Raw genomic sequence first — 134,080 nt, forward strand, 5'->3', positions numbered from 1 at the left:
TATACATAAAGACAGCGCCAAAATCTGCTGTGGGCGACTCCATTTTGGCTAAGAACTAGTCCTGAAGTCTTCTGTGTTAGGAAGAGAATTACCATCGGAAACCGCTGAAGTGCAGTTCGTACATTTCCGGTAGAACTCTTCTTCCCAGAAGGTAGCGAACAGTACAGTTTGTTTTCTGCTTGACGATCGGGAAACCGGAATGTTGGACGTAGGTTCTGAGTTTACATGAACAAGCCGGCAGTTTTAATGACGCTCATTGGCTGAGAGGCAACACACCCCAGCATAAATGACAGGGTGTTAAAGGAGGATGCGATGAACTCAGTGATTTATGCCAGCTTTGCCGTTTTCAGGCTTTACGTGTATGCTGCTGGCACCACCAGATAGAAAAAAATGTGCGCTTTTCAGCGTATAATGTCATTTTTCTAAGTTTTCTTCTCCTTTAAGATAAATCTCTTTAATTGGAGGGTCCAAAGAGAGTGCTTTGTGGCACCGTTTGTGGCACCTTGACTCACAATCCTTTTTCAGTGGCTGCATCTTGCTACTTCTGTTATGGTGACGGTTTTCTGCCTTCTTTTGCTTTACATTGATGAGATACATGTGACTTAGGCAAATGGTGCACCAGAATATGCAACACATTACAATACAGTGTTTGCTTGTATTTTGTGTACAAATATATGTGAACATCTCCATGCTTTTTTCAGAGAATTTGCCCAGACAAATTATTATTGGAAATGATACATATGGTTTATCTCTGTTTTTTTAATGCAGGGTAGGTTTTGGATCTTGATGATCTCAAAAAATGTGTTCGAAATCATGAACAAGATGTATCATATCCATGTATACTACATTGAGTGCCATACAATATATGACACTCATTGTTACTGAACCCACTTAAACAGCGGCTGTCATGCTTGTACTCCAGTAATGAGTTGTCGTTTCTTGTACTTGGTCAGGAAGTTCAGTAAGAGAAATATTAGGAATAGTGTCCCATAAAGCATTGCAAGTATTGAGCTAAAGTTTCACATGTACATAAAACGCGTTGACATGAGGGGGATGTTCCATTGCTGGTGAGCTGTGACAGTGTTCTTATCAGTTACTTTACATTACCCAGTTCACAGTTTCAGTACTTTATGAATTTAGCTGAAGTTAAGCATTCCTAAAGGTCAGCTAGCCATGCTACCAATCTAAGTTAGTGCTTAACATGTCTGAATTGAGAGCAGGTAAGGAACTTCAGTTGGAATCTGCTAGAAGGCATGAGTTAAATTGGAAGGCAATTAAAATATTTGTCAATTTGGAAAAAGCAATTTGTTTTTTAAATTATTATAAGCAAAAATGCCCCTTAATACATACATTTGCTTTGTTTGCAGTGTTGAAAAAGATTCCCATGAGATCAACAACAAGGTGACAGAGTTAAAAAACCGACTTCAGAAAGCCAGAGAAACTGTCGATAAAATGCCAGGAATTCATTGTACAAAGCAAGAACAGATGAAGCAGATCGAAATTCTTCGGAGGCAACTAGTAATGAAAACACAGCTGTTGTCAAAGTACAAAAATTATAGTCACTTTGACCTTTCACACTGAGAGGAGTCAGATCATTTTAATAAGGTGCTAGTGTGGTGTGAGTATTGATCTGTTTGTATATGGAAGAGGCAAACAAAGACATGGAACAGCATCCTATATTCAGCAAGGATCCGGGCCAATGGATGGCTTTGGTTCACAAAGAAGTATTGGTAACATCTGAGACAGGAAGACAGCACCAGGGGTGGGTTTACACCATAGACCCAGTTACACAGAGCATTGCCCTGGCACAGTTTGATGGGGCCACTAAGACCCTGCAAAACATTGAGATTGTACTGGGCCACGCTGTAAAGGAGATGAGAGTTGTGAATGAGAACACTGAAGAATTTAGAGAAGCGCTAACTAACCTGTGCAAATCTGTGTCAGATATGCCAGAGACACTGAGCCAAGAAACTCTAAAGAGGAGACAACTCAGTCTGAAATCCTGGCTGGAGAAAAACCGTCTTCCAGTCAGAGTAACTGGTGAATTGGATGACACATTGACAATAGCTGATGTATTAGTTGTTCAACCTCCATTTGGACCAGAAAACTGTATTTGTACGAATGAGATCATCTTGGGTAGAATCCAGGGTCTTATAAAAAACATGCCAGCTGATCATGAACAGTGGTAGCATAAGCATGAAGAGAATTCAATTTAACAGAAAAGACGAACACTTCGGTACTGTGAAGTGTCATAAAATGAAAGTATCTTATTTGGCACGTGGTAAGTGTGTTAAGTGAAGAAACTATTCTTGAAAGTGATACCAAAAAAACCCTATTACTTGTTTAGTGTAAATTTTTTCGTTTAGACCAGTTCAAAAATTTAAGTTGGATCCTTTCAGTGAAACATTTTGATATTTTTATTTTTCACACATTTGTCTTTTTTTTTTTTAATCCTTAATTCCACTCTTGTACTGTTGTGATTTTTTACTGTAAACTTCATACTTACTTACAATCAGCAGTCAGAAGAAACAGAAAGATAGAGGTGATTGTGATTTTATAGCCATTACTGTTTACAATATCTAGATGTCATCCTCTTAATGTAACAGTTTTGCTGCCAGGCACAATTTACACATTCATTTGCCTTTTCTGATCAGAGCAAATGTTGAAAAACAAAAATTAAAACTTTATGGACAATGGCTGCTTGCTGCACTTCGTTGCTTTTGTTGGTGTAGTAAGAACAAGTTGAGGAACCTCTATCCCTGTCCATGGTCATGCCAGGGATGGGACTCTCCACTGTTTGGGAGCTGCAGGGTTATTATTTGGTATGCAGGTACACATTAGTACGAAACTGCGATACAACCTACACTGCATTGGTTACCATGGCGACGAGATAGTCTCCAAATACAGGTGTACATTCATGTCAAATTATATAAAGCGTAGATTATAGATTTCCCCACTCTCACTGCTTGTTGAGTCTAAATGACGATAAGCTGTTGATGCTCGTGTATCTGCTTATGAAGTTCGTTCAGGAACACTTGTCTTCCTATCTGTACGTCATATGTCGGAAGTTGTCTGTAGCTTATGATTGGTACGCGGTAGTTTGCATAGGGCACTCCGGTCACCTCCACCCATGAAACGACTACATGTAGCATCATATAGGTGAAAATTCTTGAGTATGACATTAAACACCAATCCAATAACTCAAGTAGAGTTTTGTAGCTGAAATATTAGCTTTTGGTGGATGTCGTGGTAACCAGGTTGTCATTAAGCCTTATGTTTCTTTATGCTCTAGTTGAAATGTTCTCTGGGGGACTCGTTCAAAGCCTTGCATTTCTCTAATGAGTATGTGTATCTTTATCGGACAACATACATTTGGTAGTCGGGCCTCTGGCCGAGTAGTTAGTGTAGCACAGCACAATGACTTGAGAGGCTCTCACCTATTCAATTGCTGTGATTTCAAGTCCAGCGTATGCTGGCTTTCTGTCGGGTCGCACATGGGAAGGTCTACCAACATCCTGTGGATGGTCGTGGGTTTCGCCAGGGCTCTCCCAGTTTGCTCGCACCAAAATATCTTGGAGTGTTTTTACTTGCGGCATCTTCAAAGAGACCAAACCAATCAAATATATATGGTGGTGTTGATCCAAGATCTGTTTCATCCATTCCATGTGGAAGGATAAGGTAAAAGTGAAACTAACAACAAGGCTAATCTTCAGGCTAGTTGCTCACATAAATACTCTCCCATTTTGTCCTAAAGAGATCAAAACTTTACTTTAAACATATGTAATATGTTTAAAGTAAAGTTGTAATATCAAATAAATATGTAATATCAGAGACAGAAATCATAAATGTTTTTACAACGGTATGGATCTTGTTGGGTTGTTTCATGCTAATTAACTACCGTACAGTCGGAGGGGGTCTCCGTGGCGGAGAGGGTTACCACACCAGCGAGGCACAATGACCCAGGAGCCTCTCACCAATGTAGTCGCGGTGAGTTTAAGTCCACCTTATCCTGGCTTCCTCGCTTGCTAAGAATGGTCTGTCAGCAACCTGCAGATGGTCGTGGGTTTCCTGCCACCATAATGCCTGTTGCCCTCGTATAAGTGAAATATTCTTGAGTATGGTGTAGAACATCAATCAAATAAATAAATAAATAAACATAGTTGGTTTCCTCACTAAAGTAGCTCTAGGGCGTTCACTACCGCAATTCGTTGACCTTTTCGACCACCTGAGCAGCATTCATGGTCGGAATGCTCGAGGGAAAGTTGACAAAACAGGGTCAGGGGCTGTGGGTTAGTTTGATCAGAGAAGTTGAATAGCGCACCACTGGTGGTTGATGGTTCTCACCCATATAACTGTAAACGAAATAGCAAGTCGGCATCTATCAACTGGCCAGCGATGTGCATGGTTACACCCTCGTCAGAAGGGGCGGCGTAGGCTTTGAGTGGCAAGTTGAATCAAACACACAAGGCAAAAATGTAGGCCCCTTCGCTCTTGTTTTATTCCCGAGCAACATTGTCTTTAGTGAACTATCATTTGTTCTCTACGGGCTATGACTGACCACAAAACGCTGTAATAGCCTTTTACACAACATTTATGATATATAAGCTCATCTGTAAGAGTTTGTTCAGCAAACCAACAACACGTGCAGGTACAGCGAACGTGAGATATTAAATTTCTACTCAGACCTTGGTCGTTGTTGATAACATGTGAGTAGCCCAAAACAAGCTGGACGTTCCTATCGTAGCACACAGCTTCAGTCATATAGGCCTCCACGCGGACAATTTCACTAAGAAAAAAAAAAACGGCTCGAACCCTACATACCGTAATTTTGCTATCCACCAATTCCCTAAAAACGTCCGAAATGTAATATGTGAAAGTCAGCAATGGTAAACCATCTTTCAACGGTAGTCGAAACTTTCGAATCAGATAACTCAAATCAACGTCTGCAATGTTTGGAATTTTTGACACTGGGACGGTGTTTGAAAAATCATGTAGGCCCTATATTAATAGCAATGGGCACTGGGGAATTTACAGTTTCCCCCACCCCTCTTCCTACGCCCCTGCAAAGTCAAACCAAAGTCCAAGTTAAAATCCAAAGACGCTTCCCTAAGCACGTGACGCCTGGCAGTATGTAAATGTTGAGCTTCCGTCTGCTAGTCTTGATTTGGCGGGAGATTTCACTATCATGTTGACTTTCTTTTTTCCAAGGTGCGTGTCAATGAAAATAAGCTCATCTAATTGGTCAATGTTGAATTCTGTAAGTTGTTAGTTAAGCCCCGTCCAGACTATCCAACATCAGTCACTTTTGTTGACTCAAAAAGTCAACTTGAACTTGAGTCAACAAGTTGAGTAGTGTAGACGGTTTCCTCAACTTGGTTCAACAACACTCAGCAGCATCCAACTTTGTTGAATCGGAAAGGTGCATGTGTATTTTTTGCCAACAACTTGATGCGAACACAGTGTTCAATTCGTGCATGTTGAGTATGATCGCGATGTTGTGATGTTGGGAATGTTTGGCGGTTGTTCATGTCTAACACTTCTAAAATGGGATGGTGGAACACCATCAGTGCAGCTGACAGCCGGGAGAAGCAGTCGTTAGCTTGCCAATTTGACAGGGACAAATTTTGAGACAGTTTCGGAAAATACAGGTTTGTAAATACCTGTGGCTTCGTACTTTTTCATTTTAATTCATGGATAAAAATAAAGGTGTTGTCAACCCTGTAGGCCTACCCACCGGACTACTTTCATCTCGCCAAGCATGAGCATCGCACTCCCGTGGCGATGTTTGTCTAGCCATCGGCCTAGGCGAGAAAACAATCGCCCACTCCACCATTGCGGCACCGTTTTAAGTTTCGATCGTTCAGTGTTAAAGTGGCAAAAATCTCATGGCTTGACACCTGCTGGTCGAAAAGGTCAGCGAAGTATGGTAGCTTATTTTGTCTACAAAAACTCTTCTTGGCCTGATCAATGTGGTTGCTGGATGGAATACAGCCATCGAAGGTGCTGCTGTGGCTTGAAGAAAGGACATTTTCTGCACCAATGAGCACAAGTGCTGTGGTATAAGTGGAAATGTTAAACGATGAAATAAAGCACCACAAAAGCATAAACATTAAGTCTAAAAGACACTTTGTAATAAAACACATCCAAAGATATTCCATTAAAAGATAGCATAATTTATTTGCATAGATCAAATAATATCGCTGTTCTTTTAAAAAATGAAAGACTTGAAAGATTGAGCTAATTCCCGAACCACACATAATAGATGTCATACTATTAAGCAAAGCTTTCAACTCCAACAGAAGACAACCCGAATCATATTAAAGTGAACATAAAGTCAGCCACTCAAGCTGATTTAATTAAAAAGTAGCATTCCAGAAACATTCTAAAAATGATTTAAAAATTCTACACTGCTTACCAACAAAATAACAGCAAACAATTGCCAGTACCGTCACACATTTTGTGATGCCATTTTGCCCTCTTATAACTATCTAGAGCGAGGTCACAAAACATAGGAGCTCTTCTGCACCATTGGTATTAAACAATGTGACAATGAAAAAAATACAATCAAAAACGCCTGATATCCAACCAAAGAGGATCAGCTCTGTTCCGTTTTCAAAGGACCGATGTTTCTTTCAGTTTGGCGCTCAGCCTGGGCGTTGTTCATGGACACAAGCGTTGTGTTTTACTTTTCCTGCTCGTCCTTGTCACGCATGAGTGTAAGCATTTGGCCCTGCTGGCTGTACCGACTGAAGGAAACTTACCGAACATAGCAGGACCTTCTGAATGATGACAGACCCTTTCATTCAGATTTTGGGAAGATACTTTCGTAATAAATCTGACTCTGCCAGGAAAAAATAATGAAAAGTCACAATATTTTTCTTCAAGCAATGACTCTCCCGAGGCTCACCCTGACAAATTACTGCAGTGTCCTGCCCAACATATATGGGCATATGTTCTCAGTTCCCTACTCATAAATGTGTGGTCCAAACTGTATCAGTTTAACACTAACCGCAAAATCCAATTTATTGCACTGATATGCATCTATCCACTATAAGAAACCACACAGACAATCAAGAGCTAATAGGTGTTTTGATGTGACAACCAATTATCACGTGGTGCTTTCAGCGCTAGTGATTGGCCCAAGATGGCTGTTCGTAGTGAATGGGGAGGCAGCATATTTTTTAATCCTGTGAGGTGGCGCTAGTGTAAGGCAGGACCACGAGTCACTGTTACATCGAGAATGGATTGTAACATAACGTCTACACCATTACATTGTATCAGTTTCTACTGTAATGGACTATCTTTAATGTGACGTCATCATGATGAACTGGGCATGGAACATTTGATGTCAATAAAATGACATCAAGGTCCTGTTGTCGGGTGTTTGCCATGTCCCCAATGCTGAATTTACCTTCTAGGCTCTCAAAACTTTACAGAATTTTTTACATATTTTTCTGTGATAACTGTGTCCTATATCATTTTACATATATACATATATATATATATATATATATATATATATTACAGTCGCAAACTCTATGTTCACTTTAAATATTAGTATATGAATATAAGTTATACATTCACTAATGGTACATTTTGAAATATTCAATTATAGGTACCTGATACAAAAAGGTTGTATCAAACATTTGTTAAAGATTATCGCCTGCAGTGGTTATACTAATTCCAGCACAAAGTAAGGTATGCTACTCATGTCCTTTGGCTTAGGCTAGCAGTATTCTACAAACTCAAGGTGTAATATCTTAATCTTCAGCTAGCAGAGAATACAGGCAAAATAAAGCGAACTTTCACAATGCTTTATTCGTCCTCGGGATAAAAATGTATCTCAAACAAGACTTTCATACACACATACAGAAGGTTAACTTACACCGAAGGTGTGAACGTTCCATTAATTTTATATTACTTTAGGATAAGACTGGTGATACGGTTTAAGACCTTAAACCTATGGGACAAAATGATAAACTGTAGACTGATGAGATGCCACTGCCAATATTAAAGCTAGATAGCGGTTTTGAGAGAGCATCGGTATGCATCTGCAGAAAAAAAGCATACAGAAGTGTGCCTATGCTACAACAGAAGACCATGTGATGGGTCTTTGAGATTGATGCAGATCCATGAACACAACTTCCAGTCCAACTGATCAGACCCTTGTGAGAGTTGTGATAGAGATACAATGATTTAACATATGGTGACATACCATTGCTGAATGAGTGAAACCCTTTTAAAGCACTGTTTTAATGCATATATTTTTATATAGATAATGTTAGATTTTTTTGAACTTCTCATATTACATGATATCATAATTTTAGGCACAACATTTGGACAACACATGAATTCATCCATTGTCACTATCACCAACAGCAATTGTACAGCCTACTGCTCATGCCTGTGACAAATATCTTTTCGCAATGTTTTCAGTCAAACACTAACTGGCATATACATGTACTACCCAGGACATCTTAAATACACAACTTTGCACAATGCTTATTCTTCAACTGACTGAAATAGTAGTGATGTAAACTCAGTTTAAATGCATGTATCATTGTACAATTATTGTTACTGCTGCCTTTCCGCATTTTGCAATGATGCTAAATTCAACAGTCACAGAGTAATCAATGGGAAGGCAGTGTATTTTTACTCCCCTGGACATTTTGTTATGTTAAAAAAGATTGCAGCGCAACATCTACAATGTATTAGTTTCAGCTGTAAAGTCGTCCTGTATTTAATGATGAGTTGGGAAACAAACGTATGATGTCAACAAAATGGCATCAAGGTCCTACTGCTGGGTGTTTGACAGGTTCCTATTACAAACTAGCTCAAGTCCCCAGGCAATGGAGTTAATGTGAGCCACAGGCAATGTAGGTACATGTACATAAGTAGGTATAACTGAATTTTAAATTTGTTTTACAGTTTAAATTACATACAAATTGTTCATTCTGAAGGTCAATATATCAGACATAAAATCAAGAAATTATACTTCAACTAAAGGGAGGGAAAATAATTCTAATTAACCTTTCACCAGTATATATCAGTGTTTGTGGTGAACTTCATTCTCCATACACACAAAAATTAATCATCCTCACATAAATATGACAACAAAACTTAACATAATACACTGAACGACTCCCAGAATGCTGGAACTTGGTCTGAGTTTTGTTCAAAAGTGGATAACGTGTGCATAGATGTGAGATCTGGAGAAGTACAAAAGTACCCCCAAAATCAACTTAATGAGATAAAACTTTACAAAAACTTCAGGTTAAATACAACCCTGAGATACTGGTAGATACCCACAAAGAATCAACAAGGACATAACAGGTTATGACAACATAGGAAGTACCTATAATTTTCGCTTTCTTTTTCTAGGATTACAACCTTTGCCAAACCAGCCAGGAAGGGAGGTAACTGGTGAGATTGGGGTTTTTGAATCACTGTGCATCTGTGCAATCACTTGGCATTCATCTTCATGGACTGAGTCTTTAATTTCTTCCTTTTCAACACCAAAATTAGACATACTGGAGTACATATGGTCACTGTTTGGTATCTGACTATAACCACCATCAGATACATCTAAATTCAAACCCTCCTCGTCTTTAGATGTGTCAACTGTTTTTTCAGAGCTACATGTACATTTCTGTAAATTTCCAAATGACGTGGAGCCACAACACTGTTCACAAACACTGACCATAGTTTTTGATAGATCTACATGTAAGTTATGCCCAGAGGCTGTGCTCAAATCCAGTCTTGAAAACAGAACTGGGTGCTCTGATTTTATCTTACTTTGTCTGTTACTTTTTTCTGCTCTTTTTTCTGGACATGGTGGTTTCTTCTCAACATCCATGTTAGATGAACTTGATGTCTCTTCAATCCCGGAAACATTTGTAGATTCCACAAACTTTAAAGAGCTGCCTTGATCCTTTTCCAGTAAACATTTGATGGTTTTGTACACACTGCTGGCTGGTACTTTCTTATTCGTCATTTTTTTCTTCTTTGTGAAGGCTTTGACAGCCTGACTGAACTGGTTAGGTTCTAACTGATCTGGAATCTGGAGAATCTTCTTGGATGTTAAGCTCAGCTCTGTCTTGAGAAGAGGTGTGTACAATTTGAAGATGGGGTCAGCAACTCTGAACAGAAAAGAATACATTTAACATAGTTCTACACATCTCATTTTGTCACTGCTCTGATCTCTTATTCTGTATAAAAACAATAAAAAAAAATATTTTATGTGAAAATTGATATTGATTTGTACTTGACAAGATTTTCTCTGAATGTAAAAATACACGTTGGTTGATAACATAACATGGGGAAGTGTTGACAAATTACATTAATCTACATAACACAGTGAAATTTACATGTACCATGATAAACATGTTCACACATTTTCCCAGCTTAAGAAAATTTTCCTAGTTAAAAACAGAAAATCAATTTGAACAAAAATACCAGCACATATTGGATCAAATGAGTATTAATGATAATCAATGCTGATTACTTTGTTATTTTTTCGCTCCTAGAGAAAACATATCTGAATTATGAAATTTTTTCTCATTCCTAAGAAAGCTGCCATCTTGAATGAACACAAATAGCCTCACCCTGTTGTATGAATGTTCATAACTGACTCACCTTTTGTATTCTGGAATATCTATGTTTAATTCTTCCATTAAAAGCTTCAAAACTTCATCACATTTCCCTGCATTAAAAAAAAAAAACAATGACCACTGTTATCCATCCATGTGTTGTTGTGGTATAGATGTCCATTGGATAAACCTAATTAAAGAAAGACAGATGACACTCAGTGAACGTTCAGAACCTGTATGATTAGTCTACAAAAGCAGCAGCTCTTCCCTTTGCAACTATGATGACACTTTAATATGTCAAACTTTACCATTGATCTTCAGTGTTGCAAAATCATCCTTTGGAGTCCACTGCAAGTTTACAATGTACAGCTTTGGTCTGTCTTTAGGTCTCATATCCATGCACCACAAACAGGGATATTTTCGTAGAATCTGGAAAATATTGTGAAAAATTCACTTGAAGGTAAAACTTAAAACTTATTTCACACGCTTTTTTATGTTTTGCTTTGTCGAATGTTGAACTCCAAGATTTTGCACTTCCATGACTGCATTTATGTTTTTTGTTGGAAGAATGGAGCAGAGCATGAGGAAAACTCATTGACAGGTACATGTACAAGGGCAAAGATTCACAAGTCGCCTTCACTCTGTAGATCAAACTTCAAGAAGAAACAAACTCATTGGTCAAGGGCTGGCTAACTGTGACAACCACTCAGCAAAAGCTTTCAAAACACATATTTAATGTATTCCCAATTATGCTACACCAGTGTTTTATATACATTTACGTTGGCAGATACTACTGACGAATGTGGGTAGTATCTAACAGTTGCTCTCATAATCTAAGATCTACCTTGAGACTTGATCCTAAACATAATATCATATCACAGTCATCCACAGCATCTGCAGCTTCCTGCCAGTTATATGGAGATTGCAGACCTCCTTTTTCCCCAAAATGAACAATGGTGTCTTTGAGCGGTGAGCCACACATGTGACAGGAGCGACCCGTGCTGTGACGTCTCACACCCGTTCTCTCCGTCACGTCAAACAAGCGGATGTATTCTCGTAGTGGTTTGCACTCTTTGCACAGCTACAAACAAGACAAAATTCTCAAATAAACGTTGGTGGAATCATCACATCTGCTAAGTGAACGTAGTCAAAATTTCACTTTATACACTGCAAATGTCCTGTCGGGACTGAACTTAAGAATAAGTGTTTGATTATTATTTTCTTTACCACTGGCATTGTACACCATATGATCAGAGAACGTTTCACTTCATCACCTAATGGTGGTCAGATTTATTGCCCGTGGAAGCCTGAGAAAGTAAAACTGTGTAGAAATTAACTTTGCTTTTCTCCAAATTCCTCCCAAAGTTTATAGCACATAACCGAATCATGTGGGACTAGACACAAAAACATCGTATACAGGTATGTTTGTGAAGGCTGAAGCCTGGTGGTCTGCACTGCACTGATAAAAGTGAGATTTTCACTCAGATATATCTTTGGCTGTTACATTTTGATATCTCACACCCACACAGCAAGACGTCAAAAAAAGAAACATTTTGTTTCTTGATGTCACCGGACAAGCTTACTCAACTTAAACATGTCAAGACACAATGCCATAGAAGACATCATGTTATAGACACAAAATCTGTTCAAGCCTACAGCTAAAAACATTGTTTAAACTTGTTCAAAAACACAAAATTATGATGTTGTGAAAATATAACGAATAAATAGAATATTTCAATTTTCTCTTCATTTTTGTCATCATTTTTGTATTGCAGAACACTGTATACTGGTCTGAACTGTGAGGTACATGTACCTGTGAGATACTGGGCAAGGTGCAGTGGTCTCCCCCTTGCTCTGCCTGGTTTTCTCTACACTTTAACCTGACCACAATCTGTACAGTACACTGGTAGTGGCCCAAGAACATGAAAACACATATATTATACTGAAACTAGTTTCCCAGATGAAGCCACCTACAATACTGTATCCAGGGCAACCATAATCATAAAACAAGGATTTTGTATCACTCACCTCAATAAACATATTGCCATGGACCTCAGACAAAGCATTCCTGGAGAGTCCACTCCTTAGATGAAGACCATCACAGTTCTGGGAGACAACATGCTTTACCTGAAATAATCCCAATAGCATTCCATTATGTCATACAACTGTGTTTTAAACTAGTAGGAACCTCTCCAACAATGACTGAGCAACTCTCATGAGGGATATACTTTAACCATGTGCTGCCTAATGCTTGAAGATTTAAAACTTAATGGATATAAGAACACTAAACTTGACCACAACATGTTATCCTAGATTTTAAGGATACGCACAGTGTTTGAATAAGATGTAAACATAATAAAAAAGTGTCAAACCATACCATGTTCTCATAGTGAAGTTTGGCGATAGCCATGTGAGTAAGCGTTGGTTCTGCATCACTAAGATCCTGAGCCCTGTAAAACAAAATGAATCCTTAAATCACTGTATTAACCCCTCATCATATGACAAGGTTCACAAACATTATTATCAGCCTTTCAAGTTCTTAAAAATACAAATATCAGCACAAATAGCTACCTGGCTTTAATATCAGCTGCGTATGAATTGTTTTTTTTCAGTATCATGTGAATTGTCTCCAGTATGCCAAATTTAATTTAATTTTTAAAATAGTCCATAAACAACTTGATAACAACTAGATAAAAGCTGGGACTCACTGGACTTCTTTTCCCTGCTGTAACAGAGTCCATACACCATTAGGCCCCCGGTAGTCTGGGATAGATGCCGCCTTCAGGAGACAAAATGTGTTATGAATTTAATATCAATACCATCATCAGAAACATGTTCATTAGGTGTGACCCCACTGACATTTCACAAGACTACACCAGCACTCTAAAGATTTTATTGGGCTTTTTTTAGAGTTTTTCATATTTCTCTTTGTGTTAGTTTCTTTAAAATCCTTACCTTTTCCGTTAGTGAGAATTTTAAAAAAAACAACAAGAGCCCAAGGGCTGTGCAAATGGGTCGTCTTCTATGTTTATTTCTCTATAAAGAGAATGATTTGTACCAGAGCGTCATTTTCCAGAAATTTTTTGGGCAACATTCTGCAAGACTGATCGGAAGGTAGGCACCATGTGATCTCCTTAGTAATAAATGGCATGGATGAAGAAAATGGTCCTTCCAGTGTTATTGCATGGGAAAATGCCTATTTTTGAATCACTGTCAGCGATCTTGTATCCACTGAATTTGTATAATTTCCAGCTTTCCAGAAAGTCTGAGTATTTCTGTAGAGCTCTCAAGGTGTTATTTTGTACTTACTGGTCCCTAAAAGTGGCAAAAAGTGACATTTTCCCCCATGTACGCTACAGCTGTCGGGAATTTAGGCATACACATATATTGTCATGTGTATTCGGTATGCTCTGTTTTAATTTTAGAAGCATATCATTCAATTCTTAAGTGCATTCATGCCTGTACGCCCCTTATCTGTAGCACTGGGGTCATGGTCAACTGGCATAGCCACTGTCTGATAACTTCCACGTTCTTTACTTTCACCATTTTGGTGACTCACAAAATGCTCAGTTGCCATAAGGTAGGCCTAAATATTATTTGCAGCTGTTAAATATGTGAACGCAGGCTACCTGACATGATGTAAATCTTTTCGCTACATACGCTATCACAGGCAATCAAGGTACAGACTGGTATTTGACATTTACCATCACAGTCCTAAAAATAGAACAAGTGCATTTCATAACCTCTTGTCACATTGAAATAAAAAAAAATATAATAAATAAAAGCACAATTCCAAACATAAATAAAATTTTTATTCATGCACAATCTTAACATATAAATGCTAACAAAACAAGGAGGAAAACATCACGAAAGACGCAAATATTTGACCATAACACACAGTCTATTTCGTTAAGCGCACTGACAAGTACTTGGGTGAAACTACTTCAGGCAATTTCTTCACATTTTTTTATGCCTCTATAATGGGCCTCTGGCTATTCTCACCAACAGACCCCAAAAAATGTACCTACTGACTTATTTTTTTTTAAGGTATGGGATATGTCAAGCAAAAAATTTTTAAGCATGACCTGATCTATTGACAAGTGATTACATATCACTTTTTTCTACAGTACTTCATGCTTATCCATGGAGAGATAGCTTACTGTGCTGATTCCTGCTCCTGTATAAACTACAACTTGTTTACAATCCTTCAACTCTCGTGCCAGCTGCTGGCACTTAGACTTCAGTATTTCTGGTTCATCTTCAACCTAGCAAATAAAAAGACACACCACATACATATAACAGTATATGCAAACAGAAAATCCCAGGCATGACAGTGTAAAGGCTCACAATATTAAACAATAGACCATACTATTTATATATTTTCCAATAATGAAAAATTTAATCTGACAAATTAACTTATGACAGCCTAAAATTCAGCCAACTCCGGTTCAGATAAATGTTTGAATTTTCATGTATATTCCTGGTATTTAAAAAAATAATACAGTTATGTTTTCTTAAAACTGTTATCAATTTCCATGCCCTACTTAAAAAAATTATTTGTGCACATCAATTTTCACATCGATCAATCATTGTAAAATGAAATCTTGTGTATACTGGCAGTGTTACAATATTCACCTCCAAAAGGCGTTGTTTAGCAGCATCCCTGCTCTTTCTTCTCTTCCCAATGGACTGTACGATCTCTGGTGACTGTTGCAATATTGCATTGTCTGCCTCAGTTCTGGCACTTTCACTTTTTTTCAAAATGTCAGACACCTGTGAAAATTGATATGTAAATAGGTATAGGCTTACTAATTACACATTTGACATTTCCCAACACAAGCAATAACAATCCCCAAATATGCTATCTTAGTCTCCGTATTCTAACAACTTGTTGGAGGGGGGGGGGGGGGGGTTAAAAATAATAATACTGTTAAAACTGAAATATACAGTTATAAATATACACAATATGAAATGTCCCTGTTGTACTTTCCAAGACTTTCACGTAGAGGTGCAGCACTATCTGATTTTTCTTTTTTGTGTGGCATATTAATGGCCATAAAAAAGAGTTATGAATAAAATGAAATGTTTTTGGAATTTAGTATTGATGTTTTTGTACTAACAATGTCGTGGCTGCGCCTACCATGGGTAAGGAAATTCTGCGTTTCCGAGGGGCTGTGGGTATGTAGAGGAAATGAGCAATGACAGCCCTTCTGCGACAGATTAAATTAGCCTTAACTTGGACACTACTTGACCTGTCAACAATGCAAAATGCCATTTGGGTACCACACATGGTGGCTTAAGTGCTGCATGTGGCCCAGTCCATGACTTTCCTTTGGCATACTGAAATGTGCTTGAGTAGACTCACAGCCAGTCCATTTATTTGATATTTTCCACATAATATATTGACATTTACATAAAGGTAGTCATGGTTACAGAACTTGGGATATGATTGCAAGAAAATAAAGTAGTACGATCTCTATACCGTCTTATACAAATTTCAGTATACATGCATTGGCAGAAAACAAATCAAAATCAAACTTAAACGAGCTGATTGTCTGAGCACACTGACCATTGGTTGAGAAAAATTTGAATACGTCGTAATCATGGAGACCAGCACCCTAGGTTAAATCGAGGGGAGCAGGTGGCGGCCTGAATTAACATTCCACTTCCCTCTAGCTGGTCAAATCCACACTGTAACATCTCCCCTTACCACCATCATTCACAATTTAGTAAAAGGTAATTCAGTAAAGTATTGTTTCTGAGGATAAACCTCCAAGCCATGTGGTGCAGTCACATTTTCAAGACGACTGCCATGTATTTAAAATGGGTGATTATAATTCTGGGAACGTACCCATATGGAGACTTTTGTAGTTTTTCTTTTCTAAAAGTGATATTCTTAATCTCTTGCATTAATTTTTTTAAATTTTGGAACTGGGTTATTTATAGCATCATAATTTTGCATCATCAGAAATAAAGTCAACTATGAAGTATGATGTCCAGAATTTCAACTATTGGTTTCAATTAAAGTGTTCACATGACTCACTTTAAATGACAAGGCAAATGGTGGCTGTCTTAAATCACTGGCAACAGCATAGCCTGCAGTACTTTTTGCAAGAAACGGATGCTTTATTGGATAAGAGTACTATTATAAAACTGTTACCAAGATAAGACGTTAGCAGAGGGTCTCCATAACTAATACATAATATGTATGAAGGGAAGCCCTCGGAGAGCAAACAGCTTTACCATAAAGAAAGCAAATTAATTCCTCCGAAACGACTGGGAACGCATCTCCGGCCATTTAATACTGCAGAACTTTCAGGAGCTAGATGGTCCCTGGAGCCCCATCTGTTGTGTTGTGATAGTCGGACACTCATATCATTTTCCACCCGATCCACTTCCACTTGTACATCCAGGTGTCCTGTGAGTCTCACACCGGCATTAGTTTGTCAAAAATATCCACAATGTGGACATAAACCATCAAAACATCAGAATGTTGACTAAAGCTTTATCTAGACACAGCGCAGCTGCCACTGTTTTCAGATAGTTCCATCCCTTAACGTCACCTGTATCACAATTTCTCAATAAGTGATCCAGAGGTATCTAACTCCTTACATAATGATCGACAAATATCCTCTGCTGCAGCACATGAACTCTGATCTCACTTCACCAAGCATGCCATGATACACCGGTCAACAGTAAACAAGTTTTCATGTAACAAATTCTTTATAACAGAAAGCAATAGAGCTAGCCACAAAATGCCCCAATGCATCACTGGCCATACAGGTTTTCAGTAAAAAGGCTGACAAAAGACCTTTGCGCCAGAGGTTATCTGATGGAATTACAGTAAGAGTGTCCTCTACCTAAATGCCCTATATATATAATGCATGTTTAAGCTGGCGGCATGGGCTTTGATGTATGCTTGCGATCATACCGTATGGATTCTATATGTGTTCTATATATATATATGGCCTATAAATGTTGGTAAATGTTGCTATTGTAAATACACATTTTTAAATTATGTCTGGACTTTAAAGTTTGTAAACTGATTGCATGTAAATATGATTGTGGTTGTATGAAGAAAATGAACACGGCCATCAGTTGTGGACTTGATATTTCTGACAAAGATTGCACAGAGATGCGTACACGGTGTTCAACGAATGACCAGTGTTGTTGTTGTAGACCATCGACTGCACACACGTCAGACCCCTGACATTTAGCTAATGGGTGTTTTGACCTGATCCCATTTGATGACCTGTGGGTCACTCATTCATAAATCATGACATACCGTAGGTTATATTATTGGATGGAACAGTCTGAAAACAACGGTGTTCTGTCCAGATAAAGTACTAATCAACCCTCCGACGTTGATTAGATGGATTTTGTCCACATTTTGGATATTTTTGGCCAACTAATGCCGACGTGAGACCCACAGGACACCAGGAAGTACTGATGAGTGCAAAGTTAGCGGAGGAAATGTTTATCTAAAAATCCGTGAAACTCTGTTTCCGGCCTTGTCTTTCTACATACATATACACATAGTGTATAGTATTATATAGTAGTATATACCCAGGCCTGTTAGATCGATACGGGTGCCTGTGCACAGGGCCAAAACAGCAACCTCATCTTTACAGCAGAACTCCCACCACAGACTCATGTGTATGTCTTGTCAGCCAAATGAATTATGCCAAGAACGAATGTAAACAAACTTGTTTGTTTGACTGCACCTTTCAATCTGCTTGTTTTTGTCCACTTACATACTCGTTTGAAATAACCTACCTGTTTAACGCGAGCTTTGACTTCTTCTTTGACAAGAATTCTGCCGATCTCAGCGCATTTCTTGGCGTTTCTCTTGGATTTCCTCGACACCTCCTCATCTGTCGTCTCCATATTTGTTGCTGTGCAAGGAAAACCGCAATGCTCACAAACGCTAGCCGAGAGAGGATGTGTTACAAACGGGCATGATTTTGTCTATATCCATTTAGAAGGCTTCATAGTAACGTTAAATATTAATATTTTCCAAAAATTTCCAACAAATTCGGTCTAAAACAGCTGAAACAGGTAATTTTTCATTTATAAACAAGTGGTGTTTGCGACTCTATATACACAATTTACCTCCATGTCAGAAGAGCATCTATAGGCATTACGTTACACTTTCATTTTTAATTCACGCGGCTGATGCATGGCGGATTGTTATGGAGGTGCAGATGGGACCAAGGAACAAAAGAAAACTTTTAAGTTTTCCGACAGTAGAACTGGGGAAACATTATGCGTGGTCATCCCTGAGGTAACTTACATTATGTCACCATGGGCTGTTCACAAAGTAAGATTAAGCCTAGCCCATTTAGAAAGACTTAGTAAGTGTGCTATTTGAAAATTCTGACATTGAGTAATCTGGCCCTGGATGACTATCACTTCGCATTTTCATATTTTGACTGGCACTAGTCGCTAGACATTAATTCAAACACTGGTGAATGTCAGAATTTTAAACTAGCACACGAAGTACATCTTGTTGTTACTCTCGGGTAGGCTTCTTATTCGTGGAGGTCGCAAACTTGATTTAATGAAGATGGAATAAGACCAACGCCTATCAGATAATTTGTACACTTCCTTGACTGACACGAAACGCCATATGTTCTGTGTCATTTATACCTTCCCGTCTCTTTTGGAGGAACAGAGAAGCATAGTGTCCAAATCTATGTCGATTTTGGTATATTTGAGTACTTGATTTTTGTTTTATTTTGGTACCATGTTGAGCCTCCTTTACGTTCATTGGAATATCAGCTATTTACGTAAACATTTGATTTGTTTTGATTTTGTGTTTTGTGCCGTGCTCAAGAATATTACACTTATACTACGGCAGCCAGCATTAGGGTGGGAGGAAACCAAGCAGAGCTGGGGGGAACACGAGACCATCCACAGGTTTGTGCAATACCCTCACACATACTTAAGCTTTATTGTGCTTGCACTGAGTGTGTTTTACCCATGTAGTAGCATGAAATAAAGGAAGGGAACACTTTCCTACCATGGTCATTTAAGATGATGCTTCAACTAAATCTTCACAATATCTACTCAAATAAAATGAAGACCTACAAACCTAAATTATTTACAAATTTAAATATACTTCACAGGTCATTGATCCAGCCTATGGCATGTATGTGTGGCCTTGCGCTCCAGTTTTGGCGCAGTACATATGGTTTCATCGACAACATTTAACAACAAAGAGAATTTTGGAGGTAAATTTTGGAGGTGTATTTAAATTTTTTTTATTACAAAAAGTGTATTGCTTTATGTACTTTCTTTTACTATTGCACTGTTTCCTTGTTGTGTGAAACGCTATGTACACAGTGTGTGCATCAAGTATCTTGCTTTTATTTCAGCTTGGAGCAGGGACAGCTTTACCAGGGGTAGTGGCGGCTAAGTGTGGGGCCCAGGTTACGCTAAGTGATAATGCTTTATCCACCCAGTGTCTAAGAAACTGTGAGCAAAGTTGTGAAGTTAATGGACTTGAAAATGTGAAAGTCATAGGACTGACTTGGGGCCAGTTTACACTCGAACTGACGTCTTTACAACCAGTGGATGTTATTTTGGGCTCAGACTGTTTTTATGACAAGAAGGGTAGGTTGTGTGTACTGTTTCTAATAAATATGTATTAACTTAACAATTACAAATAAAGTGCCTCTCAAGATGTCAAGTCATCACTGTCACTGTTATAATTTAAGTCCCTACCACTGATGTATAACAACACAGATGCATAACAACACAGATGTATAACAACACAGATGTATAACAACACAGAATTTTTTGCCATAGAACATTCTCAACATCATTCTCAACACTAGTGTGAGCTGATTATCAATGAATATATATATCTCTAACAAAGCAGCAGATGTGATAAAGCAAATGTGTTTAAAATCAATTTCACTTATCTTTTTAGATTTTGAGGATATTATTGTGACAGTGTCCTTCTTACTAGAGAAGAATTTAGGCTCCCAGTTTTGGTGTACTTACCAACAAAGAAGGTTTGTTACTTTGTTAGGATAAGAGCCTGGTTAGTTTAAATGCTCTTATCAACTAATAAGTATACTTATAAGCAAATAAGGCACATTATTTTGTTAAGATGTGAGTAAAATAAGTTTTGGTTTTATGCTTATCAGATAATACTCATTGCAACCATCAAGCCCTTGACCAATGAGGTTGTGGGTACAGAACCATCTCTCAGTGTTTTGTCTGCAGACTTAAGGAGGCTGTACTGGGGATTTTGGGTAAAAAAATACATGTTCACCAGTCAAATGAGATGTTCTCTATTTGCCAAAAACAGTTCAACTTACGGTTTTAGTGGTAAATGATTCTATAGTTTGAAAAAGTTATAAACAAGATACATTATAATTTTCACAAACTTTATCAGTGGTTTTCTTTTAGTGATGGGGCTGATATTTTGTGACGGGTAATTGATTGGGCTAAAATTTGATTGGATTTGGGTTGATTGATTTTTTGCCGAAAATCTCTGGTGAAGTTTCTTCTGAGTCAGAAAGTTGTTCAGGTATCAGGCCACAACTAATGGTTTACTCTGGTTTACTCCACCCATAAACCTGACTGCCATGATTTAAGTGAAAAATTATTGTGCTCTGCAAACACCAATCAAATAGATAGTAGCATGTAAATTCAAGTCAAGATGTTGTTTTACCATGAGACGTGATGAGAGCCTAATAGGCTTGGATGTACTTATGAGCAAACATAGTGTGTTACCATGAACATGGATCAGTTCTGGTGTGTTATGTTGCTAGGGAATATATGTGATTAGGTTTAATTTGCAGATTCCCTCAGTCTCACAATTCATGAAGCCTTGGTGACAACTGGGATTAAGATAGACATCTATCATAATATTACTTGAAAATGAGTAGTCTACAACATTTATGTCTTAAAGTTTATTGAAGACCACATGTTGTCCACTAGTGTGGTGTGCATATCTGTAAGCAATGCACACAAGGGAGTTTGTCACAGAGCTCTCCAGTTTCCTCCACCATAAAACTGACTGCCATCACGTGTGAAATATTCTTAAGTTAATAGAATACTTATTGGAAGAAGGTCAGTTAGATCTAAGTCCATGGGACACATTATTGTAACTAGTTCATCTCTACTTGTCAGTGAAGACAGCGTTAAAGTTTCTTAGCTCTCCACTCACCCAGTGTGATTACACTGTTCCTTTCCATTTTCAGTTCGGACTGGTCAATTGCCCATCTATTGGAGAATTGGAAGTTAACATGTGAGCATGTGCCCTTGACATGCTTTGCAGCAGAGACTCCTCACCTGGCTGGGTCTAATTTACCTGGTGATCACACCATACATTTGTTGATCATAAAGAAAGTCAACAATCGGGTCACCAAGTCTTTTACATGAAATGTATTAGCGGTCTCTCACATCAGTTTCTTGTCAGAACAAAAAAGACAAAAAAAATCTAATTTAAATTTCCTAATAATATAATGTCAGAATTTTGTTTTTAAATTAAAAAAAAAAATACTATGTGATTTGTCATTCATCATTTACATTTTGAATAGTGTGTTTATATTCCATACTCGGAACCATTTCATTGGTATTAAGGTCGTGTCAATTATCAGGTCGGACAAATTACCCATTATAAAATGAACATTACATTGTAACCATCTCTTAACATGATGCGCAGGTTCAAGAAGCTTATCCACTGCCGACAGAGCTGGTTAACGAGCCAACGCGACGTTTAAAACCCAGAAACCTCTTACTAATGTGGACCCTGTGAGCTGAAGTCCAGTTCACGCTGGCTTCCTCTCTGGCCGTACGTGGGAAGGTTTGTCAACCTGCAGATGGTCATAGGTTTCCCCCAGGCTCTGTTCAATTTCCTCCCACTATAATGCCGACCACCATTTTATCAGTGAAATATTCTTGCGGCTTAAAGCAGCAGTCAAATAAGTAAATGTCTGCTGTCGCATGGTCCTTAGTGACAGAAAGCTGTTGATACATGGGTGGCTGTTGGCACAACCTTACGTTCAGTGAAGATGTCATCTTTCACCAATATGGCATGCAATCTACGCAGCACAGGCTTCATCCATCCATACAACAGATGCGGTCATATATAAAGTGAAAAATTCTGGGATATGTCTGAGCAAAAATCCTGTTCACATCTAGTCCCAACAGTGAATTCTGTGGACTTATGTACAATATACATGTGTCACCAAGTAGGCCCTAGCTCACAGGCTTTGCCTGGAAATTTACTTGTTTGGGTTTTCCGGTCATACACACAAATGTATCTCCGCTATATGATGGTAATCTGGCATACGGGTGGAACTATCTTTCCGCATGAAACCACATATTTCTGACAGACGTCCATATTTTAATTGGTTCAAGCCTACATAGAACAGCTGGAGTACAACTCCAGTGAAGTAGCAGCGTTTGTCCACATAGACAAATTGCTTAGGATCCAGCGGAATGGTCGAGTTGAGAGTGTACAGCAAAAACTGGTGCACGGCAACTTTCACAAAACTTTGAAAGTCATATCTCTCATAACTTTGTCTTGGTTATAGTGTTGTTAGGCGACATCATTTACAAAGTTATGAACAATTGATTCCCAAAGTTTTGTGAAATAGGGCCCTGGATGACAGCCCTTCATAGTCTTCAACCAGCCACTGCCAAACCTGACTTCACACCGTGTCCCTTGTTACACTGACTCTTCAAATTGATAGAATCTAGTAGCTAAAGGAAAACAGGACAAATCTATTTCATAAGCCACATTCACATAATGGAATTTGGTTGAGCTTACTTGCCTTCAGCAAGGCGTCGCGGTGAAGTAGCACTAGATAAAAGAACAGTGGAAATCCGTCCTGCAACAAGTAGGCACATTATATGCACTCTAAGGATAACTCCTTCGTCATATGACTGAAAAATTGTTAAGTACGACATTAAACCCCAAGCACTCACTCGCTCATACTGGAATTTGTTAATGGTATGAAACGGAGTTTGTCTTATTTCTATTAGCATCATTATATCCTGTGAATGAGGCTTCATGTGCTCCAGTGAAAGGATGTTGCCTTTATATCATGTACACATTGTCAGAGAGGCCATTCATGCAGATTCCAAATTTGCTTTTCATAATTTTTAGGTCTTTTTCTTCTTTTTGTTTTTTTTTTCTTTCACAGTGAATAAGTAGCAAAGAACATTGTGGATGTAGGATGAAGAAGTGACAACAGATTCTTTATAGCTGCAAAACATAGTTACATTTATGCAAATATCGCAATATGATGTTTAGCAATATGGTCCAAAAATCCACTATAGAAGCACAATCTTTATTTGTATTTAATTCACTAAAGAAAAATGTACAAAAATTAGGAAAACTTTATTTGTATTCATCATGAAATGGCCTACTGATAAAGTATACTTAATTAAAAGGTAGTATGTTCTTTTAAATGAAAAGTGCTGCAATATTCCACCTTTAATTACTGTAAAAAAAGACAAACGACTTGGTTAGATTTATAGGTGCTGATGTATCAAGCCAGTAAATAAGACTTCTCAGATGTAGACTTTACATCTTAACAGAAAATGTGAATCAAAATTTCTGCTTCAATACTACACGTATAGCTACAAGTTGTATATAACAGGAGTTGACAAGTCAGATCCAAAACTATGCCACCTCTATTGAAATCCAATTCTTGAACAGTAAAAACCAAGTGAAGCAGACACAAAACACAGACAACTATGCCCCTTGACTTAGGCATGTCTGATACAAGTACTGGACTTACATGGACATGATAGTACAATAGAGTTGGTAAACTTGATAAAAACCATAGCAGATATAAGATATTCTGGTAATGTTACCAGGTAAAAAAATCACAAGGCGTATGCAACAAACAGCAAACTATGATATGATTCTGTCCAAAATTACTTATTCTACACAATTCAGTTCTTTTACTGGTACCACAAATACACTCTTCAGCACAAAAATCTTAACCAACAGTATTATCTTGGTGCACAAGTCAAATGGTAGTGTGTATACAATAATGACACACGAGAAATGGACACAATATGTAGGTGTCCTACCTGACAAATACACACATACACACACACACAAATAGTTGAGAACCGATCATACCAACAACAGTTATGGTAAGAATTTTACAGAATCCTCTAACACTAGTTACCATGAACATGTTGTAAATAAAGTCTATTTTCATACTACCAGCAGTCGAGCAGTAATAATAATTATAATAAAACATGTATGTTCCAGTTACATGATATAAAAGAGAAAGAATGTTCAGGTTTGATTATCTTGATGACAAAAACGAAATGAATAAAATGAAAAACTTGAGATTAAAACTTGGTGTATGAATGATAGAAACAATTCAACAGAAAAATCAATGGTAAAAGCAGATAAAATGCTCAAAAGAATTCACTATAGCACCAGGCATTACAAAGAAATTTCCATCATAAAAAGTTACTCGATCAAATGGTGAAGAAATGCACATCAAGGCTTGCGCAGTAAACGTTAACACATGGACAACATTTACACACCCATGCATATGCTACCTATACCTAATCAAACCGTACATTTCACCGCAGCTACAGTAACCTGTTTAAATTGACAATATCTGTCCTGCAGTCCACTGTTTGCTTATGATATTTGAATGAGTTACATTAATGTTGATGAATCAAAAATCTACAAGATTATCATCCAACCTCTGCCTACATAATTGTGTACGTAATTATGTACATAATTATATAACTAAGACAGTTTTATGCAGTTAACAATCGTTAAGTTTTCTGACCTTTCTGTTCCCACCTGTAATCAATGTGACCATCATATGATCAAGACTACACAAAGCATAACATGACAACATGTGAGTTTAGGCTGCTGAGTCACAGCACTGACCATCGGATTACTTCAGACACATTTTGGCCACACAAGCCACGTGTACATTTCGTCCTGGTTCAACGACGCTTCTTGTTGCTTTTTTTGGAGGATTTTTTGGAGGACTTACTGGGTTTGTCTTTCTTTTCTTCCTCATCATCTGAGTGATACAGTTTGCGTCTGGATGTGACCTCCCCTTCCTCCTCAGAGGAAGTGTACAATGGTTCTGCACGCGTCTTTTTTGAAGAGCTTTTTCTTGATTTGGGCTTGGCTGGCAATTCTTCTCCCTCAGACAGACTTTCATCTTCGTCATAATATCTTTTATCTCGCTTTTTTCTTCTTATTTCCCCCTCATCTTCGGAGTCGGTGTACAGTGCCCTTCTCCTGGAAGAGCTCCCCTTTACCTTCCTCGTCTGCTCCTCCCTCTCAGAGTCCCCCTCATCTTCCTCGTAATCCATACGTGACTTCTTGCTGGGTGACCTTGACTTGGGCTCTTGTTCCTCCTCATCAGACAACTCACCCTCTCTGTGTGAAGATTTCAGCTTGCGGCGCCTCTTGGACGCTGACTTCCCAGATGGAGATTTGCCTTTCTTGGACGCCTGTTTCCTTTTCTTGGCAGGTTTTTCCTCTATACCTTCTTCTTCCTCCTCTTCCTTTTGTAACATGGGTGCTTTCCTGCTTGGCTTAGATGGGGTGCTGGCTTTCGGCTTGAATTTTCCACCCTTACTAGACTTGTTAATAGTTTTGGACCCAGGTTGCTGTCTAGAGGATTTGGACCCACCTCGTGAAGCTGTCTTCTTTGGTGTGTATTCCAAAGGATCATCCTCTTCAGACTCTTCTTCACTTTCTGATGTAAGCTTCCTTCTGCGAGACTTACTGGCTGACTTCTCAGTCCTAGATTTAGAGCGTTTGGGGGATTCTTCAACCTCACTTTCATTCTCATCTTCCTCTTTGTAGCTGACCTTTCTTTTGCGTTTCTTTGGTTTTGTGGATTTGTGTGGGGAAGTGTAGCTGATAAAGTCTGGCTGTCTGCCCTTAGCAGCAGCTACTCTTCCCATGCCTCTTCTTTTACTTGGACGTACTTTATACAGTGGCTCCACTTGTACTTGAGTAACTTCCTCGATATCCTCCTCAATGTCACTGTCCTCCTCACCTCCCAACCAGCTTGGACAGGGTGTGAATGGCTCAGCCAGCTGAAAGCTTCCTGTGCCACCAATTCCAGACAGCCGTCTGAAAATAACAAGTTCCAGGTCAAAGACAGACATTACATCATTATCTCTGTAGGTGATTACAAAAGTTCTTTTATTGATTGACAACGCACAGATTATAACTACTCCCAAAAAATAGATTTGATAGCACGGCTGTCAAAGATCTTACCTGGAGGAAACACACGAAATCAGAACTTCAGCTCCGTACATAAATTACCTTTTTTAGATACCACTGTCCATCCTAACATTACCTTAAAATGGATTCTAATACACTAAAGAAGCTGTTCTGAATTTTGTAATTTACAATAATTAACATGCATTACACACATGATATTGTAAGATACTACATTTCACATTTATCTTCAGCAATTCCAATACTCTGTGCACAAAACACATCAACTATATTTTCTTTCCATACTTGAGCTAAATACATGTAGTACTTTTGGGACAGAACCCTTAACATTCCTTTAATTGTTATTGGACACCATCACTCAGGATATGACATTAGCTCCAACTGTACTTCATACTGGGGAGCTCAAAATACATTGATGGCAAGAGATTTAGTGAAGATTCTTGTGTCGCCATTTTGCCACAAATTCCTCACAAAAAATGTTTATTATATTCAATTGATGAAAAAGTAGTTTGAGATATATTTTACAAACCTCTCTATCTTTGTGTTTGCCACTCCATCTGGGTATTCGTAACCACTGAAGGCTGACCATTTTCTGACCTTTATAGATTACACTCCCCTCTCACTAGAAATCTTCTAACAAAACCACCATGCTCAATGCACACTTTATGAGAACAACAATTTAAAGGATGTAGTATTATTATTATGGACACTTACATGATCTTGCCAGTCCTTTCTGCTTTTTCAAGGGCCCTCTTGAAATGGTATGGTCGTTTATCAATATTGAAATTAGGATGATATTCTATGATGTACTGCTTCAATAGGTTGACTGAAGATTGCTTGGGTTCATGGCAAGCCAGAATGGCCAAACATATCATGTCTTCAAGTGTTGTGCCTGCAAAAACATCAATCAAAAACTAACTGTCAAACAAACAATTTTTAGCACTGAAATTCATCACAAGGTATACAAGGTATTTACTAGAATACTCTGCTCACCTCAGATATATCTGCATGTCTTCCAATCCTACACACACTGACAAGAGACAAATGAGTGAATTTCACAACATATTTATATCACCGGAGTTTTACACCATACTCAGAATAATGGCTTAATGAAATCAATCAGGGCCTGGGGGCCAATTCCACAAAGCAATTTCTGACTCAGAGTCAAAATTTAAAACCTGGTCATAATGTTAAGCTTTTGGTATTGCAGGTTGTAAATTTGTAACATTTGTTATCAGATACCATTTATGAAATGGTCAACATTTTAGTTTCCAGAGCCACAGGAAGACTGCTAAGTAGTATTTCAAATTCTGACTGAAGTCAGAAATGGCTACGTGGAATTACCACCCAGCAGGTAGGGCCTGCCAAACTGCCAGGTACATCATAACATTGGGCCTCATGGACCGGTCATATTTTTCAGAATTACTTCAGAAGGCTGAAAATACTATGGCCATCTTTGCATTAAATTTCAGTGCAAACACAGCACTGACTTTTCTGGTGGAAGAGCAGAGGAAAACCTGCCTGGATATGACCATGGTAGAGTGGAAGTAAGCAGGCAACTTACATTTCAGAGGATTGATGTCATCCACCTGTAGTCTGAAGGAGCCGGAAGAGCCTGTACCAGTCACCTGTTCCCACAGTCCTTTCTCACAACCATTCAGCAATGTCTTCTTAAAACTAAAACAAAACTGCATGTTACAGATTTATAAACAACAATCATACATCAATAAAACAACCCTAACTGTTTATTATATGATTATTCCTCAGCAAAAGTTAGTTATTCGGTTGTACAAGAGTAATACATAAAGCAAGCTTGTTGCTACATAAACCCACTACAATGCTGCTACTCACTTGGCCTCCAAGTCCACAGATGGGAAGTATTTCTGAATGTACTTCTTAATTTTCAAACTGGAAGCATCTTTGGGCTCACACATAAATGTCATGGCCATAGGAAAGACATCATCTATAGTCCTTGGGTCCACATGACGAGACACCCCATGAAAAGTCCGAGGTCTTGGCTTCCTCTTTGCTGTTAAACAGAAAAAAGCTTAATCAGACACTGAAAATTATTCAATCTCCTTTATTTCAGATCCACCCAGAAAGTTGCTTACTGTCAATGAACAGCCATAAAAATTACACAAGTGAGTGTGAGACAGTTCCATTGAAGGATTTAACAGCTTTTTGTGTCCGAAACCTGAAAATAGTACTTTGCTATTTTCAGCTGGTTGCTTTAGAAACTTGAAACAGGGTTCATACAGCACAATACATGTGCTTGATAAATTCCAAGTCTTTCCAGGGCCTTTTCAAGATTAACTGACCCTCAACACTGTGTAGTTCTGGCCACATTTTGGCAGACATTGGATCATTTAGCCAATTGCAAATATTTTGCACTGCTATTGTGCATTAACAAAATAACAACCAATTAAAATCTTGCTCCACTTAAACCTCAAGAACCTGACACCCCAAAACAAGCAGTTTAAAATCTTTTTGTCACTTTAATCCAAAGAAATTTGAATTTCCAAGAAATTCAAAGGCCTGCACATAAATTCCATAACATTCAAGGCCTAGAAATTTCACGACTTCCAAGAATTTTTCAGGGCTGTATGAACCTGTTGAAATTTTATGTATTTTGACCAGAAATTTGATGGAAACAGCCAGAGTTTAAAAAAGAACCTAGTTCACCTCAATATGAAACTGCATGCAAAATATGAAACCTTTACCTGAAGCCGTTTGACACAGAACACTATCCTTTTGGCATAACAACATACTGATGGGATAAGAGCCATAAAAGACTACATGGTCATTCATAAAGAACATCTTGCCTATCAAACAACCCTTTTCAATCAAAAACATTCTCTGTCAGGAGAGAATATAAATCGTGAGAAACTAACATATCAATTACATGAACGTTTTTTCTTCTTAGACTTTTTGGAGTCTTTCTTCTCCTCTTCGCTTGCACCTTCTTCTCCCTTGCCGTTCACATCCTGTAGAAATAACACAACAAATACTACTAAATACTTTCTACTATACTTACTAAGTACCATACTACACTTTGATATCCTGGTATTGCATCAAAGAAAACTGTGATTGGTATTCTGGAGAACAAATTTATTTATTTGTTTCATTGAATGTTTTACGCAATACTCTAGAATAATTCACTTATATGATGGCAGTCAAAAACCATGGTGGGAAGAGCTACCGCGCTAACCACTTGGTCATGGAGGTCCTTTCTGGAGAACTATGGCCTATGGTATATAACAGCATATGCATGATGTACTTAAACGAAAACAGGAGTACTACCTCAGGTACGCACTCTACCAGTATGAATATCATGTAATACCTTCTCCTCCTTTGTCTGCCCATCTTTCGCTTCCTCGCCTTCTTTGCCGCCCTCCCCGTCCTTTACTCCATTTTCACCACCTTCCTTCTCTTTTCCACCTTCATCTGGTTTCTTGGTTTTCTTCTTCTTTTTCTTTTTTTCATCCTCCTCATCTTCTGGGTAGTCACCTGGCAGGCGGTAATATCCGGACATCCCCATACCTTTTACCTGGTCACAACAACATATGAACCTCGATCACCACGATGTTATTTATTTATTTATTTATTGGATTGGTGTTTTACGCCATAATTAATAAGATGTCACATGATAGCAGTCAGCATTGTGGTAGAAGCCAGCATTACGGTTGGAGGAAACCAGGCACAGCCTAGTAAAAACCATCCACAGGTTTCTGCCAGACCTTCCCATGATCTCATCATGAAACTATACATAAATTTTTTTAATATGAAATCATTATCGGAAGTGGTTTGATTTCTACTGCAATCCTGTCACTGACACTGAGCCATTTCCAATCAGTTGCGATGGAAACCAGAAATTTGATTAAAACAACCATAGTTTCAACAGGAATCCAGTTTCCCTAATATATAAACCTACATACCCAATTTAAAATCTATATCTGAGGCGGTTTAACATCTACTGTCAATATGTCACGGGAACTTGGCTGTCAGCCCCAGCTTAAATATTTATTTATTTCAATGTTACAGAAGAATTTTTCACTTTTATGATAATGAGTTAAATCTGACTGCGAGGGTAAACCACCAAACTTTGGCAAGTTACAAACTTACTTTCCCTTGTGTGATACACGTATGCACACCCTGTACTTGGAAGATAACTGACATAAAAATGTTAAAATAGCCACACAAGCTTATTGTCACCAAGACCTCAGAAGTAGTGAGACTGGGGTAATCTACCAAACCTCTTTAGTTGGGAAGGGAGTGTGGGTGATACTGAGTGTCTATCCAAGGAAACTTGTTCAGACCTGTCACAACAACACTTACAGGGTAGATCAGATCTGAGATCTGTTTCATTCTTCCCAGATTAACTTTTGGAAATAATGTATCTGTGTCCATTTCGTCCATTTACTAATCTAAAACTCGGTCTTTTTGAGCGTGCTGTCCTCAACATGTCAAAGCTCTATTGTACAAAAGTACACGTTCGTTTCCTTTAGTCTTACAGCAATTCTGACTTCATATCACCTAGTTATCCGTGAAATCCATAACACCACTGTTAACAAAAATGTACCTGTCATGTCAAAAGCAAGCCTAACTTTGCTGACCGCCGTTTTCAATTTAAGTCAGCCGCACTCTACGCTTGGAAAAAAGATTATAATAATGAACAAAAAATAAACAAATGTTGTGAAAAGAAAATGATCTTAATTTTTAGAAAAGCAGAGGAGTTCGCTCTTGAAATGGAGACATAGGATTCAAAAAAGGTTGTTTACAAAGTTCAGCTGCTGTCCACGTGGATATGTCAGTTATATTTGGATTACTTGTGACCGCATAATGAGGTGACAGAGTTACCTTAAAGTTATGGAAAACCTGTCTTATTCACGTACACTTTTGACACTTTGAGGACAACGCAGGTGACAGGAGCAAGTTCCAGGTTTGTGAATATAACAACACAGAGTGGTTAATGTGGAAGCTAAGCTGCATACATGGCCAACCAATCTCAGAGCTAAGAATACATGTATGTACTTACCAGCTCAACATATCCAAATCTGACTGCTCTCTCAAGAGCAACTTTCAGGTAGGCTGGTCTCAGATCCAGTCTCAAAGCTGGATATTTGGCAATGATGTAGTGCTTGATCCACACAAAGCGTAAGCCTTTTTTCTGTCATAATTGTCAAGGGAATTAACAACTATGTGTAAAACCTCAGATGAAGATTATATAGTTTAGATACACTATAATCCACTTGAGTGAAGGATGATTAACACATTCTACACAAAGTTTATAAAAAGGATACAGGACTGCCCCCTTCTTTCAGAGCTTCAATTATTATGTCTTTCATCTTATGATGTAAGGACTCTGTCTTCTTTGTTTCCTTCTTCTTTTTCTCTGACACAAGTCCTTTATAGTCTGAACCCTCCTTAATAAGATACCTTTTTCCTCCAAGAACGTTACTCAGTTGCTGCAGCGTGAAAAAATCATTATTAACACATGTAAACATGGAAGAGATCGACCATCGAAGAAGTGTATATACCTGTAAAAAAAAGTCACTTTATAAAATGAAAGATTGAATGAATGGATGAATTTCTTTATTTACTTGATTGGTGTTTTACACCATACTCAAGAAACTCAAGAATAATGAATGAATGATTAAGGCCTAATGCCACATTGGTGTTATGTCAGCAATATCATGGTGAGAGGAGATTAAAACCAGGAAACAGTTACAGCTTTCCATATCAGAAAGATAACATATTAAAACAGAACAAAAAGGAAAAAAGATAATTTTTAAAATCAGTCAAATAAGAGAACTCATCTATAGTTCAAAAACTGAATACAGTTTGTATACAACATCCTAATTTAAAAGTATTTCTGAAATAATTCTTTACAGCCGTAACAGAAACACTGAAGGGTCTATTCTGTTCACACACGCACAAGAGAGACTAAGGCTAGTCACCAAGCTTGTCTAAAGGGCCAAGGTGCTGCAGTCCTTTTCACCCAGGAGACTTCACATGGGTTTCAGTCAATGAAACATTTGCAAATGGTGCACTGCATGCATGTAGCTCAGACATGATCACAATGTAAAACTGATAAATCCAAAGTCTGTAAATGTGGGAACAATGGAAAAATTTACTTCTACTTGAGCCAAACAGAAAAATTAAATCAAACATTAACACCACAATACTTTCCATACTCTCACAATATCTTCTTTCGAAATTGCTTTCAGGGACATTACATTTTCACAAAACCAAAGAACATCCTTTCCCACATAATCCAACTTCCTTAGGGAATCTCAAACATCTACTCACTCTGTTGAAGGGGGTAAGCTCAAGGACATTTATCCCTTGAAGAATACAGTTTTGTTTGTAGAATTCATACATCTTTCGTCCACTTAGATACCCATCTTCCATGGGTTCAAAGTTTTCCTTTAGCCTGTAAAACACATCAAAATGGACATCTCTAGTTTAACAAGATGAATTACAATCAGACAGTGTATTTGAATAAGATTCACACAGCATATCACACAGATATTCAACTCTTCCACCCAAAATAATGACTGCCATCATGTAAGTGGAAAATTCTTGAGGCGTTTGACAATTAGTCAGTCAGTCAAATATATTGAGGCCTAACGGTAATAACCAGATTTTTACATGTTCGATGGGCCAAACTATACCCAGCAATCACAAGTCTCTCATAGGGTCAATGTAGCCTCTAAGTACCAGGGTCCTCCTTTCTTTGGTTTTCAAAATATGAGTAAATTACCTAATAACATATCCAGAGACATGCATCGTGCAAGACACACAGGCAGACCACGAACACTTCCAGTATTGAAACATGCGCAGCTAAGAAGAGATAGAGGGTACTGCACAATGAAAGTCGAATAGCACAAATACTTTTCGAGTGAGAGGTGAAATGATAACCCACAAAACGTGAAGTGCCTATCATTAACTTATGGACTGACATATACTCACCAAACAGATGCACACATGGACGATTATCAATTTTATATGCCTAAAATATGCACAAATGACAATCACCACACACACTCTATGTAAGTTGTACGTAAGTTTTATGATTATTTTTATGGTGTTCATAACCTTCAGTCTTGTCCCATTTCAACTTTAAATCCAGAGGTTGACCTGAGTAATAAATGTTCATACTGGATTCAACATTTTATGATAACCTTATATTTAGCACATATTTTCTCACCATTCCGTTAGCTGCAGTTCTGCAAGTGGCACTGTTCTTTTACGTTTAGCATCCAGAATCGTATCCACATCAACACGTGAGGTCAATAATCTGCCGTCACCTCGGTCACTCCTCTTCTTACTCTTTATGTCATGTCTGTGTTTGTCACTCTGGGCCGTGTCCCCCTCTACAGGTGTACTATCCACCTCATTTTCAGCAGACCAGTTGCTGGCTGTCAGTTTCTTCAGGCTTATTGCACTTGGCATGGTGTTGGCTTCTGGATGAGGTAAGAATCATATCTCATTATTACACATCTATTTTTAGCATGTTCAAAGGTCAAGCATGTCAAATGTTATTTAACCACACAAGCTGGCATGGAGAATAAAATTACCACCAGTAAAACATGGGTATTTGAAAATGCCCCTCCTCCTGCTCATCCCTGTGCTGTGGAGCTTGTCTCTAGCTTGTTCAAATCTTTCAGGCAGTAATTACACGTTAAGAACTGCAATGAACCAGTCTCTTGCCTTAATTATTCTCAACAAAGGGAATTACGAGTGCATTCCTATTCTGTAACAACAATAACAATACCAGATTTAACTATAAACCAAGTCTTCAGTTTTGTATTTAGCCCAAAAGTAACTGCACAACAGTATATTAAATCTGAATTAAGTCTTCTGCTGTTATACTTTAAACTTTGGCCACCTGTATTGGCTGCTGAATTTGGCTAAAATCTTCATTATAAAATTTGACTTAATACCAGTATTAGCTAATACACTTTCAAATAACTGGGCCAAGAGTCATTTAGTAATGGCACAGTACTGCACACAAATGATATTCCTCACACTGACATGCATTGTGTTGAGATGTCTTGAGTCACAATGAAGTAAGGAAATATAGAAACAATGACCACCACGTGTAGGGGTTACACCTTATGCTATTTTGTGGAACACCAATGTCACCAGCTTTGTACACGTATATGGATGGGGTTCGATTGGGGTAAAAGTAAGACTTAAAGGTGGTATCTTTTGCATGTATTTGCATGAGACTTGTTTGAAAACCAAGACAATCTGCTTAATCCTTCACCAAGTTTGAATTTAACATTATAAGTGAAGAAACTCAAACAACACTAAGCCAGCACAGTCCTAATGAAAGAAGTTATGGTCTTTTGAGACAAAATTGAAGCCATGCAAATAAGCCTGACAGGCTTAGCACAATTCTGTGGCAAACGTTAACAGCTTATCTTAGTTATATATAAACCGTTAAGGCTTCAGTCCTATAATTGTAGCCAGGCCCCAAAGAAAGTCCAGAGTTTCACTCTCAGCCAGTGAAGTTTTGGGCGACAGATAGAATAACAGGTTAACTACCGTTTTATTTAGCATTCCGTCCGAGTTACTGGAGAGTATTTCAAGAGATTCAAAAACTGATTCTTTCGCAAAGCCAGACCATCACCGTTAATCAAGTGAGCATCACTGCATGCTGGCTCCTGCTAAGACTGTTACCGTCAGACAGTGTTGGCAGCTTGTTGTGTACGGTACACTGTACGTGTACATTTCACATTCGATGTAGTTTGCGCGATGCAACAGTCATCATAACCTAAGACTGTGGCCTGGGTGTATTCTGATTGCTTTTCCGGGGATAAGGGCCACGCTTCGGACCATGTTCATGCTAACACTTGATGATTTTTATCGGGTGTCTCCCACAGGCTATCCAGACACACGGACAGCCATGGCGTCACTGACACAGTTTTTGTTGCCCATCGACTCACAACAATATCCGCCAGTCTTCTCAAAATTCCGGACCACCGGCCGGCTTCTACCACATGGAGATCACGGCGACCCAATCAATCGTATGTTACGCATCCTGTAAATCATATACATTAGCTTCGCATAAATCCAATCAAAATTATTTGCATCTCACCACAACAGCACCCCTTCCAACGATGCAATGAAGCTTTACACCAGACAGCGCATGCGTCGGGGCGCACCGACCTTTATGCAAATATATTTGTGATCTCATAGCTGAGTGTGTGACGTCCATGACGTCACGATTGAAAATTATATTTACCAAATCTTGCAAAAAATATTTCATTTTTTTCTATTTTAACATCACGGTGCTTGGCAGTCTTACGTGACTGGGGCAGTCCTATCCTCGGCACTTCAGTTTTAACTTCTAGGATACCGTATCTTCGATTAACATCACGACATGTCCAAATGCATATAGGTTCCAATTTTAAACTGTGTATATGCTCTAAGTACAAAAGGAAGTTGCAAAACTGTAGTGCCTTTAATTTTTTGCACTTCTTCAGTCCTATTCCCTCTTCCCGCAAAAAAGAGTTATCGTTCTTGGATCGGTCATTTCCAGTGCTGCTGTTTCGTTGTGGCGGAAAATTACAAAAGTGAAAACTTCACTGGCGATGGAAATATCCAGCTCTAGTACGACTGAGGACATTCTTAACTTTAAGACAGCAGAAATTCAGGTTTATCTTCGTACAAAAAATAAGATGATGGGGAACTGCCATGTACCTCAAAACCATGCATTTGGAATATGCACCTAACGAAACAGACAGCAAAACTGTTGATGAAATAGACCTCAAGAAAATCAAATATGGTAGAATGGAAAGACAACAAAGTGGTCATAAGAAGAGTATTGCTCTGAAACAAAAGGACGTGACATTTTCCGAGAAGCTGTGTGTAAGGATATAGACTACGAATGCTATAATCTTTGACAGGAATCACATTTACAGTCAACAGACTTTTATCCTAGTTGTGATATAAATGTATATGCAGTGGAAGAGAATGAAACATCTACAATAAAAACTTTTCAGACAAATATCTTGACATAAAGGATGCTATGTCAAACACTCAATTACAGGAATTTTCCAATTTTGTGAATTATGTACCAAAGTCAGTTAGGGAAGAAGTTGAAGTAAGAACAAGAGGACAAAATAGAAATAACTTGTGGGTCAGTGCACATAAGTGCAGGGTAACAGCATCCATCTTTCATGATATTTATAGAAAAAGAAAAAACTTCACCTGTCAGATTAGTTGATCGTGTCACTAGAGAAAATCCAAGTGATCTGTCACACGGACAGTCCAGTGGGGACTTAAATATGAGGGTATTGCAAAGAAGAGATACAAAGCATTCCAGCTTTGGAGGTACAAAAAGAATATTGAGGTACAGGAAAGGACATTTTCTTTGTGATTCATGCGTATATTTAGGAGCCAGTCCTGATGGAGTTATTAAGTGTGGTGGTGGTATTTATTTCATTGAAATGAAGTGTCCTTATAAATGGAGGATCTGTACTGTAGAAGAAGCGTGTAAAAGCTCAGAATTTTGGTGTTATATTAATGCAAATAACTCTCTAATGTTAAAGAAGCATCACAGATATTATACTCAAATCCAAGGCCAGTAGGCAATCTGCAAACTTTCAAGATGTGAATTAGTCTTATACACACTGAAGGATCTCAGGATTGTTGAAATCAAATTTGATGAGCAGTTCTGGTTAAAAGTGTTGCCTAAATTTCAACCTGTTTACATTAACGTTATTCCAGCTCTGAAAAGGTGTGTCAGGGAGCATTAGGTTGTACATGTTCGTGGATGTACTCATAACTATTGTATGAAGTTTAGCATGGTTTTTTGGACTGAATTACTGGCTTTGGATCAGCATCACTACCATTTTGGGTTATTAATGTGATGGTGTGTGATGAGTTGTACATTGTATCTTGGAAGACAAATACTCTCTGTCACAAAAAATTAATGGATGAATCACACCAGTAAAGTCTTTAAAGTGAAATTTGTTATATTTTGTAATAAATAAAATTTTCATGATGAATGCCACACTTTTGTCTGATATTACAGATCACTCCTATTTATTTAATTGTAGCTTAACGCCATACTCACTTTTCTATATACTTGAATATATATATCGAATATTTCACTTATTCGATGGTGGTCAGTTTTATGGCTGGATGAAACCAGAGCACCTGGCATAAACCACCGACCTTTGGCAAGTTACTGACTAAATTTTTCATATGTGGCATGTAAATTTATTCATTTATTTATTTGATTGGTATTTTACACCATACTTAAGAACATTTCACTTACACTACGGCAGCCAGCGTTATGTCAAATGTAATGTACAAAATATTGCTGGAAGACAAGTGACCTTCCAAGAACGTTAGATGAGTGTTATGAAACGCTTAATGTTGCCAAGAACCCACAAGGCGTGAGTCAGATAATCTACAAACTCCATGTACAAGGCTGGGTTTGAGCCCACACCTCATATCCTTCCTACTGAAAGGCAAGAGCCTCTAAACCTTAGACCACAGCCTGCTCAGCACCCCTTTTCACTTATCAGATGGTGATCGGTTTTGTACTTGGGGGAAACCAGAGTGCTTCTGATAAAACCTCTGGTAAGTAACTGACAAACTTTGCCACATGTGACCTACTGATATCCACACCATTTTGTCAGAAAACTCCACAAATATCAATCGGGTAACCATATTATCAAGAAGGCCCCACAGTGAAAGCGGGGTCTCAACATCTCTCAAACATGAAATAAAGAAAAACAAATACATGCATAATGTATCAGTTTACTAATTTAATATCGTTTAAATATGCTCTGCATGTCATCTGCATCCATATTCTTCGTTAACAGAGTGCATATGTTGTAATGAGTATATTAAAATATTAGTACTGCAAAACTGAAACAATTTTGAGTTCATGCCAGTGTAACAAACAGTTAAGAGGCCAGGTGAACACAATATATGCCCCAACAAATACAGTACATAAAGTAGACACATTGTACATACCGGCAATTTAGTTACCATAACAGTCAGAGAAAGGCCGGACATAATCACCAGTATGAAGCCATGTGGTGTGGAAGATGAAGGTAAAAGAGATTCAAGTACCTGATTCAAGCATTAACTAAAAGGGGGAGTAAATTAGTGAGTTCAGAACAAACAAACAATGTCGTCAGCCAATGAATTTAAAGCAAGGGGCAAACTTCCCTGAAGAAGCCTGATATTCTTTATTTGCTCTATCTTTCTCTTCACATGGATTTGTGCTGAAGCAATGCGGCAAGTCATTTCCACTAGTTCTTTAGTGAACTGCTTATTTCCTTTGTGGTGGACAATACAATTTAACATGCATTTGGTTTAGTTCAGATCTGAGATTAACAAAGCCTTTGTCCACCATTACAGCATCGCCAAGTTTAAGTCCATTCTCTCTTGAAAGGCTGAGCCTTCTCAAAGTTTGGAAACAAAAGCACACTGCTCCTGTCATTGTGATGCCAACAAGAACTGTTATGTGATTTCTAGTGTGAGTAAGTCTGGTTCGTTTTCTCTAAAGAAGAAGGTGTTATAATAAATTAACTGACTAAAATAACTGAATAAATATTTCAGTACAATCCAGAACGATTCTTGTGTCACTAAAGCTTTGAAAACAGGCAGGTACTTTTCTCTGCAATGTTTGTAAAGATGGTAGATATATCATAGTGTCCATGGCCGTTCGCGTAAATACTATCCACTTCTTAAATGCTTTAAGCCAGTCACATCATTTTCTTCTTCGATTCCATATTCAACAGTGTGTCAAACAGCACCTTTAGAGTTTTATAATTTGGTAAACCAGTATAAAATTGTATACTTTCAGCTGAGTCTTGTATATCTGCAATTGATATCTCCAGGCGAAGAGCGGTCACACATTCATCAGTGGTGGCACAATCTGTTTGAATCTCTATTCCTGCTTGTGTAGGATGACGTCTTGCTGAATCTGGGTTGGTACAGAAACTGAAAAATATAAATAGATTATTACAGTCACATATATAATTTCCTAATATTTACCCAAATTATTTCTTATTCATATGGGTTTACTATTATTTTATCACTTCTCCTAGGCAAGCTACTGGTGATAGCAGGGGAAAATAAGCTAAGATGGGATTTGAACTTGTGACTTTTGAATGGAAATTACCACAATGCCCTAGAATGTTACCTATAAACAGGAGAACCCATATAAAAAATACCCATATATCTGAGCTGTATCATGATTAAATAAGTGCCAGTTTACTAATGTATTAGCGTCAGAAAGTAACTTATTTCACCAAAGATGTTTTTCTTTCTTCTTTTTTATATTTACCAGAATCAAAAACAAAATATCCCACAGACACACATTTGCAGAATCATTGACCAGTGTCATACTTTGTACACAACACGGCTTGTTTTGACGAGCTTAATTTTAAAAAAACCTAGAACCAATCCCACCACGTCAAGACAGTTTCTTTCACGGGCTACTTCGATCCGTCGGAGGCTTCCTTGGTTTTAGGACTCGATCATTTTCTTTCTGGACAAGATGCTCTGAAGGGACGTTATTTTGATCACCTCGACACGGGCCGATCTCAGCAGTGAAGTGATCAGAGTACACTCTGGTATATCCCGTTGTTGTCCGGATTGCAAAATGTCCGGGAGGTGGGGGGGGGGCTACATTCATTTCTTACACACCTTCGCCACGATATGACTGAAATATTGTCATGTGGCGGCGTTCAACATCAGTCATTCATTTACTCCAATCTTCGCCGTAGCATTCAAAACATGTCTAGAGTTAAGATTTCTCCATGATATATATTTCCTTATATATGCTCCAGTGTGATGAGTATTAAGTTTGATAGGCGGAGAACTAGTCAGGTCTTTCAGAGATATTGCATGTGTTCTAGAAGTGGCATTTTCATATAAGTTTTATAAGGATAAATATGCGAGTCACAGATGATAAGGTTTGTCGTAACTTTTGTCGACAAAACTGGCCGCCATCGAACATGTGAAGATTTCTTGAAAGTGGTGTTGAACAACAGTCAAATATAGAAGTAAATAAGTGCATAAACCGAACTGTGTTGAATCACTGAACCGATGAATTTCGTCTAAAATTTGTTGATGTAACGATATTAGGTAATGTTCTACATCGACCTGATCGAGGTTAGTTTTTTTATGGTCGATCACCACCTATTTCCATTTTTCCATTACCAATTTCTATTAAAGTTTCTTTAACAGTTTCAGCACGATGTACCGCCATAACTTATAACTTGATTACAATAATGTCATGTTAAGCGTCACACATGCATGTGGTATAATGCAATGCAGATACGAATTATAGGGAACACTTTCTGCTGTTGCAACATTACATCTCATGCAAAAATAGTGCATGTCAATCGTTAACACCTCTACTCACTCTCAAAAAATGGTACTCCTGATATTTTATCCCATTAATTCATTCGAATCTAACCGTCTCAGTTAGTCTAGTTATCATTTATCGCTTTAAAAGTTAAATTTGAAATAAATTTGTCTTAAAAGAAAACATGTTAGATGTTCATATTTTTAAGTTGTATAGACTGGCAGTACCGGCAAATAGTCAAGTTTTAGACTTTTGCAAAGACGGGTTGTTCCCAATTGACCAAAGGATCCGCAGAGAATCACAGGTGAGCGAAACATGGCTTTCATGTACGACCAGAAATGCATCACTTATACACGAGTATAGTATTTTCTAAGAGGAGGTATCCGATCAACTCTTCAAATTACCGACTCTTCAAATGATGACAATCAAATCGTCCAAAACTTCGGGACAACCTGGAACAATATAACAAATATTGAGGGTTGTATTTTAGATATGTTATCACGTTGTGAAAGCAATGAATAGCTATAATGCGTAAAATAAATGCACTGTACATGTATGTATTGAATATGTTGTATGGTCTGTATGTAAAGTATCATGAAAATAAAACATTTGTATTTCATCAAGCCGGTTTGTAGCCTATCTCATGATTTTAAATTGGTGGTGGTTATTAAGTTATGATATTTTTATTACATGGGAGATCGAATGAACAGTGTGTGTGAACAGGAGTCTACTGTAGCGAGTATTATATTAGTCGACAAAACATGAGAATGTCTTCCTCATCTTTGCAGAGTAAGACAATGCTCAAGGCAACGGAATAGGCTACTAGTCATCGTGTGGTGGCCATTATTGCATGCAGGGAGTCTTTCTCATTCGGAGCAAGGCGTTAAATGTACAGAAAGCTCATCATAAACATTGCCATCTTAACTGGAGATATTGGCATTATACAAACACAAAGATATGCTTATAAACACAAAACTCATTTAATTTCAAAGAATAAACTATTTTTTACTCCTGAAAAATGCCTATATTTGGCCATGTATACTTTTTAAACAGTTTTAATTAACTTTTAAAAAGTCATTCTCAGAAATGAAAAGTTCTAAAAATATTTGTAAAAAGGATCGATATTCAGTGTATATTGTCCATTTCCAAAGATGACTAAGTAAATGAGCATACTGCTGACCCGCGTACAAATATCAATCGCATTTACTTTTATATAATTAATAGGTTAAGATGTTTTCATCGTGAAAGTAGTTCAACTACGACTGAATGCCTATATATAAACACATGACAGTTGTTCAAATTGGTGTATTGATGTAAAGAGGGTTGTGAAATTTCACACACATGGTGCATTTATTGTCTTACCAAAAGAAAAAAACACATAAAGGCCGTTTAATTTCCACGTTAGTGCAGTCAGATCAACAACTATCTGGCATAAAGTACTTCATGTGAATCGATTTCCTCTGAATCTACAGAACCTAGTATTCTTTTCTGTGTTGATAACTTCAAAACTGAGTATCTAAGTGTGTACGTATTTCTTCCCCGAACCATTTTGGTGACTGTGTTCTCCGCAAACCATGCATTTTGCGCAGACTTAACTCATTTACAGATGATAACTGTAGGGCTCAGATAAGTTTTTCACCTATATGACGGCGGCCAGGTTTATGTGTATCTGCGTACATTATCCGTTCGCAATGTAATGCCTTTGCCACGCATCAGTTTCATCCAGTTTTCTATACAGCCAACCCCGTATACGTTCAATTCAAAGTTGGAGAGTAGATCTAACACTAACAGAACACGATTTTCACGGGTGCTTGAGGGAGATAAAAGTGCAATGAACTGGAGATTGAATCGGATAGCCTTGAATTTACATAGCTCTATTCTTTTCTGGATGCAACCCCTACACTAAGTGCGGTGGTCTGGGCAATTGAGTCTATAGAGATGAATTTTTTCTTGGGTACACACTAACTGGATCAACTCATCTTTCAGGAGACTGAATTATATATCTTCAGTGAATGTTGTTTTAAATCTCGTTTCTTTTATTTATTCATTAATGTGATCAGGACAATGAATTTGATTCAATGGGAGACTCGAGGATGAGTTACACAGAAGGTCCAAATGACAGAAAAACACATCTTTCTCCTGTGATGTTGCAGTGTATGTGTACTTCCTATATGTTTGATTAGCATACATACACCGATAACTATGATGTAATCAAGGAAAGAATTAATACTTTGGACCATCTTGATACAGACAGGAAGGAATTTTATGAGTTCCCAATTGAATCAAGCAATATTCTTCTGTGGAAGCTTCGCATATGTCACAGACTAGTACACTGTACTATTATCATCAGGCTGGCAATGTGGTATGAAGCACTGAAGCTGACCAAGCAAAAATTCGTCTTTTACTAGCAATTAAATCCTTCAAAAACCATTCATGCATTTCTCTCACAGAAACAGCTTTCAAAAAGTATTGCCACATCTTTGTAACATAGTAAATAAAATACAAAAATGCAGCATAGCAAATACTCACATTCATCAGACCATCAGTATGAGATAATCTAAATAGTTGGTCCCAACCAATATAATAAAAACAGAACACTTGCATATTTCAGTAAATATATTGCTCCATAAGAAACTTGCAAAAAAGATAACAGCATGCAAATATAGTGCAGGTCTGAATAAATATAACCCTTGTAAAAATATAAGTTGAATAATTTATGCAAATGAGGCTGTTTCTTAATCCAGCGAACTATAAATTATTAGATCAGGATTATTTAGATTCATTACTTTTTCATTTAATCCAACATCTTTAAAGATTTGTGAAAAAAATAAACATTTTTTAAATGTTACTCATTTGGGTCACAATATACTGAAAGCCACTTTGATTCACAAGCCAGCAAAGTGTGAAAGGAAGTTTCCTGCATAACAATAGCACATTTCACGATCCTACGATGGATGCCAGTAACCTCTTATAGTCTCCTGAGGTGTCATCCTCAACAAAAGACAGCAGTGTTTTACCATACTTCTTCTCAAACACCTCCTTAACGTTCTGTAAATCAATCTGTAATATGACCAATCAGAGTTTAACAAACATTGTAAATAATTGTCTATTTTCATACAAATGATATTCTTTGTTCATCCCAAACCACAGCAATTCAAACAGTTGAATTTACTGTTGCTTTCAAGTCATGGTATGCATCACTGATAAAATAAGCAATTACCCCAACAATCAAAAACTGTTTTTTTTTTAATGACACAATAATAAAATGTTTCCACAAAGAAGATCTGTTCAACATTTAAAAATTTCTTTTAAGTATTCCACTCCAGACATTGGCTGTATGTGAAGAAACTCACCTCTGATCTTGACACAATCACCCTGATCAATGTTGAGTCATCTGTACCCGCTCCCTTCATAGAATTGTACAGACGGTCAGCAAAATACTCAGGCCTGTTCCTAGCACACATTACTGCAACAGTAGACATTGAGGAATTAATGATATCTCATCAAACTACACAAACCCAACATCATTATCAATTCCATAGTTGTTTAGAGTGAAATTACTGAAGACAATAAATCTCCATGTTTTATGTTGAGTTGTAAACAAATGACTTTGTTATAAACTTCATTGCTTGTACTTTCAATTATATTAGTACAGAACACAATAACAAGCTACCTGAGTCAAATACATTAAATAATCAATCTAAATTTCATAGAACATTTGAAATGTTGGTTTCCCTACACTAGGTTCTCAATAGGATTACACTTTATAGGACCGACGTTAACTACTGTACAGTGAAGTAAAACTAACCCACAGCTTTGAAGCCATCCTCCTCATCACCAGTAAACTCTCCTATCACTGCCTCTAGGATGTCTTTGCCAGATACCTGTATGATGTACAAGGGTGAATTATCTGTGGTACAAGGGTGAATCGTGAGAAACAAAGGTGAATTATGTGTGGTACAAGGGTAAATTATGTGTGGTACAAGGGTAAGTTATGTGTGATACAAGGGTGTATTATGTGTGGTACAAGGTTGAATCGTGCATGGTACAAGAGTGAATCATGTGATACAAAAGTGAATTATGTGTGGTACAAGGGTAAATTATGTGTGATACAATAGTAAATCATGAGTGGTACAAGAGTGAATCGTGTGATACAAAGGTGAATTATGTGTGATACAAGGGTAAATTATGTGTGATACAAGGTGAATCGTTGATACTTAGGTGAAGTTTGTGTGGTACAAGGGTAAATTATGTGTGATACAAGGATAAATTATGTCTGATACAAGAGAAAATTATGTGTGATACAAGGGTGAATTGTGTGGTAAAAGGGTAAATCATGTGTGGTACAAGGGTAAATTATGTCTGATACAAGGGTAAATTATGTCTGATACAAGGGTGAATTATGTGTGGTAAAAGGGTAAATCATGTGTGGTACAAGGATGAATCGTGTATGGTACAAGGGTGAATCGTGTATGGTACAAGGGTGAATTATGTGTGATACAAGGGTAAATCATGTGTGGTACAAGGGTGAATCGTGTGATACACAGGTGAATTATTTGTGGTACAAGGGTGTATCGTGTGATATAAAGGTGAATTATGTGTGGTACAAGGGTAAATCATGTGTGGTACAAGGATGAATCGTGTGACAAAGGCGAATTATGTGGTGTACAAGGGTAAATTATGCATGATACAAGAGTAAATCGTGTGATACAAGGGTGAATTATGTGTGGAATAAGAGTAAATCATATATGGTTCAAGGGGAAATCATGTATGGTACAATGCTGAATAATGTATGGTACAAGGGTGAATCATATATGGTACAAGGGTGAACCATGTTTGGTACATGGATGAATTGTACATGTATGGTACAGGAAAAAATCATGTATAGAACAGGGGTGAATCATGTGGGGTACAAGAGAAAATCATGTATGGTGCAAGGATGCATGTGTGGTACAAGGGTGAATCAAAAAAGGGTGAATCAAAAAAGGGTGAATTGTGCATGGTGCAAGGGTGCATCATGTGTGGTATAAGAGTAAATCATGCATGGTACAATGGTGAATAATGTGTGGTACAAGGATGAACCGTTTGTGATACAAGAGAAAAATCATGTATGGCACATGGGTGTATTGTGTATGGTACAAGGGTAAATCATGTATGAAATCAAGAATAAATTATGTATAGTACAAGGGTCAAACACATATGGTACAAGAGAAAAATTAAATATACTGAATGAAATGTTGCTATATGCCACAATGCCAGTATTTCAGTAATATCATGGTAGTGAATATATTAACACGAATGGGTCAAAGTGTATGTTGTCTGTGCCATGTAGCATCATTTCCATGTAATGTAAATTAAGCCAAATGGGGATGACACTGACACTTTCAACTTGCTTCTAAAAAGTACAGGCTTAGCTTACGTCGTACCCTGAGCGACCGCAGCGCATCCAATAATAGAGAAAGCAATGTTAAACAAAATGTTAGGGGTGGTTTCTCAAAAAGCACTGCATTTATTGAGCTCAGGGATTGCACACTTGTAGAGCAGAATAGCTTGAGGGAGATGTTCCATCATTGTACTGAGCTCAAAGTTCACTCACATGTGGAATACAATATTCATCATTCAGTCGGTGTGTGCATATTAAATACCATAAATTACTGAATTCCTGACTTATTAGGTGTTTACTATGTGTTAGAATCAGTGTTGAACAAAATGTACTGAGCTCAAGGTTCGCTCGCATGTGGAGAACAATATTCATCATTCAGTGGGTGTGTGCATATTAAATACCGTAAATTACTGAATTCCTGACTTAGTGTATTGTGTATTAGAATCACTGTTGAACAAAATGTTTGGGTTGGTATCTTAAAAACTATCATATGTATTCACCTGATGTTTTACATGCCTATAAAGCACAATGGCACAAGAGGGAGTGTTCCATTGCTGATGCTCTGTTAGCATATTACCGTAAATTACCAAATTCACGATTTCAGTTTATGCAATGCAATACAATGGGCTGAAATTTTGCATTCATGTGTCTCTTGCAGGCGAACTCTTTGATAGCTTTACTATCAATTCTAAGTTACATTCAGAAATGTTCAGGGACTGAAGCAACAACTAGTTCTTGGAACTAGTAACAACAGTTATAAAAGCATGTGTGTCTACCTCCTTGTAGGCATCAAATGTTGCCCTCAGCTGGTAGAAGTGGCGCAGTGACATGATCTGTAGGAAGGTGTCCTCCTCTGTGCCTATCTTCCCTTCCCCAGCCTGATACAGTTTCTCGGCCTCTTCCTTAGCCTTACCCTCATCTATCACACAGCCTGGGCCCTCTGACAACACTCGCTCCATCTCCTCTTCTGTCAGCTCATCTCTGTTAGCCTGATCAACAGGGCATAATTCATCACACAAAGGCAACTACAGTTAACTTGTCCAGAAAATGTACAAATCCAACATGCTCTCATTAGACAAATATAATATACACCCAATCTTTGTATACTGATCTTGTTAGTTGGGAGACAGACAATATAACTTGCCTATACAATCTGCATGGTTAGTTCATCTTATCTCAGCTATTTGACAAATGATAGGTGAATGCAATATATATCTGAGGATGTATATACACTTTATACATTACTTTATATTAATGTATGAACTGAATCAAGCTATCAGGTATTAAAACCAAACCTGAAGACAGGATACCAAAAGCCTTTTGAAATAACCACTAGTGTCATCCAAGATGTCTTGCTCCAAAGTTTTTTCAAAATCTGAAAGGTAATACATGTTTTTATATAAAGTAACGAAACAGACTTTCTTAATTGAAACTACACACTACAAGTATGCAAATGAAAGATATACATGTACACTGGTACAACTACTTAAACACACTAATCAGCTGATAATCTGATTGTTCAGGTCTCTGATGTAAACAAAATTTAAGATAAATACCTCGCACATGTAAATGGTACTTTTCATGTAATCATCTCTTTTATGTCTGAGTAGGGTAAACTGATTTTCTTCCCTGAAAAATTCACATGTCCTGAACCACACGGAAAGTAATGAGTCATACCAGGGTCTGGATAAAAACCAGATCCTCAGATGTTATCCAGTATTTGATTATTGTTGCAGCTCAAAATCTTACGTTTTTCATAACATTCACAGATCTCCTGAATTTCAGCATTTGAACGTGTGCACAGCAGTTCAATTAGAACCATATCCTTTGTTCCAGGACCCTACAAGTATGGAAACAAATTCACCAATTATGTTCTTTTCTAGACCATTTACATTGTACAAGTAATTAAAGCTTTATACTTTCCCTTAATTGTTTGAAACAGGTCAATCCATGGAAGAAGATGACATATTATATACATTGTAGACGTATCAAACATCTGCTAATCTACACCATTAAACTCTCTGGGAGATTATTCTTCAACTTCATCAATTTAATATATGCATCATAACTAATACTGAACTGTAGAACTAAGCTAGAGAAAACTTACCGACATAGCTTTATTTAACGTCCAGGCATCATAATATGTCCTTGGCTGAAATAATGCCAGGATGGCTTCCTCGAAATTACCAGTCAACTCTGACAAAAGCTCTTCTATCAAATCCTGAAAAAATAGAATCAATACAGCCAAATTTTTGGAAACAATCTATGTACATTTTTTATTACTTAATTCGGTTTTATGACCAAATGTCTGTGAATCATATCCTTCTTTTCTTACAGGTTTTCCATTTTATACATTTATTTCTGACATCAATAACGCTGATGTTGGGTGTTAATTCAAGCTCTTGCAACTTCAGATGCAATGTCATGTCAGGATGTCTGTGTCTCCACCCATAAACTTTACCACAAGTGAAAAATTACTGAGTATAACTTTAAGCAACTTGCAAATGCACTATTTATTTATTGGGGTTTAACACAGTACCTGGTAGTGTGGTTATGTTTACTAAGGGAGGACAGCAATCAGTGCCCGGATAAAAACTTTTTCCAGCTACCGAATAATCACTCTGATTTAGAAATCCAGCCAAATCAGCAAGCTTCATAATCAAAAGTTGATTGGCTGGGGCACAGGCAGAGTTTGGAAAAAAATATACCCAAATATTATTTACTGCAATATGTGGTCATTTATTGTCTAGCCCAATACCCAAAATTTGAAGGGGAAAAAAACATATCTTTACAGATGCCAAAACATAAATGATCAAAATTCCTATCAACAGTAGTAGTTCAGTGTGAGAATACATCTACTGCAACATACCTTGCCAAACATTGTTTTGTACACCTTAACTACCTCCTGCCTCTGGGAGTTGGAGATGTTAGAGGCAACATCAATTATAGGCTGTTCATCTGTTCCTGCAAATCACACAAACAGATATTCCATCTCACTAGCTGTGTTCAATTTATCTGCTCTCTTTATCTGATTGGTGTTCCATGACATACATGTAAGTATCACTGACTTAACCTGTAGCTTAGGAATCTCTGATATGTCAGGGTAGTGCTTACATCAAGGCCCATTTCTTTTCTAAAAATCATTGCATACATATTTATTTTATGTATTCATCTGATTGCTGTTTAGCAGCACACTCAAGGATTTGAAATGTCAGTTTTATGGGTGGAGTAAACTGAAGTGCTCGGAGCAAACCACCAACCTCTGGCAAGTTACTTGACAATTTTTCATTCCTGTGATGAGTCATTAGGTGTATAGGTGCATTTCTTGTGGCAGGGCCAGTCCATGTCACCAAAGTGTTGCTACCAATGAAGTTTCATGCTGAAGACACCAGACATGACACCCCATCCAGTCACATTATACTGATACCGGGCCAACCAGTCCTGTTTCCTAGCTCTAACGTCTCAGTGAGGCAGCAACAAGTACCATTTTCAAAGTCTTTGGTATGACCACAGTCTCCTGACTGAGGCTGAGACTCTAACCATTAAGACAATCAAGCATTATTGTCACCAAGAAACTACAAATTCCCTGCCAGAGGCCCGATTTGAGCCCATGCCTCAAGTGTCCTAGCAAATGAAATCCTAAATCATTATATATGCACAATCCTATAGACATTAAAATTATGAAAACACGGACAGGTATAATCTTACCTAATCCTGACATAGCATTTTCCAACGTCTCAGCAGCAGATTCAGCAGAAAAATCCTCACGAGGGTAAATGGTGCCTTTAAACACCTCAGCAGTCCCATACTTCATCATCTTAGAGATACCCTCATCTATATCCTCTACCTATAATGTTACCGTACCATTATGATCTTTAGTTATTTAACATAAGATTGTACCACTGCAAACTAATATTTATAAATGAATCCATGCATAATTAATTAGTAATATTCTCTGTATCATTTCTGTTTTCTGACATTACATGTATAAGCATACCTGTACAGTAATGACTGTTCAATCAGTTGAAATTAAAATATGAGTAGATTACTCCTGCCAGCAGACTGCACAGTTAATATTAAAATATATCTACAATATTAAATAAGAAATGACACAACGATACCATCATGATTCTTAATAGATTCAGTTTAATTGCAACACAATGTCTGATAGGTTTACGTCATGTACACCAAATAAAATGTTGATTTCCAAGTATATGAGATCAGGTATGATGTAAAATTGGATTATGGGAGACAAAAAAAATTAATGAACGCTAAAACAGTATACAATCATTTTAATCAGACACTACTAGTCTGAATTTTTATGCTTCTGAAGCACACATGATCAACATTTGAGCCTCATCTTGAATACATTGTTTATTAATCTTAACTCATAAATCTGATTCATTGTTTGACACAGCTGCTTACATTTCAGGTCTACGGCATGCAGTAGAGCTCAGTACTGGGTATAGCTGACCCAGGCCAAATAACTATTACATTTTTTTTTTCTCTCATAAATCAGTTGAGATGTTGGTCTGAACTCATGAGTTTAATATACCATCAATTTCAGCTTTCAAACACAATTATATATTTATTTGATTTTATGTTTTACACAGTACTCAAGAATGTTTCACTTATAAGACGGCTGCCAGCATTATGCATGGTGTGTACCTGGGGAAAACCAATGACCATCCACAGGTTGCTGGAAAACCTTTCCATATACAGCCATAGAGGAAAACATCATGAGCTGGACTTAAACTCAGAGCCATCTGGCTAGAGCCATGTCACAAAATGATCAAAGTGAAAGGGTCATTTTTATTACTACGATAGTGTTAACATGGGCCATTTGCCAAATTTGTCTTCAAACTGATCTCTTTATACATTGTTATATCCGAGAGTGCCATGGCTTATATATCACTTAACCCTTCTCTGACTGATCACCAAGTTTTCAACCCCACGCCTGACTGTTTACTCTCTTCATCTTGTATTCAACCCCATTCTTTGCTGTTCACCCCGTGTTCATCCACATCCCCGACTGCTCACCCCATCCCTAACTGCTGACTCGATTTTATCCCCATCCCTAACTGCTGACTCGTGTTAATCCCCATTCCTAACTGCTCACTCGTGATTATCCCCATCCCTAACTGCTGACTCGATTTTATCCCCATCCCTAACTGCTGACTCGTGTTTATCCCCATTCCTAACTGCTCACTCGTGATTATCCCCATCCCTAACTGCTGACTTGTGTTCATCCCGATCACTAATTGCTGACTCGTTTTTATCCCCATCCCTAACTGCTCACCTTGTGCTTATCCCCGCCTCCATCTCCATGTTCCTCCTTAGGTTTGTCATGATCCTCTTCTGGCTCAGCAGACTCTTCCTTCTCTGTAATCATAACAGATAACACACAGGCTATGTGTTCTCCAGCCGATTCACAAGTTTATACTGAGGGTTTGGGAGTTCCACTGAAATTCCTATTATCATGTAATTTTTCGTATGGAGAGTGAGAGAAGCATCTCATGTTCTCCAGATCTCCAGATAAATGAAGCTATGTAGAAATTCATAATAAATATACAAACAATAACTTCAGCCCTTCAACTTTGATTGCATGCAACATAATTCCAAGACTGTTAACATTACCTGCCTCTGGTATATTAGTAAGACTGTTGACATTACCTGGCTCTATATATTAGTATTACTGCTCCGATTACCTAGCTCCCATCTATCAGCAAGAAATCTGACATTACCTGACTCTAGTAGATCAGGGTCATTGTTGACATTACATGATTCTGGTATATCAGTATTTCAGCCATCATTACCTGTCACTGGTTCTGGGACATCAGTAAGATTGTTGACATTACCTGGTTCTGATATATCAGTATTGCAGCTCACATTACCTGGCCCTGGTATATCAGTGTCATTGTCGACATTACCTGGTTCTGGTATATTAGTATTACAGCCATCATTACCTGTCACTGGTAAATCAGTAAGATTGTTGACATTACCTGGTTCTGGAATATCAGTAAGACTGTTGATATTAACCAGCCCTGGTGTATCAGTATTACTGCTGACATTACCTACATTTGTAGCTCCCATATTACCCATCTCTGGTATTTCAGTAAGACTGTTGACATTACCTGGCTCTAGAATATCAGTAATATTGTTGACATTACCTGGCTTTGGTATGTCAGAAAGATTGTTGACATTACCTGGCTGTGGAATATCAGTAAGATTGTTGACATTACCTGGCTCTTGTTATTTCAGTAAGATTGTTGACATTACCCATCTCTGGTATTTCAATAAGATTGTTGACATTACCTGGCTCTGGTATACCAGTATAAGATTTTTGACATTACCCATCTCCCATAATTCAGTAAGATTGTTGACATTACCCATCTCTGGTATTTCAGTAACACTGTTGACATTACCTGGGTCTGGTATTTTAGTAACATTGTTGACATTACCTAGTTCTGGTATTTCAATAACATTATTGACATTACCTGGTTCTTGTATTTTAATAACATTGTTGACATTACTTGGCTCTGGTATATCAGTATAAGATTGTTGACATTACCCATCTCCCGTATTTCAGTAACACTGTTGACATTACCCATCTCTGGTATTTCAGTAACACTGTTGACATTACCTGAGTCTGGTATTTCAGTAACATTGTTGACATTACCTGGTTCTGGTATTTCAATAACATTATTGACATTACCTGGTTCTTGTATTTTAATAACATTGTTGACATTACCTGGTTCTGGTATTTCAGTAACATTGTTGACATTACCTGGTTCTGGTATTTCAGTAACATTGTTGACATTACCCATCTCTGGTATATTAGTATAAGATTGTTGACATTACCTGGTTCTGGTTCAGGCTTTTCCTCTTCATCTTTTTTCTCTATATAATATTAAAATTGAATATAAATGTACATATGCATGTGTATTTACTGACTGCTGTAATTCAGACTGAGAGCAGTTAACATCCCTGATTCTGATCACTTCTATTCATTATTTATCTAGATCATTTCAAATATTTGCACACACAAGCACACATTCCATAGTAAATTAAAAGATATTTTACCAACTGAAAAATTTTAAATATTTGATAAATTTGAGAAATTTAGATACAGCTTCAAAAGCAAACACTATTTGTCCTCTACTACACACAGAAAATGGTCCTTAATAAAGCCGAAACACCAGAAACAACTTGAAAACAATACTAGTAAACATGAAGATATTTATATTTTCAATAGCACTGCAACATGAAAAGTTTCTCATTTTTGAAAACATAAAATACGGTTTTAGGCAAGAACAAATTGAACAAACAAAACTATTTGTAAACTGATTAATATGGCTGAATACACAGCATGCATCATACATCACATTGTAACAAATACGTTTATCTAGCTTCACATAATGTAGATAATCTAAATACAACGCACTGAAACAAGTATATACCAATGAATAGGCCTCACTGTAGACTCGACAAATCAGCCAGTTTTGAAAGAGCCCAACAAATGTGCCAATTTTGACAGACTGTATAAACTACACTCAGAATACGGCAAAATGCATATTGTATCGGCAGGTTAAATAAGTAAGTTCTGGTAAGGTCAGATCAATGTCAATACACTGGCTGCAGCTTACAAATGCAGGTAAAGTAAAGAGTTTTAGAAAACTAATTCAATTAGCCCAACAGAATTATCATACAATTTTGAAATATACCAGGTAATTTCACTAATCCATTTCAAGGACTCAGCCAAAATGGGAAGATATCTTTAGCAGATTTGAGGATATTTGATTTAGTCAAGTTATTTCCAAGAAACTACGAATGAAGATTTAATGAACATAAAAACTTTTATATATTAAAGAGATTAAAACAATAAAAAGTACAAAATACATGTAGTTGCTCTCTGTATACATGTATATTCATGCATTTAAACTGAACCAACAGGGCACAAATGAAGTCAAACCATATCCACAATGTACTAAACATACACTGGGTCACTCAATTTTATATATCCAAAAGCACTCAAAATATTTTATGCAGTCAGATTCAGAAAGAAGCACATAGCATGCATATCAATAAAATATATTCCATCAGCACTACTATCAATAAAAATCACCAATGAAAGTATTCTGATAGCTTAACTTACTTATGTTGCTCGCTACATACATGTGTACTAAATACCAGTATACATCAAGTAAGAATTCTGTATTAACACACATGCAAGTACATGTGTATGTGAACTCATGTGAGGGCTTATTATTATAGAAGCCATATTCTCTAAACCACCACCATGTCATTAACTATTCACAGATTAACATAGGAAATACCACCCCCAACTATAACATGTATATCACACAAAGTAAGCAACTATGTATGTAGTATGAAGAAGTTTAGAAGTGTCACACCGGAAGACAGAACTATAACACTTCCTCCACTAACAATGATATAAACAAAGACCTTGTTATAGATGAACCGAACATCTTCTAATTTACAGACGTCTTAATGTTGTTACTACTGCAATCTTCAACCTTTTCAAAAACCAAGAACTTTTTCCAGTCGAATTTAAGCATACAATTATTACCAAAATGATGCTTAAAGATTTGTTTGTGCCACTAAAGGTGCAGTCTTCGTAGAACTGAGTAAATTAGTTCACTGCTCAACATAATTCTCTGAGAATGTTTCAAAATACTGGCTGCGAAGACCTGAAGAATTGCTGTAAGCACAAATGTGAAACTCACTGCACTGAGAATTATCATATCACTACTTTTTTTATTTAATATGCATGGCAAACAACATATGCTTTGTTTTAAGGTAAATGAAAGCCAAACAATAACGTAAGGTTTGTCACACTGACAACTGAAAACCATGCATAAAAGAACAGTCCAAAAAGTAGAAGAAAAAGGTAGGCTAAGATGGGTATAGGTCTAAATGGGGACAGTTCCTGACCCTGTGTTAATAAAGTACGTGTGTTGAACATACAGCCAGAATTTAACCCATTCACTCAGTTGTACAGGTAATTCCCAGGTCCACCACCATTAGCATCAGGGACAAGATTTTACATGCTGACAGAGAGGCCTCAGCTGACATGCAGTATGCATGCTTAATGAGTAGATGTACTGGGCTGTTGGAATACAAGGATATATTGTTTTCGAGGTCTGAAAGGAACAGAAAATAGAAGAATAAGAATGGCAGTCCTATGAATAGCATGGTTTTTAACATAGATGTATTAAAACTTAAATAACACTGGTGACTTAGCAAACATCAGTAGCAGGACTAGATTATTGATGTAAACTGTTCCTTTTCCAGCTCATCAATATGATGTCACATCAAAGACAGTGTGACCTTACAGCTGAAACTGATACGTTGTGACAATGCAGACATTGCGCTACAATCACTTTCTGACATACATTGCCTCAAGGTTCTACATCGTATCAGTACCATGTCACTGGACTAAAATATATGTCTCCTTTCCATAAAAAAGTTAATAAATCCATCTTAAAATTGTGACAGGTGCAATGAAAAGGGCTGGAATAAGTTTAATGTTGTTTTTATTTGCTTAAAATTTAATTATTAAATGTCTACTAAAAATGTGTACTCCACAACAAATGCATATACATGTCCACATACCTATTCAATTTACTTTTGAACACTGTTTGTGTCACTTGGTGAGCCTGGGTTAGACTTCAATCCTGCAAAACATATGACCATGGATTAGGCATTTCTGCCTGCAAGACATACAAATCAATGTTATAATATCAGAAGTCACTGATCAAATATAAACACTGCACAAGTACAAATTTGCAATACTTGTCACAATCCAATGTTGACTTGGGAATCCTTACCTGTTAAGTACATAAATAGCCCAAGTTAAATGACAGGATGTGAAAACTTTGACTGACAGAGTGACATACAGGGCTGCTTGTTACTGCTGAAAATTTTCCGTGCAAACACCTGAAACACTGTAAAATCTGTGGGGTTTCTTTCACATCTTGAAATCCCTACAACCTGATCTTGAGTACCCTACATACCTTAAGTACATGCTAATTAGGTCCTGATTGGACATTATTCTGACAATCCCATTCAACTCCCATTTAAATCTGATACTATATGACAGGAGTTTAGCCACAGAATATATGATAGCTCAAAGATTGTGATCACAGAATAACACTAGACAAACAATAGCTACAATTGTACTCTGTAAGGCTATTCTTATAGCCACTTAGCAGCCTTACACAGATGATGGCTGCATATTCTACCATCCTATAGGTCATCACGCATAGGTCATAGGCCTATAGGTCATTACACAGAGGATTCTGCTACCATACAATATAACTTGAGGCGGTGGATATGGTTGTAGTATATACATTGGTGAATAATGGTTTTATTCAGAATCATGTATATCACCAGGTTTAAAAGTTTACATTCACAATAACTGTACTAGTATGAACTTGCCTGTTGGATAAGACCCATAGGTAGCTGTTGGGTAACCTGTAGGTAGCTCAGAGACACTGAGGTAATCTGTGGCTGGATAACACGGCAAAGGGTAGGATGAGGGAGGGTAAGAGTTAGCACATGTGGGTAAAGTTGCAGAGGGGTAACTACCTGGGTAAGGTGTGTTAGGGTAAGAAGCAGGGGGTAATGGATCAGGGTATGGAGATAGAGGCAGGTTAGTACAAGGGGTGTGAAGCCTTCCAGCTGAAGGCACAGGAGATACTGGTGTGCAACTCTGAAACACAACAAACATATCCATGTTACTGATTTCATCTGGAATAAATCAATTATTCATTCAACAGGATATTCACTATGGCAAAACTTTACCGTCCACATTTTAAAGTTTTTCAATGGTTTATAATTATACTGGCCAAATGAAAATGTCATGCAGGAGATTCAAGATTGTGTGATGAAGACAAAAAGGCATTTTTGCATTGTTTTTGATTTGCATCTCTGAGCACATCTGTGAATTGGATGTTCATAGACATGTTTCCATGGACAAGATCTAACACCTTGATATACAGACTTCATATTCAAGTTACAAGACACATAGTTCTCCTCACCCGAAGATTCTGCAACTCACCCTGAAATAATTAACACAGGTAAATTAACTTGTATATCATTAGAACAAAAATCCAGAAATGAATAAATCAGGAGCATAAAATTATATTCCTGTAGCTAAAGCATGAATCATGTGAATATTAGAACAGAAACAAATATTCTACCTATTATATAGCTTGTTACAACTGCCTTGAAATTATGCTACATATTAACAAAATTAAAGGAACGCCTAGCTATGACGCATATTATGAGTTGCAAATAAAATAAAGATTCTTCTATTTTGTATATAAAAATTGATAATGTACTGTAACATTAATAAACTTTTTTGCAATATGCATTTAGATGAAGATATATTATAGCAATTATGTATAAATTCGTGTCCACATTTCTTAATCTTGTAAAGCCTTTATGGATAATAAGACTATGACTGTAGTATATAGTAATCCGTGTCAGAGTTGATGTTGTACGTATATACCTCATGTTCGTCTTCTGAACTGTCTGAAGAACTCTCACTGGAGCTTTGCTCGTCCTCGGGACTAGACTTTCTCTCTTCGTCTGACATGGTGTTCAATCTTTATATAAAATTGAAGTTTGTGAATATGATGACAAAAGCGAGTGTGTCAACAAAGCTGAAACATTATTTACTTGGTATATACACATATTCAGTCGACATATACTCATGTAAAATACCATGCACATGTATACTCTCTGGACACAAATAGTCCCATGTAGGTGCCAAACACTTTCTGACTGTGTGTGGCAGTGGTTTTGTACACATTTCCTGCCGGCTGGGATTAAGATATTTTAAACCCAAGAATACGTAAAATGACTTCCAGAGATGTGCATGTGAGCTAAACGTAAAGAAACATGCCTGTACTTACCTTATACCCCGATATGATAAACAAATCTGCTGGCTAGTTATCTAAAGTTGGGACGGGCAATACAAACTTTAAGTGACTGGGCCGAGGTATCGACAAAGTTTTCAACATTCGTGTTCGATGAGCCACTTGACACGAAACTATGTGACCTCTAGGTCACGTTACACCCTTAACCAATCACATTGTGTCGCGGGAAGCGCTGTTGTGAATGATCGACATGTCAACTGGCTTCTTTGGATGAAATTGCCGACTCTTATCAGCTTCACAGCTCCAATAATTTTGAGAGGAGACCAAGTTAAACTCGTTAACAGGAGATACAAATAATGTCATATTCTGACAAAACATACGGAAATATGTGTATCATTTCTACTAAGTACGGTTTATTAAATCTTCAAAATTCATTAAAACCTTCTGATGGTCGTGGATTTTCATTAAGCTCTGTCCAGTTTCCTCCCACCATAATGCTGGCCGCCGTCGTATAAGTGAAACATTCTTGGGTACGGCGCCAAACACTAGTCAAATAAATAAATAAAATAGATCAAAATTCATCCATTTTCCATGCGTTGCAGTTTTCATGTTTTATGAAGCATTCCTTTGATTTTGATGACTAAACCGTGTCCATCCTTTGGCTTATATATATGTATATTGATTTATCTCCTTAAGTTTATGTTATTTTGTAATATATCACCTTATTCTCATGGATAAGTAATTCACTGAGATAAGTGAGCTCCCTCCTTATTTAACGTTCTGATATTTACCTTGTCGTCTACTGACCGAATGGGGGCCTCCGTGGCTCAGTTGGTTAGCGCGCTAGTGCAGCGTGATGATCCAGTAGTTTCTCACCAATGTGGTCGCTGTGAGTTCAAGTCCAGCTAATGCTGGCTTCCTCTCCGGCCGTACGTGGGAAGGTCTGGTAGCAACCTGCGGAAGTCCGTGGGTTTCCCCCGGACTCTGCCCGGCTTCCACCCACCATAATGCTGGCCACCGTCGTGTAAGTGAAATATTCTTGAGTACGGCGTAAAACACCAATCAAATAAATAAATAAAATACTGACCGAATGAATGTCATAAATATAAAATATGGAGGTACATTTAACATATTGTTGACTTAATGAATATGTAACTTTTGTTGTCCCCCACTCCAATGGATGATACTAGTCTTAGAATAAAGTGATCTAGTTTCTTAGGAGCAGAAGACCTCTATGCTAATGCACATATAGCTGCTCTCAATTAAATCTTGCTGATTAGATCTGGAACTATAAATATAACATTTGTTATATTAGTTCCAGATTAGATACATAAAGAAAAACAAGGTTAGGACTCAAGTTCAAATTTGATGCGTTTAATACCATTTGGAATATTGTGACGTGACACAATTTTCGTTGATTGCTCTTCTGTATCAGGTACACATGACCACGTGAAGGTGCGATTGTCACAAAAGATAGATCGCCACTGATATAGGTTGTCTCCCTTCCATTGACTAAACGCGCCACTACATTCGTGAACTCGCTTAGAATTTTTCATCGACGTGTACAACTCACAGATCAGAAAATAAGCACATCGCTTAACTTTCCATTGGACGTAGGTTAAGTGGTTTGCGAATTGTCGATATGTCTGCGTAGGTTGAGTAATATTTAATCACGACACACCGTCATTCTCTTTTACTGATTTTGTAGGAAGTGCATGAACGAGCTTATTGTGTACCCAATCTTCGTTCTTATGAGTAAAACCACAACCATCTAGTTTTAAGTTTTCTGCGGTGTTTGCCAGCATGGTTAAAATATTGTCAAGCGGGGAAATCGTCCAAGATGACGACCCCAGAGCCCAAGGCTCACGAAACAGAGGAAACCAGCGGAATGACAGGCCTAGGCAGGTGGGTGTAAATCGATCGTATCTGTTACTGACAGCAGTTCAATATGTCAAACGATACACTATTTGTCGGCCATAGCCCGGCATTGTAACAGCACTGACAGAACTTATTTCTCGCCAGAGCTCATACAAGAGCTCGTTTTGTGACATGTCCCATTACCATCTACTATACTTTACGTTATTCAACACAACCGCAGGCCAAATACGAAATGACCTGTTACGGTACCTATTCCATCGAATCTGCTATTTTATAGAAACACACTAATGACATGAAGTCACAGTGGTATGCTTATTTTTCCTAAATTCTCAAAGATAACTATTTATGCTCAAAGCGATTTTGTTGAAAATAGTTTTTCTTTGTAACACCAACACATGACATTTTACTGAAAATGATGTTTGGCCTGCTATTTTTTTCTTTTTAGCAGGTCATTTCAGTAAATTGGCCTGCTGTGTGTAATTTTTTATCTACTTTTAGCCATTTTCAAGCTGCTAAACTTAGACCGGCTTGTCTATCCGTTGTCTAGTCTGGTCTCTCAACACATATAGTATTTGTTGAGAGACGAAATTGGGCTACTGGTAGTTAAGAGTGCCTTTGTGGTAGCTGTGTTTGTAGACATGTGCTGATGGATCGAGAACTATCTGTGTCCATGTAGGCTGGCACATACATACATGACTTGCATGTTTCTATGATGGCCAATAAGGGTCACAGTGTGCCTCTAGTAATGCCAATCTTCATTGCCTTGATATAACTGGAGGCATACTGTGACCCTTATCAGCCATCATATATTTTAGTTAGGTGTAAAGATGTATTTCATAATATTTCTCATTGGCGACAGTGGATAGAGCATCTAATTGGTAAATGGTAGATCGGGGATTCAATTCTGAATCATGTTGTACCTAAGACTTTAACATCAGTAATCTTTGCACTACATGTCCTGGCACTCAGCAGAGCAGGAACAAAACAAGTACTGGCCTGGCCCAGCTATATGGGACTGTGCACATACAAATTTACAAACATACTTTCGTACGTAAATATAGCTCCAATACCGTATAGAGCCAAGGTCGGCCTGGTGTCAGTATGATGAATGGCATTCAAGTAATGTAGCAATATTAGCAATGGCTAGAGTCTGCGAAAAAGAGACATCAATGTGACATGACCAAAATAATGTTGGTGTAAACTGTGTTATACACCATTCAAACAAGCAGTGCAAATTTATCTTTACAAATCACTTTGAGTAGGCAGAGATGCTTGATTTTAAGAAGAAATGGATCCTTTCAGCCTTTAGTATTATGACTGTCAGAGAATGGTGGATTTCACATATGATATGTTCATCAGTTCATCCCTTAAGGGTTTTTTGCTGCAGTCAAATTGTCCATAGCTACTCCTTGGAGAGATTTTTAAGAGAGAAAAAAGTGAATATTTAACCACATTTTTATACATAAATATAAAGTCAAAAAAAGACTTGGACATCCTTTGGTTATGTTTATGCCTTTCTAATTTCAGTTTGAATTGCCTTCCACACAGGTAAATGACACAACTAAAGAGATAATTGAGTGAAACATAATTACTCTAAACTTCTGCATCAGAGTGCTGATTGACTTTTGTTGTACTCCTTTAGCCTAGACATCACCATAGTAGTGTTATGTGTAGGTAATGTTGCAAAGCTCCATTTTGTGTCCATACATCACCATGCTTCAGTTCATGCTGCAACGAATGGGAACATGAGTGTATGTAAACCTGGGACCGGGTCATGGCTGAATAGTTAAGGTGGTTGCCCTTCAGCCATTAGGTGCCCAGAAAAGATGGGAGTGTTGTCATATTGTCAAAAAGGAATTGTTCTTGGATCACCGGTTCTCATTGTTCTCAGGGCCATGATGGTTATGTAAGTGGTCTGTGGATGGCGCATTGGCTTGCCTTCCACCAATAGGGCATATGTCACAAGGGACAGTCTGTGAGTTTACTCCACTTTTTACCACCCATAAAGCTAGCAGCCATGCATTCACTGTATAAGTGGAAAACTGCATGTGTGAATCGTTTTTCTGCTGGCTCAGCCATGGCTGGATCTTGGAGGGTTGGTGGTCATCTGTGTGGTAGTTTTGTCACCTGATTACTTTCGTATATGTGAAATATATTGAAATGCACCTTATAACACCAATCAACTAATTATAACTGATCTTTTAGTGTATGGCAAATGTTAAAGGTGGAGAATACATATAAATTACATAAAGTTCTGATGAAAGAGTGCGAAAAGTTAGGGGAAAATGTGGTCTTCGATATTTTTTATATTTTTTTTAAAGGGACACCTGAAAATAATTTTTGCATGGCAGGTATTTATGACCACCTTTTGGTATATAGTCTTTGTGTAATAATGTCATAAATCAGGACGTAACACATGTTCAGTAAATATATTTGCACTAGAATTTGGTCTTATCTGCTGATAAATATGTTCAACCAGGACTATGAGCATATTTATATTTTTAATATATTCACAAATATTATCATAATTCAGATAAAATGCATATGTTATCTGTATAGACAACAAATATACATTCAATGAAATTTATTAGACATTTGAAACATTTTCAAATACCCATTTCTCTTGCCAAAAAAAAAAATAATAATAATAAAAAGACTAGAATGGATCTGCAAACAGATCCTAGGCCGGGATCCTGGAATGGATCGAGGATGTTTTCCTGACCCAATAATACACGGCCGGGGTAACAGAAAGCGAACACCTAGACCACGGCACATGTTGATATCTGTCAATCACCGTGGCCTCGCTGGCGTACAGTAAAGAACACAAGGTGTGCGCGAAACAAAGCTAACTTTTAGAGGTCCACATTGTTTGCTGTTGTAGTTATCATTCTATGCCATCAAATGCAGGACAGCATAGCTGTATATCATCGCACAAACGTTTCTGGAAATCACAGACAATGTAGCGGAAAGCCTCAGGTGAAATACTATAAACCCAGTCCAGCTCCCTTTTAACTCTGTGTTAAAGCAATAGGATTAGCATCTTTTTCTAAACAAAAAACGGTGTTGTTATTTAAATGCTTCTAGCGAGAAAACTATTGACCGTAGCTCAAATCCGTTCACACAGTACTAAAAGAGCATGTCTTGGGCTACAATCTGGTGCAAGTTACACATTTCTAGCTCCCCTAGTTCTCGAGTTACAGGTCATTGAAACTACATACCTAAATTTAGTTTTTTGACTATATCTCAGAAAGTTACAAAGATATGCAAAAACTAAAAGCAGATTCAGAATCAGCAGCTCAAAATACACCAGAATGTTTCAAAAAGTTTCAAAACTTTTTGTAATGTCACAACTTTGACCAATGGCGAGCTTCCAAAGGTTTCACGGAAGTCAACGATTTTTGCAAACTTATTGTAACTACCAACCGTCTACCTGCATATCAAATTTCAAAACAATCAGCTCAGTGGTTCTTGAGAAGAAGATTTTCAAAGGTTTCAAACAAAATCCAATATGGCAGCCAAACCACGTGACCTAGAAAAAAAGTTTAAAAAATAAACCTGGAGAGTATCTGACAAATAATATGAGCCAAATTTGGGACCTGTATGTTGAAGGGTGTTAGAGAAATTCTGATCTAAAATTTGCTGAAAAAAATAAGACAAAACAGAACGAATACAAAAGGTATCCCGTTCTGATGATCCCTAACTATTAAAGACCATATTTGCAGATAAGTTTGGATTCTCTTTCATCGGATTTTGACATCATTTCCTTGTTTTCTTCTCCATTAAGTACTTGTATATGTTGCTGTATTATTTGTTTTACCCATAGTTCAAAGACATTGGGCCAGTGTGTCAGTGGACCACTGCGAAAAAGCCATAAAAATTTCTGTTAACCTACATGTACACTTATTTTGAAATTAAGTTGCCCAAACAACTTTCTTTTGACAATCTGTAAGGAAAAATTTCATTTTCTTTCACAGGGATTTGTCCAGCATAATGAGCAGCCACAGGGAATGTATCAGGGAGGACAAACTGTGTCAATTTTTGATTCCCTCAATCAGAGACTGTTGGCCGCTGGAATCCCTCGCTGGAATATTGGACCGTACGCAGTTGAGCCCATAGTATCTGTAGGCTTTATCCTGGCAGGACTGCTTATGGGAATCAAGGGCTTACTGTTTGCTGCTGTACTATTTGCTGTGTGCCAGTGGAGTTCACAGGCTGGTGGACAGGGATTTGGTCAATGGTTTGGAGGAGGACACGACGGTGAAAATACGGACACTTCCTCAAGGAGGGGCCCATCAGGGGGACCTGGAGGTAGAGGGCAAAGGCTTGGGCGTTCATGAATTGCCACTGACAATGGGTTTTATATCTTGTTATTGTTAACTTCGAGGAAAGAACAGGTTTATTGGATCTCCATTTGTTACATTACATTTTTGGAAGATCAGCTGGTCTGTTCTGTTCTGTACATTTGATCTATTTTTGTATAAGTACAAGGAATCATTCCTGTTGTGCATGACATATTGTGAAGTGGCTGAAATGACTGCTTTAATTTTTTGCCATCTTATTTAAGGTGAGATTTTCTGATAGGCAGATGACTTCTGCGGGGTCTAAGTGATACAACTATCAAGGCATGTAGAAGAATTCATGCACCTTGCAGAGTTCCCAATGATATTGGCTACCTTGTGATCTGATGCCTCTTAGTTGTGATAGATACTACAACAAAGTGTCAAATTGAATGTGAAATGTTGATTCATACATACACATATTTATGGAATAAATCCTGCTTTAGTCTTATCAGATTTGTTCACACACAAGACTTGCTTTTGGTGGAATATTATATTTGTTACATGAATATGTATAACAATATATGGATATAATATGCACAAGATAAAACTTCAGACAACTATTATTTCAGTTACCTAAATGAAATGACCTAAAATCTCATTCATGACTGTTAAAGTTGTACATTTTGCCAGATTATGAAAGTTCTGTTGACCTTAGAAAGGTGTTTTGAGGTTTGGCAGGTTGGATAAAATCCTATTGCCAAAGTTTCAGCACCAAACGTCATATCTGATGATATTTGCCGGTAAAAATGCAATTTTTGTTGCGAAATTTTAGGTCATTTGCCTAACAGGCATATATACATAGATGCATATACACGACATGTACATTTGTTATTAAGTATTAGTAATATTAGACTGTGATGTAATAGAAAATGCACACCTTGTTCTTGTGGTCTGTTACTACCTTCAGGAAACCATTCTTATGATTATGTCACATGGGTGAACATCCGAGAGTATTTTGAAGAACATTGGCCACTCAAGTAAATGTATGCTCAGTGCATTACGCGAGTATAGAGAAACCAGTAGAGCTGTAAAGAGGGAAGATAGTGTTAAAGGATAAAAGTTATTATAAGCTGTAAACTGTTAGATCACATACACCAGAAATACAATGTGCAAAATTTACTTATGAATAAATTCTTAAAAGAAAAGAAATCAATTCAGGACGCAAAACAATAAAAACTTGATAGTCTGAGAGGTAAACGTCCATTGGATTCAATCTTGATGACTTTTGTACAAGTCCTTTTAAGCGCACTGTTTGTGGTCCTTTTTCTGTATGGTAAACAATGGAAACTGCTTACATCTCACTGACCTTGGAGATATACACTCATCATACAATGATTATTGGCTTATTATTACTGAAGTGAAAACAAAACCAAAAAATAAGGGAGCATGTGCAGAATAACCACTGAAAACAATATCATCAACTTCATCTGCTTGTATTTTAACTGCAGTCAAATGCTTGAATGTTTGGGTTTATCGACCACAATGATATGTATGGATGACAGTGATTTTTTCATATTAAAGAAATTATTATGACTATACTACTGTAATGTTTACTCATGTACACAATGATAAACAAATATGGAATTCATACACCTCACCTTGGAATTCAAGCATGATCCTGTCCAAAAATGAAAAAGACCTTAAACATTCTGGAACCGATTTGAGCTGTCCTAATATCAAAAGGCCACAAAAGAACAAAAATTTTGTTGAAAATGGACAAAACAGGTAGAAACTCAGAGTTGACCTGTTACTTGTCACTGTGAAGCTAAATGTATGTACCAAGTTTCTATTTAATACAATGAACTGGTTTATGAAAATTCCAATTTGCTAAAAAAAAAAGTCATTAAAAATAGTTGCAAACTCTACCGAGTTTCAGATCAACTGTTTTTAATTATATTCTGTAAAAATTTAAAAGATAAGTAAGGGAGTAAAAGGAGAAATAGATTAGGATGTAGTTTTCAGTGGTCTTATGACTAGTGCTAATTTTGTCTTTATCTTCATGCATATGAATGAATTAGTGCTTATGATTACCGGTAGGCACAATTCACACTTTGTGTATTCAACATTTACAGATTTGAAAAATAGCTTTCACTATTTAACTGACACTTTCCCTTCCATCTAACCAACACTTAAATATGAGTATTAAAAAGTTCAGTTATTGATGACCAGCTAGCCCAATCTGTAATATTCCTGAATTTACCATAAACAGCCTATTCATCACCCTTAGCTAAATGGCTGTTCACATGACTACCACAATCACCTTTCTCAGTTCGACAGAGCTGTCTTCATGAAATATAATACAATGTAGCATCCATTAAATAGGAGTAAAATAGCATTTTTCATACAATTATATAAACATATAGCAAGTACCCGTATCACAGTCATATAAAGTGAAATGAATTCTTCTGGCAAAGATTTGGAATTTACAATGGAAACAATCTGGCGGTTCTTTCTGTACCATATATCACTATTTGTAAGCAACTTCACTTCTTATCATTACTTAGCGCGTACACCACTGACATTGACATTAAGCTAGCGTGCAATAGAATAAACATCAGAATACTGCTTCTGTACAATTGAAGTGATATAAAAGCAGTGGACTTCTATCATCACTCTCAGCCAATCAGTGTTAACTCTATTCCCCATTATGCATGCTGGTTTAAGTCTATTAAGAAGGCCTACACAACATGTATCAGCCAACTTTACCAAGAATGTTAAACTTTACTTCTGGCAACACCCACAAAGGCTGTGGTCTTATCCATAGTCACACAGTCACATAAAATACAAACTTGAGATCATAAGTCAGAATTTCTTATGAATCTGTTGCCCTCTGAATGCCTCCCGTAATACACATATTTACACACACCATACGTTCCTGAAAATAATACAAAAATAAACATGAATTTGACTGAAGTTTTTTTTACATGAAAATGAAACATTCAAGGCTGCAAAACATCACAATGCCACTAATATATATTATCCACTATTATATTTATAGTAGTATATATTCTGAGATTGCTCTGACATTAGGTATGGCAAAAGTTTGTTCTGCCAAGGATGGCCCAACACCAACATCAGAGCACACTCCATATAAAAACCATCGCCTTAAGTTCCTTACCTTTTCGTCTGTCGATTTATGGCATCACAACATTGATCAGTCATGTATCAGGCCAAGTAGGCCAGAGATTCATTGGTAATCCTCAAACCCACTCGCTGTACAGACAGTCTTGACATATTTGACAAGGACAGGTAACGATATCAGGGTTTTAAACAGGTTTTTAAATGGATGTTGGTTTTTCTGAATAAACATGACAAAGTTATCAACCACTGAGGAAGAGTTTGATTTTTTTGAAAAGCAGTCCCACTGAGTGCGTTACCTTTTCATCACCATCTGGTCGAACAATCTTCATAAATGGGCCGACCCTCTCAGCTTCTTTGACTTCTACTATTTTAACTTGACTTGAATCAAGAAATTCGAGCTTTGGCAGGTGGTAGAGGCCATTCTTGGCCGAACAAAATTTTGCCAAACCTGATGTCTGAACAATCTCAGACTGAATAATATAAATTTAATGTTTTTTGTTTTGCTGTAAATTTAATGTTATAATTTTCTTAATTCAATCCAAAAAAGGGCCGAATTCTGGTCGTGTAACATTAAACTATGGCAATAATGACTTTTATAGCACGACTCACCTACATGTTGACCATCTTGTCGCCTTGAGTTGGGAAGAGGAGAATAGGGATTTGTTGGAAACTGTTTGTCAGTGTCTGTGATCTGTAATAAAAGACATCAGCCACTTCACACATGTAGGTGTACGCTGAGGGCTGTTTCTTACAGCGTCTGTATGCTTATGCTATGGGTGTATCTTTGGGGTTTTCTGTTGTACTCAACAATTTAGGTGTGAATACTTACACTGTGTCTTCTTGTGGTAGGGCGAGTGCATGCTGCGAAAGTGCTGCTGACACTTAAGTATCATGCCAAAGACACCAGAGGTGACACCCCACCCAATCCTGTTTCCTTCTTTAGCCTCTCAGTGCTGGCTGCCAAGTGAAGTACCATTTTTAGTCATTGGTATGATCCAACCTTGGTTTGATCCCAGGTATCCTGGCTACAACTTCAGTTTGAGTTATATGGCATAATATTTAGCTACACCTAAAATCATTTTGATTAAGACCTCACTGATTCATTCAGTTATTTGACTGCTGGTTAATGCTTTGCTAAACAATGCTTGATCTGTACATGGGTCAGTTTTCGTCATGGAGAAAACCTGGAAAACCACCAAACCTCACTACCCTAATTACTCAACCTTTTCGCACATGAAAGAGCAACTCTCAGTGCAATTTATTCAAATCTTTAATTGGATTTTGGAGACAAAACTACGTTTTTTGGAAAAAAGTAAAAGCAAACAGTCTATATAGAAAAATGCCTTCAAAACATGCTTGAACAAACACCTTGCAAACATGCGAAAAGGTTGAAGAATTACAGCAGGTATCAAACGTGCTCAACGTGCACTTGATGCTAACTGTTCCTGTAGGTCATTGTTTTAAGTATGCAAAGGGCAGGAAACCTTAACTTCATGCCACTCTTTGAGTCATTAATGAACAAAGAAATTATGATTACTGAAACTTCACAATAAATTTTTCTGAATAAACATGACAAAGTTATCAACCACTGAGGAAGAGTTTGATCTTTTTGAAAAGCAGTCCCACTGAGTGTGTTACCTTTTCATCACCATCTGGTCGAACAACCTTCATAAATGGGCCGACCCTCTCAGCTTCTTTGACTTCTACTATTTTAACTTGACTTGAATCAAGGAATTTGAGCTTTGGCAGGTGGTAGAGGACATAGTATCTGTAAACAAAAACACAATTTTATAAATCACTAATGCAGCCCTTTTCCACACATGTTGAACTTCCCAACAACACAGCGGTTTCATTTTGCTTTGCTTCTTAGATTGATTCAAAGTACTGCTGCACTTCATGACCACAGAGATCATTGTAAATTCTTGGGATGGAAACCAGTCGTTACAGATGATCCACATTCCCTTTCAAAAAACGTTTTCTTAAGGGGGTGTGCCTTCAGTCACTTCCTATCACAGTTCTCTGCAAAATCTGACAAATACTGAGACATGCAGTCAGCGCTTCTCCAGGGTAGGAATAAAATATCTTGAATCTAACGTCCATGTATCCATGTATGTGTAAACCCATATTTTGTCTACATTTCACAATCCCTTTTTGCCCGTATGATATTTTATTTTACCTACTAAGACATCGAGTACATGTTAACAAATATTTAAAATAGACCTTGGTGGGAATAAAACCATACCAAGGTGTAAAATATATGAGGGTGGCAGAGGCCAATGCATTTATTATCGGTACTAATATTGTTTATTTTTTGGACAGCTGTAACACATTACACCCATGTGTTAGTGGTCAGCTTTAGAGGTGGGAGAAACCTAGTATAGCCCAGGTCAAAATATTGGATAGCTCTGGCTATATGACACCAGCCTTTGTCTGAAGTGATAACATTGTACATGTATATAAATGCTGGACCTATATCTCTGGTAGTCCTCTTCATCTTTTTCTGTGTCTGACAGCTGGTTTGGACAGGCTCTATTCCCAAGAAGACTGAGGTAGCTTAAGGATGGCATCTGCACCTTTATCATCCGAATTAAGCTGTCCAAATCCGTGATCTGTTTAATAGAAAAGGTACAGTGTTTGGACAGGTTCACAAAATCAGGAGAGTTACATGTAAGCACTGGCTTGCTGAGACTACCAAGCCCATGACCACAGAGGTCTAATGTTTACATCCAGCTCTACGTTTAGTTGTTTTTGCTTTCAGCTTAAGTCTTTAAGAGGTTTGTGTGGTACCTATAATGTATTTTCACACCAATATGTTCTCTATGTTCAGACCATTTAATCTATGTTAAACATTTGGAAATAATCTCCACTGAACAGACAAGTCAGAAGTTACAGTATTATCGTTAATAGGGATTACACTTTCTGAATACAGCACAGATTCTAGTGCTGAAAATTGGCTGAGACCACTGCGGGTTTCGAACCAGCGTCCTCAGAGTCAGGCACCAGATCGCCAGCAATACATGTTAACTGCTAGACCAATTGACCAACCGGACTTCCCTCCAAAAAATGGTAGTTGACCAGTAGACTTTACAGCGAACATGCATTACCCCTCTGATTATCACCACTCCCTTAGGTGAATATATCGGACAGTTTTGATGTCATTTTAGAAAGTGGATTAAGTAACAGTATTATCGTTAATAGGGATTACACTTTCTCAATATAGCACAGATGCCTGACTCTGAGGACACTGGTTCGAAACCCACCGTGGTCTCAGCCAATTTTCAGCACTAGCATCTGTGCTGTATTCATAAAGTGTAATCCCTATTAACGATAATACTGTTACTTAATCCACTTTCTAAAAAGACATCTAAACTATCAGTCACAAGTTAATAAGATATAAATTTGTAGTTGATGCTCATTATCAAGCTGGAAGTATGAATCAGCTACTAAGGGTTACAAAGAACATTGCAGGTAATGTGATTTACATGTACCTACCCAGGCATAAGATGAACATAGATAAATATTTCTTTGATTATTGCTTTAATGATTGTTTTCTAAAATCAGTAAAAAAATCCCAGATTTGTAACAGCCATCCTGCACTCCAGGCCCTAGTTATAAGAATAGTCCATTTTAACAGACTGGGTGTAAAACATCTCACTGACCAATGGACATAATGAGCTGGTTACTGAATTGTTTCTTGCAGTTAACAGCAAGGCTCTAGTTTTGTTAAATGGATGACAAGGTCACATAAAACCGAATCCCTTGCATGGAGATACTTCAACGACTGAAATGCACATGTCTACTGTTGGCACAAACTGGCCATTTACCTTGTTTTTATTGAGAGTAAGAGTGTTCAGTTGTTTCATATATGGGAAGAGCACACCATCTTGTATTTCATTGCTGTCCAGGATGAGCTCCCGTAACTGAGTGAAGGACTCTAGGCCATCTACAGAGCTGTCAAGTAAACACATAATCACAACCAGTAAAACATGACAAGGTCTATAAAAACAATGCAAGCTTCAAATATTATGATGCCCAGTGGCGACTGATGGAATGAATGATAACAGTCTCACCACAATATGGTCGAAATATTGCTGATGTGGCCTTGAACCATTATCATTCATTCATAACAGCCAAATCCACTGGAATGAATAATTCAACAAATTACTGTGATTGGTGTAGCACAGTGCCCATTTTGGCATGTGCTGCTTTATGGTCAACTGCCAGCACATGCCATACAATTCTGTTAAGAAGGGAGGGTGTCATGTCATAAAGACATATTGCAAGGTTGTCATGCTATCACTTGGACATACATAATGTTGTATTCAAGATTTTACTGACCCAAAACAAATAAGTAAGAATACTATAAGAGACATTTTATAATTAACTACCTCAGCCTACGATACAAAGTTATGGGAACAGATCACATCAAATCTTCATTAATACAGTGGACTAATAGAATCATAATCATCCTTTAATTTAGAATACCACTCAAATAAAATTACACTGAGGAATTAAAACTAAATATATTAAAAATTGTACAACACTGTTAAGAATACAATATAATAACACACCATAAGCAATTGAAGCTAAGGTCTAGTCGTGTGGTTTTGCTGGCAAACTGCTGGATAAGTGACTCTGGGATGGATGTGGCGTCATGCCCGACATAGGACAGCTGAAACAGGAATCAGGAAATACACATAGCAATCTATTATACATAAAATCAGCACATGACGATGCACAAGCTTAAATAGCAGATATCACAGTGTATATAGAAATATATCATCAGTAATTTTGTCCAGATGCATATGTTACAAATGTAGTTTGACATCCTGTGATATTATCATTTCCTGCACAGTTCTATTTCACATTATGGCATTGTAACACGACAATTGCATAAACCATGACATCAAATGGAGCAATCACTGTTAATAATGAAAGTGTGTGTGTATGGGAATATAGCAAATGCAACAACAGTGGTCAGTCGCTACAACATGGGAGTGATCTGGACTGAAAAATGGTGTGGTATTTAAATATCTTTCAAACAAGAGTGCCTTGGCCTGTGAGACAATCTGAATGCAAAATTCTGGTAAAAAACAATATCTATGAATTTCCATGTCATCTATTAAACAAATATACACCTGCAATTTTTTAATATGTATGATTCGCAAATCGCAAATCTAATATGAAACTGACATGTACCAAAGGAAAGTTATGAATTCTGGTACTGAATTTGGGTTGCAGGGGGTTAGGACACTTCTGTATGTTCCTCATTAAATTTTAATCCTGCAATGTGGATTAGTAAATGCAAGTAAAATGTTAACTGTACTAAGTGTAATAGGCTCCTCCAGCCAAAACCAGTGTATACACAGTAGCAACATATAGTGTAGAGATATGAATTTCAGTTAGTTAAGGACTATTAAACAACACTATCTTAAGTCTGCTTTAGGAAACTGACCCCTGCCTATTCCCTCCAACACACATTTGTAATCCTAATGGCAATGACAGCAATGGGTCATACATGTATATAAAGAAAAAGTAAGAAATAGGAAAATAAAAACCAAAACTATTCAAAGACTGTAGTTGTGTTCCGTGCAATAATCTAAAGGGAAAACTCAATGTTGACCATTAGTTCTTCTCTTTATTGGGCAGTCCAGTTTGTGAGTAAAGTGTTCACTGCTGGCTGTCCTTATAAAGACACAGAGAACAGTTGTCAACCACCACTTGTCCCTTCAGGTTACACTTGTGTTGTGTTCCCTATGGTGACCTAATATCTAATCACCGTCTGATTAGACATGGTAACCACAGGACTACGGATTATTAAACAAACCCAAATTAAGGCAAGACCTGCAGGCTTGCACTGATTTTAAACAATGTACTTAATAAATCAGTAGTAATAAGTCTTACTCATTTAGCATGACAAAATAATACACACTTATTCCTATATCTTAATTGTTAAAAATAAGACCATATTGGTATCTAAAATCAGAACATTACATTTCATATAATGAATATAGAATCATACAATAATTCTTTACATCAATATATATATATATATATATATATATACACACATAATTGGTATTCACATGGACATACTCCGATAACAATTGTCCTTACATACCTGTACAATGCAACACTGTCAGGCTTGACACACATTATGAAGTCATAATTCATTCAAGTTGCAGCCTGTCAACCAAGACAATTTAGGAAAATGTTCCTCCCCCACCCCCACCTTCCACTATACTAAAAGCACATGTTAAATTCCCATTTTTCCTTTCCAGGTACAATAAATTCTGCATGGAGAATGTATAAACTTTCCCACAGACAATATGTGGATAAAATATGTTCATGCTTAAAACTTCCTACATTTACAGTGTCCAACAGTTTTAAACCCTAAGACTACTTGTCAAGAGAAACTACCATTTCATGGCAGCTTCTATATATAATATCTAGACACCAAATGAGCCTGCTGATCCTACAAAAGCTCGCAAATAGCTGATACGGGACCTTTAAACCTGTCTCTCTGTCTATCATTCTAGAAGATTAACTGTAGATAAAATGTAATTCACAACAACGAATATAAGTCATATTGTGTGAGTGTCTTTGTTTACAAACAATATCCAGGGAATGAAAGGTGTTTGAACCAGGAAGTGTACATACAGCATCAGTGATAAACTTTAAGGATACACGAAACATTTGGTTTTCATTTCTTAATGTGCAGTTTAGAAGGAGGCCTGACATAAACAAATACAAAAGAGATTTTCGGCTTTCTTCTTGGGTGCAAAAAAAAAACGTTTTTAAAGAAAATGTACTATTCCAGAAGCCATCCTATGACTTAATCTATAATTACCCCTACATGTTCACCTCCAAATTAGCACTCTGAAAATGATATAAGTAAAACAGTTTTACAACAAATGTTTTGAAAGATAGGCAACCGGAGTTGTCTTAGATCCTGGAAAAACGTGCACAGCATAGTGAATGGTAGCTCTGTAGGGCTGTGATTATGTATTATATCACAGCCCTGTCTTGCTCCATAAGCTTACCTCTACACCCGTGTACTTCCCTTGCTGGCTTTAATATACTACTGCTCGGCACCAAATAATTTGTCTGTCCGTAGTCATAGTTGTTTCAGCTATCAACTCCAGGTAGGTGTTCCCATGTGTCATCATCAATGAATCCACACAAGCATGAAACGAGTGGAAACTGGATAAATTCTAACTCCAACCGCCATGTTTGAATGCATACTCCTCACAGACAGTGCAAGGGAGATAATTACTGACACTAGCAATTACTCTATTTTGTACATCTTGTTTAATCTATTCTTTAATTGTTTGAGAATTTTTTTTTACTGATGCTGATTATGGGCTCCCTCTATGTCATTACTGATGAGACTGATCCTAAACAATTATCCAGTATGTGTGTCAAAAGGTCTAACTTGCCTAATAGTGGCAGTGATAATTGTTACATGATTAGCTTCGCTGTGAGGAGTATGCATTCAAACATGGTGATTGGAGTTAGAATTTATCCAGTTTCCACTAGTTTCATGCTTGTGTGGATTTACTAGTGATGACACATGGGAACACCTACCTTGAATTGACAGGTGAAACAACTATGACTAGAGACAGACAAATTATTTGGCACTGCACAGTAGTATATTAAAGCCAGCAAGGGAAGTACAGAGGTGATCCAGGTAGGCTTATAGAACAACACAGGGCTGTGATAGTATACGTAATCACATCTTTTATGTTTTAAAAAAGTATCACCAGTAAAAATTGATAAGAGTTGAATTATATTGAATGGAAACAGAGATTGGTAACACATACAAATGCCAATTTAAATTTTGCCTCGGTCCCATTACAAGGTACAAGCTTCAAGGTACGGTATGCTGTGAGGTATCACGCGCACACAGCCAGGCCTGTAAGTGAAGTGTGAACTGAGAAAGACAAAGGCTTGCAGCTCCCTACAATTCATGGTGCCACAGCCTGCTCTTTCAAACAATCAAGTAGCTTAACAACTTCTCCATTCTGGGAGTGAAAATCTGGATGTCTTTTCTGTTTATCGTTTTTGGGGGGAGAGTATAAGGCTCATCCTTTGGCCTTTTCTTTTAGAAGGCATGGCTGAATTAGCAAGTCTCACATAACTACGACTGAGTCCCCACTAAATAAAAGGGGCATTTTTAATGAGATCTGGTCCATACTTTCTCAATCTGTGCCATTTTTAGGCCATGTATGTAACTTTACAGAATCCTGCCCTGTGTTATTTCAGTTGCAAGCCACACATGGGCACGGAATAATCTTGAAATTAGCTGTAAAAGTATAGCAATTATCTCCTGTTCTCCGTGTTGTACACACAGCGAAGCCTCAGATGCCTGCATTGAATGTACCGCGGTAGCTCTGAGATCGGTTAGCCATGTTTCCAGCTTAGCTCCCACATTAACTGCCCAGAACCATTCACTAACCTGGAAATCGGTGATGTCATTTGCGCTGTCTCAAAAGTGCATATGCTATACACCACAAAAAGAGGTGTCCCGTGATCTTAAAATAAGTTTGAATTCATATCACCTCATTATGTGGGAATAATGAAGGCCATAACATCGCCAATAACACAAATGTAACTGACACACCCACTCCGACAGCATCAGAACTTTGCAAGCCGCCATCTTCAAAACATATGACCCAGTTGCTAGGGTGGACTCGGCTGCTCTTCCCAAAATTAGGGCCATCTTTTTTCACAACAGAATTGATTATATATCATTTCTGCTCATTATTAACACACAAATTAAAGTTAAGACTCCCAAACAATTTGTCAGTCGCACTTTAGTTGGTGTTTATCTCACTGAAATGAAATCATTCCGGAGGATGCCAAGTTAATGATGCCAAACTGAAAATAGCAGTTAGCAAAGTTTGGCTTCCTGTCCATGTAACAGATACATTTGTGTTAATTTTGATGTTATGGTCTTTACCATTCACGCATAACTAGGTGATATGAAATAAGAATTACTGAAGGATTATGGAAAAAATGTTTTTGTAGCACATAGCTCTGTCATGTTGTGGACAGCACACACAGAAGGACCGAGTTCCAGATTAGTAAATTGAAACGTACAGATCTGTATTTCTCAAAGCTAAGCTGGGAAGAATCAAACAGATCTCATATCTAGTAGATTTTCTGATTTTTGATCACCAAATTTTCGATGTTCGATGGATTCAACAGCCTCAGACAATCTAATCATGCTAACAAAAAAATCTGGAAAGGTATTCTCTTTTACTTATACACTCATGCCTAAGCTTTGTTTTGTTTGCAATATTTCATGAAATAGAGATGAACAAATTTAAGTAATATATCCTGTCATTTTCTAGCCCCAAATGTGTTGAATTTTCGATAAGGAATATTTACTGTTGTTCACATGCGCATTAAAACTTCCCTGGGATAAATCGACATCAACTGCATGTCCCTACAAGTTCGATAACCAAAAAGAGTCCAAGGCAACCACACAAACTGACAAAAATGGATACTTTGCAGGGTCTACCCAACTATGTTCACTATCTCAATCTTGTTGGCTTGGTCACATGATTCATAAGGACACTCAAAATATTATTCAATGGGGACAATTTCTAGACTCGCCCATACATCTACCAGCAATTAGGCTGAAAAAGGTCATGACCTCAAGGTCAATCTTGTTAAAGCAGCATGATGGAGGCGGGATCACTAACTAACTCAAAAGACCAATCTATAAACAGTTTAAATAACGGCTAGTATGCAATGTCCCACAAGGCACTATTTTATTTTCGCTCAGCACCATTTCAATAGTTGTATGTAACTTTTTGAAGAACAAAATACAGCTGGAATACAGTTTATGGCACTACAGAATCATTGTTTGTAATAGGCTGTTGTTGCTCGTAACTCTGTCAAAAAGTAACAGGAGCAGCTTCTCATTGCTTACACTAGCACAATTCTAGGGCTAGCCTTAACAGATTAGCCCTACCGCCTAGATATGCTTTAAATCGCAATCAAGCACTCGCAGTGCTCCATTAAAGTTAAATGCTCTGAGTGTTTCTACATGTATTCTTAGTAAAAGCGGCATAATGTTTGGTTGCTGGCATATTTTGTTAGGAAGTATCCAGCAAGTACACATCAAACCATCAGCTCAACATTTCTCTCCACAGCCATATCTGGCATCTTTTTGACATCCATACTGTATGCATACTTGCAGAAACCATGACGAATACTAAATAACATGTCTGAAGGGCAAAGTATAGGGCCTATGTGTGCACCCCCTCTGCCCCTTTCTCATTAAATGGCATAACAAGCGATAACCGTCAGCTGTGATGCTATAGAATGCCAGCTTTATTTATTTTTCATTGGTCAGAAAAATTAGACCAATGGCAAAGACCCTTGATCTTTATCTGCCCTGTTTCGATGACTGTATGAGCTGAAAAGACGAGATAATGCAACCAATTATTGGATGTTTATATCCATGCAAAAATTATAGCTGCTTTTCCTGATCAGCCAGTGCGTGCATATGCCGGAGAACGTTGTAGCGCTTCTAGTGGAAATTTACTAAACTACACGAGACCTTGTGGTTTGCAGTTCAGTTTGCCGCGTCGCCTCCAGTGGAAATAGGCCATCATACTTGTAAATCGCGTTGCTCTGGCATCATAAATTAAGTTGATAAATGTACTGACACTAACGTCATATGGACTGGTAGTTGTACTCGGTATATGACACAGTATGACAGAGCAACCCAGCTGAAAAATGGTTGAGCAGTACAATGATTACGAGGTTCTTACGTGGCCATCTGTAAAAATGGGATCTATGCTTTCCGTTGAGGTCTCCACTCTATCTTCCGTTTGCCTGTCGTTTTCTGACAACCCATACGAGTCGTTTTCTGTGACTTTCTTGACGTCTTCGTCTAACTTTTCGTCCGTGATGTCCGCCATGCTTGTTGATGTATGGCAGCGCCCTCTACGAGTCATGCGCTTCAAATTATCATGTGATCTGTCAATAATCACAGACCACTGCGTCTGAGTTTACAACTTGTTGTGGTTTGACAGGTCTCATGCATGTAGATCATGTAACTTGTGAAGGACCCATCATGATGAAAAAACTAAACCCACCTCCATTACCCATACCGGTAATAGGCCTAGGCTTTTAGATGTGAAATATTCTGCAGTGTTCAAGCGTATGCGGTTTAACCAAAAGAAAAATAAGTAAATAGGCCTAAATAAATAAACATATGCCTTTATGGAGGCCTGGGAGTGTACAGGCGGAAAAACAATGCAAAACAAAGAAGCTCACAGGGAGCCGAGGAAGGCGGAGATCAGGGACATCACTTAACAAAGTGGCATTCCTCGTTTATTTATACATACATATACCGATATAGTAAGTTTAAATATCGGTAAAAGGGCCAGGCATACACTTCGGGTCAAACATGCCTTTCATCTTAAAAACCGAGGACTGTGATTTTTCCTCCCTTACTATGATTTATACATTTTAGCTTAGCTTTAATTTCAAGTACATAGCTACCTATATACAGCTGTGATTACGTATATTATCACAGCCTTGTGTTGTTCCATAAGCTTACCATGAACACCTGTGTACTTCCCTTGCTGCATTTGATATACTACTGCTACTGTTGATAGCTGAGACGACTATTGTCTACGGGCAGAGACAAATGATTTGGTGCCCAGTAGTATATTAAAGCCAGAAAGGAAAGTATATGTTCAAGGTAAGCTTATGGAACAAGAAAGGGCTGTGATAGTATGCGTAATCACAGCCCTATAGAGGTAGCTATAGATGTACTTGAAATTAAAGCTAAGCTCCCCCTACCCCCACCCTGAAATAACGGTTTTTTTTGTTTGTTTTTTTTTTTGTCTATAGATCAAGTAACATCAGCTGAGAGGTTGGAATAAAAAAAAAAGGATTAATGAATAAAGAACAGTGTGCAGCTTATCCCGGATTTATCACAGCTTTTTCACCAGAAAACTGCCTAGATTGCGTCTCAAGCACAGGCGGCCCCTGGACCCTCGCCTGATAGACTGGTATACTATTTCCGCTGCTCCTCCCACATGCGTTGTTTTCAAGTCATCATGGTAATTTTTAGGTCTAATAAATGCTATATTAACGTAGGGGCCTACGTGCATTTTGTTTTACGGTACTATGCTATGGTGCTATATTATTAGTTGTATGGTTATTCAGTCATAGGATACGCAAATATATGGTGTCAGCAATCCACATATATATTGCAGGATACTAGAGTATATCTGTACCCCATTGTTGTCCATTAATAAGCGGAGTACTGTCTGATGCACGCTAAAGACCTGTACGATGTGTGAGTTGCTACGTCATTTCGACGTTCAAATTTTGATGACGTCGATATATTGTTGGAACGAACCTTGGTTAATATATGCACTGCTATGACGTCATAATGACAGGTATACAGGCTTACATGCAGAGGCCCTTTTGCATGGAATGGCTCCTAAAAGAGGACCGAAAGGTTTGACCCATGTGAACGGGGCTGGAAAGTCATACAAACGTAGGCATTGTATGAATAAGTATTACTGAATAGTGTTCACATAAACTCATCATCAACATGAGCGCACGAAAGGAGGTGTTTTACCGAAACGCCAAGGTTCTGTTAGGGAAACCTACTAAGCGCGTGTGGTTCCGCCTGAACCCTCTCCTGGAGAAGACATCACTGTTCATCATGAATAAAAAGGACAACAGCCAGTTTACACTCCCCCTTCAGTCCGTGGTGATATGTGAGCGGGTTCTAGATGACGAAACTGCCTTCCAAGAGACATGCACAGAGGGTTAGTAACGGAAAATCTTAACCATGATATCAAATCAAATGAGCTGAATATCAAGTCCCGAATTTTACACACCGGCTTGAAGTTATGGTGCAGACTGATGCTTGTACCATATTTATCCTCTCGGGAACACTTTGTTACTCGATGTTCAATTGATTAAACAGCTAGGCACTACATGTATATCTAAATATAAGCACAAATACCATCATGAAGGAATTACTTGACAACCCTGAATAGAGATACCCTAATATTTATTTATATACTTATTTGATCGATGTTTTACGTCGTACTCAAGAAGTATTATGGCGCATGCGAGGAAACCGTGCAGAGCCCGGTGGAAACCCACGACCATCCAGAGATGTTCAGCATGAGCGGGACTAATGCTTATCTGGACTTACACATACGGTTTACGGGTAGCCAGGGGGTTGATGATCTTCTGGGTGGGGGGTGGGGGATTTTTTAAAAAATTATTTTTCAGTCACATGATGTGCAAATTCAGTGCGAGGAAATTACAGCGGAATAACATCTACTTTGCATGAAGATTTCTGATTCTCATTTACTGCAAAATTCCCCTTTTTCAGAACAGAAACCTCATTCTTTGATTCTTTGAGAATTATAAACACGCGTGACGGAATTCCTGCCTAAAATAATCCCTTCATGGTAATACAATCTATAGTATTTTCAAATAAACTTGAAATAAGCAACAATATGCTGGTTCAGCAAAAAATTCTATTGTAGTGGTTTTAATATTGTTAGGTTTGATGTAGGTATAGGTAAATTGTGATTTCTGATGTTCGCCTAGTGGTTTGTGATTATATTGGCAGTAGCATGCTTCTCACGTCCGTCTCCAAAGCTGTTAAATGTTGTGTTTATTTGTATCTGTAACCTGAAAATCTTTTAACACTTCAATATTGATTCCACATGCAATACAGTGCGAAGTCGGGAGACCGTGGGGTCAAACCCGGGTCGGGTCATACCAAAGACTATAAAAATGGTCCTTGTTGCTACCTCGTTTTGCTCTTAGCACTGAGAGGTTAGAGGTAGGAAACCGTTGGCCTATGGACAGGGTCAGCAGAACGTGATGGGTGAGGTGTCACGTCTGGTGTCTATGGCTAACACTTCAGTGGCGGCAGCATTGTGGCGGCCTGGACTCAAGAAGACACGTTATAAGTACACACACTTATTGACTCTTCGTCGTCGTATGACTGAAAATTGTTAAGTACGACGTTAAACCCCAAGCATACATACATACCCTGCAATACAGTGTTTTCATGAACAACTCAATTCTCATTTATGATCAAAACGACTATACATTAAATTGTGGTCGGTCACACACATCGGCAAAGTAGTAGCAACAAAGTAAAGAGCTTCAGTCAATCCGTTGGTAGGAGATAAACTAAGCATTCTGTACCGTTAGGCTTATCCTATTCATAGGCCTCTCACGGAAACTTCTATATAACGGCGTGTCGATTGTCTTCCACAACGGCTGTTATTACGCATTATTCAGTCAAGCTTTGAACTGCTCTCCGTTTTGTTTTTCCTTGTAGCGTTAATATGTAACGTTTCTTTTTTTCATGTCAGTGTGACGGAATTACCAAATCATCTCTGCAAATGTAAATCCATCAGGCATATTTACCTGTGAATTTGTATCTTTTTAATGTAACATTTGAGTTTTTCGCAGAGGGTTTACGCAAAAAATCAGACAGAAAGTAAAACATATAATTAAATTTAACTGACGTTTAAAGGGGTCAAAGGTCAATGTTCAACCTTTTCAACATGGTATTAATATACATATTTGTGAGAGGTTCAAAATTCAGACAAAGGTTATTAATCTCGTGGAACTCATATACGTTCATCACTCATGGGCCCATCCCACAAATGGTTCTTGTAGTGCTTTGTTCATCTGCTTTAGCATACCACTATTCTCAGATATATATGGTAAATGAATGATAAACCTACGCATGCCCTAAAAGTCTATGCTTTAAGACATTCTTACTCTTATTCGATAGAATATTTTGGATTTATTCACTTTTTACGTCATCTAAAACTTCAATACATCTAAGAAATTAACAAAGTAAAATTTACCAAGGTTTTTCTTTGAACCTGACTAATGGCCAAAGAACTATAGGTATAGTATTGACCACTTTATGCCTTTTGTGCTGTTACCAAAGCGTAGAACACTACTCCTCAGTGATACCATGAAAGCCTGCGGAACAGTCCACCACAGAGCCTTTAATAGCTATCTTGAGCTTCGAGAACACTACCCACTTCACCTGCGACACAGTACTGCTTAGAGTATCGCCAGGTTTTAACCCAGATATGGTCATCCTAAACAGTATATTATAGAACACCATATATGCCCTAAGCTTTGTGCCTCCGTGGTTACTATGCGGCGTGGCAGAATGACTGCAGGAGCCTTTCACCAATGCACTAGGTGTGAGTTCAATTCCAGCTCATGTTGACTTCCTCTTCGACAGCAAGTGGGTCGGTCTGTCAGCAACCTGCGGATGGTCCTAGGTTTCCCTCAGGCTCTGTCTGTTTTTTTCTGGCCGCCGTCGAATAAATGAAATATTCTGGAGGCTTAGAACACCAATGGAATGAATAAATAAATACCCTACACTTTATACCATGCATGTGGTATCGAACGCAAGCTGTTTACCTCACCTACAGTACGAAGCATCATAACAGCTGTTACTTTATAAGTGCTTGATATGAGGTTATTAATTCGACCGTTTTGTCTTAATTCTAGCTGATTTTTGGGACTACCTTTTTTCCGATAACTGGAAGAACTGGTCAACTGTTCGAGTGTTTGAAGGCCAGCTGATGGAATGGCTTCTAGAAGCTCTCTATACCCTGGAAAAGGTTGGAACGATAGTGTCTCATAGAACCGGCATCTTCGCTCAGAACATTCGTCACATCAAACGACCTCTCAAAGGTTCAACGGTAAGTTTCTCATCTTTGTTACACACACTGTCGTTATCATTTTCTCCCACTCACTTGATTTGTTTCTCTGTCCATGTGTGTAGGGGGTTCCAGATAGGTTGGGGCAGTTGCGGGGACAACACTATTGGGCGTGTTGTTGCTTTGTGAATGTATATAGCTTTACTTTTCGAACTACATGGTGCTTTATCTTGTTTTATGTATACTGGTGTATTTTTTGAGTAAGTAAGTACATGTTTCCTTTGTATCTGTTTCTCCGTGAAGGCCTTGGGGAGAACAGTTTCACTGTAAAATTGAAGGAGCTACCTTCGATAAATATAGATATCATTATTATTACTATAAAATTGACCGAGCTACCTTCGATAGATATCATTATTATTACTATTATAATTATTATCATTATTATTAAAGGAGAAAAATCAAACTGACTGCTGTTTGTTCACACAAAAACAACACTGTTCATTGCAGTAGCCTAGATTCGGTTGAGGGCTACGTTTACTTGAATTGCAAGCCGGCACTGTCTTCTCTCAAACACATGTAAGCCTGTGTAGTAATTCAGTCAACTGCATATGCATCTATAAAACTGCCTAGAAGTTAACACAGGACATGGAAATCAAGCTTATTCACAGATAATGACAAACATGCCCCAAGAAAATAAAAACCGTGAAACTTATCAACAAACATTATTTTCGTATAACTTGCATTTCTAATAGGAAACAAAGGAAATCAAGGAAACCTTAAAGATCAGCTTTACATACTACGCCAAGCGGAGAAGTCAATTCGACCGCATGATGAGCAGTTCTGTATGCTCCATGGAGAGCCTGTCTTTCCCGGACATCGAGGAAACGTTCCTGTCCGAAGAGGAGTTATCCCTTTTCGAATCACCTTCTTCCGAGCATGTGGGAGATTATCAGAGGGAGCATTGTGGATCTTTTAGACCCCACACCAGACGTGCCATCATTTCTCTGGATGACACTCTCACCGATTACAACGAAATACATGCAAGAGGCTCATTTGAATCCATCTCTGAATACGACGAAGACAACAAAGAAGAGGAATTCAGTGTCCTTTCCCCAAACAAAGTGGTCCGTCGTCTTAAAGGCCCGCACATATCATACAAGGAATGGACCAAAACTAATCAGGCGTCCACGGTCACCCCTGCATCAGGGAGAACTCAGTTTTTGCCAAGCATCTACACTCTGCCTCACTTCCATTGCGAGAGACCAATTCGCTCAAGAGCGGACTGCCCAAGCGTGCTAAATAAGAAAGACATAAGGTATTTATCTGAAATGGCAGCGGCCCACAACTCTGCAGCATGGTTAATTGAGACGATGGACTGTATGTCCAAAAAATCTGGCCGAACCGTGGACAGACTACGTAAAAGGCTCGAGGTTCGGGTGGATGAGCGAAACAGAAACAAACAACAAGCCAAAGCTCCTCAGGGAGGTCATTTAGCTGAGGCTAAAGTAATTGCATCCAACTACGCTCAATCCCCAATTATTACGCCTGTGTTAAACAGATGTCACGCAGTACCGAGTTTTGAGCAGTACGTCGTCAATTTGATTAAGGAAAGGGGCGCTGGGCAAAAATTGAGGGCCAAGAGACGAGGAGTTAATAAATATTCTCAACGCCATAGGATGCGAAATGACTTCGATCAGCCAGACTACTTCGTTGATGAATGGAAATCTCCCAGATTAGGTAATGCTCGAAAAAAGAACACACGGCCAGTGAAGTCCAATGTAAAGAAATCCCCCAAAGCACAGAAGAAACAATTTAAGTCCAAACCCTCCATTGGTTCTCAACCGCGATCAGAGACTATCAAAGAAGTTGACGAAACCGATGACACTGATGACCATCCTGAAGAGCTGAAGAATACAGAGAACATCGTGGATATCATAGTCGGAATCACAGACTGTGTAGCTTTCAGAAACAACCTTGCAATGATTAACGAATCCGATGAAGATGGGACTCCTTCCTCAGGCATCAGCTCTAATACTAATAGCCCGGAAAAGGGATCGCCCGCGGCTCCCGATCAGAAAGGTTCGGCCAAAATCAAATCCGTCGCAACTCCTTCATGTCCTACTACCAGTGGCGAATCCTCGGCTTTAGACGGAGAATTGTCGGTCTCTGACAGCCAGGATTCCCATCAGTACGCTAAAAGTGTATCTCCACCGAAGCCTTTAACTGGTTCAATTGACAGAAAGACAACAGCCAGTAGTCCAGAAAAGGCGGACAAGAATGGTACCTTAGATCAGACGAACGGAGAAGTGTGTCCACACGGAGCGGGTGAAAGTAGCAGCCCGGACAAGACATCTCCACCCTACGGGGATGACACGGAGTACAACAGTGGACCATCGGAGGCTTTGCCAGAAGAGACAGCAAATCCAGTGTCCGATAACTTAGAATTGTTTGATGCCAGAAAGATTAACCGCAAATACAGCTTCGAGAAACTGAAGGCCAATAGAAAATACCAGAAGAAACACGGTTTCCGAGACATACTAAAGAAGTTTACACGAATTCAAAAGATTGCGTCCGTTTTCAGAAAAGGCGCTATGATAAAAGGAAAAAAAGGGAAACAAAAGAAGACGTTTAGCAATCCATTAGTCATGTCACCGAGTCCGGATCCAACTGATACTTTCGTTGGTCAAGTCACAAAACGCCGAGATGCCCTAATACCAACAAACATTGTTCCGCCAAACTTTCGGCATCCAACACCAGAGGAGTTCAGGGCACAGTTACTAGGTGCTCTGGAGCGGTTTGTTGTGAGAAAAGAACAGGTCATATCAAATTACAAGAACAGATCCTTAACTTCCATAACATTTACCAGACCAGATCTTTTTGCCAACTAAATGATCTCCTCAACGAGATATTCATACTTCACGAATTCATATTGTCCATACATTGTCGGACATACTATGCAACAGGTAAAAAGGAAATATAGTAACAATTTCCTCTTGTGTTTTCTCGTATTTGTATATCTAGTCCTGGGTATAGCTTTGCTTAAATATATCTCAGCATGTGTACAACTGGAAACACTAGTGCATGTCACATCATCCTTCAAGTGTTAATGGAGAAACAAACATGACAACTGAAAAAAGAGAAAATAAATGCAGAGAAAAAGGTGAAATTTCACAAGACGCAGATAAATCGTAAGTGTAACGTTGTCCGAAGATTTCAAGATATGCTGTATTTCACCCAAAGTACCGACCCGGCAACTGAGTTGGTAGAGCGTCTGTTTCGGGAGCGGTAGATCCAGGGTCAATCTCACACCGAAGACCTTAAAAGAGGAACTTCCTCGCTTCGCTTTCAGCATGAAGGGGATAGTCCATCGACTGTTTGACCCGTATCAGTATAATGGCTCGTGTTGGGCGGCTTACTTGCCTTATGTAAGTCGTCTCAGTAATGCAGCCCTAGATAAAAGAGCGGTGGAAATCCTTGCAACAAGGAGGTACATTGCATGCACTCTAAGGATTTCTCCGTCGTCATATGACTGAAAAATTGTTAAGTACAGCGTTAAACCCCAAACACTCTCATTCACCCAAAGTTATTCATTTTCAAGTGACAAATATTGCTCGATAGATTTGTGATTCTTAGGAATTGTGAAGTTAATTGCATATCAGAAAAATGTAAGTGTTGGTATGAAAAGTCCCATTTGAAGGTCTTTATGTGCTTTCGGAAGTGCCTTTTTACATACAAAACTTTAACTGAAATACAGTACATATGTTGCTATGTTTACCAAATCCTTCACTCATATCCTAGTGTGAATTTGTATAAGGCATTTAATCGCATACTGTAGTGATTTATATATAAGTTTAAGTTTGACCTTTCCTGGACTCGTCCATACAGGACCATACAATCCAATAACCTATATATATATATATATAGGTTATTGGATTGTATGGTCCTGTATGGACGAGTCCAGGAAAGTTTGGCTAGGTTGCAAACGGCATTTTTCTAGCGAACCTTAAGTTTGACCTTTCCTGGACTCGTCCATACAGGACCATACAATCCAATAACCTATATATATATATATATAGGTTATTGGATTGTATGGTCCTGTATGGACGAGTCCAGGAAAGGTCAAACTTAAGGTTCGCTAGAAAAATGCCGTTTGCAACCTAGCCAAACTGTATCATATCACCAAACTTGGAGAGAAACTCCTTCAACATATCAACGTAGTATACGTGAAATATGATCATTTAAGTATTAAGTTTAATCATCAAGTATTAAAATTCTTGCGTTGGAAAGGACAGGGGTCCCCGGAAACTGTGGGACTTCAAAAGTTTTATCAAGGCGCCAAAAATAACTTGCGCTCATGAGTCCACAAAATATCGTCTATCATATAAAATATCATATATATGTTCAAAATCTTCCAAATATTCCACAAAAATTCTAATTTAACGATATCTCTAACCCATACAAATTCACATTCTACAAGTAAAACCTATGTCTATGTTATGGACAAGGCAGTAAATTAACCCCATGCAGTTATATGAAATAATATACTGTCTCTAGCAAAATCGCCTCAATACTCAAGGATTGTCCTCTTATGACTAGGAAGAAAGCCTGGGGGTTAACCCAGAGCGAATATATCAACAGATAACGACTGAGTGAGTGCTTGGGGTTTAACGTCGTACTTAACAATTTTTCAGTCATATGACGACGAAGGAATCCTTACAGTGCATGTGATGTGCCTACTTGTTGCAGGACTGATTTCCACCGCTCTTTTATCTAGTGCTGCTTCACTGAGACGCCTTACCGAAGGCAAGTAAGGCGCCCCTCCCGTGCCATTGTACTGATATGGGTCAACCAGTCGTTGCATTATCCCCTTCATGCAGAACGCCAAGCGAGGAAGCTACAACATCCTCTTTTAAAGTCTTAGGTGTGACTCGACCCAGGATTGTCCCTGGATCTACCGCTCCCGAAACAGATAACGATGTTTGTGGCTACACCAAATCGCCGTGAAGTGCAACCCCTGTGGCACAACCCAGAATCTATACGTTTGAGGGACACGTGTTCACTGGAGTACAGTGTGGGGGCGCTCGCGTTTATAACGGAAGTTGGGGTTAGAAATCTTGCGATTCACGGACTTCGCTCATGAGCGTTGGGCGAATAAAGCGTTTTCGTCACCCAAACTTCCGGTATATGCACGAGGGACCCCACGCTGAACTCCTGTGAACTCGTGTCCCTCATATGCCCCATAATAATGTATAAAGGGATGTGTTCCATTAAGCATTCGTTACAGGTTGCCCAGTTCGCTGGCGATAGATACCTGCTTTGCAACATGTTCATTGCAATCTCTCACAGGTGTAAAATTCACTGAATGTTCACTTGTTCGCTCATTGACAAAGCACAGCTTTTCGTACGTCAACTCGTATAGATATATGAAACCCTCGGCTCACAACACGTAGGCAAAGATTCAGGCTCACTGCAGGTGTTGCCAAGTGTCCAAATCCTTGTATGTTCCACCAAATGGTCATGACTTCTCAACAGAACTGCGGACGTCAAAATGCCGACTAATGAAGGAAGCCCTGTGATTATGGGCAATGCTTTCAGTACTACATCACTGGTACACCATGCTGAGAACACCGGACATTATGTCATTCAACGTAACTATTTTCTGTTCACCAAAAACACTTAATAGAACCACAAAGATTTTATGAAGACAATTTATTTTAACGCAGGAAAGAATGGACAGAGGTAAAGACATGCATTATACTAACTTGTAGTGAAAAATTCCAATGAAATAATGCGACAAATTTAAGTAGATTTGCATTTTAAATTGAGGCAAAAATCAATTTACCTCGATGTAGTGTTGTTATCAAAAGGAAAATCACAACTACAGGAATTTTATTGCAACAGAACTGATTTACCTCATTGTTTCATGAAGTACCATTCATTTGCTTTTGTTGTCAGAAAATAATAAATTGCCTCTCAGAAGTAAAGCATTAAACAAAAATAATGCAGTTGATTCAGAATCAGAATTTAGAAAAGAACTTCAACTATATTACAGCAGGTCTAACCTTCTAAAGGAGGTAAAATACAAACTCATTAAAATCAGACCTGCACATTCATTGAACTGAAGGTTTAAGCAACATTTTTTATTTCTTATATTGTGCATGCGTAGGTTCCAAACGTGTTTAATTTACAACTGTGGACTTACGAAGACAATTTTGGTGTGAAGAGATCTGATGATAGTGGAATGGCTACAGGAATATCATAAATCCAATATGGCATACAGCACTAATAATAGTAATAAATGTACTATATAAGACATAAAAACAGTTGGTCGGACTCATAAAACAAAAAGCAAAAACACATGATTGTATAAGTAAAAGCTTGTGACACAGTGTACATAAATCAAGAATATTAGGTGGTCTGTTTCACAAAAAATAGGAATGTCTCTTCCTTGTGAGTATTTCCCTAAACTCTTAACCTTTAAAGAATCTAAAATATGAAAAAATATGAAATTTCACAGAGACATCCCATGGTACAATTTAACTTTATATTTATTTGATTGCTGTTTAACACTATATTTCTCACTGTGCAAAAAGTCTGGTGTTAGTTGAATACAAAAGTGCTTTTCACGTCAAATAAATAAAAACTCAAATGGTAACACAAAGCTGCATCTTGGAAGGTCACAACCCTAAGTATCTATATGGAATGGACAATACAAGGAATGTACAGAGGCACAGGCATTGGCATAATAATTAAAATGTTCAAACTGAAACATGTACATGTACATGTAAAAAAAAAAAGACATTAACTATTTCATCTAAATTCCCAGTAGACTTCACCCTGTGGTTAGTGACTGGTCCTGTTGGAAATGTAGGGTAAGTTGTCTCTCTCATAGTGGCATATTAACAAAGTATAAGCAGCATTCTCAATGTTACAAAGCTAACAAATGTAAAAATGTAGTTCAGCTAACCACTGAGAATGCTGGGAAGACATCACATCATTCTAGAGAGGAAGACATATAAGTACCCAACAGTGGTCAGGAGTTTCCACATTGTAGCACAAATAGCACAAAAAATCTCAAAATAGCCATGGTTACATATTTACTGTTGCAGTTTAAAAATTATCCAATTGTCCAATTAAGTAAGAACATTCAATAGAAACAATTCTCTACAAAGGACATTTTTTCCTCAAGTAATAAATCTGCTCCTTAAACCTTCTGTTCACCTCAAAACTAATCCAACAGCTCCTAATAAAACAATCAACTGAAGATCTGTCTATGATTTTTCACTCAAAATCTTTCAATCTTCTTTGGACAGTTTGTTTTCAGTTCTTCTTGTATCCCATCACATTCAAATTTTCTGAAAAACAAAGCAAATAAATCATTATTACACCCCATGCCACGTGATGGTAATTCTGCCAAAAAATGAGCACTGATTAACAAAACACTTTTGGAGAAATGGTACAGTATATTGGTCTTCATGTATTCACATTTCATAGGACTTATAACACACACAATCAAAGATGGCTCAGACTAGTATTTACTATTGAGAACCAAGGCAGATGAAACTTAGATCTGGTAGCAACGCTGCCAAAAAGCTTGCCTGCAAAACTTCAGCTCAATACATTAAGTACTGAAAATATCAATTTGATAATTTAAGGTAACTAATATGTACATGTACACACAGCATCAGGGATGGAACAGCCCCCTTGTGTCATTGTGCTTTATATGCATGTAAAACTTGAGGTCAATACAATCTCACATGCCTAACATTTTGATTAACACTGATTTTAATACACAACACACTAAGTCAGGAATTCAGTAATTTATGGTAATAAATATGTACACACCAAATCAACGATGGAATATCCCCCTTAAGCTACTGAACTATCCATTTGTTCAAACCCTGATGTCAATACCTGCAGTACTTTTTAAGATATCTCTGCTAACCTTCTGTTTAACATTGCTTTCCCTTTTGTTGGACTCTGACACTCAGGGTACGATATAAGCTAGAAATGGACAGTCAATTCAACCAACATGGCAGTGGAGAAGTACACTTCATATGGAATTTGGAGCCTTCGTGTCCTAGTGGTAGCTTGCTCAGCAGCACAATAACACAGGGGCCTCTCGCCAATGAAGTCGCAGAGAGTTCAAGTTCAGCTTAATCTGACTTCCTCTACAGTCGTACATGGGAAGCCTTGCCGGCAACCTACTTATGTTCGTGGGTTCCCAGGCACTACCCGGTTTCTTTCCATCATAATGCTGGCTGCCACTGTTAAGTGAAATATTCTTGAGTACAGTCTAAAACTCCAATCAAATAAAAAAATAACAGATATAGAACCTGTACTTCATGTATTACACTTATCTCACCAACAATTTACCACCGATATGGAAAATTACTGAAAATCATCATTCAAGAAAAAAATTGTCATACAGAGTTAATTCGGACCATGCAACTGAATTTTATTGTTTTTGTCAGCAAACAAAAAACAAATGTACTATGAGCGAGATTTTGATATTAAGGGTGATAGGATACACAACTACAAGTTTCATGGTAAAACAACTAAAATGATGGACAGCATTCCCACACACATTACATAATGCTCTTTCCAACACTCACCACAGTGAGCTTTCTTCATGGCGCGAGTGTTGGGTATTTCATTCCCATTAAGGTCAACACACCAGCAATAGCCAGTGCCAGAATGACACTGCTCCTTCTGATAATATCCAGTCTCATCGCATCGGGGGATGAAGGCACCTACCAAGAACACAGGAATAAATGAATGAACGGTTGGGGTTTTATGTCCTATTTAACAATGTTTCAGTCATATGACGACAAGGATTCATTAGGTGTGTGAACATATACTGTGTCTTCTTGTAGCAAGCTGATTATATGCCGCCAAAGTGCTGCTGCCACTGAAGTATCATGCCCAAGACATCAGACATGACACCTCACCCAGTCACATTATACTGACACTAGGCTGACCAGTCCTGTTTCCTTGCTCTAAGCTCTCAGTGCTGAGCATCATGTGAGGAATCAACAAGAACCATTTTAAAGGCTTTTGGTATGAATCGGTTTGATCCGGATCTCCCAACTTTAAGTTTGAGACTCTAACCATTAGGCCACCGAAAAGGTCTATGGACACAAGACATACAGTACTATCAGCAAGTAGAGAAACGCCATTCATAAAACCGTAATGCACAACATCTTCAGGATGTTCAAATTACTTTTAGCGAGAAAGAACATGACTAAAATCTCTCAAAGTTAACCACTGGCTAACCAAAATGGGTTCAGTGAGCAATGAACACAGTGAATACAGATGGCAGTATGTGACAGATGACAAATTTATGTCTCTGACAACCACACCCGAAACTGTATGATCAAATTCATAATGTTTGTAATATCTAATATTTTTCTGTTACTTGATTCTTACTTTAAACCATAATGAACAATCTTGACATCAAAAAATGCCTACGGAAAAACACTGACCCTTAGCAAACTTATACTCATTAGTAAGTAAGAAGAAATTCATCATTTAAAATTTTGGCATCTAACACACAAAACTGACCTTATGTGTCTATGCTGCACGGCAGGGAAAGTAAATGTGTCTTACCTAATAAATGATGATGCTGAAGACTTTGTTTTCTTTGAAGACATGGAGGCTCTGAAATTCAGATTGAACATTTACAAATTTGGGGCAACTGGTGGTAGTATTGCTAAGTTTGGTTAACGGGACAAGCAAATACATGCAGTAAAAGGGCAGTAACTACTCGAAAATTTGGCTGCCACAACACTGATAACAGTTACAGACAACTTTAAGAAGTTATCCGTAAGCAATTGCAGGCCAACAGGTGCTACTGAGCAGAAACACAGGACAAATGTTTTACAAGTATGGAACAATTCAGATACAATACAGGAATTTAAAAAGGTTCTTTATGTTCTAGCCAATACCATTGTCTTACAAGAGAATAAGATATAATTAGTTTACTGTCTTGATACTGTATGTTCTGTATATCCCCTGCGCTTTGAGTGTCATCATAATGAGTTGGTTGTTGTCCTATGTAAAATAGGCAGAAAGAGTGAAATCCAAATACAATATGTGGACATTCTTAATCATCATTCTATTTGTTTTTGAGGTCCGATCTAAACTCATAGTTTCGGAGTATGTATTTTTATGTGGACTTCTAATCACTGTGAAAAGTGCCAACTTATGTAGATTTCATGCAGGTTTTGAATTTGGTGTAGCGTTACACACATCAATACTGTACATATCTAAAGAAACCAAACTGCCTTCTACTAATAAGGCTTTTTTGGGGGGGGAGAAATCAACATTGTTTCTGACGCCAAAGCATGTCCTAAGAACTGCTCCTTGAAACTGAACACAATATAAAACACTCTATTATATACTAACCAGGTGTACAATCGCAATCAAACACCTCAAGCTCAGCTGATAACCCTTATATATCACTTCAATTCAGGGATTAAAACGTTTGATACTTTGAGCTTATCAGAATGATGACATCCTCAAAAATTAAGGTCGTGCATTTATTTATTTCATTGGTGTTTTACGCCGTACTCAAGAATATTTCATTTATATGACGGTGGCCAGCATTATGGTGGGAGGAAACCGGGAAGAGCCCCAGGAAAACCCACGACCATCCACAGGCTGCCGCCAGACCTTCCCAGGTATGGCCAAAGAGGAAGCCAGCATGAGCTGGACTTGAGCTCACAGCGACCGCATTGGTGAGAGGCTCCTGGGTTATTACGCTGCGCTAACCGACTGAGCCACGGAGGCCTCCATGCAAAAAGACTTAAGGTGTGAAATGTATTAGGTCCCATTTATATTGCTGTAAAATAACATGCAAGCAGATCAAATACAACAATCAATCAATTATGAGTCTGAAATTATGAATATTTGCATGATACAAAGTCATCTTCCTGGTGACCTGGGCTCAATTTGAGCTTCATCACTTATTTTGAGATCTTCAAAACAAGTGAATAACCAAACTTTTTGACTCCTGACTATATACCAATCTATCATTTGAAAAAATTCTGGCCTCTCTGAGGGTTGACTTGGATACTCACAAAAGTATTGAATGCGAAATGTCTGTAATTCGGACTGACACACCAGGGGCTGGTTTCATGAAGCGTACTTAATGTTAAGTACAGCTTAGCTAAGTGCACTTTATATCTCTATGACATACGTTGCCATGGTAGTCAAGGGCTTACCTAACTAAGTGCGTATCATGAAACCGGCCCCTGACTTTGATCAATTCAATTCAAGTTGAACAGGAAATTTTATCGACAAATTGTGCAAGCCCCAATTCTATGATATCTACTGACATATCAACGACATTATGAATCACTATTGACACAATGTGGATGTTATCTTGCTAAAACTTGCTAATATATAATGCATGCAGCTGTTTCAAACCAGACCCTTTCTTGATAAATGTTATCACATAATAGGTATTATAGGTTTAGTTTGTGGAGACCACACTGTGATGGCCAAGTGGTTATGATGGCTGCCTCTTATGTGGTAGACCTGCCTTCAATCCACATGCCACAGGCTTAATAATTGTTAATTTTGATGCTAGTGAACAGTGATATTGGCCTACTAAGAGGCAACATCTTTGTTAACTGACTGGAGTGATGCTGAGAACAATGCTACACCATAAGCTAATGAACTACAAATCTGCATAACTGTATAGATACAGAAAGATCAAAGTTCTTGGTTTATTTATTTTATTTGATTAATGTTTTCTGCCCTGCTCAAAAATAATTAAGTTATACGACGGCTCAAAGTTCTTGAACCATATACCAAAACCAGACTTGTGTCTCATGAACATTGGTCATTACATACGTGTTTCGGCAAAACAGCAGCACCATTCCTTCCTGGAGAGAAGACTGTCCAGGTTCTGGTCACAGGACTCTATGAATGGTTTTAGGCAGGGTTCATTCTGATTGGTCTCCAGATGCTTGACCTCTGTGTGGTTCAGGTGGTTGTCTCCGTTAAGGTCAAACTGGTGCAGAGCCCATACAGCGGTCTCCTGACAGTCACACTTATCTGCAAAGTATCAGCAATAACAGGATCTCACTAATATCAACCCTATGTTTTTGGCATCACACAGGAATGACTTACACTTCCTAAGTGTAAAATAGAGCTAAAATAACTGAGAAAATACGCAAATTAGTGGCTTTATACTTTGGCAGAATTTTAACAATTACCCTAGTCACCTTTGCAATAAAAAGAGCTGTAATGGTCAACACACTCACTGTGAGACTGGCTTGAGTTTCACACATGCTTGTTCAATCATTACTAGCCGAGTGTCTCATGATGCTTGTTCAGTCATTATTAGCACATGCCACACATGCTTATCCCATCATTATTCACTGAATGTCAAGTTGCTTGTTCAATTTTTACTGGTGAATGCCACACATGGTTATTACATCAATATTCACTGAGTGTCACGTTGCTTGTTCAATTATTACTGGTGAATGCCACACATGGTTATTACATCAATATTCAGGAAGTGCCACAAATGTTGATTCAACCATTATTCACCGAATGTTTCATGTCGCTCATTCAATCATTACTGGTGAGAGCCACATGTACATATTCCATCATCAAGCCTTCATATCGATAGAGTGAGTGAGTGCTTGGGGTATAGGAATGTCAACAGAAACTTGAATTTTGCGAAGAACTCACGGTCATGCTTATGAATGGGAATCTTAAGGTGGGTGTTCTCTTCTCTGCGAGCATGAAGAAGTGCAAACCAGCCGGTAAGTCTTTTACTCATCACATCCAACTCTTTCTTCGTACAAACTGCAACAATATAGCACCAATAAAGAAACACACAGATCACCAATTAATTTTATGATTTCTTTATAATCAAAATTTGATAAAACACGGAGAAAGTGTATGTATTAAGAATTACTGTTTTCAGCATGCCTACAGAACTATTCAGGAACCATCTAACATCTATCTTATTTCTCCATCATCAAAATTTATGTAATCAGTGACAATGAAGAACTGGGTTACCATGCTATATAAAATATCCTTGCCCAATGACATGTATATTACTGAATACCACTGACAAGTGACAACAACAACTCACCATGGTGTTTGGTGCCTTTGTGTGACTGACTGTGTTTCCCATGATGCTTATGATGGTGGACTTTGTGACCTTTATGATGACTGTTTCTTAAATGACTTTTCCCAGGTTTTCCAAGGTGATGGTCTTGGCTTGGTCTCATCAGTCGCTTAATAGCTGCTTTCTGGAAAAAATCAGTTCAGGGCTATACACTTATTTCTTTGTTATGTCACCCAAACGGAATGTTTGATATTACTTGATGTTTAACATCTGATGCATACATTTCAAGATAAAATGAGTTCAAATTAATCAGCAGGCCACCATCATGGTTAAAAAAGATGGCTACTCATCTCAATTTTGTGGTTTTTCCTTATTTTACATTTCCTTTCAGTTAGCCAATGGTACTAATGTCTGAATTCAGAGAAGCATCTAACTATCTCTGGGCTTGCTGGGTTAACATAATCTTACCTGTACAGACTTGTGGATGGAAACCTTAGCATCCAGTGCTTTTCGTGCCTCATCCCTGTCAGAAGGTACAATCTGAAGATCAAGGGACAATTTCAGATTACACATTCATCCTTTTTTTTTAATAATTTAGATAAAATTCACAAAATTTTACCTTCAACCAAAATTCATTGAATTTTATAAAGTGCACAGGTTCATACTGATACACATTATCAAAACACTTTGGAAACAGAAGGTGTCAGTGTTCAGGCAAAAATCTGTGTATAAAGATTTCTCTGTTTGGGTTTAAAGTCATTTTTAACTGAAATTCTGATGTCTGAAATACTAACATTCCATCCCACGACATTTCCAAAAATAAAAGAAAGAAAACTAAATCAATCTTTAAAAAAGTTACAGGATGTCATGTTGCTTTGTTTGCCTTCATATAGATTTTTTCATGGGCCATTTGTACATTGATTCCACTACTACTCCCAATGGAGAAATGTACAAATCAGAGGAGAACACAGTGTACATGAAAATCCATTATTGCATTAAGTACATGAACGGAAGTAAATATGAAAATAATTACCTACTTGTCATTAAACTTAAATAGCACAAGTTTAAATTTTAGAGAAGATGTATGCCAAGATTTATGGCCACAGGTTCAGTACTTATGAAGAGTTGCATGGACAAAATCTGAATAAATGGAAAAGCACTATGACGCAAAGACCTAAACGATATGCAAGGTGTATGGTGAGTTTCATCAAAATCGGCGCCACACTTCGAGAGGATTATGCATGGACAAAATCTGAATACATGGAAAGCACTGTTACGCAAAGACCTAAATGGGCATAAGCATGAAAATACATTTTTGATTGCCCTTACACTTAATCATGTACAAGTTCAGGTGATAGGCAAGATACAATTTAGGTTTCATTACAATCGGCACAGTAGTTTGGGAGGAGATGCATGGACAAAATAGCATATCCAGGCAGGCAGGGTGATTTCAGTGTACTCCCCCCAATGATAATGATCAGGCCTTACTAACTGTCAACATATTTATAGAGCTACCTCACTGAATCATCACACCAAAGGCACGAGACATGACACCCCATCCAGTCACCTAACATTGTGGCTAGGCCAACCAGTACTTGGCCTCCTCTTCTGCTACCAAATGATAAGCAAGCTAGCACTATCGTTACCAACATTTAAGTCCTAGGGATTGATCCCCAGATCTACGACTGACTTACGATAAATACTGAGGCTGAGAGATCCTAAACACATTACTCACATGACCATGGATAACATTAGGTGTAAGCTGGGCATGAAGTTCCACAGCCTCCAACTTTGGCTGAGGCCCGCTATGGTTATTAACAATTACTGGTTTCTGATGAGAGTCTTCCTTGTGTTTCAGATGCTTCTCATGTTCCTTTTCCTTGTGCTCTGGGTGTTCCTTGTGATGTGAATGCTCTTTGTTTTGCTTTTGATCCTTGTGATGTAGATGGTCCTTGTGCTGGGGATGGCTCTTTTGTTGAGGATGGTTCTTGTGTTGGGGATGGCTCTTGTGTTGGGGATGGCTCTTGTGTTGGGGATGGTCCTTGTTCTGCTTGTGGTCCTTGTTCTGCTTGTGGTCCTTGTGTTCTACGTGGTTCACATCAGGAGCATGTTGCTGCTTTACCTGTGTGGGTGAGTCTATTTTGTTGTGCTGGGGGTGCTCTATGTGCTGATGGTGATCCTTGTGTAGTTTGTGGTGATGCTTGCGTTTGTCTGTTGATTTCTGATGATGCTTGGAATAATCCTCAATACTCTTTTTCAGTCCTTTGACATCATGGTTTCCAAACTTGCGAAACAAACGACGACTGTAAGAAAATAAAAAAGGGCAATGAGACAAAACTTTAAAAGATCCTGAGTTACAATAAGTTTGACCATAAATTAATAAGCTAAATGAACCTGTTCACATCATTCTATTTTTGGGCAATTAAAAATATAAATGTTGTCTGGGCCTATTTCCAGAACAGTGAACATAATGCCCTGCTGGAAGCAAATACAATTATGCTACAATATCTGTCCATTCGAAAATGCCCATGTCATATCCCAGAGAACATATGCCTCTTACCTCCCTTTGCTCACACAGGATAATGAAACACAGATCTCCAGTTAAATTAACACACTGTAGGAAAACAATGCTTCACTTGATGACAATTATGTTTTAATTGAAATTTCTAAAGGTTAGGCACATAGAAACATTGATAAATATTGGAACACTGCTGGTTTGTGTCCAGTTTCCAATGACAAATTATCATTATATATTTACAAATGTTATTGTATAGCTCGGGCAAAAAAACAAATCAGGCAGAAAAAATTCATCTAGGACTAAACTGAGTTTGGCAGGTCGTTTTTTGATGGAGCTAGACGCCAGAATCAATACTATGCTGTTGGTATTGTTTGAGCGTGAGAAGTCATTAAGGCAGCCATTAGCTGAACATATCTCATCCTTTAGCTGGATGTCAAAGCCTGGGTATCGAGGATGGATGGATGAAAAGGATTGGACAGACCGCGGCTTCATCTCTTAAACACGGGTTCACAGCCTACAGCTTAGATCAGACAGAAAGGTGAAACAGCACAGATGCTCCATTACACCAGCCCGCTATGCGGGCAGCAAAAAGACACAGCCACTCACAAATACGGCCACCACGAGGGAGAAAAGCCATCTTACACAAGCTTTACATTGATATAATGCTACAAACCACGGAGATGAAAGAAAGCACATCAAGGTTGGGCTATTTACCACAGGTTGGCATACAGGGCTAGGGGCGTGTAACTTATGATCATTCCAAAAACACAGATGTCCACAGTTTTTTTTTCAGGTTTCGACAAAAAAGGAAATAAGAAACTTGTTGATACTAATGACTAAAACATGTGCTAAAATGATACCCATCACCTGCCTAAGCTTATTGTCATGTATTCATGCAGAGTACACGAGGGCTCGGGAAGTAATGATCAGCTATGGATGATAGAACATGACCTTGGCACATAAGGTTATGCATATCCTGTTCTACTTGTATAACCTGACAAAACTAATCTTCAACCCAGGTTCACACAAAATGACTGGTGCATTCCCAGTAAAGCTGCAATGGAACACCCACATACTTAAACCTTCAACAATGACTGACACCATTTGACTTCTTTCCTGATCATACAGGCCTTAACATATACATATACTTCCTTGCTAACATTAAACTAGAAAATGCACATTCACAAAACCTGGTTTCACAAGTTTCACCCAGTATGGATTTTAGCAAGAAAAGCTACAAAGTATTAAAACTCTCCAGTATCAAAATAGAAGTCATCACACAATATCTGACCTACTGTATTCAGTGATTTTCTACTATCCTGCAACCAAGTGTCAGCTGAAACTAGTAGATTACAAGTAAATAACAAAATTTACGTTTTACGTGCTTTCCCCCTCCTCTGATTTTGAATTTTCCCGTCAAAAGTCGTAAATAAACTGTATCTTGGTTCTGGTATGTTCTCACCCCCATAATGGCAGAAATACTGTCAGAGCAGTCTTAACCCTATCTCATTTAGTCATTATTTCCCTGCAGGGTTTCACTCTTCAGTACAGGTAATAATTTCATCACCGTCTATGCACTTCTCACACAACAATTGTTGTTGTCAGTTTTTCTGGTGTGCAGCGCCAGGGGAATGCAGTATGTCAAACTCTAACAAGACACCATACACTTGCTGTTCCTAAGGGCTATAGCTGTGTGCAGAGGGTGATCTCTTACAGGCATAGCAGCTTATCCCCCTGTACAGGTCAAACTCAGTCACCTGATCAGCAGGTTTGCGCCTACTCACTGGTAATAAAAAAAAAAAAACCAACACCACTATCATGTTACCTTCATAATTATGGCGGGACAAGGTAGTGAATAAAATCTGAGAATAGACCTGATGTAAGAGAGACCTAGAGTAGGTCAGACAGTACTGCAGACCACACAAAGACCTCATCTAAATTTAAGAAGTGATGTTATTAACCTTATCCACCAGGAACATCATTTCTATTCTATAACCCTGCCCAAAACAACTAATGTGGGTAATAAGAAATTAAGTAAGAAAAATTCGCCATTTTCACCCCCATATGATGCACACGTAGCCTTACAAGATCCTGGAGTTGTTTTAAATATCCACACCAGACGAAACTAATGCTTCTAAACAGAAGGGGTACCTGCCAATATGGTCACTGATTTCAGTTCAAACAAGCATCAAATGCAGCTGTTGGAAATAGTATATGAATTGTTTTGAACGGTGAAACACTTGTAGGTACAAGTACGCTTGTAATCTTTGACAATGACCCACTCGTCATTGTGAAATGTGCCCACCGCTGCCATGTGTTGTTTACATGTCGTCTAGCACACACTGTTTAGTGCATATGTTCAATCTGGTTGTGTCATAATTACCCTCACCATGAATCAAAATACTAAGTCACAAATCGTCCGCCATAAGATTGGTTGTCATACCTAGACACTCAAGTGTTCTCATGACATTGCAGACTATAAGTTGAACAGGAAAGTTGAACACTTAACTCCACTAGTGCTGACTGGCAGTACACCGTCTCATAGGTCAACTGGACCATGCCTGGTTCTATATGAGAACCAGGCTCCAGGATCAGAAAGTCTAAGTCAAAACTTCAAATCACTTTAAAATTGTTATTTCTTACATAACAAGATCAAAATATCGCTTGAGAACGTAAATTCTGAGTAAGTTATTGTAAAAGTATAATGAACGAAATTTTGACTTAAGTGTAAGATTGTTTTGTGTTCCCGCGGTTAAGCTATAGTCTACACTGGTTACATATGTTTAATCTTTCTGTGACGTCATTATGTCACAACAGCTTTCTCCGAAGATGGAATTAAATTAACGATGTCACGAGAAGTTCTACCATTTCACCTGGCATGTGATATCTAACCATGCATTTCAATCAACGAAAACATCCCATTTCACAATAGACCAGTCCGTTCTATTTACATCTACATCATCGGACAAGTGTATTGCATTCCCACAACAGGAAGTCAAACATGAGTCTTTGATCGTCTTTTTATATAATACCAAAATGGAAGAGGGGACTAACTGTGAGAGTTCACAACTACCATCATAAACTTTAATTTCGAAATAATTTTAAGTTGGTGCAGGACACAATGGAATGAAATTAAAGATGTCACATTATTGAAAAAGTTACACGTTATTTACATGGCCATTCTGTCCTATACTAAACAGTCTGTCCCTATCAAATTCTGTTTGGTGCAGGCCACTGCCCTCATTCGGATACTTTTTTTACGACTTGAACTTATCAATACATACACATAAAACTTGACTGTATATACTTGTATATATATATGTAGGAATCAGAGAAAAGAAAGCCCTGAATATTTCAGCCCAGAGCACACATTCTGTTCAAACAGCTCTTCAGCACAAATAACGTCCTACTGAACAGTTTTATAGTAAGGGACATGTAGGCTTTTGGATTTACATGTGTAATGAGCCATGACTCACTGGGACTGGCTTTACATTTTCTGACAATAGTGTACCATGTCAGTGTTACAAAAATCCTACACACAAATTCAGGCAATGCAGAAAAATCACCACAAGCAATGACTTATTAATCGAGTCCCTCAATTTGACATAACTACCTGATAACAATCCTTTCATATCAGTTTACATTGTGATAATGCCACCATTTTTCTCTGGAAATAAGAACGACTCATTTGTGTTGTTCTAGATCAATGATGACAGCACAGAAGGGTTTCTGTGTCGGGTGTAAACTTTACAAAAACAATAAAAAAATCAGGCAGTAATTGAGAAATTCTAGAAAATCAATGGATAATTTGATTTGCCTACAGAATTAAACCAGATGGCCTTCTCATCTGATCTGTCTGCATTTCCTGCTGATTTTCTTCCAAGTAACTATTCAGATTGCTTCTGTTCCCTCAAAGAAAACAAAATACTACATGAGGCCTGCTGCCAAATCTTTGTATGCTCAAAATCTGGATTTGTAATTCTGAAGTTATTATCTGAGGTTACAATACTGAACATGAAACACTGCTTGCACACCTCGACAGTCCCATGGCTACAAATTAACATTTCTACATGTAACTGATCATCATAATGTATATGTAGGGTCTGAGTTTTATGTTGTACTCAATCATTTTTCAATCATATGACGACGTGGAGTCATCAGTTGCACGTACTTATACTGCGTCTTCTTGCAGAAAGGCAAGTGAATGCCGTCACTGAAATACCATGTCGAAGACACACTTCTCAGTGCTGAGTGCCAAGTGCAGCAGCAACGAGTACCATTTTCAGCAGTCACAGGGTAACAATAATAATAATAATAATAATAATGACTTAACAGATGGATGACTAGGTGGACATACCCTGTAAGTTGCTGGAACAGCTGTACAAACAGAATATGCATATTTGTCACCCATTATTTTTTTTTATTTCATTGTTGTTTAACACCATATTCAAGAATGTCTGATAGTAGTTGGTTTTACGTGGGAAGGAAACCTGGGTAGCAGGGGGTTCACCATCCATCGTTGGTGCCACAATGGTGGAAGACAATTAACCATAAAGGAACAAGAGTTGTTGATAGACTGTTGTCACCAAAGCCTGATGACCAACAAGAGCATTAAGATATACATGTACATCTATCATTAAGACATCATTTTGAAATGTCATGTCTGCTGAGTCATTATTCTGTCTGATATAGGGAAAATCCTGGAAATGTGTCATTTTACACACTGTAATTTAGACAAGACAAAGCTCTCCCTTAACACATTACCCTTCATGTCAAAGATTACTTATACATATGAGTGGTGTTTCATGCCATTTTCATTAGTTTTTCAGTTATGTAATAGCAGCCAGGCTTATGAGTAGAGGAAATGTATCACAGATCATGTAACCACCATTATCACTATTGGTGAATGTAGGTCCAACCCAAAATAATAAAAATAGATTTGGTAGCAAGGCTACCAAACAGCTCACCTGTAGGAGACACATGAGCGTAAAACTTCAGGACAAGGCATAAATTGCCTTAACATGGATTCTACTACCTAAAACTAGGACACTTCATAGAGATGTGATGATCAGGAATCCTTCTGTAATTTACAGTCACTAAAAGAAATACAGGGCATCAACTCAATGGAAAATCCCTTTGCGTTATTGTGCCTTATACGTGTTTTGTCTGGAATACCTTCTGTTTTAAGGGTTTGAAGAAGCACATATAGAATAGCGCAGACAAACAAAATTTAATGAATAACAACCAAATAGCAACTAAATAAATAGAATGCCAGATACAAGTGGCTGGAACCGTAACTCCCTGACAGACCCCCTGAGAGTTGAGGATTGACTCAGAGGATTATGATCACTGATTTGGGTCTGACAAGCTGAGCTGGGCACTATAGGGAGGCATATAACAAATATTCACAGCCTTGCAGCTACATGTGTGTATGAACTGGGAAATTACACTGTTAATCCTAATTCAGGGTCCCTCATTTACAGGGTCTGAACTACACATACATTAAGACCTAAGGCACATGTAATTACATACTTAATAATACTGAAGACTTAGTTTCATGCCCTCAAGTGACAGGAAGGCATAAAATACATTATATACATGTACAATTATCTCAGAGAAATACACTATTAAAATACAGCATTCATTACTGTCATGTACACAAACTATATTTAACATAAAGCCACTGCAATACACACAAAGCCTGGAATATGTCGAAATGAATAATCTTATAATGACGTAAGAAAGGTAGGATATGTTGACCAAAGATCACAAATTTGTAACAAATATACTATGCAGTTTTGTACTGATGTCAGACTAAATCCATATCCAATGAGAATAGGTTGTTTTGACATACAAAGAGTACACCACAAAAAGGCATCTTCAGCCTTTCAACAATCAGTCATCCTATTGGTGGGCAAATGAGGACTCAAGGAAGTGCAATGTCTTGTACTCCAAAAATTCCATATGCAAAGTGAGCAATGACAATATCTTACATATGTTCCTTAGCTCTGGACTTAATGACTAGACGAATACTACATGCAGTTACACGGTGTGGCAGGGGGGGGGGTTTATATGTGGACACAGCAATCTAGAGGGAAGGCTGTAAACACAAATTATGAATGTAACAATTAACACGAATAGTTCTTACTTAATCAGAGTCATTACAACTGATAGCTGTCTAGTCTGCAAGCATGTCATATTTGTGTCACAGGGAAATGCTGTATAACCTATTATACAATCGTGACCTTATCAAGACTCAATGTGGTCTAAGAGATGCGTGTACATGTATGTATATATATATAGACACGCACATTGCACTACATGTTGATGTACAGTCTACTGATGCATCCTAATTTAGGTCACAAAAACACATTAACTCATCCCATAATTAAATTCAAAGGTGTGTATCTAAAGACCCCTAGGTTATTTGAAATCACATGACACAAAAGTGTTATGTAGTCAACTAATGTTCATAGTATTCAACAAGCAAATACTTTATCCTAACTAACTTGGTGACGACTAAATCTGAACAGAATTAGAGCCTCTAAAAGCAACATTGGTACATATACACAGCAAAGCTTAATAAAGTTGATTTTCTCTGCGAAGGCCTTAGGAAAGATCAGTTTCAATGTAAACGGACTGACCTACCTTCAATAAATAAAAATATTATTATAACATAATGTGAAACATGAACGGTAAACTAAAGATGGCAACCAAAATTATTCACCAGCTAGAATCAAATCAGATTTGGTTTTAAAAGCCTGTCAATGGTTCAATAATAAAGAGCAAAGGACTCCTTATGATTTTATCACAGCAAAGATACCAAAGGCAGCTACCAACAAAATGTGAAGATGCCAGTAGCTCTTTTCAAGGTTTTTCCAGCAAAGTTGTACACAAGGTTAAAATCATGTATCTGCCAGTTCCAAGAACTTCAATGAGAAATCAGGTGCTCTTAAGCTGCAAGCAATAAATCTTTACCCACCAGGCTCTGTTACATTCTGGTAAATGATAGACACAGCCTGGTTTTGTAAAACCACTTAGATTAGGACTGATGAAGGCAGAGTAGCAGAAGACCAGCACCAATCAATACGCTTAGGGTTAGGCTGTCTGGAGAACCCCTTTGCCCAGATCCCTTATCAACATCAACAAATCAATGGCCTCCATGAGCCGACCAGAACATGGGAACAGCTAGTAATTCTGACCACATTCCATCTGGATCAGAAGAGGCCGGTTTGTCTGCACAGCTGATCACACCAGCTGGTCAATAACAGCTAAAGGATCTCAGAACTAACTGATGACCACTGATTAAAGAGCAGAACCAGGGAAAACATCAGAAGCAATATGATCTCATCTTGCTGATGGAGTTTAATATCTTGGTCTTCAAGGGGGGTGACACAAGCAGTTGTAACATTTGGATACTAGCTGATGGATAGAGGTATTCTTAGTAAGCCTGAGGTGTCAACACACGTTGGAAGAAGTCCTTGCATTGATGTAGGATGATATGGATATACATAGGGTCTCCAACTCATGACCCTGTAATATCAAATTTAATAATGAGATCCTCGAAACAAAGAAAATTTTGTAACTCTCGTTTAATGAATTTGATACTACAGCGCCTTGAGTTGGAGGATCATTTTATCATGTACATGAAACAGTGAGATAAAAAAAGTACAAAACCATGCCTCTAAACAGGGAGATTAGATTGTCTTGCGTTTTCGTGCGTGAGAATGCTAGCTGTAATGCGCCTAAACATACCAGACAAGAATATTCATACACTTCAGAGCCAACATCAGTTTTACTTATCTATGGTTATACAGTCAACATATCTTGGATGTTTGCACTCCATGAAGATAACAAAGTTACGTAGTAAAACAAAGTAGTTTGATGCCGGTGGAGCATTTGATTGGCTGATTTTTATCACTGAACTGTCAATGTTGACAAAAGACGGATACAATAGTTATCCCACCTCGTTCATCCCATGTTCTGGATCACATTTATGGGATAAACTATTTATGTAGTTTAGCTGTAACTCAACATGGGTTGAAGGATATTATCACCAAGGATCTGTTCTTCAAACTGTCGGGGACATCAAAGAAGGACTCGGAATGGCATTGGAATGAAATTAGTATGTGGATCCAACTATGACAGCACATTAGTGAGCTCATGCTCCATAACTGTAGATTGCCATAGATGAGATCTCAGCAATTTGGGTCATCTAGAGATGGGTCTGAAGGTTACAGATCCGTGAAAGTGACTTGCTGAATACATAACAGTTTTAAAAGGTTACCCCAGCACATTAGACGAGTGTCCAAATGCTGCTTACCCTAGGGAAGGGGGCTCCATGACCTCAGAGTGCCATAGATGGATTACTAAATAGACATTCAAAGTTGTAGCACCAAGACATGGGGTTTAAAGAGTAAAGAAGCGCAATTGTTAAAGCAAATTTAATTGCTGCCCTGAGTTGTATAGTGCATGGGGGTGGGAGGTGGGGGGCAGAGTTTTATCAGGGATGGGTAACATTCCAGCCACTCATTAGAGTTAAGTATTGCCTCACGGTGGTACATTATCGGTAAATTGAGTAATTACTACACAAGCCCATACAACAGATCTCAGTCGCTGCCCATGACTCACTCTGACTAGCCTTTCAACGTTACTAGTATCTACCATGCCATACTAGTGAATATTTGGGGTGTCAACTGATAAAGGATGTTTTCTAAATAAAGAATTTTGGTCAGTTTTTAATGCATTGCTGTAACTTCCACCTTCAGGTATGGCTGCTCAGGTCAAGCCACTGGGAATATACCACCTGGGGTTATCCCTCTGAACTTCCCTTCTCACACCAACAGACATTCAGATACCAACAAGATAAAGCAACACTCGACCTGTATTCTCACCAGCTGGTGAAATGAGCTGTACTTACTTATATTTACTCATCACATATAGTCCTGATAATCTACAAACATCTCTGTAAATGTACATACATGTCATGTTTTAATTGCCAGAAATTAGAAATACTACATAAGTTAAGATAACTCATTTAACGAACAAAGCCATTCTCTGTGTGATGTTACACAGAAAATCCTGCAATAAAGTAGCTGCTGTTTGTATCACAACTGCCCACCTTCCGTTAACTGTCTTGAACACTACATACAGACAACCATAGGGTGAAATCCTGTCAATAGTAGGCTTGATAGTTCTAACTACATGCTTTCAATGGAAAATAACACTTAATTAAAAGCATGAAAATTTGATACTAATCTGGAAACTAAGAACTGATACCAAATCAACCCAAAAACTCGAACACATGAATCGGATCAATACATATAGCACTGTAGTGGTGAATTTTATAATTTACAGTAATTAATATGCCCCAAGTGCACCAAAGATGGGTTGAGCTTTATATGTGTGCAAAACCTCAGCTAAATACATGTACATGCCACATTTTTGAGATACTATCCCCAACATTTACTTTTACATTGATTCTAATACACAATACAATAAGTCATGAATTTTATAATTTACAACAATTAAAACGCACAATGTGCATTAATAATGGAACATCCCCTTGTGTTACTTTACTCTACATGTCGGCAAAACCTGAGCTTGATACATTTTGAGGCACCACCCCTAACACTGCTCTTCCTGTCATTGAATGTTGACACTGAAGTTCTGGGTACGACACAAGCTAAGCGGTAAAAATGACATTTTTTTTTACCCTTGTCCATGCCACAGAATATCGCCATGTGAAACTGACGCTGGATCACTAAGACCATCCAGCAGCCTGAGGCCATGTGTCTGCAGCAACACGTGTGGGGAAAATGTCAGTGTTCAATCAGGGATAAACTGTCTACACAAGCTTTCATGTGAGTCCTGCTAAACTGCAGCCTACAGCACAAAGAATCTGTGTTATAAAGAAGTAAACTGTAATTCATATCAAGATCAGTCCACTAGCATTAGCATATAGAACAAAGAAACTTTTACGTGTCACAAGCTGGAATACAATGACTTGGGTGATAACTTGCTTTTTCTGTTATTAAGCAGTATGCTTATTGGAATGTTAGACACCTTCATGTACAAAGTTGTACAAGAACAGGGCCTGTGGATCAGCATTCTAGATGAACTGGCAAGGTGAGAGCCTCCAACCAGGATTAGAGAGCTAAGGTTTGCACTTCATAAAACAAACAACACAGCTTGTGTTTGATCAATTTGTACACATGACACATATGTACAAAAAAAAAACTACCACATTTTAATCCTCCATATAAAACTGTTTTCCTTGAGAAAGTTTAGTATTTGTCTGTGTTCCTTCTCTACATGACGCATGCATGGAGAGCTTAAACAGTTCGCTAGTCAGTGCAGTTTTCTCACATCAAATTGAATATGGCCTTCAAGCACACTGTTGTCTGGAGCTGCTAGCATTGCACTTCTTTTTTTCCATTCTGGCCAAACTAATCATGCTCCAGAGATGATGACCAGGCATCTACACCTGCCAATGATCAACCAGACCAGAGCGGAAGTATGCTTTAGTGCGTTCTTAACGACAAAGCACAAAACCAAGTATCTGTCAAGCTGAAGTGTTTTGACTTCTCATTAATGTGTTCAGTGATACCTACTATGCATGACCTGGCAGTAACTGGGAGGTAACCTCTGCTAATGGCTTACAATGTACTCCTAGCTTCTGGGTTAGGACTAGTTTTTCCTGCTACACTGACATTTAATTTGCATAGGGAAGGAGAATAACACTTTTCATCAATGTAGATAAGATCTTATCTATTGCAGTCTGCGTTTACACATTACAATAACATCTACATAAATACCTTTTTCTTTATATTTACTTGTTTACTTGATTGCGTTTTTATGTTACTCTCTGTATTTCACATACATAAGAATCATTACAGACTGAGGAATTCAGGAATATGGGTGGAGGAAATCCCCACCTTTAAGCTGCAGCCAAACCACTGGGAGCTTAATCAAGGGCACATCAGCCTGATGAAAAGCACATTAGCCTGATGAAGGGCACATCAGCATGATCAAGGGCACATTAGCTTGACCAAGAGCATATTAGCCTAATCAAGAGCATATTAGCCTAATCAAGGGCACATTAGCCTAATCAAGAGCACATTATTTTGATCAAAGGCACATTAGCCTAATCAAGGGCACATTAGATTGACCAAGGGCACATTAGCCTGATCAAGAGCACAATAGCTTGATCAAGGGCACATTAGTTTGATCAAGGGCGCATTAGCCTAATCAAGGGCACATTAGTTTGATCAAGGGGACATTATCCTGATCAAGAGTACATTAGCTTGATCAAGAGCACATTAGCTTGATCAAGGGTACATTATCTTGGTCAGGGGCACATTAGCCCGATCAAGAGCACATTAGCTTAATCAAGGACACATTATCTTGTTTAGGGGCACATTAGCCTAAACAAGGGCACATTAGCCTAATCAAGAGCACATTAGTTTGGTCAAGAGCACATCAGCTTGATCAAGGACACATTATCTTGTTTAGGGGCACATTAGCCCAAACAAGAGCATATTAGCTTCATCAAGGGCGCATTAGCCTAATCAAGGGCACATTAGCCTAATCAAGAGCACATTAGTTTGGTCAAGAGCACATCAGCTTGATCAAGGGCACATTATCTTGGTCAGGGGCACATTAGCTTGGTCACAAGCAACACAGCGGAATGATTCAGCAAGGACCCCTAACAGTGACTAACATACACTTACCCCATAGTCATATACTTACTGCTGCATTACACATGTATATGCAATCTACCTGCTTTCATGAGTATTGTTATCAGGTTGTTCTATGATGTCCCCAAATTTTACTCTACTTAACAAAACTTTCATCTTCATGTTGACATGCTAACTGTATGCTCCTGGACTTTCCAACTATTTCAAATGCCAGTTTATGGAACCTGGTTGAGCTAATACACGCACATTTAGTCAATAATTTCACATTAGTTGACAAGTCATTTTCCTGAACATGACAAAGCACCTTCATTACGTCAAAATAAGCATGCAGTATGTTACTGATGAAGAGTTTTAATACTTACCCTTCTTTAAAATTGCGCCTACTGAAGCAGTCCGATTCCCCTGTAGTTTGATCCACCAAGCAGATCTGGTGTTTGCCACATTTTTGTTTACATGCTGTGCCTATAACCAAAATATAATATGCGAGTCATAACAGTCATTGCTATGTAAAAGATTGAATACTGTGCATGCATATCAGCAAAATGTATGGCATGGTGTATAAAATTGTTAATCAGCATTGTGTTGGGCATCATGTAGAAAAGTTATATATCAGGGAAGTGCAAGAAATGATGTAAAAAGTTGTGTCACCTGAATGTATAGCATGATGTTTATTAGCTTACAGTTAGTTTTAAACTTTTAAATTGACCTTTTCCTCATTTAAAGGAGAACTCAACATATTTTCACACTAAATTTTCCTTGAACACAATATTTATGCTATATCAGTCTGTAAACTGCATTTAAAAAAAAACTATTATGTTAACTAGTTCCATTTACAAATGCCATCAAAGTTGAACCCTCTGCTCATCTCGTCGACCCCAGAGCCTTGGCCAGGTGACGTCATGCCGTGAACGATATGTATTGAAAAGCCCTGCAAAGCGTAGTCAACATGCATTGGGCTTGAAGTATATCAAATGGAAATAGCCATTGGTAACACATAGAAATGTCAATTTAAAATTTGTCTGGGTTCCTGTTACAAGCTTCACGGGACGGCATGCTATGGAGTATCACCTGTAGTCTAATGGCTATTGTGGGACAAAGGCTAGTGGCTCTCTACAGTTCATGTTACTGCCTGCTGTTTCAAATAACCAAGTCGCTGAACAACTTCTGCATGCATGGTGTGAAAATCCGGACGTCATGTCCGTTTGCGGGGGTATTATAGGCTCGTCCTTTGGCCTTTTCTTTTAGAAGTTATGGCTGAATGAGCAAGTCTCGTACGACTACGATTGAGTTTCCTGTATTCAAAAGGCATTTCAGACAAGATCTGGTCCATGTTTTGTAAATCTGTGCCATTTTTAGGCCATGTATATAACTTTACAGTATCCTGTGTTGTGTTACGGCAGTCCGCAATCCACACTTGGGCATGGAATAATCTTGAAATTATCTGTAAAAGTATAGCCACTGTTTCCTTCTGTCTGTGTTGTACACCGAGAAGACCAAGATGTCTGCGGTGAATGTACTGCTGTGATGCCACAAGGTTAACCAACGCTCGATCGTAGCGGAGTAGATTTTCTGATGATTGATAACCAAATTAAGCTGTTTTTCTTCTGTTTTCGACATTATAAATGCTCAGAATGGATTCAGGGGACATCAAAGTATCTGTCTGCAATGTGGAAGGTTCATTGCTGGGGGTCTACTTCAAAGCTGAAGTAATCTGCCGACAGAACTGATCTTAAAGTTCACAAAGTCTTTCAAAATTCTAATTTAAATTTACTATATAAGGGTTTAGTATTATCAAATATAGCAATGAGAGAGCAGGCTTGAAAGCAAACTCTATCACAAGCCCTTATACTGTACACAGAAAATCTTACAGAACACGGCTTCATGTATGCACCTGCATATATGCATGTAAATGTATCTACTGAAATAATGACTTCGCCTATCTTTGTTTTAACATCTAAATAACTTTGAACAAATATAAACATCCCTGAAGAAACTTACTTTTAGTTTTGGTGTATCGGGTCATCTTCATCCACTCATCCTTGTACACAGTGTGTGGGCTTTCACCCTAAAATGTAGCAAACCATCACAATTTTAATATTGATCAGTTTCAACATTTTACTATACATATTACATACATAGGCCTGCAATTACATGTGTCCTGTACAGAAGGACAGTTTGTTAACTTGACATAGAGTGTTAAGATCCAGGCTGGGTCATGTATATACTGAGCTATTTCAGGACACCCCACCTCTCTTCCCTGCTTAGTTGCCCGACCTCTCTACAAAAAATGTTCTCTGGCATACAAAAATCTTTGTAAATATGAAAAGATTTTAAAATCTTCGAAGAAACAAAAAACACCTGAAAAACAATTTAAACTGCACTTTCACCTTCAGAGCAATGCACCAGTGAAGCTTTTGGCACAACTTGACAAAGAGAGAGATGAGTCATACGTGTAGGTATGACAGGTTTTGTTCTCATACTGGTGCTGGTAGTTTAGACCAGATGATCGTCTCCAGCAACTAGGCACACGCGAGGTTCACGCCCAGATGAAAGGGAAGCCTTACAAACTCAATACTGAGAAATATCTGCATGTACATGAAGGTGTTCAGGTTCATTGGAAGTGTATGTCATAGACAGATCCCTTTGTGATAATAGTAAATTACAAACTGACAGTGCAAATTTAATTTCTCTGGGGGAGAGTAAGTCATCTGGAAAACAAGACTTCCCTTGGACTATTTCTTGGTTTAATCTAACCATTTAACACAAAACTAATTACACTTCATAGAAGCAAACTGCAAAATCAATTTTATCAGCTACAAAAGTTTTGTGGAACAATTCAACACAGCCAGAGAGAGAAGTGTCTATTCATTTCTCTCTACAGGAAACAATGAGACGGGCTTTTTTGGCTACAAATCAAGGTGAACTAGTTTAACTGTTAAAGAAAATATTACAAAAACGACTGAACCACAACATCAGACAAAACTAAAACTGTACTCATCATGCGGACGCAACAAAAATTATACAAATGTTCGGCCCCACTACTTTTTTTTTTTTAATTTATGTAATCAGTGTTTTACATTGTACTCAAGACTACTTCACTTATACAATGGCAGCCAGCATTATGGTGGCAGGAAAGTGTGTGAAATATACTTTGGAGAACAATTCAGATAACTCTTTACATCATTCATAATCAATGATATAATACCTTTTGCAAACAAAACTAGAAAAAAGCAGAAACGAGAGGAAATTTTCTGACATAACAGGTCAGACATTTTAATAGTGTTTTTAGGACTCCTAAATAGTGAAGGTACATGTAATATGATGGTATTCCAGTAAACTGGTGCACATGTGAACAAGGCTGACTGGGGTACTCAGGTGTTGCTGAGTGCACATATCTCCTGACACAGACTGGCCTGGGAACCAACTGGGTTATCCCACAACCTCACCACAATCACATGTGCCTAGATGCTCATCCTGCTCATTATCAGGCCAATACAACTTAACTCCTTATCCCCAAAAACAGCAAGACACCAGCATATGCCGCAGTTTATGTGTCTCAAAATTACCTGTATAGACTCATACAGACATCCTCAAAATGAAATTCTCTTACTACGCATTTTCACACATCAATTTATGAATGTGATCACACATCAGTACTGTACATGTACTACTGATGTTCAGTGGATATGGATACAGTGCAGAAAGCCAAGGACAGTTTGTTCCTTGTATGCATTTCCTAAACCATCACGCCAAATGACACGTGCATCAACAGATCATGTTTGTCCTGAAATGTGCTCATCTTTAAATAAGACATTACACTGAATACAGCTTTCAGGGGAATAGTAAACCAAAGGTTCACAATGGAGTTGCCTGCACCAGGCTGTTTGGAATGTAAGCTGTTGTTTATGTTTGTCTAAGATGTGGCAGCCAGGAAGCAGGTTGTATTGTGAGCCCGAATTTCCCCTCCTGATCAATGACGTTACACGGTCTTCAGATGGGGAAGTAATCCCCTAACTCAAACAGAAAAACAAGTCGGAGTATCCGAGTGTGTTGACATTACAGTTCTGATTACCCCCGATGTAACACCCCCTACATCACCCTGTGTTGCAACACACAGCTCTTTTCTATCCTTTCATAAACTCTCCTCACCGAGTTCTAAATGCTCTTACACATACAGGTTTTTCCCATTCCAGGTTTGGTAGTCTTCTCACCTAATCTACCATACAAGCCATGCCAGCAGCTTTCATATAACATGTATAATGATCATTTATGGACAACATCACACACATTCATGGACAACATCACACACATTTATGAACATCATACACATTTATTGTCAACATCACACACATTTATGGACATCACACACATTTATGGACAACGTCACACACATTTATTAAATTAAACCTACACTCTGTAAGACAACCAGTTGGTATAACATAGGCCAAAATAAACGGAAAGCTTATTCATCATAAATAGATGTTTTATTATTTGAAACAACAGACAGGAGATTATTGTCTCTGAAGGGTAAACCGGCAATGGAAATAAAATGACTAGCCCGTGTACCTTTCTTTTGGGTTAATCCCTTGACAGAGAACTGATTAGCCTAAGTGTAAAGATTAATGACTTAACACAGCTTACTCCAAATTCTAGAGAACACAGATCTATTCATAAGCTTTTATCACAATACTGTTTTGTTACTGCATTATTGTGGGAAGTTCCACTTTAATTATCAACTTATCTTCACCATATGAAGACAACTACCTGAACTTTGTGAATATTAAAAATAAAAACACGACTGTCTTGACCGCTGACAGGCTAAAGAGGCCTTAAAATCTTCACCATATGAAGACAAATACCTGAATTTTGTGAATATGTAAAAAAAACTGCTTATTTTGACCCCTGGGCTATTCATTACAAGACACCTAAATTAAAAGATCATATTTATACTTCCTACTGATCATATATACACATGTAGATATATAGGGAGGGGAAAATATCCATAGGGGAAAATGTTCAGGAAGCGGGGAAGTCCTACATTCATTTTATGGGTACCACTATTTTTGTGCAACTCCTTTAACTGCACAACAGCACTCTCCAGGCAACCAAGTATGGCCATATATAATCCCTGTCTACCTCCTTTCCCTCATGCACTGTCATGAGAGGGCCACTCTAGTTCCGGCCACCAGAGATGTTGACAGAGGTCAGAGGGTGAGCCATCTACAGTCTCTGGGCCCCCCTACTACCCATGTAATGGACAGAAATGTGTTCTGACGACCTCAAGCTACAGCCACCCCACAGGTATTTACACTACCTGACCTGTACACCTAACACAAGAGCAGGACACAAAACAAGGAAATGAAGCGTGGTTAGACCGACAACGACAGATCATGAATACCTGCTGGACTTAGTGAGACTCGACATCTTATTTCACATGCCCGATCCATATGTACACGTATATTCAACTAGGTATATTTGATAGAGACATTCAGTCTATTCAGTTTGCTTAGTACTGTATATTCAAACACGAAGGTACCATAGACCTGCTTCATCTAATACATGTACTTAAACATGAGCTAACATTCGCAGTTTTGAAGAACAAAAAAGCTTTCTACAATGCAATTAACAATGCACATGTCCTCCAATCTGTTTAAACCAGTCCACCACAGAACAAAATAACAAAGCACATGTCCATCTCTCCATCAGTTTAAACCAGTCCACCACAGACAAAATAACAATGCACATGTCTCCTGGCAGTTTAAACCAGTCCACCACAGAACAAAATAGCAATGCACATGTCTCCTAGCAGTTTAAACCAGTCCACCACAGAACAAAATAACAATGCACATCTCTCCCATCAGTTTAAACCAGTCCACCACAGAACAAAATAACAATGCACATCTCTCCCATCAGTTTAAACCAGTCCACCACAGAACAAAATAACAGTGCACACTCTCTCCCATCAGTTTAAACCAGTCCACCACAGAACAAAATAAGAATGCACATCTCTCCCATTAGTTTAAACCAGTCCACCACAGAACAAAATAACAATGCACATGTCTCCCATCAGTTTAAACCAGTCCACCACAGAACAAAATAACAATGCACATCTCTCCCATCAGTTTAAAACAGTCCACCACAGAACAAAATAACAATGCACAAGTCTCCTAGCAGTTTAAACCAGCCCAGCACAGAAAAAAACCTCCATAATTTTGTCACAATGGCTCAAAACTTGAACCTGATCTGCTACTGCTCAGTCCTCAATTCAATATAACCAAAAACTTTAAAAAAGATATCTGGAAAACATTCAAATACAAAAACAGGACAAAAAACTGATCATGATTTGTCAAAAATGAAGGAAATGACATGATACATGATCTGTAATTTGTTGTGGTGAAACCATATGCCAGTACCATGTTTCACTTCAATACAATATACTGTTACGAAAATAGTCTGGAAAACTGTTTAGTGTTTAGTACATAAACAGCCATACAAGGGGTAAACTTGTAGTCCCCAGTACTAGTGATTTGAAAATAATCTCACATGCATTTTACTGCTGTTGGGAGCTGAGGGCTTGAAGTGAGTTGTGTAGCCACAAGAAGCATGTTAAGAATTTTTAATTCTGCTATACATGTAGTTTCACCTTACTAAAGATCTTAATTCACATTGTGTAAGTCTCCTTTAAACAGGAGAAGGAGCGTCTGCAAACTAGATAAAGTTTGTATTTACCGTGACACATATGCTTATATGCCAAACCATGGAGTGACAAGTGTCTTATGCTCAGTATAAGTGAAAACACTTACGATAAGCTCCTCACTTTGTATCTGACCAACATATATGGGCTTACTTTTCACTTTAGCTTCCTTACTGACATTAAAACACACACAGTGCTTCTTATGGAAATTAAATTTCACAATAAAGTCACACCCAAAACAACCTTTACATGTTTATCAATATTTGTCTCCTCGACATACACATGTACATGTATGGTTACGATTGATTAAACCGGTCAGACAAATTATCCATAAGGGCCTGTTTGGCAGATAAATGCAGCCTGAAAGTCGAAAACTTCACAGTAGGAATGTTCTTGTTTGGGAACAGTATGTAGCCAAACAAAGTTGTCTTACAACATTTTTATTTGGGTTAGTAGATGTTGTAGGCAGACAGTCTGATGGCTGGTTCTATGTGCGCACCACAACAGTGTTATCTGCTCACACATACATAAAGTGTGGAAATCTGATCAGAAGTCATGCCAGCATTCAAATCTTTCAACGGAGAAACAAATCTATAAATATAAATAGAATAAAAACATATTTTTACTACTCTCTACTTTTTTTTTTCAAATTTCTACTTTTTTTTTCTCTTTCAAATTTCTATGTAAACATAAGTGTACCCATGATGACTCCTTATCTTCCCACCCCTACCAATAATGACAATTTCTGGAGGAATGGCACTGATAACTGATTAACTCATTCTAATACTCCAGAAGAGTATGAATTTGTTTTTGGACTTAAACTTCTGTTCATTGCATACCCAGAAAGACTGGTAAACATAGTACCAGTAGTGATACCCTTAAGGGCCAAAGACTAAACCACATTGTTTATGATAGTATTAACTTTGAACTAAAAATGTGAATCTTAAGTAAATGACCGTACATCAGTAATTCCTATATATGCATAAAAAGATCAATTTTCATATGGTTAGGGAATGATGCAGAGGTCAGAAGGCCTATCTCAAATTTAGTCTGGCTATGGGGCATATGAGAGATACGAGTTCTCCAGAGCTTTGCATAGGTGTGCTCGTGCATACACTGGAAGTTTGGGTTGGAAAAACACTTCCTTCGCCCAATGCTCATGTGCGAAGGCTATGCACCGCCAGGGTTTTAACCCCAACTTCTGGTATATGTGTGAGCGCCTCCACGCGGCACTCGTGAGAAATCTTATCTCTTAGGCCCTGAAAGGGGCCAATGTCCCAATGTATGAAGGCACATAAAATTCTGGGGGCTGTTTCTCAAAGGGTAGTAACATTATACCAAAGCGGTGTATGCCTTCAGTATGTGAGGTCATGGTGATTAGGTTGGCGTAATGTTACAACCCCTTTGAGAAACAGTCCCCTGAGGCCCTTTTGGGCCCTACTCCTAAGTTTGAATTAATTTCTTTAAAACAGAAAAAAAAATCCTAACCGATCTACCCTACTTTTTTTAGGCAGCCTCATTGTGAAAGCAAATTCTTCAAGGAACTGACATCACACCCTCTGTCACCCTTAGGCCAATATAAACAGGAACCCCAGCTTAATTTACACCTCCCTGTTTTGGAGCCTAGATTCGTCTAGCTATCAATGTAGTAATTATAAGCAATGATAAAGTGGTAAAGATAACAAAGCGTCGTAGAACCAACTTAGACACTGCGTCTCGTATGAGAAATGAGCTGCTTCAAATCCACACTTTGTTTACACGTGAGAACTTACCACTGGTTTGTGACCGTTAAGATCTTGTTTGCGAAATCGCTTGTGGGGATGCTGGTGGTCGCCATGTTTCACTTTCTCCGCACCAAAACTTTTTCGTTTTTCCCTCCCTGCGGTAGCCACTGTTACCACAGCAAAGAGGAATATCGCAACAAATACCGATCTCATCCCGCCGTACGCGATTTCCAGGCACGTGAAGTTCTGGAACAACAGACCAGGTAAAATGGCTTACTTCTGCTCAGGTTGACACTCTCCTCCCTGTCACCTTATCTTGTTTCCTCCTTAAAGCAGTTGTCAATTTCTCAAGCACACGCCGGGTGAAATTTGGAACAGTCTAGTCTATTACCGGGGTTGATCAGATTGTTTTCACACGACGTAAAACATTTCTTTAAGCTAATGTACGTGTAAAAGTTCGAAAGAAAAATAAATGTTTGAATGTGGTTTACTTAAGGTATGAAAAGAAGATTACAAAGATATCGAATATATATTAACTGGAACAAAAATTCCCTGATATGCCTACCTTTTGAAAACCATAGATGGACTGAACCCGGAATTGACAAGGGAGGTAACTTTTGTCGATGTAGGTTGTCACTTTCATTTTATAAGTTACCTCCCTTGAATCAGATTTCCGCAAGAACACTTTGCTTAAAGGGTACATGACCATGATCTCCAAAACGAACATTACGGTTTAAAGGGAAACTAAAAGAACTCCAAATGTTTATAGGCATATTTTATATTCTCGTCAGTAGTCGGAAATGACATCATCGATGAGCTTACTGGCAACGCGGGACAAGGGTAGCATTCCCCATTTGGACAGCTATTATTTAGGCCTATATCACCGCTGACGTCAATACTACAGGCTATTTAATTTCCCGTTGACCACTGAGGCCTTTAAATTGATGTAGATGAAATTCATTTTCACACCCCGAGAAGAAGACTGAGAAGCTTTTTAGCACAACCTAAACTACATACTAAGGAATGAGGATCAACCCTTTCATGTATCTTTTAAGAGTACCGGTAGTGCTCCTATAGCCTTACATTACTTAGACCTGTGGCATCGGAAGAACAGCGGGTGCTCAACTATCACAGCACATTAGGCGAGGGTCTAGAGGCCAACTTGGCCCCGGAACTAGACTGCCGTACTCTAGATTGAGATCATTTTGGTGCATCGAGAAATGGGGCCTGAAGGGTTCGTAGAGCCGTAAAAGTGACAGGCTGAAAATGAAAAGAGTTAAAAAATGTTACCCTGCATAATAGACGTGGGAGGCTCTCGCGTCCTTACAGATTGCCATAATATACACCTATTCTTGAACGGACATTCAAAGTTATGGCATCGAGACACAGGGTTTAAAGTGTAAAGAACCGTAAAAGCGAGAGACGAGAGTCCAGGGGTCGCCTGGGCCCCTAAGCTCCGCGATCCTACATTGTTGTATACAGACGAGTTTTCATGCCCCGAGGCGTGAGATGTAGTCCAAGTGTAACATTGCATGGGGCAACGACAAATATGAGGCATGCATATTTGGGCCCCCACCTCTTGAAAAGACGAGGTGCCCTGTTCAACTGCCCCCAACCCCTAGTTCCGACACAACTGATAGAGACTTGTCTTCCAATACCGGTAAACGGCCCCGATAGCACGGTTGGTAGAGCGTCCACTTCGGGAACGGTAGATCCATGGTCAATCCTGGGTCGGGTGACACCTAAGACTTTAAAAGAGGAAGTTGTAGCTTCCTCGCTTGGCGTTCAGCAAAAAGGAAATAGTGCAGCGACCGGTTGACCAATATCAGTATAATGGTTCTGGCGGGGCAGCTTACTTGCCTTCGGTAAGGCGTCTCAGTGAAGCAGCACTAGATAAAAAGAGAGGTCGAAATCCGTCCTGCAACAAGGAGGTACATTACATGCACTCTAAGGATTCATTCGTCGTCATGTGACTGAAAAATTGTTAAGTAGGACGTTAACCCCCAAGCACTCACTCACTCCAATACTGGTAGGTGATGATTTCAGTTATTTCGAGGCGGCAGTTTTGTTGTTATTTAAGGCAGCAGGAATTGTACTTTCTGGATATTCGACGGCAATTCTAGTACTGAAAATTGGCTGAAACTACTACGAGTTCCGAACCAGCAACTTCACCATCAGGAATCTAATAACCAGCTATACATGTCAGCCATTGAGGTCTAGATCATTGGAGTAGCGAGCCTCCAACAAAATTAGGACAAAGCTAACAGAACGGTAGTCCGTAACTTCACAACATGGCTGAACCTATCAGACTGCAAACTCAGGATACACAGCACACATTGTAGTGCAGAAAGTTCGCTCAGACTATACGGTGTTTCATACCAGCGACGTCCGTGTCGGACACCCAATCGGTAACAAGACATGTCAAACGTCTTGACCACTGGGCCGTTTTGAAATGCTGGGCTCAGAGAACTGAGTCGTTTCTGATCATCACTGAGAGGTAATGCACGTTCACCGTGAAGTCTACCGGTCAGCTATTGAATGTTTTAGACAGTGGACATTTATTGCTGGCGATTAGGCGCCTGACACTTGCATAAGCCCTTTGTTCGAAACCGTGATTAGTATCGTACAATTTCCACCACTAGACTTTGTTCTATATTCAGTGTAAAGTGTAATGCCTGATGACGGTAATACTGTTAGTGAAGTTTTGTACAGAAAAGGCTAATAGGGTTTAAGCAATGGGGAACTCCTAAAAGACCTTCCCGCCTGTATCAAGTAGGTCCAAAGCTGTTAATTGATTCGGTCGTTCCATTATTACGTCACAATTATCGGTGTAGTCATAAAATATATATATGAAGTACACATGCACTGCAACTTCAAAGAAGAAAACGATGCGTTCTACCATGTAAACAGTTATATACTGGATATATATCTCTCTTTTTTTCTTCAAATTTAGTCCGCTCGATTCATATTAAGCTCCCTCTGTATCAGCCAGCTGCACTTTGAGGATTTCTGTTTTTTTTTTGTTGTTTCGTCATTTTTTCACTAGTCTACCTTGACGCGAATTCACTTAGTGTTCCAAGGCTGCAATGACGACGTGCGTGAAAAAAACCCTTCTGTCTGTCCTTAGAAAACGAAGTCTTTGAATCTCACAACCAAATTACGTCTAATGTAAAAGGTTGCCCCTGGCCCAAGGCAGTGTGCATTAGAAGCGATTGGAGGGATTCTTCCCGGGGAAGGAACGCCTCCGCTTGCCCAGTGCTTATACCGACTTATAAGAGGAAACCGGAATCTTCTTATGGAGATAAAATGTTCAACGACGCCACAACTGGGCTCGATTGTTTGTATCAGGCTGTACCCAGTGCATCATGTGATCGACATCATCCCGTCCGCTATTTACAGCCCATGTCGTATGATATTGAGAACTACCAGGTAGAGGAAACAATTCTAAGCCCATTAAACTAACATGGCATCTGTGACGGATTAATTCAAAGCATGACATATTTTAATATAAATATCACATAACTGATCTGCTTTAAATAATTGGGAGGTTATAGAGGAACCACATACAGGGATTTACGTGATCTGCTTAATGTTTGATTAACGCTGAACCAATATACGATGGTAGTCAGTTTTACTGGCGGTGGAAAGCACAACGGGATGTGTAGGCCACTGAACTTCTCCACGTGTGACGTCCAAATGCATGGATATTTGAACTCTTTATTGGTTAAGACAATTGGCGTTCACCTACGAACACAGCCAGTAGGTGTGCATGGGATCATTTACGAATTCATTGCCCAAGGCGGGAAACGCCATGATATGGCTGCAATATTGCCGAAGGGGCGATAAAGCATAACCATTCATTCATTCATTCGCTCATTCTAAGCCGGGGACTGAACCCCTACCTCGTGTGTCTCGTGTGTCTCGTGGTTGAGAATCACGCAACCTGCATACTCACTGAGCCACGTGGCTCACTCGACCGCGCTCCCCCGGGGACCTGGACGCATCTGGGATTTGATTCTCCTCCTTATTCCACCCTCATTATTCCGCCCTCATTATTCTACCCTCATTATTCCGCCCTCATTATTCCACACTCACTCTTCCAGTGTCATTATTCTACCTTAAGCGAAGCACTGTCTTTGGCTAGTTGTACTTTGAGCACGAACCTATAATATAAAGCGGAATCCCATTGCCTTCAACCTTGACCGCTTTGATGAAAAGGCATGTCTGCATGGCTTTCGCTACTCAACTATAATGATGGATCACCTCGATTTCACTGCATGGTGTGATACCTACCGTTTGAGAGTCAGATTTTACTTAGCAATACATGTATCCCTGTTTACTTACCTGCAGTTCCAACAAGATTAGGATATATACTTATTATATCACGTTTTTGCCACTACTTCAGCTGAACTCATTTTGTTCTCTCTATATATATACGTTTTTATTAGGATTCCATGTTAAAAGCGGCAAGCCTATTGTTCTTGTTCGAAATATTAATATTATTCCTTTCAGACAGTGCTCAGTTTTGCCCTTTTTTTTGAAAACTGCAAATCGCAGCTTTTTGAGATTTTCTTTTAGGACACTTGGTCGGCTTGCAAACCTAGCACAATAACCCACAAGCGTCTCACGAATGCGGTCGCTCTGAGTTCAAATCCAGCTCATCCTGTCTTCCTATCTAGTCGTACGTGGGACGGTCTTCCAGCAACCTGATTGTCGTGGGTTTCCCCCGGGCTCTGTCCGGTTTTTTTCCACTATAATGCTGGCCGCCGTCATATAAGTGAAATAGCACGGCGTGAAAGACCAGTCCATTAAATAAATCTTAACCAGCCAAATGGACGAATCCTTCTAACATTTAATATGCATGTAAAACAATACCAGTTACATAATGTATGAAAAAGATATTATTATCCACTGAAGCTCGCCACTGGTCGAAATTATGACGTCATGAAACAGTTTGAATTTTGATGTAACTGTGATTCCGAATGTGCTTTTGCTTTTTGTCTGTGTTGGTGGCATTTGAGATATAGGCAAAAACTAATTATGTATTAGGTAATTTCAATGGCCTTTAAATTGAAACTATATGGGAGTCAGAAATTTGTTATTGGTGCCAAATGCACTGTAGCCCAAAATATGCTTTTCTTGGAGAACGGACCAGTTTAAGCTGTCATCAATACTTTTCTCAAGTTTTTGAAGTGTTTAGGTGACAAGGCCCTCTTTCAGAAATTGAAATTAAGCTCATTCATCTAACCTAACAGTCGTTTTACAAAGCTGTCGCAACACAACGCCAAGCGCTTTAACCATGTTGACGTGTCTGTTCACTGTATGTCGTCACTGAAAATGCGCCAGGAGCAATTTGCGACTGCTTCGTAAAACAGGCCCCTAGACTCAGTGGGTAACTTGATAGTTATATGCTAAGGGCATGTATCTTAATACATCAGTATAGCCGCGTAGCTGAGCGACTGTTACAAACATTGTCGAGTCGCAAACTGCTCTGTACTGAAGCAAAAGCTGAAACACATTTGTACACAGCTTGAAAGCTACGAAACTGCAGGCAGTTCTTGTTCGTACTGCGGCTTTTGAATTTCTGCCTTAGTGAACATTTAAGCTTCCCTGTTCGCATCAGCGCTTTAGCTGTATTCAAAATTGAGAATCTCTCTCGCCATTACAAATTGAATAAATTCAGTGAAATTGAATAAAGTCAGTGTAAGTCAGAATTGTTCTTAGGAGGATGTTTCATTGCATGGAGAGACCTGCCTAAACCTTTGCGAAATAGTGTTGTGAAATTGTTGGAATTCGTACAGATTCATTGTCAACATTCCACCAGTGTGAGATCTTCTCATTTCATTTAACATCCGCATTCTGGCATGACGCAAATCTAACTAGCCATATACATGTTCTAGACTGATGTAGCAATATGATTACTGGTCTGCTGACGTAAGTGCAGGGATGGTAAACAACATGTGGACTGCAGTAAAGGTGCCCAGGCAAAACACACGGCGGTAATTACGGCTTTTACTCATGGAAGTTGATATTATCAGTCCACTAACACGCCGGGTGATCCGGTACGAAGGGAGCTGTTAAACGCATTCTGCTTAAAAAGGTAATACCCGCATGGACACGGGAACTGTAAAATACAGTTATTAGTCTTGCTTTTTAGATCACGCCAAAGTATGCGCAGCGACAAAATTGTCAGGGCACTTAAGTTCTTACGTACTTGAAAAGCGTGCATAAGCGTGATGACGATGGTTTATATCTAGAAGCCCATTGCGCCGTCGAGCTGCATTACAACAAAACAACGCCGCACGGAATTTTATTTCTTAAATGTGGCCGTCCAGTAACACATTTGCGCATTACCGGAAGTTCCACCATGCAGCAAGGATTTTTAGAAGCTTCGCTGGGTACAAACTACGTTGATCGCTTTACAAGTTTTTCTGCGCATGTGCATATCTTTAATAGGAAGGCGATATTTCATGTTTAAAATGTCGTTTTGGCGCCTTGGCCACAGTGCATGCGGCATTTTAATTTAAAATGTTACTGTGGTGACTGAAAAACACAACAACGCATTGTTTTAACTTAGGATATATCGCTTTCTGGTTAGTCAACTGCGAATGACAACGAAATTTTATTACTGAAGGCCTACTTCGCTAAATGTTTGTTACGTGTGATGGCATTTTAATAAAGGTTTACGGTTTATGGGAATAGATGCTTTATTGTTTGGTGCTTGTGGTTGCATTTAAATGTCGCAGGACGATTAGCTGCATAATTAAGCGTACAGCTACAATCTACTGACATCACCAAGAAACCAATGGATGTATCAGAAGACCTATACAGGTGTTATATAGGTCTCCCGATACTTTAGTTTGTGTCAATATCAAGCTTTATAGAAATAGCACCTGCACATGTATGTGCCAGGAGGTATGGCCTCAGTCTTGACGAGTGTACCTTTACAAAGGTATACAGTTTGTCAGAGTTACTAGAATCCGAAGTATTTCACAGCACACGAGGGTTGTCTTGTGAGAGGGTTACTGCACAATTAAGATATAGTCAGAATTGCGCCATGCCAGGTTATGACTTATTACATGATCCAAGTTGTGTGTCCGGCAGAGGACAATAGGTCTACACTCTCTCGTCATGCGTTGTTTCGCGATAGTTTAAGGCTGGTTTTAACGTAAAATGTCGCTTTATCATTGTTGCATTATCGACCAATATATTTCAAAAGAAGAGAGATGTGCCAACCCAATCGTAAACTGAAACATCTCTTTGTCCTGTTCAAGTACAGAGTAAACGGCACGGTGCAGCGATGGCCGCCATGGGCTTCCATATTTGGATTTCTAGCATATACCAGTTCCCTAAATGCACAGACCTGTTACGTTCTGGTGATTATAAAACAGCCTAATCATCTCGTTTTGTCACTAAAATACAAAACGCTTTGAGCAATCTACCAATACACATTTCTGTTCACTTGATTCGTACTAAACACCCTTTATCACTGTCAGAACTGCAGTTCAGTCCTGCTTCTGCAAAATATGCTACTGTAAGCTCACCCACGTTATAGGTAATTCTTCTCACTGCGTCACGGTCAGAAATGTTTCTGTAATCTCGCCAATGTCGTGTATGATTCTCCTCACTTCGTCGCGTTCAGAAATCTTTCTGTAATCTCGCCAATGTCGTGTATGATTCTCCTCACTTCGTCGCGTTCAGAAATCTTTCTGTAATCTCGCCAATGTCGTGTATGATTCTCCTCACTTTGTCGTGACCAGAAATGTCTCTGTAATCTAGCCTCGTATGCAAACTGATATCGCTCACGAAACCTACTGTTGAACACCATTCGGAATTCAACCATGTCTGTTCCAATCAACCACCACATGTCTATATTTATTTATTTATTTGATTGGTGTTTTACGCCGTACTCAAGAATATTTCACTTATACGACGGCGGCCAGCATTACGGTGGGAGGAAACCGGGCAGAACCCGGGAGGAAACCCACGACCATCAGCAGGTTGCTGCCAGACCTTACCACATGTCTATACGGTTACTCCACCTTATCGAACCATGCATTTAGTAGTATGATTCTGATGTACTATCCACTCCCACCACCCTCACCCACCCACCCGCACCCAACACTTGCGAAACGAAATCAACACACAATTCCTAACATTTTATTTAGAGGATGTGTTTACTTTAGTATCTCGATGAAAGTCCTATTTACTGAATAACATGTTGTTCACTTGGCTTGTTGGCGGCAGTTGACGTCATGCAGCCTAAAAACAGTAGCTCGGCGCTACACTCCTTGTCATTTCGTCCTTGGAAACGAACGCCCTTAACTCCGAACGTAAACAACACGGAATGGTGGGAATGGCTGTAAAATGAACGCACGAATTTTCATTATAAACACCAGGCCGAGTGCATGCTCTCTTCGTCACTTGAGCTAGGATACAACAGGCACGGCTGTCTTCTTATGGCGATAGTAATAGGCCTACAGTCCTACGGTCAGCCATTAGAAATGTTGAGGATAAACTGTAAGCCTATACTTACACCTACACAGCTTATTTTGTACTACGAAAGTAAACCCATGGCCAGTGCTGAAGATTAAAAGGAAGGCACTTAAGGTACCTCTCCGGTGTGGAAGATCACGCTTTCCTCCAGCCCGAATTGCAAAACTTTTACTACCACTGGATCTGTATCCCAGTCAGGCACTCTTGCAATGTCGAACTGTCAAGATCGGAATTGAGGTCAAGGACCGAAGATAAAAAAAAAACTAGCAAAAAATGTACCTCCTGTATGTTGGCTTGATGTCTTCGTGTGGCAGACCGGCCAGAACACGACTGGTTTGCAGTGCTGCTTGGAACGCCTTGCCGAAGACATCAGGCATGGCACCCCACCTTGTCATAGGCAGTATTATATAAGACACCGCACAGATCGAGAAGTCGTGTGTATGAACACAAAGTCAGTGCTCTCTTTACAGACCAAGTTTTTTGTATTATATAGAATGCATGACTGCACTGAATTTGTCGTTGCAATGCATGTAAACACGGGACACAGGCAGTGGCAGTATACCGATGATGAGTTATTAGAGTTCATTGAGATTGTTTTAATACGACTTGACCAAGCAAGAAGAGAACACGAGCATCTGCAAAAACAAGATCAGATCTCAATATCGCGGCCGTATATAATCACTTGTGGCGGCTGAGTGATATAGTGCCGCACACATGTATAGCCTCCACACAGTTACTTGAGTAGAATATGCCTACTTCTGCCCATAAAACAGTGATAGTGAATCAAAGGAGAATATTTCGCTGTAACTGGTATTAACATAACAGTCTTTTCTGTTGTATTAGTCCCAGATTGTAACGAATGCCGTGCAGACCCTATTTCCGCATTGTAAATTCTTAACAGTAAACGTGGGCATGCACTGAAGAAAGGAATCCGCAGGGCTCATCATCATGCAGAAGGAATACTCCTGTGTCAGAGCATATGGTCTCATGAATGGAAAGCCACTGAACGTGATAGTTGATAATTACAGCTCACACAGTTCAGCAGCTTGGGATATATCACGGTAAACACGTATGAGAAAAAATGCTTGGAAAAAATTCAAGAAATTAGTATTGGAGATACATTTATACCCATCACAAACATACACTGAACAGGTTACTCACTAATGTGAGGCAAAGTGTTTAAGCATGTACAAACAATGTACAATTTAGTTTTGGCGTACGAGTATATTTAAGAAGCCCGGGCATTTCATCTTATGGACAGTTATATATGGGCATTTCCTCTACGGAAATCCCCCCCCCCCCTCCACGGCATTTAATCCCCCCCCTAAATATGGACATTTTCCTTATAGAAAAATACCTGCTAATATATGTTACCAGGAACGGGAAATAAACACATATTTTTGGTTCTATGCCTATTTTTTATTGTAATTTATCTCGATGCACCATGTGTTGCACTTTTGTACAACAACTGCTTGGCGGGTTGGCAAAACCACATAATATGCGTGACAGCTATGAGCTTTTATTATGTAAATTCACACTAAAGATAATCAGTCAGAGTTCACACTTAGGGTAATCAATCAGGGTTCACACTTAAAGACGTAAATAGTTAGCCAACAAGTTTGGAAAATCCGCTGGTCTAACCACCGCGCCAGTTGTTCATGTGTCCCTCTCTATCAGGTGTGTCGTTGGCAATGCAAATAGCAGGTGGGAAAAGAGCTGGCGAAAATGAAGTGAAAGCACAATTCATCTACCATGAAAGGGGAGTGTTCATGTTGTGGGATATGTTATAGGGGAAGTAGCCATAAGTAGAATGTCTACATGGGGAAGTGGCCATAAGTGGAATGTTTACAATAGGAAATGCCTATAGGGGGAAATGTCCATAGGGGGAAATGTTCAAAGAGGGAAATGCTTATAGGGAAAAATATTCAAAGAGGGAAATGTTCGTAGCGGGAAATGTTTTATAAGGTGTACCATAAAAGGGGAATCTTCATGTTGTGGAATGTGTTGTAGGAGAAGCAGCCGTAACTGAAATGTCTACATGGGGAAGTGGCCATAAGTGGAATGTCTACACGGGGAAGTGTCTGTCGGGGGAAGTGATCATAAGAAAATGTCCAAAGAGGGAAATGTTCGAAGCGGGGAATGTTCTATAAGGGGGGAATGTTCATAGAGGGGAATGTCGAAGAGGGAAATGTTCCTAGCTCAGAATGTTCTATAGGGGGGAATGTTTACAGCGGGTGTGGGGGGGGATATTCTTAGGGGAATATGTCCATAGGTGGAAATTATCTATAGTGGGAAGTCCGTAGGGGGCAATATCCATATGGGCGAACTGTCCATAGAGGCAAATTTCACGTATTCTACATTTAGCCCTATTATCGCCCATCGCTGCCACTTTTCTCAAGTCTCGAACTGTCTCTTATATCACACTACATCAAGCGTAAGATTTATGAAACAAGATATTACAACATTGGTGCCACAGAGCAAATGATGCTCGTAAATTAAATAGGATAGAAAAAGTCCTACCACATGATTGTATATGCAGGTGTCTGATATTAATCATTTAACACAAGTGTGGTCAAAAAAAGCCATAGGCGAGGCATTAGCGCTCGAGAGGCCTGGAAAAACATGTAAATTTAAAGGCCGAGTCCACATGAACGTGGGCCGATTTGTGAGTAAAACATTAGGGTAAATGTTAAAGGGGGCATTCGGTCGTTAATCAGTACACAGCCCACGGTGTAAACGTGTGGTGGTCAAGAGAAAGTAGTGCAGTTAGAGGACGGCAATGTCTGTGATTTGTCAGTGGATGAGGTGGCCCCCAGATAACGGGATGGCAGCAGGATGGGCGCAGCCGGCAGTTCGCCACCACGAAGGCTGCACCAAAACTAGTCTGCAGCAACATACGGCCGTGGGCAAGGGTTATCGATTTTGGTTTGATACAAGCTCATTTCAACTTCCCGAAGAAACGTGTTGAGGTTTTACATAACGGAAACTGATTGCCTCCAAATCCCAGGATATCTCGTCACAATATTTCTCTGCTATACAGACTCCTCTGTCACACTATTACACAAATATAAAGCACTCCTCAACCGTGCAGTTCATACACTTTGTATTCTACTAGCAACTCAGCTTAGAAATACTTCTCAACAGCTTTATTTTTAATCTCAGGTGTATAATTCATGTAATAACTGTGCACTTCATGTTGTTACGCTATGGTCCAGTCCAGGCCGTACAGGCCATATCGTTAAGACACTGCACAGTTATAGGCCCACGACCCCTGCCGTGGCGCTATTCTGCAGCTATATATAGACCTACAGACCATGCCGCGACGGTACTCCACTACTCTAAGCATCTCTGCGTCATGGTATTCCACAGCTACATGCCTGCAGCCCCGTCACGGTACTCGACAGCTTCATGCCTGTAGCCCTTAGCGTCATGAAACTCCACAGCTGTAAACAGCCTCTGCCGTCACGGCATTCCACAGCTGTAAACAGCCTCTGCCGTCACGGCATTCCACAGCTGTAGGCTACCCCAGCAGTCACGGTACCCCACAGCTGTAAGCAGCCCCTGTCGTCACGGCATTCCACAGCTGTAGGCCTACAGATATGCGTGATATTCTGTACACATGTACACACTGGATCAATCCCACCTCTGGATACAAGTCAAATATCCAATGTCGGTAAATCTCATAGCTAATATCTACGAAAAGAACTGCGAATTCCTGTTGTGTTTTTTTGTTTGTTTCTTTTTTTTTAACATACGTGAAGAGATTTCCAAGGTTCTGTGACATTGTTTTGCACCTTGAACATGAATGCCGTGGCAGCAAAGATAAAAAAAACCTTCACGCTGGCCTAAGTTGGCCAGCTGACTAGATCACGCTTGCGGGATGAAATTTACTAGCGTTATCGCTCAGATACATCGAAGTTTACGAGGAAATGGAATTGATATTCTCTGGTTCCAATTTTACCAGTCCATTCTTATTTAGCCCCTCCTTAAACACTTACACAACTCCTACACGGCTGTACTTACCTGTCCACATTTACACAGCTCAGCCACGACTGTACTGACCTGTTCACACTTACACAGCTAAGCCACTGTTCCACTGACCAGTCCACAGTTACACAGCTCCTCCACAGCTGTACTGACCTGTCCATACCTACACAGCTCTGCCACGGCTGTACTTACCTGTCCACACTTACACAGCTACGCCATGACTGCGCTGACCTATGAATACTTATACAGCTTACCAACGCTTCTATTTCACCTCATTATACTTAGACAGCAGATTTAAGAATTATTGCTTCAAGCTAAAACAACTCAGCCCTTGGTTGTATTTACCGATACCCCCGAACACAATTTAGCCACGCCAAAATGTTGACCAAACAGGCCCACCATTCGCAGTCCACATGTTTGTGTGTTCAAAGGAAAACTGCAAGGAAGAGTAGTGACCAGTTTGTTCGGAGATCAGTTTCACAGTTACATGGATAGAAATGGTAATAGAATAAATTACGTTGCCTTAATGGTAGCTTGGGTTTATACGTCACGATAAATGAATTGAAATTACCAGCTGTGGAAAAAATAATGTTCCTTTCTCCACGACCTGTGAGTTTTGACCGGCAGAATGGCGTTAGTCGTTGTATGCTAAATGGATTTGTCTCCCGAAAGAAAGACAAATGCAGTGTGGAATCACATATTAAAGTTTTGGAATCACCCTTGAAACATCGTCAGTAGGCTAACCCCACTTCTGCCCACTAGCCTCATTCGTAAATGGAAATGTTACTATAGCACTGGTTATAGGTCCAGATTAAAGGAATCAGTTTGAATCAGTGATTCGCAGTCCACATGTTTGTGTGTTTTACCATGTATATTGCTAACTTTCAGTTGAGACGATGGGTTTTCAAGGAATATTCAATTAATAAAGCTCTCTCTAAAAGCAAAGCGATGATGTGTTCGTATGTCGTTTAATTCGCGTATTTCTATCATGTTATATAGGATTACAAGAGTGTTTCGGGGCCTCGTTGGCGGACGGATTAGCATGCAGCACAATGAAACAGGAGGCTTTCACCTATGCTGTGAGTTCACGGTCCAGTTTATATGTGCTGGCTTCCAGTCTGGTCTGTGCTATAAAGGAAACATTGTAACGTACCGCCTGAAAACAGCAATCAAACAAATAACTTTCCGCATAGATTGTGTATTCAACTAATATTAAAAAGGGGGAAATGTTGGGTAATGTGCGATTTTATACCTCAGGAATATTTTACCTGTTGCTATTGTTACGTGAATTTGAGTTCTCTGAAATGCATATCGCGAGACGCTTTGGAGGTCTATTAACACGATACCCTGACTGCTTTGATCGTATCCACCATGTACTCTGTATCAGACAGGACATCTATTACATCTACTCTTATGTGTAGTTCTACAGTACGAGGACATTTTAAGCTGATTTCGCTCTAGTGTCCATTTTGATGACTTGGCGCCTTGGATTATAATTATCTGCTTCTTGCTTTTAGTATGCCGGGATAATTTGAATGAGTGCATAAAATAATCAAGACTGACTGTTTTTTCTTCGTGTGAAATTAGCGTCTCTCCGAGAAATGTATAAGCCAAGGGACAAAATTGGGTAGCGCATGTGGCATGGCACGTACAGTTTTCTAACGCTATCAGATATTTATCAATGTTTACACGTTCAAAATCATAGTGTTGTTGCCATATCTAATATTAATGAACGAATAAAAAGAATTCAGTAGCTGGCAAATTGTTCACAGCTTAATGCTTTGTCATTGCTGAATGAACCTCTGTAGCTCATTGCTGATGACTAACGTTTTGGCTTTGTGTAATGATGTACGGTGTCATTGACGAATGAACCTCTGTAGCTCATTGCTGATGACTAACGTTTTGACTTTGTGTAATGATGTACGGTGTCATTGCTGAATGAACCTCTCTAGCTCATTGCTGATGACTAACGTGTTGACTTTGTGTAATGATGTACGGTGTCATTGCTGAATGAACCTCTGTAACTCATTGCTGATGACTAACGTTTTGACTTTGTGTAATGATGTACGGTGTCATTGCTGAATGAACCTCTGTAGCTCATTGCTGATGACTAACGTTTTGACTTTGTGTAACTTGGCTGAATAGGACAATTTATTGAATTATTCATCCTACTTTCAACGAAAACAGATTCATCACGTTTCTTGTAACTTGAAATCCAGGCATTCAGTTAATATAAGTTGGTAAAACATAACAAATAAAATGTAGTTCTATCTAATATCTCTAACTCACCCTCTTTGCAGACCCTGTGATTATAAAGTAAACCCCGTGTACAGAATCATTAAACTCAGGTAAGTATTGATCTCACATGTCCTAGTTATCTGTTAACAACGTTTCACTATCAAACCGAGTCTTTCTGAACTGGAAGCAG

General features: G+C 38.5%; 8 protein-coding genes across 14 annotated transcripts; 3 read left to right on the forward strand and 5 right to left on the reverse strand.

Moving 5' to 3' along the window:
* Positions 1–1,503: 1,503 nt before the first annotated feature.
* LOC135480420 (gem-associated protein 6-like) lies at positions 1,504–3,853 on the forward strand. The gene has a single exon (XM_064760252.1). The coding sequence runs from the start codon at positions 1,641–1,643 to the stop codon at positions 2,187–2,189; it is 549 nt and encodes a 182-aa protein (XP_064616322.1). The 5' UTR covers positions 1,504–1,640; the 3' UTR covers positions 2,190–3,853.
* A 3,770-nt stretch (positions 3,854–7,623) lies between these two features.
* On the reverse strand, positions 7,624–18,580 carry LOC135470110 (NAD-dependent protein deacetylase sirtuin-7-like). The gene is made up of 10 exons (XM_064748871.1): positions 18,366–18,580; positions 15,225–15,362; positions 14,750–14,854; positions 13,298–13,368; positions 12,967–13,039; positions 12,618–12,716; positions 11,434–11,670; positions 10,898–11,018; positions 10,636–10,702; positions 7,624–10,139 (listed from the first exon to the last, which is right to left on the reverse strand). The coding sequence occupies exons 1-10, from the start codon at positions 18,474–18,476 to the stop codon at positions 9,356–9,358; spliced, it is 1,806 nt and encodes a 601-aa protein (XP_064604941.1). The 5' UTR covers positions 18,477–18,580; the 3' UTR covers positions 7,624–9,355.
* A 161-nt stretch (positions 18,581–18,741) lies between these two features.
* LOC135461315 (histone-arginine methyltransferase METTL23-like) lies at positions 18,742–22,070 on the forward strand. 3 transcript variants are annotated; one of them, XM_064738339.1, is made up of 5 exons: positions 18,742–18,873; positions 19,718–19,822; positions 19,967–20,204; positions 20,524–20,608; positions 21,806–22,070. In XM_064738339.1, the coding sequence occupies exons 1-5, from the start codon at positions 18,769–18,771 to the stop codon at positions 21,984–21,986; spliced, it is 714 nt and encodes a 237-aa protein (XP_064594409.1). In that variant the 5' UTR covers positions 18,742–18,768; the 3' UTR covers positions 21,987–22,070. The 3 variants fall into 3 exon arrangements, with proteins under 3 accessions (XP_064594409.1, XP_064594412.1, XP_064594410.1); XM_064738342.1 differs by having other exon boundaries at positions 19,967–20,066; XM_064738340.1 differs by lacking the exon at positions 19,718–19,822.
* A 2,010-nt stretch (positions 22,071–24,080) lies between these two features.
* LOC135470157 (heterochromatin protein 1-binding protein 3-like) lies at positions 24,081–34,637 on the reverse strand. Its single transcript, XM_064748977.1, has 10 exons — positions 34,013–34,637; positions 33,112–33,235; positions 32,103–32,267; positions 31,838–31,969; positions 30,143–30,349; positions 29,705–29,786; positions 28,654–28,831; positions 28,367–28,479; positions 27,517–27,694; positions 24,081–26,691 (listed from the first exon to the last, which is right to left on the reverse strand). Exons 1-10 carry the CDS (start codon positions 34,255–34,257, stop codon positions 25,542–25,544), a joined length of 2,574 nt encoding a protein of 857 aa, XP_064605047.1. The 5' UTR covers positions 34,258–34,637; the 3' UTR covers positions 24,081–25,541.
* Positions 34,638–43,765: 9,128 nt separating this feature from the next.
* LOC135471385 (annexin A7-like) lies at positions 43,766–58,610 on the reverse strand. 5 transcript variants are annotated; one of them, XM_064750617.1, is made up of 17 exons: positions 58,475–58,592; positions 58,069–58,165; positions 57,596–57,616; positions 56,994–57,267; positions 56,169–56,230; positions 55,488–55,696; positions 53,394–53,432; positions 51,832–51,914; positions 50,241–50,379; positions 49,402–49,496; positions 48,640–48,753; positions 48,282–48,372; positions 47,828–47,907; positions 47,309–47,521; positions 44,958–45,033; positions 44,503–44,615; positions 43,766–44,209 (listed from the first exon to the last, which is right to left on the reverse strand). In XM_064750617.1, exons 6-17 carry the CDS (start codon positions 55,516–55,518, stop codon positions 44,087–44,089), a joined length of 1,197 nt encoding a protein of 398 aa, XP_064606687.1. In that variant the 5' UTR covers positions 55,519–55,696; positions 56,169–56,230; positions 56,994–57,267; positions 57,596–57,616; positions 58,069–58,165; positions 58,475–58,592; the 3' UTR covers positions 43,766–44,086. The 5 variants fall into 5 exon arrangements, with proteins under 5 accessions (XP_064606687.1, XP_064606695.1, XP_064606679.1 ...); XM_064750625.1 differs by lacking the exon at positions 57,596–57,616; XM_064750609.1 differs by having other exon boundaries at positions 56,994–58,165.
* Positions 58,611–59,989: 1,379 nt separating this feature from the next.
* On the forward strand, positions 59,990–64,653 carry LOC135477641 (protein FAM241B-like). Its single transcript, XM_064757815.1, has 2 exons — positions 59,990–60,343; positions 64,291–64,653. Exons 1-2 carry the CDS (start codon positions 60,242–60,244, stop codon positions 64,651–64,653), a joined length of 465 nt encoding a protein of 154 aa, XP_064613885.1. The 5' UTR covers positions 59,990–60,241.
* Positions 64,654–67,395: 2,742 nt separating this feature from the next.
* Positions 67,396–78,674, reverse strand: LOC135470237 (leucine-rich melanocyte differentiation-associated protein-like). The gene is made up of 7 exons (XM_064749099.1): positions 78,525–78,674; positions 72,309–72,409; positions 71,562–71,688; positions 70,207–70,346; positions 69,376–69,505; positions 68,347–68,428; positions 67,396–67,531 (listed from the first exon to the last, which is right to left on the reverse strand). Exons 1-7 carry the CDS (start codon positions 78,672–78,674, stop codon positions 67,452–67,454), a joined length of 810 nt encoding a protein of 269 aa, XP_064605169.1. The 3' UTR covers positions 67,396–67,451.
* Positions 78,675–89,138: 10,464 nt separating this feature from the next.
* LOC135479196 (LIM domain-containing protein A-like) lies at positions 89,139–119,512 on the reverse strand. The gene is made up of 11 exons (XM_064758985.1): positions 119,218–119,512; positions 112,750–112,816; positions 111,114–111,213; positions 98,270–98,837; positions 97,003–97,074; positions 96,559–96,718; positions 96,150–96,266; positions 95,304–95,507; positions 93,054–93,104; positions 92,060–92,197; positions 89,139–90,799 (listed from the first exon to the last, which is right to left on the reverse strand). Exons 1-11 carry the CDS (start codon positions 119,380–119,382, stop codon positions 90,765–90,767), a joined length of 1,677 nt encoding a protein of 558 aa, XP_064615055.1. The 5' UTR covers positions 119,383–119,512; the 3' UTR covers positions 89,139–90,764.
* Positions 119,513–134,080: the final 14,568 nt, after the last annotated feature.

Source organism: Liolophura sinensis, chromosome 1 (genome assembly GCF_032854445.1).
Source record: "Liolophura sinensis isolate JHLJ2023 chromosome 1, CUHK_Ljap_v2, whole genome shotgun sequence".
Taxonomy (NCBI): domain Eukaryota; kingdom Metazoa; phylum Mollusca; class Polyplacophora; order Chitonida; family Chitonidae; genus Liolophura; species Liolophura sinensis.

Excerpts from the sequence above, each read along its gene's own strand:
- LOC135480420 (XM_064760252.1), top strand. The coding sequence starts at position 1,641 with ATGGAAGAGGCAAACAAAGACATGGAACAGCATCCTATATTCAGCAAG.
- LOC135470110 (XM_064748871.1), bottom strand. The coding sequence starts at position 18,476 with ATGGAGACGACAGATGAGGAGGTGTCGAGGAAATCCAAGAGAAACGCC. Across the intron at positions 10,703-10,897 it reads TGCAACACTGAAGATCAATG|GGAAATGTGATGAAGTTTTG; the intron begins GTAAAGTTTGAC and ends TTTTTAATGCAG. Across the intron at positions 10,140-10,635 it reads GATATTCCAGAATACAAAAG|AGTTGCTGACCCCATCTTCA; the intron begins GTGAGTCAGTTA and ends TTTTCTGTTCAG.
- LOC135461315 (XM_064738339.1), top strand. The coding sequence starts at position 18,769 with ATGGCGGATTGTTATGGAGGTGCAGATGGGACCAAGGAACAAAAGAAA. Across the intron at positions 18,874-19,717 it reads TATGCGTGGTCATCCCTGAG|GTCATTGATCCAGCCTATGG; the intron begins GTAACTTACATT and ends TATACTTCACAG. Across the intron at positions 20,609-21,805 it reads TGTACTTACCAACAAAGAAG|TTCGGACTGGTCAATTGCCC; the intron begins GTTTGTTACTTT and ends TTCCATTTTCAG.
- LOC135470157 (XM_064748977.1), bottom strand. The coding sequence starts at position 34,257 with ATGCCAAGTGCAATAAGCCTGAAGAAACTGACAGCCAGCAACTGGTCT. Across the intron at positions 33,236-34,012 it reads GAACTGCAGCTAACGGAATG|GCTAAAGGAAAACTTTGAAC; the intron begins GTGAGAAAATAT and ends TGTGTTTTACAG. Across the intron at positions 28,832-29,704 it reads TAAGAAGAAAAAACGTTCAT|CAAAGAGGAAGCCAAGACCT; the intron begins GTAATTGATATG and ends TCTGTTTAACAG.
- LOC135471385 (XM_064750601.1), bottom strand. The coding sequence starts at position 58,155 with ATGTCAGACGAAGAGAGAAAGTCTAGTCCCGAGGACGAGCAAAGCTCC. Across the intron at positions 51,915-53,393 it reads AAAGCCTGAACCAGAACCAG|AGAAGGAAGAGTCTGCTGAG; the intron begins GTAATGTCAACA and ends TTATGATTACAG. Across the intron at positions 44,616-44,957 it reads GGATGGCTTCAAAGCTGTGG|TAATGTGTGCTAGGAACAGG; the intron begins GTTAGTTTTACT and ends CTACTGTTGCAG.
- LOC135477641 (XM_064757815.1), top strand. The coding sequence starts at position 60,242 with ATGGTTAAAATATTGTCAAGCGGGGAAATCGTCCAAGATGACGACCCC. Across the intron at positions 60,344-64,290 it reads GGAATGACAGGCCTAGGCAG|GGATTTGTCCAGCATAATGA; the intron begins GTGGGTGTAAAT and ends TTTCTTTCACAG.
- LOC135470237 (XM_064749099.1), bottom strand. The coding sequence starts at position 78,674 with ATGGCGGACATCACGGACGAAAAGTTAGACGAAGACGTCAAGAAAGTC. Across the intron at positions 69,506-70,206 it reads GAGGACTACCAGAGATATAG|ATACTATGTCCTCTACCACC; the intron begins GTCCAGCATTTA and ends TTTTGTTTACAG. Across the intron at positions 67,532-68,346 it reads ACAAGATGGTCAACATGTAG|GAACGTATGGTGTGTGTAAA; the intron begins GTGAGTCGTGCT and ends TATTATTTTCAG.
- LOC135479196 (XM_064758985.1), bottom strand. The coding sequence starts at position 119,382 with ATGAGATCGGTATTTGTTGCGATATTCCTCTTTGCTGTGGTAACAGTG. Across the intron at positions 111,214-112,749 it reads CCGATACACCAAAACTAAAA|GCACAGCATGTAAACAAAAA; the intron begins GTAAGTTTCTTC and ends TTTTGGTTATAG. Across the intron at positions 93,105-95,303 it reads CTGCTGTTTTGCCGAAACAC|AGCCTCCATGTCTTCAAAGA; the intron begins GTATGTAATGAC and ends TCTGAATTTCAG.